Source organism: Tiliqua scincoides, chromosome 5 (genome assembly GCF_035046505.1).
Source record: "Tiliqua scincoides isolate rTilSci1 chromosome 5, rTilSci1.hap2, whole genome shotgun sequence".
In the NCBI taxonomy this organism is placed as follows: Eukaryota; Metazoa; Chordata; class Lepidosauria; order Squamata; family Scincidae; genus Tiliqua; species Tiliqua scincoides.
The window spans coordinates 48,010,446-48,154,624 of NC_089825.1; the positions used below are offsets into that span (position 1 = coordinate 48,010,446).

At 41.8% G+C, this 144,179-nt stretch overlaps 2 protein-coding genes across 5 annotated transcripts; one reads left to right on the forward strand and one right to left on the reverse strand.

Annotated features, from left to right (window-relative positions):
- The first annotated feature begins 10,580 nt into the window (after positions 1-10,580).
- ANO10 (anoctamin 10) lies at positions 10,581-81,152 on the forward strand. Of its 2 annotated transcripts, XM_066628944.1 has the most exons (13): positions 10,581-10,632; positions 15,398-15,551; positions 18,064-18,258; positions 19,464-19,598; positions 20,551-20,670; positions 21,450-22,019; positions 24,122-24,177; positions 26,123-26,197; positions 27,993-28,175; positions 29,441-29,632; positions 30,987-31,115; positions 53,757-53,873; positions 80,558-81,152. In XM_066628944.1, the coding sequence occupies exons 2-13, from the start codon at positions 15,413-15,415 to the stop codon at positions 80,603-80,605; spliced, it is 1,959 nt and encodes a 652-aa protein (XP_066485041.1). In that variant the 5' UTR covers positions 10,581-10,632; positions 15,398-15,412; the 3' UTR covers positions 80,606-81,152. The 2 variants fall into 2 exon arrangements, with proteins under 2 accessions (XP_066485041.1, XP_066485042.1); XM_066628945.1 differs by lacking the exons at positions 29,441-29,632; positions 30,987-31,115.
- A 9,178-nt stretch (positions 81,153-90,330) lies between these two features.
- SNRK (SNF related kinase) lies at positions 90,331-132,342 on the reverse strand. Of its 3 annotated transcripts, none has more exons than XM_066630970.1 (7): positions 132,089-132,342; positions 124,188-124,337; positions 120,185-120,878; positions 104,363-104,504; positions 103,181-103,393; positions 100,563-100,697; positions 90,331-94,590 (listed from the first exon to the last, which is right to left on the reverse strand). In XM_066630970.1, exons 3-7 carry the CDS (start codon positions 120,771-120,773, stop codon positions 93,375-93,377), a joined length of 2,295 nt encoding a protein of 764 aa, XP_066487067.1. In that variant the 5' UTR covers positions 120,774-120,878; positions 124,188-124,337; positions 132,089-132,342; the 3' UTR covers positions 90,331-93,374. The 3 variants fall into 3 exon arrangements, with proteins under 3 accessions (XP_066487067.1, XP_066487068.1, XP_066487069.1); XM_066630971.1 differs by lacking the exon at positions 132,089-132,342 and adding an exon at positions 130,584-130,601; XM_066630972.1 differs by lacking the exon at positions 124,188-124,337.
- Positions 132,343-144,179: the final 11,837 nt, after the last annotated feature.

Genomic DNA, 144,179 nt, shown 5'->3' on the forward strand with positions numbered 1-144,179 from the left:
GTAATGTGGTTCTGTGTTTTTATTTGTGGCTAATCAGCCTAACAGGTTTCACCCACACAGTGACGGAGTTAGTTTCACCAACTGAACCCAATGAAAAACACACACAGAGCTGGCTGCCAGGCCACATATCTTTACCACATGTATATTGCTTCCGGACTAACATGCAGAGGGATCTGTCATGATCATTGACTACAGTAGGAGCAAAAGTAACCATTAGGGAATGAAAGTGCATTTTCACAGAAGATGCTCTTGCATCAGTCAGTTTTTATTAATGTAAGCATCAAATCTATTTTGACTAGAACTCGCATTTCAAACACCTCTCTTCTGCATTCTCATCTGTTGCCAGACAAACATTTTTATTTTTTATTTGACGCATGAAGCATAGCACACATGCACACACATATTAACGGTGCTGGATGCCTGCCAAGAGAGCACAACTCAGACCTGTATTGTGACTTAGAAGCAGGATGGAGAACAAGAGGCCTCAGACAGGCCAACAGGAAGGCAACACTCTGTCAGTGCTGTCACTCCCCAAACTCTATCCGGCTGTCTTGGAACAAGCCTTGCCTGCTTTTTGGAAAACCCCACAGGTGACTGCACCTTCCTTCCACAGCACATTGGATCTTGCAAACCAAAGCCACCTTCTAGGAGTTTCTTGACTTGGAACAAACAAGTTGCTAACATTATAAAAGAAGGGACCCCAGTCTTAGCTGTCCTCACCAACCCTATGGCCAAATTCCATCAAGGACCCACACTAACAAAGCAGCTGGCCCTTAGCAAGATGCAAAAACAATACAAAAACCCATGCAGGGCTGGGAATAAGCCACCAAGAGCGGTTAAGTCCCCAAAGAGGACTCATTAATCAGCTTGCCCCACAAAAGTTCCCACTGAACTTGATGGGGGGAAAAAAGATTTTAAAAGCTGGCACACTAGTCCTTGCATCTTCCATCCCTTGCTTGTCTCTCTGCCTTGCTACTGCTGCATTTGTTCATTTGACCTGTTGCTGCTACTGAATTAAACCATTCCCATTCCAGCCACAATCCAAGGACCACTGTGCTCCGCCAGCACCCAGGCTTGATCACCCCTGCTCTGTTTTTCTTCCCAACCTTTACCCTGCTCCTCTCCCTTGAGCCAGCCAGGGCTACTTGCCTGTGCTGTGCTTGCTTCATAGCCTTTCATACCCATTTTGGAAGGCATGTCTGCTTGGATGGACATCCTACTGGGTTCAATGGTGCTTGCAACCAAGGTGGGATGTATGGGATTGCAACCTGTGGCTGTGGCCTTTGACATACTTTCTGAGGGTTAGTCCATTGAACACAATGGGGCTTACTTCTGTGTTGGCGTGCATGGGATAGTGCTGTGTGTGTTATACTTGGCTCTCTGCACATGCATGGATCAGTTGATAGGCTATGTATGTGCATGTGCAGCTTGGTTGACTCTGTGCTCACACGGCTCTGTTGCTAGGCTGTCTGCGCACATAAGCAGTTCAGTCACTAGTCCAGGATGCTTTGTCTTTAATCTGTTCCTTGTTTCTTTTGCTCCTTCCCTGTTTTGCATGTGCTGGTGACCCATGCCTTGTGCTTTCCCATGGGATATGGCAGAGCAACCAGTACAGGATTTGATTTATGCTGTGCTGGCATTTATACATTGTCAGTGCAGTAGTTGGGTAGTTAGGCTTGGGCTGTATAAGGCTGGAGTATTTGGGACTCAATGCTCTTTCAGAAGGAAAATCAAATCTACACTAACAGCAGAATTTTGGCTAGATTTATGTTCCATCAGTGCTGTGTGCAGCTGGGCTGTTTCAGCTGAACTGCCCCATCCACGGTATTCAGCTGCCAAGGGAAATATAGTTAACAGAAGCAGATTCAAGAGCCATTTCATCAGCACAATGTCAGACGTGACAGTACGGCACAGGTCCAGAAAACAATTCAGGATGTTGCAACAGAGCAGCAATTGAGGACGGTGCCACTGTAATTGTGCAGCTGGACTAAGCAAGGTTTTGCATAAACTGGGTGTGCACAAACAGCAGCACAGTAAGGGCAAATCAGAGACTGGGGATTCTAACAAAATGCCACCCATTTCATGTTAATAGAGCTTTGGATTAGCTTTATCTTGGTGCAATATTGTGACCACAAAGTTTCAATCATATCTAAACTTGCCTGCAACATCAGGATGTTGTGTTTTCATTTCAAAATGTGAGCTTTAGGAGCAAACTGGCTGTTGTATATACAGTACATAATAAAGCTCTGCAGAGATGATAACTTGAGTCAGATGACCAAAGTCTGAGTCGCAAAACATGTGTTTTTTACAGACTCACATACACGAGTCCCCTGCCTCAATGACTCAAGTCTGAGGCACTGACTCGGCACTCAATCTCCACACATGCAGACCAAAGTCTGTGTGCTTGCTTGCTTACTTACTTTTTTTGTGGCGTGAAAGACCTTGCGGGGCCATCATTCAGACTAGTCGAGCAGCAGGGAAGTTCCAGCCATGAGGCAGGGAAGGGTTATGTTTTGCTTTTGCATCAAGCAGGAGGGGGGAGGTGAGAGCAGGCTCTCTTATCCATCTCTGAAGGAAGTGATGGTCGGTCTTTTCAAGTCACAAAACAGCTGTGGGCAACTTGGAAAGTCTGCCCATTTGGACTCATTTTCCAGTCAAGTCATGGGGGCAGAGACTTGTGACTCTGGAGTCAATCCATGCTGGACTTGCCCATCCCTGAAGCTCCAACACTTAAAAAAATCAGGATTGGGAATCTATCATTTTAAGCAGAGGAGCAGGGGGGAAAGTGTCTTAACCCTTTCCCTCCTCTGCTGGTTTCCTCTTTGCAGATTTCCAGATGTGTAAACAATGTCAGGGCTTTATTGCATGCACTTGTATATAATATTTAATCTGCTCCTTATTTTGCTTAATCCGTTGCCCATTTTGCTCAAATGAAAATGGATAATCATTTTGAAATGTCTCCTTAACAAGCTACTTTTATTCTTTCAATGAACATTTTTCACATTCAAATGTGCAACTCACACCCTTACATTGAAGTGGTACATTCCGGGAAAAGCTTTACCACTTGATCCTGTTGATTGCATCAACTGGCCCTTGTAATATATGTAATCTGAGCCAGGCATCCTTGCTAGCTTTTCATGTTTTATTATTTTGGTTGCAAATCATTCTACTTTGTATTCAGTGGCTTGGCAATGCTGCATATACATCTCATTGTTAGGTTTAAGACTTCTTGCAACCTTAATGCTGTTGCTTGGTTACACAGAATGCTTCAGATTTCACCTTGTTTCACTCTACCCCCACCCTGTGCTTTGGACAAGAAACATTGTCTACTAGTGAATATCTTTCCAGGTTCTATAAAACAGAAACCTCTTTGTTCTGGATAACTGCTTGTTGTAAATCTACCAACATGTTTTCCTGTGTGAGTTCTATTTTCAGGAAAGTATGTTGTGTAACTTGAATTGGCAAAATACCTGTCATTATGATGGGCAGGGTGTGTGTGTGTGTGTGTGTGAAGGGAGTGTCTGTATATGAACTGTAGTTCACACTGTGGGCGGCTGCTCCCATAATTGCAGTCTGCTCCTTGCTGGTCTTCCCTGGCTCATTTTAGGGGCCAATCCTATCTAACTTTCCTGCATTGATGCAGCTGTGCCAACAGGGTACACTCTGCATCCTGCAAGGGGGGGATGGGCACACAGTCACAGAGGCTCCTTCAAGGTAAGGGAATGTTTGTTCCCTAAACTCGGGGCTGCATTGTACTCGTAGCTGCATCAGTGCTGGAAAGTTGAACGGGATTTGGCCCTTAATCTCTTCAACATTGTCCAACACTCTGCTGCTAAGATCATTCTGACTATTCAAGTCTCTTCCTAAAATTCTTCACTGGCTTCCTGTCTGCTCCTTGATCCAGTGCAAACTCTTTGTCCTTACTTTCAGTGACTGTGGGCGCAATCCTAACCCCTTATGTCAGTGTTTTCCAGTGCTGACATAAGGGCAACACAGCTTTAAGGTAAGGGAACAAACATTCCCTTACTTTGAGGAGGTCTCTGTGAGTGACACCCAACTGCAGGATGCAGCACATGTCCCATTAGCACAGCTATGCCAGTGCTGGAAAGTACAGACACAAGGGGTTAGGATTGCACCCTATGACTGGCCCTACCTCTCAACTTTCATACCCTGCTACATTCCTGCCCATGACTTTTATTCTGTCACCCTCAACAATCCAAAGGTCTCCTGTTCACTCAGAAAACTCTTGTCCTTTTTTTCTCTTGCCCTCTCTTATACTTGGAATTGCCTCCTAGAACATCTAAAATATTGAAATTTACAATTCAATTATTATGAAGTATTTGGAGCATTTTTCTGTCACGTGGAGTTCTCACTGTATTAGTTTGTCATTTCTCATGCATATACCCAAAGCTATTTTTGCTTTGCATCTGCAGTATGGGGGGTGGGGTTCCCTATATCTGTTGATCCCTTAACCTCAGATTCACTTATCTGCAGATTGAGTCTGACCCCCCTTGTGCACCCTTTCCTGAGCCAAGGGAAGCTCTGCTCCCTCGTCTCTGGAGGATCCTCTGAGCCCAGCAGAGGCCGCAGTGACTGTGCACAACTAATACTGGGCTCAGATTGAGCCAGTGGGGAAAAAAAATAACTTCTGGTTTCTCTGTGAAACCAGAAGCATCATTTTTAATGCCTTAGAATGCATCAGACGGTCCAGGGAAGCCCTCTTTGGTTTTTACAGAACAATCAGAAGTGATTTTTTTTTTACTGTCTGGCTCAAAGGACCCTCAGGAGGCAAGGGGAGCAGAGCTCCCCTCAGCTCTGGAGGGTGGGGGGGGAGGCGTTCACCCGTATCCATTGTTTCACTTAACCATGGGGGGTTCCGGAATGGAACTCCCATGGACAAGGGGGCATGCCAGTAGTTGTGTCCTATGAAGGCTCCTGTTTCCTATGCTGTTTCCATAGTTGTTTCCTATGAAAATTGTTTCCTTTGAAAGCTCATGACACAATTAATCAATTTGTTGCCAGGCAGTGGGAGAGGAAGCAGTGTCTGCACCTCCTGTCCAAAGGATCCCTCCTTCTTCCTCTTCTTCCCTAGCTTTATTTTGAGGCATAACCAAACATGGCCTAAGACATTGTAGTGCCAGAAACAAAAAATCCAAACAGTACCACCTAGTGGCAAAAATATAATACATGAAATAACTGACAGTATGCTGTCCTTTAATGGCACTCCAAAATCTGCTCCCTCACTCTGATTAGTGGTAGGGCAATACCTGACCATAACCAGGATCTTACTTATATAGCAAGAAAGGAAAAAAAAATGGGCAGATGGGCAGGTGTGGGAACAAAGTGAGATATACAGCAAGCTTATATACACACTTTCCTGGGAGTCCCGTTATTTATTTAGACTACTATATTATACTTATATACCCTGCTTTTCAACTGAGTAGTTCAGAAAGCAGTTTTCATAGAAAAAATAATGGTTCCTTGTCTTCAAAGGGCTCACACTCTTAAAAAAGATGCTGGACCTCCAGGGGGAAGAATTTCAATATCCTAGGCATGACTACAGAGAAGCTTGTCTTGCATCCCCAGCAACCACATCTGTACAGATGGTGGGATATGGAGCAGGGCTTCTGAGAATGAACAGAGTGCAAGTATGGATTTGTGTGGGGAAAGGCAGACCAGGTATTCAGACAAAACCATGAAAGGCATCAAAGGTCATTACTAAAACCTTGAACTGACCCAGAAGATACTGGTAGCTAGTAAAAATGGAAAAAGCACTGGTATAATGCGGTGAGGCCAAGAGATCCCAGAAAGTATCCAGGCTCCTGCATTTTGTACAAAATGAAGCTTCTGGACCATTTTAAAAGGCAATCCTAAGTAGAGGACATTACAGTAGTCTAAACATATTAAGTGATATTAAACTTTTTGATATTTGAATTTAGATGTGGATTTTCAGTTGTGGGATTCAGTGTTGGGTAGACTAGTGCTTAAATTTTAGTGAAAAGGTCATGAGCTTCATTTAGAAAAAGTAGATTTTGAACTCTTGCTGATAAATTTTTATGTACTTGTCAGGGTTCCCCTCCTCCCACAAGTCCCCAACTTACCCAGGGAGAAGGCTTCTGGGCCAGAGGATCAGGGAGGAAGCAGGTGGAAAATGGGGCCACCTTGCCATAGGCTGCCTGGGCACTCCTGTGGGTGGCAAGGCACAGCAGAGGAACACTGCATGCTGAACCCCCCGCTTCGCCCCCTGCCTTGGAGTTGAGAAGGGGGAGACAGAACACAGGCCATTCAGCTGCTGGGCAACTACCCCTCCCCCATCTTGGGGGGGAAGGGGAGCACTCCCTAGCGCAACCAGTTGGGGCCTGCCTTGCCGGGTAGGGCACCTGGCTGTGACATCAGGAGCCCACAGCTGGACCTCCCCGAGTCATCTGCAGAGCTACAGGACCCAGGTGGGTAGGGCCAGCCCACCCCCCAAAGACAGAGACCAGAGCAGAGGCAGCAGCCTTCCCAGCCCTCTCAGGAACAACCCTGGCAGCTCCAGGTGAGAGGAGGTGGGAGGGAAACAGAGAGAGAAAGGGGAGGAGTTGTGGTAATGAGGGGGGCAGTCCTAGAGACAGGCCCTTTTTGTACCATCCCTGTGAGGGAAGGGGAGGGGCCAAAGGGGAGGGGTCTGCCCTAAATAAACCTGGAGGCCAGGGGTAACAAGGCAATTGGGAGTCAAAAGAGCAGGCAGGAGGATCTGCTGCTAGCAGCCCCTGCTCCTAACTGGCAAATGCTGCCAACCCAAAGAGGGGGAACTGAGTGACACAATCCCCCTTTCTTCTGGTGAACTGTTCTGAGGCCTCCACAAGGGGGTCCCCCCTCCCCCCACAGGGAGGCCTCACAGTACTGTATACTTATTTTTTTTTTTAAATAGTAGTTTACATAGCAAAAGGAAAAACATATAGTAGCTTGAAGGAGCCTGAGGGGGGGCATGATTAAGGCTAAAATCCTACACTTATCTGAGGGCAAATCCCATTAAATTCAATGACACCTTCTTCTGAGTTGGCATGCTAAGAATCAAACTATGAGACATATAAAATATAAGGCATGGAAAGAGTAGAGTGGATAGAGTGAAGTTCTTTTTCCTCTCACACAACACCAGTACCAGGTGACATCCACTGCAATTGACTGGTGAGCAAGTTAGAAAAGACACTTTACCTAGTGCATAGTTAATCTGTGGAACTCCCAGGATGTTATGATAGCACTTGGCCTAGATGCCTTTAAAAGGGAATTAGTTGCATTTAGGAGGAAAGGTCCATCACAGGTTACAATCTATGAGGACCAAATGCAACCTCCAGGTTTTACAGGTAGTCTACAGCTGAATGCTACACTTAGCAACAGGATAAGGTATCTTCTTGTCTTGAGTGTTCCCAGAGGTACCTGGTGGCCATTGAGAGATACAGGAAGCAGGACTAGATGGGCCCTTGGCCTAATCCAGCAAGGTTATTCTTATGTTGATATTGTGAAAGGACTCTGAGAATTTTAAGAAGACAGTAGCAGGATAAACCACTAATGCTGTGTGGGGAAGAATAGGGTCAGTTGCTCTACCTTGCACCATTAACATTAAGTACTGCAGGGCAACACTTTAAAAAGTGTCTCTTTGCACAGTTAGCAAGTCAAATTCCTTTGCTCTTCAACACCAAACTTTACTATAAAGTTAACACCCATAAAGTGCACTGATACATTCAGTTACAGATCAACCCTATGCTTGTTTACTCAGAAGTCCCACTGTCATCCATGGAGCTTAATCCCAGGTAAAAGTCTGTGCGTGCACACACACAACACTTTTATACACACTTATTTGGGAGAAAATCCCATTAAACTCAGTGGGATTTGCTTTTGAATAGAGATGCCTAGGCTTGCACTGTTCATTTGCCTACTTGTGAACAAAATGGACTATGGCTGCAATGCTAAGCACATTTACTAAGGAAGTAAGCCCCACAAACTTCTCAGTGAGCATGTATAAGATTGAGCTGTAAATCTATGAATTTGTTAACTTGGTATTTTGAGTGCTCTAACACTCAATTTTTATTTTTTAAGAATTGGATAAAATCCCCAGTTGTGTAGGGATGATCTCAGCTGCTTTTCTAAAAGGCAGTGTTTCTTAACCAGTGCTACAGGTACCACCAGTGGTACCTGAGATGGCATCTGGTGGTACTCACAGGACCCCTAGAAACTTGCCTAGAACAACACTCATTTAGTTCTTCCAATGTTCTTCCCTGCTTGGGGCCTTCAGCTTAATTTCAACATGAATCCTCACCAACACTGATGGCTCGGTCCCCTTGGAGAAAAAACAGCCCCTGGCTGGACCCTTCCTCTCCAAAACTGTACACCATCTGTAGGATCGAATCTCTCCTGATCACAGATCCTCTGATCTCATCAGACCCAACTGAGGAAACTTCCTGTTTTTCCCAACTTCCTGTTTTTTGGCAGGAAATAGCATGCTTTCCCAAGAGCTTTCAAGAGCTCAGAAAAGCACAGCCATTCAGTTGCCTCTGGCCCTGCCCCCTACAATGCATGCTTTTCTGAGCTGGAAAAAGCCCCCCCCATCCATCCTGAACCTCTTACTGGTGTTGGGTGCATTGCACCTGGCCTCCTACCCTAAAGTAACTGGTGATGATGTTATCACCAGTTACTTCCAGTGGTACTTTGAATAGTTGGGTCATGTGAAGTAGTATGACAGGAATGAGAAACACTGGCCTAAGGCAATAGACTGCAACCTTTATTGTGTTGAGACTCCAATACAGGGGTGCCCAAAATCCGGCCCTGGGGCCACTTGCAGCCCTTGAGGCCTCTCAGTGCAGCCCTCAGGGAGCCCCCAGTCTCCAATGAGCCTCTGGCCCTCCAGAGATTTGTTGGAGCCCGCACTGGCCCAATGCAACTGCTCTCAGCTTGAGGGCGACTGTTTGACCTCTCGCATGAGCTGTGGGATGAGGGCTCCCTCCATTGCTTGCTGTTTCACGTCTGTGATGCAGTAGCGGCAGCAAAGGAAAGGCCAGCCTTACTTTGTGCAAAGCCTTTTTATAGGCCTTGAGCTATTGCAAGACCTTCATTCATTCATATAAGTTCATCTTTAATATATTCATTTATGTAAACTTGTGTAAATTTATTCAAATTTGAAATCCAAATTAATTCTCCCCCCCCCCCCCCCGCAATGTCAGAGAGATGATGTGGCCCTCCTGCCAAAAACTTTGGACACCCCTGCTCCAATACATAAAGAGACCCAGGGTCAATCCCACCCCCGCTCCATTTCCATCTACCACTTGTGCCTTCACAACAACCCTATGATGTAGCAGCCTGAGTAGGGCCAGCCTTAGGAGCAGCCGGGTAAGATAGTGAGAAAAGGCTGTGCCGGGGTGGATCTGAGGAGGGGCCATGGGTGTGTGGTTCCCCCCAAACTGTCCTGCCAGCGGGGAAGGGGGCCTGCTGGGATGGGGAGCAGCCTAAGCACGGCCAGGAACCCAGGTCTATTTGGCAGGCAGATATATGCTCCAAGTCCAGGCAGGAGCTGTTTACCTGGCCAGGAAACCTTAGCCACAGAGGCCAAAGTTTAACCTGAAGCCCAGGTCTACCCACCTGGTTGACCTGGGCTCTGGAGTTAAGGTAGTGCTCATGCCCCTTCCCCAACCACAAATACTGGATCTGTCCCTGGGCTGTGCAGGATTCTATCAAGAGAACTCAGTTTTGATAAGGCAGCACCATTATTGTACTGGATCCAAGCCCCCTCTTGCACAGCCTTTGAAAGATTGCCAGAAACACCCTCCCCCCCCCCCCATGAGGCTTTGCAACCCCACTGGGTTCCCAACCCACAGGTTGAAGAACACTGGCCCAAGGGGACAAGCCTATGCATGTCTACTCAGAAGCAAGTCCCACTGTTTCCAGTGGGGCTTACTCCCAGGAAAGCAGGCATAAAGAATCAGGGTCAATTAATCAATCAATTAAGGAATAAGGAATAAGGAAGCAGGCATAAGGAATCAGGAATCAATAGCAGGATTTGGTCAACTAAGGGGGAGAAACCTGGAGAGAGGCTGCAATCCTATCCACCCTTTCCTGGGAGTAAGCCCCATTGGCTATAGTGGGACTTGCTTCTGAGTAGACATGCATAGGCTCGAGCTCTGTGGCTGCAATCCTGTGCACACTTTCCTGGGAGTAAGCCCCATTGGTTATAATGGGACTTACTTCAGAGTAGACATGCCTAGGCTCCGGCTCTGTGGCTGCAATCCTGTGCACACTTTCCTGGGAGTAAGCCCCATTGGCTAAGTGGGACTTGCTTCTGAGTAGACATGCATAGGCTCGGGCTCTGGGGCTGCAATCCTGTGCACACTTTCCTGGGAGTAAGCCCCATTCACTATCATGGGGCTTGCTTCTGAGCAGACATGCCCAGGTTTAGCCTCAGAGGAAAGTGAAAGGAACGCGCCCCGCCCTGCCGGAGATTCCACACCGAACGTTCTGCGGGGGGCGGGGCGAGTGAAGCGTCACGCGCAGTCTCTGCCTCGTGGCCCGGCTTGGCTCCGCCCATTGGCGGCTGTCCCTGTCTGTCCAGCCTCTCCTGTCCCTCCCTCGGACGCGGAGAAGAATAGCTGGAGGCAGAGGGTAGGTGGATGTATGAGAGGGTGGGGGGAGGGGCTGGCTGGCTGGCTGGCTGGCTGGCTCAGGCGGGAGGCAACGAACCCCCTCCTTTCATCCCCTCAGTGGGGGAGGAGCCTCCCTCTTCATCTGCCCGGCTCTGGGGTCCCCTGCAGGGAGGGGAGGAGATGGTCTGGGGCGAAGGGAGGATGGCATTAGTGGGGCGAGGCTCTTGACAGCCAGCCAGCACCTCAGGTCTCTGCACTGCTGGCTCCCTTAGAGTCCAGTCCTATGCAGGTCTACGCAGAAGTCAGTCGCATTAGAGTCAATGGGGCTTACGCCCAGGTATGGATAGGATTGCAGCCACAGAGCCCAATCCTGTGCATGTCTGTTCAGAAGCAAGTCCCATTGAAGTCAGTGGGGCTTACTCCCAGGTAGATGTGGGTAGGAGTAGTAACAGAGCCCAGTCCTATGTAGGTCTACTCAGAAGTCAGTCCCATTAGAGTCAATGGGACTTGCTCCCAGGTAAATGTGGGTAGGAGTGTAGCAACAGAGCCCAGTCCTATGCATGTCTACTCAGAAGTCAGTCCCATTGGAGTCAATGGGGCTTACTCCCTGGTATGGATAGGATTGCAGCCACACAGCCCAATCCTATGTGTGTCTATGCAGAAGTCAGTCCCATTAGCGTCAATGGGGCTTACTCTTGGGTAAATGTGGATAGGATTGCACCCTTATTTTCTTTGGGGTCTCTGGATACTCCTCCTCCTGCAGCTGCTGCCTGCACATTTGGTGCTTGCTTTGCTGTGGGATTTGACAGCTGATGCCCCCCCTCTACTTTGCTTTGCTGCCTGCCCTGCCTTGTCCCAGGGTGGGGCTCACCTGCCCACATGAGAACATTCCTCACTGCTGCAAGGGAAGCAAAAACAGCAGTTGGTTGCTTGCTAGCTGCTGTTGCAGGGCTTCCCAGCCCTGTTCCTTCCCTTCCCTGCCTTTGACTCTGTGTCTTTGGGCTGGGCTGCTGAGGAGTCTTGGGAATCCCTGTGACAGGAGTGTCAACTCCTGCCAGGGATTCCCAAGAATTCCCCAGCAGGAGTGTCGACACTTACTCTGGAGTAGGGACATGGGGAGCACAAGGGACTTTAAAGAGCAATCTGAGATTGAAATCCTTTGCTGTTATGAATACATTATAGGGCAGTGATTTTCAACCTTTTTCATCATCTTTTTCTTGCACACTGCCAAGGCATTAAAATGGTCACGGCACACCACCAGGTTTTTGACAATTGACAAGGCACACCATGTTGCCAGTGGGGGGCTCACATCTCCCATTGGCCCTATTAATAAATGACCTTCCCCCAAATTCCTGTGGCACACCTGTGGACCACTTGTTGCACACCAGTGTGCCACAGCACAGTGGTTGAAAATGCCTGTTCTAGGGAGTAGGTTCCACTTAACATATTCTGCTGTGTAAACTGCTTTGCAACCTGTTTTGTTGAAAAGTAGTATAATAATAATAATGGGACTGCTGAGTAACCAAGCAAGAGATTTGAACCTTAAGTGTATTCACTGACTATGAAATACACACACACACACACTATGAAACAGGATATTTATATGTCGCAAAGGTTTGTTGAGATCAGTGCTTAATTTCCAAAAGAGAGGGAGAGAGAGAGAGATCATCCCATATGCAGTACTTGCCTCACAGGTACCTTCTCTTAGAGCTATTAAACTTATTGTGTAGCTGTAAATACCTGTATTTATATTGCGTTTCAACCAAAAAATTTTACAGAGAAAACCAAGTAGGCTCCCTGTCCTAAAGGGGCTCACAATCTAAAGAGATGCTGAAAAACACCAAGGACCACTAGAAGAGACACTGTACTGGGAGAAGAGGGCCAGTTCCCTGCTATCTTTAGCAAGTGGATTAGGGATATTTAGCTTCCCCTGTAAATATAAGAGGAGTACCACTTGAAAAAATGCCTCTCTGTGCCTCTTTGCCCAGTTCGCAGGGCAAATTTGCAACATGTGCATACAATAAATGTTTTTAGACACATGTGCATCATGCAAATAGACTTGTTAGGGAGTCAAGTAGCTGTGACTTCCTGCCTGTTTGGCCCATGATGGTCCTAAAAAGAATTCAAGTTTGTAATTCTATCTCTGTAAGGCTTACAGTATAAGCAGACAAAGGGCAGAAGCTTACTTTGAGAATCATTCTCTTTCTTGGCATGCATCATTCTGAGCATGCCCACCTCGTTTTTTCTTAGCTCTATGGCATAATGGGGAGGTCTGTGCATGCGTATCAAATGCAAATGCGTTCTTAATATTGATGGACCAGATGTCTGGCCCCTATGAGGGAGGAGGTTGCCAACCCTGCCTGAGATGTTTGAGCGTTGTAGATTTTCTACAATGAAGTAAGTATGAATTAGAGCTCATTAAAATACGTGTACATTTTTTGGACACACTCGTATTGCTGTCCTAGTTACTAATTAAATATTTAGTTCTAGGATTTTATTGAAACCATCTTGCAATTTAAAACTGGAATTGCAATTCTGCCTCCCTAAAAATGCAATATGGATTTTGCTTCTCTCCCACATTGTTTCTTTACTCATCTGTACTACTGTATCATGAGGGAAAGAGGCTGACACATCACGTGCAGTTTGACACAATTAACATTATGAAAAGGCATCTGCAATACCATCTGTAATATGTTTCAAAGCATAAACTTGCATGAAATGAGGAAAATGCAGTAGATGATAAGATAGTGATTGACCCTCCTAAGAAAAGAGAAATTTCATTAACACAAATTTCCATTTATGCACGAGACCTCCTCAGAATAAATAATAGTTTTGTTTGGAAGGTAAAATTAGAAAGCCCAGAATCCAAAGATGTGACATGCATTTGCAGAAAAGAAACTGGCAGTGTTTCCTTTGTTATATTTGATGCAGAACTTCTCTTGTTTCCAAATAAACGTGCCAAAGTTCAAGTTTAAGTGGCTTGTGGACCCAATCCTATCCAGTTTTCCAGTGCTGGTGCAGCTGTGCCATTGGAGCATGCACTGCATCCTGTGGTGGGGGTGCAGTCACAGAGGCCTCCTCAAGGTAAGGGAATATTTGTCCCCTTACCTTGAGGCTGCATTGCAGCTGCACCAGTACTGGAAAGTTGAATAGGATTGGACCCTGGGTCTTTGAAAGTGGAAACTGCAGCATCAAAACCAAGATAATTCCTTGGTTCTGATGCAATAGTTTCCATAGCCAAAGGCTCAAAGCACTTTCTAACTGTACCTGTACTTAACAGTACTTAAATCTGTACCCGTGAGTGTACATATGCAGTATATACGTAGGTGCTGCCTGTAGGACATGTCAGCAGATGTGGGTTAACCCATATTTACCCACACATCCAACATGCAGCACCTATATGTTCATGTGTACATCCATGGGCACAGATGGTTAAAACTGCAGAATGTTTTGTCTACACATGTCACTCTTCCCCTTCATTCATCCAGACTCATTTGTTTATTATGCAAAGCTCTTTACAAATGTAAACTAATTACTAGTATATTAATTTGATTGAAACTATTACTGACTCCATTATACTGATTAATTAAAGCATTCACTTATGGCCTACTCATAAAATTGGCAAGCAAGCTCTGGAAAACTTAAAGCAGATAAATGCTGAGGGTGAAAAGTACAAACTGCTGCACCAGTTTCTGTGCTGAGGATTCAATGGAGGAACACTGAAAAATCTTTGCTGTGCATTGTTTTGAAGGAAATTAATATGTCAGTTATATAACTGTGCACATTTGGGAGTAAACATGGTTAGGACTTTGCTATAATTGAATCAGATTATGGTTTATATACATTTAGCAGAAATAAAATGTATCCAGTTTTAAAAGAAACTTAGGGCGCAATCCTAACCCATTTTCCAGCATTGACATAAGGGCAATGCCGCTCCAAGGTAAGGGAACAAACATTCCCTTCCTTTGAGGAGGCCTCCGTGAGTGCCACCCAACTGCAGGATGCAGCACATCCATTGGCATATCTATGCCAGTATTTCAGAAACCTGGAGGTTGCAAACGCCCATCATGGTTTATAACCTGTGCTGGACTTTCTTCCAGAAATCTGTCCAATCCCCTTTTAAAGGCATTTAAACCAGATGCCGTCACCACATCCTAGGAGCTTCACAGATTAATTACACACTGGTTAAAGATATATATTTTTGTCTGTTCTAACTTTCCCGACACTCAATTTTAGTGGATGTCCCCTGGTCTTAGTATTGTGTGAGAGGGAAAAATCCCTCTATCCGCTCCCGGCATAATTTTGTCTATCTCAATCATTCCAGACTGAAGAGTCCTAAATGCTGAAGCCTTTCCTCATTAGAGAGGTGCCTGAGCCCAGTAATTATTTTTGTTGCTGTTTTCTGCACCTTTTCCAATTCCACTATATCCCTTTTGAGATGTGGCAACCAGAACTGTACTGTACTCCAAATGTGGCCTTATCATCAGTTTGTACAACAGCATTATAATACTGGCCATATTATTCTCAACGCAGTGTTATTTTAATTTTGTAAGCCTTTGATCACCTGAACCTTGTCACTACTGGCATGCAGTTGTAATCTGGAGTAGTTTGAAAACTATGCCGAAATTCTAGACATATTGGAGAAGGGTGAAATGTTGCTTTTCACCTACTTTTAGCACAGAAAAGACACAGCCACACAGTGGGGGTTTTGTGGCAACCAGTGTATCCTTGAGTGCTTCTTATTTCTGTACCCTTCAAAATTATTATTCTTTTTTTTTGTTAAGCTGCTTGCCCAAAAGATGAAGATAAGCTGGTCTGCGTATGACACATTTGAGGCTAATTTCAGACCTCTGGTGGTGGTTGAACTTGCAAAAGATACTAAAGATGAAACCAAGGAATGGCTGACACAAAAGATTGTGGAGAAGAAGAAAAATGGAGGTAAGTACTCAAGTTCTGTGAAAGGCTTTTGTCATTGCATTTAAGCATGATTTAAGAGAATAACAAATTAGAATAAAGCTTTGCAGGAAGGGGAGAATATTTTTAAGGAGAAAATGAAAAGGAGCATCACTTTAAACAACATGGTTTATGTTGAAAACACAGACTATGAACATAACAAATGATGAATGTATGTGGCAGGCAGAAGATGAATAAATAAATGTTTTTGAACATATTTAATGATGGAGAAACTGAACTTTGCAGTTCAGTTCCTGCCTCCTCCTGGGCAGGAGGAATGGTCTAGAGGGTAGAGCCTCCATTTGCCTGAAGATAACATCCGCAGGTCGCCAGTTTGAGGCCACCGGCACCGTGCAACCTTGAAGCAGCTGACAAGCTGAGCTGAGTTTGTTGCAGTACGCAGCCAACACCGCAGTGTCAGAGACTCAAGGTCAGGCAAGTACTCCTGGGAAAAAAAAGAGACACATGGCAGTTCCACCACCAGATGTTCCTTTACTTGAAGTATGTACAATATTTACAGCTCAAAGGCAGCTTCGCAAGTAAACAACACAGATAGCTCTCCTTCCTGACACTTCGATCACGATCCTCACCAAGGCTCTTCCTGCAGACACTCTACACATCATCTCCCACACAGCACAGCTTGCACAGGCTGCAGTATATACTTGCGTAGGCCAATCGGAAGCAAGCTACAGTCTGGTGATCCTATGACTCACCATCTGGTGACACATCGGGTGACCAGGTATTGCATCAGCCACTTCCATGATGCTACACTGTAGGCAGGCCAAGACATCAGGGCCTTGCTCTATCCAGCCTGTAAATTCTCTACAGGCCTGGGGCATATAACATAATAGAGTTATTCCATCTGCTCTGAGCGTGGGAGGATGGAGGGCAGAATGTTTGGCCAGATCAGAAAGAAACATCTGAATGTTGTGGTTTCTTGAAAGATAGAACCTTCTTTGAAATTGTAAAAATTCCTACGGGGATTTAATTTGCCTGCCTATGTAAACCGCCTTGAATAAAGTCCGAGGAGATATCTGAGGACCGAGAAAAGCGGTATAGAAATACCTGTATTATTATTATTTGCAGTTGACTGGTGAATCCTTGTGTGGATTCTGATGCATACTTTTTCTTTTGGAAGTTTCAACAGATCCTGACAGTTTTGACAGATCCTGTTTCAACACCAGTGCTGTTTGTAAGCGTTTGTCTGATGGTCTGCCTCTTCGCCTTTTCTGTTTTTAAATAACCTTGCATATAGAAGGCTACAGTTCTATACAGTACACATGTTTCTGGGAATAAGTTCCACTAAATACAATGAGACTTATTTCTGAGTAGATGAGCATAGAATTGTGCTTTAAGTCTTCAGTAGCTCAAGTAGCGAGTGAAGTGGCCCTATAGCTATGCTCTACTTGCCTTTAAAAGTTTTTCAATCTTTGACTGCAGTCCAGCCAAACGCATGTATTTATAAGGACCAAAGTACTGGCTCTGAAGAATTTGTAATTTGACTTGATTAAAAACAATGGTTTTTCTTGGGGGAGAGGAGAGGGGGCTGAAATGAGGAAGGGATGTGGTAGGGGGCACTCTAGCACTTTGCCCCTGCAGCAGGTTTAATCCTTATTTTGTCCTCTGTGTGCTTTTTTAATTAGAAAAAAAACCTTCCATTGACTTTCAATTAAAGCTTAATTTTTTTTTTTAAAAAATAGTGGCTAGAGGACTACATTCATGATCAGAATCCTTGTGGAGATAAAATGCTAAGAAAACCTTATTCCACCACCTGTTGCCCTATTTCTGGCTTCCCCCATAGCACTGTTGTTGAAAATTAAAAAAAAAAAAATCAGGCCAACTTGTCTATTTCTTACAATGTGTAGCTTGCCCACATTGTGTAGAGATTTCAGTGGAAAGGGCTTAAGCACATGTGTAACACTCTTTCATTATGATCATTAGTACTTAGATTTCTTAGGGCTCAATCCTAATACCTTATGTCAGTGCTTTCCAGCACTGACATAAGGGCAGTGCAGCTCTGACATAAGGAAACAAACATTTCCTTACTTTGAGGAGGCCTCTGTGAGTGACACCCAACTGCAGGATGCAGCACATGTCCAATTGGCACCACTATGTAAGTACTGGAAAGTGCTGACATAAGGGGTTAGGATTGCGCCCTTAATATCCTAATTTGGCAGCATACATTTGTTCTGTGGCTATGGGGCTAGCTTGTAGCTCTTCAAATGCTGCACTAGACATCTCTGTCTTGCCCTCCCCATTCGGCACGTTCCTTATGTGTCTTGCAAGTGCTATTACCCAGTTCAGGATTGCTGTTGGTGCTACAGTGCTATGGGGCATAAGATTCAGTTTTAATCTACAACATGAGGACTTGTTTCTGTTCAACTCCATGCCTTTCCTCCTTGAAACCAAGCAATATAAGAGTTCAGTTCCTTATGTAATTATAATAAATCTGATTTTAAAAATTGTGCTCAGGTTCACCTCTTGCCTTATTTTGAAGGAGCTCAGCTTTTGGTTAAACCCTTGGTGAAGGATGGAGAAAAAATAGAAGAAAGCCACAACATATATCTTGTTGGAGGATCTCACTTGAGGCTGCTTCTAGGAGCTGAAACAGTGGGGTTAGTGAAAGAATGTAATGACAATACAATGAGAGCCTTTACATATGCCACTAGAAATGCCTTCAAGGATTTTGCAGGTAAATAATATTTTTGGATCTGTTGTGCATTTGTTATAGATTTCTTGTTGTTTGGGCAGTAAAAATTGCTCTAGGTATGTAGAATAATTAATTATCTGTTGCATAATTTGTTTTGGCTTTGAACTTTAAAGTTTAGTGTGATTCTGAGTTTTGGAATGTGGTTCTGCTTTAATATCATGCATGAATGCATTATCTGGAGTATAAGAACATAAGAACAGCCCCACTGGATCAGGCCATAGGCCCATCTAGTCCAGCTTCCTGTATCTCACAGCGGCCTACCAAATGCCCCAGGGAGCACACCAGATAACAAGAGACCTCATCCTGGTGCCCTCCCTTGCATCTGGCATTCTGACATAGCCCATTTCTAAAATCAGGAGGTTGCACATACACATCATGGCTTGTAACCCATAATGGATTTTCCTCCAGAAACTTGTCCAATCCCCTTTTAAAGGTGTCCACGCCAGATGCCATCATCACATCCTGTGGCAAGGAGTTCCACAGACCAGCCACATGCTGAGTAAAGAAATATTTTCTTTTGTCTGTTCTAACTCTCCCAACACTCAATTTTAGTGGATGTCCCCTGGTTCTGGTGTTATGTGAGAGTGTAAAGAGCATCTCTCTATCCACTCTGTCCATCCCCTGCATAATTTTGTATGTCTCAATCATGGTATAGGCTTAAATTTTCTGTGGTAGTTAACAAAAACGTTCTACATATAATGTTGAATATAAATAGTAAAAGAACATCAATGCTGATTTACTGGTAGTCATCCATGTTTTCTTATGATCCAATCCTAATGGGGCCTTGTACTATTGGAACACTAGTTGTTCTGGCAAAAGGTGACATGCCTTACTGCAGGCAAGGGAACAAATGTTTCCTTAACTGGAGAAGACCCTCAGGACCTCAAACCTGCTTGCTTGATGCAGTGCATGCTCTGGTGGTGTGGCTGCATCAGTGGGGGGGGGATTTAGGATTGGGCTAAATCCAGCAATGCTATATGCACTTTCCTTGCAAAGAAAACCTCATGGTACATAATGGGGCTTACTTTTGAGTAGATGTGCATAGGATTGCACAGTTGGTTAAATACTAAGGAAACTTTTGATTTTGGTGATTCGCTATACTTTCAAAATCCCAACTAATTCTTTTCACTTGGAATTTTTCATTATAAGAAAGTGGTATTTAACCATATAATTTCTTTTTGTTTTAGAAGACAATCATGATTTCCTTACAATGGCTGAGTGTCAGTACATCATCAAACATGAACTTGAAAACCTGAGAGCCAAAGATGAAAAAATGATCCCTGGTTATCCTCAGGCAAAGCTTTATCCAGGAAAGTCAATTAGTAAGTAACTTTGGGCGCAATCCTAACCAACTTTCCAGCACCCGCTCCAATGCAGCTCCAAGTATCCCTTTATCCAGAGGAGACCTCCATGACTGCCCCTCTACCACAGGATGCAGAACATGCCCCACTGGCACAGTTGTGTCAATGTGGGAAAGTAGGTTAGAATTTGAGTCTTTTTGTGGTAATTTTAATTTCAATATCCTCTGACGTTTGGAAAAAGAGTGTTTTGGTTTTGGTAGCTGCAGGAAGATGTTTAGATATTGCAAATTGATGAGTGCTGTTTGGCACAATTTTTGCTTTTGTGTATATTGCATAGCTGCTAATCCTTATTCCTCAAGTGAGCTACCAAGAGGATATTCAGGCGCATCCAGCAACAGCTTTCTGAATTTGCTCAACATTTTTTGTTTGGTCCACCTGCAGGAAGAGCTTGCAGTTTTGGTTAATTCTGCATTAAATTGCTGTCTGCTTCCACCATTTTGTGCTATCATGGGGCAATCTAATTCCGACAGAAAACCTTTTCTGATGTATTTGTCACTCACAGGCATGTATGCTTGTGGGAGTGTCATGTCAGAAATTGTTATCCATATAATTTTTCTAGCGCTGGATCTGTGACCATGATCTGATAGAAAGCTAGAATTGTGCTTGTGAATTTATCCTGGAATGGTGTCAGTAATGAACTCAGTACACTTCATGTGTATGCCCTTGCAAAGTGATTTCAAAAAGTGATTCGTGAACACTCTGTTATATGGGAAGTTCTTGGGAATTTCTTTGAACCTGTTTAGGTGAGTCCCCAATTATAGATAATGGGAACTACAGTCCCCAATTATAGATAATATTTTAAAATGTTATCCAAGGAACCATTTGGCTTGCTATGTATATGATAGTTTGGATGAAGCATATTTTACCATGTTACAAAGACATTTATGAATTGTTTAACCATTGTTTCTTTCAGTGCGAAGGCTAATGAGCAATGGGATTCTGATTCAGGTTTTCCCACTTCATGACACAGAAGAATTAAAAAAACTCAAGCATACTTGGTATGGCAAAATGAGACTTAGCTATCAGCCTTTAGGTAAGTTACTATTTCTGCCACTGGTGGAAAAGAAGGAAATCCATTTTTTGTTGGTTCTCAGCTTTTGTTCCAGCCTCTGAATTAGATCAAATCAAATCTGTTCTCTGCCTCAACTCAGAAAACTGCTAGAAATGCTTCCATTGTTCTTACTGCCCTCACAAGAAAAATGGAGAGTGGGGAGGAGGAAGAATGGATCACGTTTTTACCCCAGCCTCTCCTATCAGGTAGAGATATGAGAAGTACATGCCATTTAACTTGCTGTCCGTGTAGTCTTTGAAAGAGAGACACATCTTAGATAATCTTCCTGTGATCTGTTTGACAAAATGGTAGCAATTAGGGAAAATGAAGAACCATGGATTGACCTCTTGAATTATAATGTATTGCAATATTGAGCATAGGGAGGCTGCTTGAAATTGTCCTACCTGGTTGATGCTGCATGCAACATTTATATACTGTAACTTCCAATATGGGTTAGCCATGCCGTAGCATTTCTTTTGGAGGCATGTAGCATCTAATGAGTTCTTATCCACATAGTGAGTCCCACAACTTTGTGAAGTGACCCTAAATTAACATTCTGGCTGTGCTTTCAAAACATAGAAAATGTTTGTTTCAACTCTGCTGAAACTCTGTTTCAACTCTTAGAGGGGGGAAGGATGTAAGAATTCCGATGTGTATTATGCATGAATATTATAGAATTCTGTTATTTTAAACTTTGCACAATAAATATTTTAAACATGGCAGATGTTCTAGTAATAAGTACATTTCTTTCCATTTCACAGATGAAATTCGCTGCTATTTTGGGGAAACAATTGCTTTATATTTTGCCTTTTTGGAGTACTTCACATTTGCTCTGATTCCAATGGCTGTCATTGGAATTCCTTATTATTTCTTTGATTGGGAAGATTATGACAAGTATGTGATGTTTGCTGGATTCAATCTGCTTTGGTCTGCAATTATCCTTGAAGTTTGGAAGCGCTGTTGTGCTGTTATGTCCTACAGGTGGGGGACCCTGTTGATGAAACGACAGTTTGAGGAACCCAGACCAGGGTTTCATGGTGTTTTAGGTATCAATCCTGTGACTGGGAGAGAGGAACCAGTATACTCTAGCTTCAAAAGACAGCTACGCATTTATTTAGTTTCATTGCCATTTGTGTGCCTCTGCCTCTACCTCTCACTTCATGTCATGATGATTTACTTTGAGTTGGAACACCAGGCTCATTTATATCATGAAGAGAACCAATCCGACTTAAGCAGCTTGATATTGTATGTGCCTAGCATCATTTATGCTGTTGTGATTGAAGTTCTAAACCGCATCTATCGATACGCTGCAGAGTTCTTAACTTCATGGGGTAAGATTTTTCTCAAGTTCTCTCCACTTTCTCTGTTCTACTATTCTGTTGAATAGCGATGTAAGATATGATAATTTCAGGCATCATTTGCTTAGCTGTCTTAAGACGATTGATATGAACAAAATCTCTGTATTGTGTGAACTACAAAACTCCTCAGTTTGAAGGAAACTTAATGCTCGATGCCTGTTGCTTCAATGGAACCTTGTGAGTTGACTCTGAAATTACGGTTTGGCAAAGTTTTTGGTTTGTGCCAACTATATAGGATTGCTGTTTTTTGATGGAGAGAAACTACTTTAAGAATTTTGCGCACTCTAGTTTTAATAATATGAAGCTAGGTCCTAAATCATAACTCTCAGAAAATGTAGGAAAGGTGGTATTTTAATTTGGTAAAAAACTAAGGAGTCTTCTTTAAAAAGGACAATAGAGAAGCTCAAAATAGCTTGGAGACACTGAAAACAAACAACTGTTGCTGTTCTGTGTTCTTCTGGAGGGGCAGCTGTATCGAACATATTTGTGCACATATGTGTTTGAATCTTTCTCTTCACATGTTTGTTTAGAGGATGTTGGATTTGAACATGGTACATTAAGGCTCAAATTCCCATTCAGCTGTGACGTTTAAGACCTTAGGCCCATAATACACGTGGTGATAAATATGTCATTGTGTACAGTTGGACCTCGGTGTGCATGGTAATTCTGTTCTTGGAACTCTCATGGAGGCCAAAAACTGCAGAACACTGGAACACAGCTCTGGTCTTGTTCAGAGGATTGGATTTCAATGTAGTTTGGGGGATGTGCATTGAGTCAAATCCGCAGATGTAAAAATCTGCGGATGACAAGGTCCAACCTATAGTTAGAGGCTGACTTTTACTTGCAAGTAGTAGTAGTGCAATGCTATAATTTATATTGGAACTCTGTTGCTAAGGTAAAATTAATCCAATGTCTCCATGCCACTTTCCCAACAAAAGCACATTGTAGAAAAGTGTCGCACTTTCAGGGTTAAGTAGCTCATGCGAAGGTGATTTTTACTGGGAAAACTGTTTGGAGGTAAAAGGTGGAACAGATGTCCCCTACCTGTGCTTTATGGTCCCAATTCATATTGAGTCATTGAAATATGTTGATTAAAAACCAGTTGATCACTGAGCAAAAAATATTTAAATCAGTTGTCAGCCTTAGTGAGGAACTTGTTAACTTTAAGTTGTTAATTTCATTTTGTGCTTTAAATAGTCATTATGAAAAAGGATATAAATTTCAGCACAATTTGAGTAGATAAGTTTAATGAGAAGTGAGTTGTGTGCTAATCCCAGTGCAGGAAACATTAAAGTCCAAACAAATAAAAATTTATAAAATATATAAAAGTATATATTTTATACTTGACAGCAGCAAGAAAGAAAGTCTTGACGAGATCAGGATTAAAGTGTGCTGAACACTGACATATGGCGGTTCTGATAGCATTAAGTTTCTATTGTAGCATTAATAAACTGATTCATGTCATTACTTGAAATATATTTGCAGACTACCAATGTTGGGATGCTTTGAGAATATTTAATTCGTATATAATGATGATGGAGAAATTGAATATGCTTTGATTTGGTGTGTTGAAGTAGCTGTTAAAGGAAAGTGATGAGTTTGGGGTTATTAGCACAACCCTGAGTGTATATTGTGCCAAATTGAGAGTAGAAAAGGATAGCACATGCTTGTACTCTGGCCACACTAATTTTCTTTTGTTGCCCACACTAATTTTGACACCCTAGTTGAATTAGAAGGCGTCAAGCAGGTAAAAATAATATTGGTCAGAAAAATAATTGGGAAACTTGTAAATCCCCTTAATTTCATTGTGTCTTATAAGAGTATAAATACTGCTACTAAATATTTATTGAGTGTTGTTGGTGTGTTACAGGTTCAGGACTATATCCTGAGTATAAGAAACACAATTTATATGCATAAGGCTTCAGTTTTAATACAGAGATTGCACAACCTCATACTTCTCACGAATTATGATTTAAATGTATGTTTAACTTTTGTAGGAAGAAAATGCACTTCTTGCATTTATTATCTGAGAGTGTCTAATGTTTCATTAACCGAGGCTTTTTGTTCAATTTCAGAAAACCATAGATTGGAATCATCGTATCAGAATCATTTAGTTTTGAAAGTTTTGGTGGTAGGTATAGTTGAAAACGTTTGAATGATATTTAGGAGTATCAAGTGGAAGTTTCCTAAGAATATTGTCTTGGAGCCTTCTCTGTGTGCGAAGGGCGCTTTGTGTGTGCTAAGGTGGAGCTGACAGTTTTCTCCTAGGTACTTGTTTCTCCTGTAAAACTGTTTTGAATGCTGCCCTCGGACTTCAGCCTGAAAAAGGGGAAATCGGTGTCCACCTCATAGTTGTTAACAGGTTGAACAGGAAGTGCTCGCAGAGGATTGTTTTCAATATCTGGCACTATGATATTTACTTCCAAGTGAACATGCATAGGATGAAACTTCCACTTGGTTCAATGAGACTTATTTGTACTGTAAGTAAGTGTGCAAAAGATGCAGCCTGGATGTGTTGTTGTCATGAATTAACTAGAACATAGGTCAGGTTTTTCAACAACAACAACAACAACAACAACAACAGTATTTATATACCGCTTTTCAACAAAAAGTTCACAAAGCGGTTTACAGAGAAAATCAATATCTAATGGCTCCCTGTCCCAAAAAGGCTCACAATCTAAAAAGATGCAACACCAGCAGACAGCCACTAGAATAGACACTGCTGTGGTGAGGAGGCCCAGTTACTCTCCCCCTGCTAAATAAAGAAGCACCCACTTGAAAAAGTGCCTCTTAACCAGTTAGCAAGGGTTAAGTTTTCATTTAGTTATTCTTAAGATATCCTTTTAGGGAAGTATGAGCTCTAAAATCTTCCATTTCTTAGCTATGCTTTATGAAATACTCCTAGATGCAACTGGAAGGTACTTGAAGCCCTCCAGGCATGGGCTTGGCACTCATGTTGAGTCAAATTCATGGATGCTGAACCCAAAGATAAGGAGGGCCCACTGTATTTTTATTTTGCTCTGTCTAAAAGGCCTTAGCAAGGGAAAGTAATATATCAAGTGAAGAAAAATTCGGTTCACTTGCAATGTGTGTAGTGTATTAAGGCGTATTAACAATCTGAAAGGATTTTTTTGATCTGGGAAACAAGTCAACAGAAGGCCATTGCACACATGCATCATCACTTGATGATTGCATGAGTCTTGATAAGTGAGTGTGAATGAGCCACCATAGGGAGAGCTTGGATATCATTTTGCATCATCTCAGATGCAATCGTTTTCCTTTAATGATATTTTACCGAATTACATAATCTGCACAGTATCTGTATCCATACAACATAGCATTTCTAACAACCTAATCCTAACCAATTTTTTTAGCACTGATTCAGCCACAACAGAGTCATGAGTTAAATATTCCCTTACCTTGAGGAGGCCCTTCCTACCTGTTGCTTCCAGGCACAGTTGTCTTGGATCTTGTGAGATTTGGATAACACCATATTGGATTTCATGAAATCTCACAAGATTTGGGCACCACCATCTTGGATCTTGTGAGATTTTAGACACAGCCTGTCAGGTGTTGGCTCTGCACAAGCTTCAGCAAAATGAATGGAGATTTTGCAGGACCAGTGCTTGATGGATTGAGCCAATTAACTTTCTGTGTTAATGCTGTATGTCTAATAGATCTCTGTATTAAAAATAAAGAAAATCTGACGTTTAACCATCTGTTTTCAGATTCTAGATTATGTACATTTTAAGGACATTAAAATGGAAAACTGATTCGGGGAATAACTGGATTAATACTTTTTAGTGCATAATCTGGATTGTATCTGCCTTACCAGTTTAGACTATAGTTAAAAGTTTAAGGCTTGTGATTGAACTTGAGATCATCAATGCTTTTTGCCACGGGAAGCTTCTTCCAGATGGCCATTGTGAAGTTGCCACATGGTGGCAGTACAGGGCTATGTGGGCTCCAGATAAAGACTTTTTGGTTTATGAGTGGTTTATGTATGTCATATGGACCTTGCATTGCCTATCCCTGAAGCATTGATGCTATTAAGCTCCCTCTTTTGTCTTTTGCAGTTCAACTTTCTAAATTGCTTTGCCTCTTTGTTCTACATTGCTTTCGTCATGTTTGATATGAAACTCCTAAGGCAGGTGAGTTTTGTGGAAGAGATTTATTAAACAAATATGCTTAGATAAGAAGATATTTATTTACTTTCACAGGTGATTACCTGTATGGAGATAATTTTATATAGTTTTCAGTGTCTTAGTATCTCAGTATTTTTTTATGAATTTCCATCAGACTGATTCAGGCATATACTTTGATATTTGTTGATGAGGAAACATGTTCCAGATCCTTGTACTATTGCTAAACTGGCACTTGGTCAGACAGATACCCAGAAATAACCATTGTAGGACAGACCCAATGGGACAGAATATTACTTGTCATCTTCAGCTCTTACTTAAACTGTTCCAATATATCATAAGTGTTCTAAAGTCCATTCTGTGATCTCGCAATGATACTTCCCTCTCACAGATCTTGGATGGTAGATCTGTCATTGTTTAGCTAACCCTCTAATCTGGAAACTATACTCATCAGCATTAGGCAATAAACCCTGGATCCACCTTAATATATTTTAAGATTTGTATTGTTTAATCATTCAATAATTAAATGACTCAATTATTGTTTTTATAGCTCTCTGCACTGAAATTGCTGTGATTGGTTGATTTTATTGCATTGATTTATTTTGGCATTATTTGTAATATTCTGTTGTGAGCTGTCTTGCGTACCTCCCGTTAGGGAGAGGATGGGCTGGATACAAATATTTTAATTAAGTAAGGAAATATGGGCACACTGCATTAATATACTATTATAATGCAAACTTACCTGGGTCATGGCATCCCCGCAGCCTCTTCTTCTCTGCTCAGTTGGGTGCCATCATCTTGGATTGCTCAAAATTTTGCGTGATCCAAGATGGAAGTGACCAAATCTCATGAGATCTCACACAGTCTAAGATAGTGGCACCCAAATCACCATTTTGGGCCCCGTGAGAATTTGAGCAGTCCAAGATGCTGATGCCTCGGTGAGCCAGTAGAAGGGGCCACCTGGGACATCCCATGGCACCTCCTGTCAATGTGCCACAGTGCCCCAGGGCACCGTGGCACACACTTTGGGAACCTCTACTATACATAGTTATATTACTGCATGCTAAATATTTTATAGCATTGCTATATATAGGCCTATTATTGTGGCTATATAGCAGCCATGGAGGGGCAGTCTCAGTCTTAAAGGGGAGGGGGTTTAACCCTTTACCTGTTCTGTAATTCCAATCTGGATCAAGATCAGTCTTGGCTGTTCTTTTCATCCAGAAAGGCAGCTACCATCAGGCTGTTAGAAGCATGATCCTATTTTCACCCATGGTGTGGGAGCAAAACAATATGAAGCAGTTTTCATGAGGTCTAGTACCATGGCTTGCCAAACAAATACATTTTAATATGATAGCATCAGAATGTATATCTTTCTGCAGAGAACAAAGGGAAACATGCAGTAAGTCATGCAAGGGCGTACAGCATGCACACAGCTGGTAAATTTTCCCCAGCAGACCTCTAACCCATGTGTGAGAGAAGAATATGTTTGTTTCAGAGAGCCAGGGTGGTGTAGTGGTTTGGGAGGTGGACTTAGATCTGGATGATCCAGGTTCAAGTGCCCCCTTGGTCACAAAGCTTCCTGGGTGATCTTGGGCCAGTCACTTTCTTTCAGCCTCACCAATCTCACAGGGTTGTTGTGAGGACAAGAAGGAGGGGAGGAGCAGCTGTGTAAAAACCGTCCTGAGCTCTCCGGAGGAAGGGGGTATAAAAATGTGAAAAATAAATAAATATCAATTTGTTTGAAGAGTATTGAAGTCCTGTTAAATGTTTTGTTTTGCTGTTTTTTTCTTTTATTTTAAAGAGTTTAGCAGCTTTGTTGATAACTTCACAAATCCTTAATCAGTTTGTTGAAGCCATACTGCCTTATTGGCTCCAAAAGAGACGGAACAAGAGGGTAAAGAAAAAGGTGAAAGGATTGGAAATAGATACCGACCTATCTTTGTTTGAGCAAGTTAATCTGGAAAAGGGAATGGATACCTATTTGGTAAGCTTACTAATACCCTTTTGTGTCTAAGCTTTAAGGTCATTAAAGCTGAAAAATTACTAATAATCTGATTTTTAAATAGCTGTAGACTATATAATTTGGATTTTGAATGGAATCTGAAGATATGCCATCAAATGAATGCTAGTTCAAGCCAGAGGTAGCTAAATGCATTGTTCTCAATGAGTGTGTATTCCTTCAACCTCTCCTGCCTTTGAGGCAAATAGTAGTGCATGTGATGTTCAGTGCAGAGCTCTGAGGTCTCACCTTGTCACTTGGACCTCTGGTTGTATAGCTTTTGCAGGTTTAAAAAGTTTTTTGGCTAGTGCTTTTATATAATGAAAATTACAGTCAATTCCTACCTAAATCCCTGTGTGGGAATGCATTGGTGCCAGTGCAGGCTACACTCCTCCCATGGGGGATTTTTGGCTGCTGAAGGTCTCCTTGAGGTAAGGGACATCTGTCCCCTTGCCCCCGGATAAGGACCAGCAGCTGCAATGGGTCAACTCAGACCTGCGTCAGTGATATTGCTGATGTGAATCTGAGTTAATCCCTGCAGGCAGATCAGACCTAGGAATGTGGTTTGGATTCAGTGTGTGTTGCTGGTGCCACTGAACCTGTCCCTCTCCTAGGCCCAACCCACCCACCCTGCCCCATCTCCTCCCTGTTCTGCCCCCCTGCCCTTTTCTGCTCTGGCAGACCTTCATTGTTCTGGTGGTGCACACAGGAAAGCTGTGGCTCCTTGTGCTGCCACAAAGTGCTTTACGATGCTTTTGCAGCAGAAAGCGCTGGTGGAACATGCAATATACTGCTGCCACTCTTCAATAAAATTGGGCCATTTAGTGAGGAATTTTTTTTATGATTAGTAAATCAGTATGGGGCAAACCATGTGCCAAACCCAATTCTATAAAAGAAGAAAGGTTAGATAAGCTTTAAGACTTCAGTTCTTAAGGCCTCAACTTCATCAAAATTAGTGGTCACTCAAGTTGTTTGTGGAATGGTGGTATCTGCATTCTCTCACACTTTGCTAAATGAATGGCATCTGTTCTTACATCTGGGTGATGAATGCATATGAAGGATTAATAGAACATCAGTTAAAGATGGAGAAATGAGAACTGGAAGATGGTACTCTTGCCCTCCTCACTTTAATCTTATGCTCTTCACTTTAATCTTTCTAATTAAAGTTTTGAAAATATGTAGGTGGCAATATTTTTAAGGTGGCTTCTGATCTTATGTTCATGGGTGATATCCTCTCTTTTTTTCCCCAGGGTACTTTTGATGATTATTTGGAGCTGTTCTTGCAGTTTGGCTATGTGAGCCTATTTTCTTGTGTCTACCCTTTGGCAGCTGTTTTTGCAGTGCTAAACAATGTTACAGAGATGTATTCTGATGCCTTAAAAATGTGCAAGATCTTTAAACGCCCATTTTCAGAGCCCGCATCAAATATTGGTGTTTGGCAGGTAATTCCTTTTAAGTTTTTAAGATTTGCACAACTTGCTTGTAGTTCAGGTAAAGAAAGGAGAATAGGTACAAAATGGAAGAGGCAAGAATATGTTTTGTGTGAGTTCTGCTGATAGTCTAGAGTTGCTAATGTTACAGTACTGCAAATAGTTAGACTATATTACTTCAGTATCTTTAGAGATGAGAGAGAGCCATTTGGTTCTCCCTATTTAGGCAGTAGAAAGAAATTCAGACCAGGGAGAGTCCTACCTCTGGAAGAGTTGCCAGAGTGTATGTGAGACCTCTGCTTATAAGAAGAGAAATTGACCAGGTTAGAATGTTCTTTCCTGTTTTACTTGCATTTGAAAAAGAATCTGTTAACCAGTGGAATCATTAGGGTTTGCATCACCCTGATGGACCTCCTCCTATACAGTGAGCAGGACAGTACCCCAGGTAGAGGGCATGTACCACTGCCCCGTCCTGCTGGTTTTTTGGCTATATCTTTTGACAGAATAGAGTTATTTCAATGCCATTTGTTTCATTGCATTTTGCATGAAATTACACATCAATTGATATATAACTTGATGGTATTATTCAAAAATACCAAGATTTTAAAAATTTTGGCGAGTAGTGGTGTCACCCCCCCTTTGTATGTTACCCAGTGTGGCTCACACCCCCTGCACCACCTTGCGAAGCCACTGCTACTGACTGAAGCTGAATAACACTGAGTATTGTGTGGACATGGGGGCTCAACTTTCACAGCCCTCAAGAATGTGTGATAGTTTGCTTAAACTGGAAATAGTTTTTTCGGATATAGACAGTTTCACAAATTGATTGCTGGTCTTTGTGTGTAGAGTGGTCTTACTCTAGTAAGCAGGTTTTGTCTGTTTCACATATCTATTTAACCAAAGGCAATAGTAGACCAAATTAATCTGTGTACACCATGGGAGGGGCTTAATTTCTTGGGTTACTTGGTTGATTGTCTCCAGCTTTATCCTCTCCTACCTCTGTTCTGAATTGAAGAAGCCGTTTGAATATATGGCTAGGTGAGGGTCAAACTGTATGTTTTCTTAATGACTTCATGAAAAGACAGGCTTAAAGCAGGATGTAAAGTTGACCTTTAAGCTCCCAGGCAGCTGTGGGGGCCCCATTTGTGGGGGAGGGGGCTTTAATACTGTCTTCGTCTGCCATTTTCACACACATACCTTTTCCTCTGAAACAAGTATTTGTGCAGTTAAAGTAGTTGCGGCAGGGCAGATACGTGCTCCATTTTTTCGGACATTGATGCTTCTGAATGAATGTCAGGTTCCTTAGGATCCTAGGGAAGAAAATAGTTGTATTATTAATTTAAAAAATTCTACTTTTTTATTTCAGTTGGCTTTCCAAGCTATGACTGTTATATCAGTAGTTACCAACTGTGTCCTGATTGGTATGTCGCCCCAAGTTAATGCACTTTTCCCAGAGTCAAAGATTGAACTTATCCTGATTGTGGTATTGGCAGAGGTAAGTGGAAGGCTTACATATTTGTTTATGGTACAGAAATACATGTTCATAATTTGTATGCACTTATTGGATTGGAAAATCTTTACCTGCAGGCAATCTGAGGAAAGGCTACAGTGTTTGGGCCGCTTCAGTCTAGAAAAGAGGCACTTGAGGGGGAACATGATTGAGACATACAAAATCATGCAGGGGGTGGACAGAGTAGATAGATGCTCTTTTCCCGCTCACATAACACCAGAACCAGGGGACATCCACGAAAGTTGAGTGTTGGGAGAGTTAGGACAGACAGAAGAAAATATTTCTTTACTCAGCATGTAATTAGTTTGTGGAACTCTTTGCCACAGGAAATAATGATGGCATCTTGCCTGGAAGCCTTTAATAGGGAATTGGACAAATTTCTGGAGGAAAAGTTCATTATGAGTTACAAGTCCTAGTAGGTATGTGCAAGCTCTTGGTTTCAGGGGCAGGCTGCCTCTGATAGCCAGATGCAGGGAAGGGCACTGGGACGCAGATTGTATCTTTTGTCTTGTGTGCTCCCTGGGGCATTTGGTGGGCCACTGTGAGATACAGGAAGCTGGACTAGATGGGCCTTTGGCCTGATCCAGCAGGGCTCTTCTTATCTTCTTATGTTATGTTATGTTTAGGGAACTTGTTGAATATTGAGACAATTGAGACAACTACTGTGGAACCTTAGCATGTTGCACAGAATGTGCATACTTAGGTTTAACTACGTGTTGAATGTGGGCTGTACCATACGATTGTGGGATGACTTTTCTAAGCAGAGAAACAATGATTGAAGAGGGTTCTTGAATATTTCACTAGCCCACTAATTTGCACCCATTGCCTCCCCCCCTTCCTGACCGAGCCAGGCTTATTCCACTCTTGGAGCCCAGTTCAGAGGAAAAAAGCAGCTGTAAGGGGGGAGGTTATATGTAGGAAGGCTTATGTGTAGGTGGTTAGAATTTCTGTCTGCTGCTTCTCTGCTTGAAGTCACTCCCTACCACTCACTACTTTTCAGCATTTTGATATGACCAATGTTTTTATCCACAATTTTAGTACCATAACACCAAGTGTTAGATCCTCAGTTTGTGGGAGACATTAGCCAGATATATTAAGAAACCAGATTCTTTCCCAGCTATTCTCCCTCATACTGAGCACGGTGCTGTTGGAGAAAATATATTGAGTAAAATTGCACGCTTTAGTAACTAGGAAAATCAGATGTTCTCAGCAACCAGTAACAAATGATTTTAGTGTTGAAAACTCTTCTGGCTGTGTTAGCAGAGAAGATGATGTTTGGAGTTTCACACAACATTTTATTAAGAGAGTGACAAAATTCAGACATCTGGTAACCTACCTGTCTTTTCTCTGAAGTCTTCAGTATTGAAATATAATTCCAGATCCAAAATCCTAGCATCCTTTAGAGAACCAAATGAGTAACAGTGCTCATTGATTATTTTATTCAGGTACTTGTTACCAACAAAAAACGGGGAAAATGTGTGTCTGCTTTTAAGCTTAGCTCAAAATGGAAAGTGCAACATGGAAGTTGTGCAGTGGTTTGGTTCAGTAATGCATGTGTATAAACAAGAATGACTTGGCAAAATTCAGAATGCTAAGGGAAGTTCATCTGAGTAAATAGTGACTGATGCTTTCTTTCAACAAGTTTTATTAAAAGCTCCAAGTAATTTGCACGCAATAGCAAACACAACCACAATCATTTATTTTTGCTACATAACTGCTCAGTGAACTTTTTTTGTTGAAAAGCGGCAAGTATCCAAGTATTATTCTTAATAATATCTCTTAAATATGCATTTGTTGGTTTATTCAGGTGCTTTTGTGGTGTGAAACAAAATGCATGTATTTGTGCCCTTGCACTACTCTGTTAGCCAACTGCATTGGTTTGTATAAACACTATCCTTAGTCTGCTGTATGATCTTGATAGTCATACTAAGTCTTTCTAAATAGTAATATCCAGTGGCTAAGTTCACATGTAATACCATCTATGGTTTATCATTGCATCCACAAGCATTTCTTGAGACTCATGCACTTCTTCTTCCCCTTGTTCTTCTCAGATTCCTGGTTTTGCGTCAACCATAGCTTCTAGTTCAGATGTAACCGATGTATAGTAATAGTTCAGATGTAGCTTCTAGTTCAGATGTGGCATGATAATGTGCTATGGGAATTGCAGTGTGCAGGGAGATGAGGGAGTGTGCGAGTCCAAGGCTTGCTCCTGTGAAGCCAAACCATGGTTTGGTGTTGAATGCGAAGCAGCTATCTAATGCTATATGCTTTATCAGTATGATTTATATATAAGAGAATTTAGCAGCAGTGAAAGTATTTTTAACGAACTAGCACATTTGAAATACAACTTTTAGACTTAAAGTAACTAAGATGAAGTTCTGTGAACTACAATGTGTAGAAAGGAAAATAGATGTGTATTAGTTGCCAGCATGGCAAAGTTGTCTTGGTCAAGTTTCTTTTTGCACTTAGTCAGTGAAAATAATTAAAGAAAACTAGTAAGTAAATAAAATAAAGTTATCCCCCATTTATGTTTGTGTCTTAGCGACTAAGACCATGTGATTATGTAATGCTCTGGGGTAACTTTATGAAAAAATGTCTGAAATACTCCTCCCCTTCCTCAAGTGTATGAACTGAATTTTCCCCTGGAAGAGAGGCACCATATTCTGTGGATCATGAGAGTGACTCCAAGGTGCTGGTGCAAACTTGTTGTTTCAGTTTATGAAATAAAAATGTTTAAGTGTATTGTGGGACCCAGTAACCAAACAAACAAATCTTGTTGTTCACTGATACGATGGTATGTCCTTGATAAAATGTTCAGAAGTTTGAATGTTGCCATCTACTGGTGAATCAATACAATTAATGGAATATATTTATCCCTTTAAAAACATGAGTTAAAGGCTCAAATGCTTTGCAGTCATAATATTTGTTTACCCTCTTGATACCCTTGTAAGATCCCTATTAATGTCACTGTACAACTGTGAAACTAAATCAGAGAGGCTGCAACCCATTGTTGCAGAACCCATTGTTGCAGAACCCATCTGGCTCTGAACCCATTGTTCAGAGCCAGAGAATCAGTTGATGCCTCAGCTTTTCTGGCTACAGAAAATAAAGCACTATTGCATGTTAAAAACAACCATGGAAACATGGTTGCCTTGAGTGCCGTCTGCCTTTTGTCAGAAGAGAGAGAGGCTGCACAGAGTAACCTGTTTTGGAGTCAACACAGAATAGTTGGAGTTATTTCTCTACTTGCTATAGGAGCGTGTCCAGTTGCAGTACTGATATGCAGAGAAACATTTAAAGTCTTTCTGAGTCTCTGGTTTCAGTCCTAAACATAATAACTCCTTGTTTAGATTTTATTGACTTATTTGGTATGCTCTCTGTTGTAAGTGCATTTGAGATTTTCAGCATATACAATCTTTGCCTTGTTAAATATAAACATTGCATTTGTCATGATCAAGGCTGAAGGCCAATTTCTACACTATTGAAATAGTAGACTATTAAAGTTCTGTGTTTACCTGTTACTTATTAAGAACCACAGTGAGTACCGGCTGTGTTTTGAATCTATCGTCAGTAATTTTCAGTGTGTCAGGCTCTAAAAAAGTAAGAGAGAAGCCCACACTAACTCAACAGAGGCAATAACAGCTAAATTTTCTTAATGATCATGTTGATTTGCTGTCTGCCTCCTCTGGCTCAGAGCTGCGATAATGTGGGAGGGCAGGGGACTTTGCATAGTGCCTGTGGCAAACATCAAAATTACAGATGTGTGCCCTTAGGATTTATTAGCAGTTGCACAAATCTGCAGGTTCATTTTACACTGTTGCATGTCAGACCACAAATCCAGTATATACTGCTTTGAGCTGTATGCTTGCCAGAAATCCTTCTGCATTGCACATAGTGTTGAGCATAGTGCCATGATTTATGGGAGCTGCACTGGGAGCAGGGACTATAGGGGGGCTACAGGGGGTAATTAGTATTTAATTTATTTATTTATTAGATTTATACTCCACCCTTCTCCCTGGAGGGCACCCAATGCGGCTAACAATCAATACATTAAAAAGTATCCAAGCTTAGGGTCAAAAAGGGGGCCCGGGAGACAAAGAAGGGGGCCCAGAACTTTCCTGCGATCTTACCATTTTCCTGTCTCACCTGGACTTGCTGCCTGTGTGGGATGCTGGGGGCGCTATCATGGCTGTGTAGTGATGGCTGCTGCACAGACCATATTTCCAGACGGAGGAATGCATATGTGATACTCCTTAACATAGCATTTAATCTGGAAGGAAACTGACCTGCTGAAGTAGCTCTTTGGCTTGTGGATGCTCTTACCATGAAGTTGTACAGCTGCTGCAGAAGTATGTTTTGGTGCACACAGGATACTTTCCATTATGGTGTGAGCCTAAATACAATGATGCTAATTTTTTTGCGATGATATTCAATATTTAAAAGATTTTAGAGAGACTTCAGAATGTGTTTTGTTTTCAGTATTACTCTATCTAGCTGTCTACTCTTCGCAGGTTGGTAGACCTGGGCTTTGCATCCAGAAGCCCTGTAGGTCTGGGCTCCAGAGATTTTTTTGGCTGTCACCACTATCACTCGACCCTGTTTTGCCCTCTCCCCACCCTCTTTGGGAAGGTTCCCCAAAGAACTTCTTATCCCCTGAAAAAATTCCTCTCAGAGGCCTTAATTGGGAACACTGTAATGTTAAATTGAAACTTTGTGCCATTAGTTCGTTTCTCCCAGCTTCAGTTGAAGTGAGAGCATGATAATGTGCTATACCAATCCAACTTTGCTAGACACAGGCAAGCTAGGTGGGTTGCTGGGTCCAAGCAAATGCCAAAGATTAATTGGAAGAATGCTAGTGAAGCTTGTTGTACAACTTTTATTTCATTGTGATAAGAAACTGGCACCAACAGTGTACTTTGTGTATACATAATAATCTTTTGTTAAACAGATGTTTCTAAAAACTTTTGTTTCCAAATATAGTTCAAAAGTAGTAACTGTTCCAAATTACAGGTTAATGACCTGCAACAATTGGATTTAAAGATGATCCCTATTTAGTCAAATGACATAATCTCTGTTCACTTTTCAAAACTGACTTTACAGAGATAAAACTGTCTTTTACAAATGTCATTTGTTAAATGAGGTTCTAGTCTTAAATCAGTGCCCCAGTGTTATTTTTCTGGAATTAATCTTCTGGGAAATGCATGAAATGAAATTGATGAAATAAAGGTGTATGGGCTGTCACAAGAAATTATGTAAAGTAACTGTCAAAATAAATTATTTATCTGCTCCATTTTTTTGTTCAGATTTCATTCTGTACTGGAAGGAAGTGTCAATCCAGAGTCACTTTTCTGAGGAAAGAAATTAGTGGTGGGGTAATTTACATAAGCATTTTTCATTGACTCAGGTACTGTAGAAGGGACACAGCAGGCCGATGCTTTTTCTCTTTCATACAGTTAGCACTTCTTCTGAAGTTACATGAGTCTTTTAATGCATGAATCTAAATGGTTGAATCAGTGTAGTGGATAATATAAAGCAGGCACAGTAAGAAGCTGCTGCAAATTCATACCCTTTAATATGCTTGATCAAGGTGAATACTAGTCAAGGAACTGTTATAAGATAAAAGCAAGCCATTTGGAGGTGGTTGATAAATGCAAGCAAAATATATTTTCTTTTCTATCGTTTAATAGATGACTCTATGCACATATTTTTAAAGCTCTCTAAACTGCTTTCAGGAATCCACGTGTTACCTCTTACAGTCAGTAGCATCACTAATTTTATATGTAGCTTCAAGTTTTTAGACTAGAGCAGGGGTGTCCAAAGTTTTTGGCAGGAGGGCCACATCATCTCTCTGACACTGTGTCGGGGGCAGGAGAAAAAAAAATTAATTTACATTTAGAATTTGAATAAATTAACATAAATGAATATATTAGAGATGGAACTTATATGAATGAATGAAGGTCTTGCAGTAGCTCAAGGCCTATAAAAGGCCTTGCACAAAGCAAGGCCAGCCTCTCCTTCACTGCCACTGCTGCATCACAGATGTGAAACAGCAAGCAATGGAGGGAGCCCTCGTCCCACAGCTCACAGGAGAGGTTAAACAGTCACCCTCATGCTGAAAGCAGTTGCATCCAGCCAGTTCGGGCTCCAACAAATCTCAGGAGGGCCAGAGGCTCATTGGAGACTGGGGGCTCCCTGAGGGCCGCATTGGGTGTCCTTGAGGGCTGCAAGTGGCCCCAGGGCCGGGATTTGGGCACCTCTGGACTAGAGAATTTGTCCCTTTCACTTACAAAAAGGAATTTAATTTGGAAAAAATGTAGTTTACAAAGGCAGTTGAAGTGGAGTCTGTCTTTTGCTTGAGCTCAGTGGAACTGGTTCCCTAAGTAGATATGCACACAATTGTATCTTCTAATACTTTGGAATACCTGTGGACTGATGTTGTCGAGTAACAATCAAATTTTTTTTGTGTTGTAAATAAAATGATGTCATGATTATGTGTTTCAAGATGTTGAAAATTCTTCTTCCACTCACCTAGAACTGGTTGAGGCTTGTGTTCAAGTACTGCTTTCACTCTGTTTGCCTCACTTCAAGGGAGAAAGAGTAGACAGGAAGAATCCACTGATGAACGAAAATATTCTTAGACTGCAGAATATGACACATGAAGAATTATTGTAATGATGGGTTTAATGGAGAAGTAAAGACTAGAAGGGAATTTGATAAATCTTAATTTATTGAAATATTGGGTTTATGTCTTGTCTGTGGTGAGAAATACTGGCTCAGAACTACAGACGGCCCTCCTTGCCCATGGTTTTGGGACCCACGCATTTGAATATCTGGGTTCCGAACCTGTGGGTGGGTCCAGCCTGTACCCTCTGGAGGCGATGGGAGCTGTACTTCCATTGCCTCCTGAGCATGTTCCGAGGCTTATGGTTGCCGTGTGGGCATTACAAGGCCTTCTAGGGCCTCCAGATGGCCAAAAATAGCAACTTCCGATAAATAGAAATCACCAGAAGTCATGATTTTCAGAAGGCCTTCTGAGGGCAGGGGGACATACACGGCCCTCAGTAGGCCCTCTAGACATGAATGGAATACAGTTCCAGTTGTATTTGGAGGATTTTAGGTGCCCAAATGTGTGGATTTCATCAACCGTGGGTTTTGGCATTTTGGGGGGTTCCAGAAACGGAACCCCTGCAGATACTGAGGGCCCACTGTACAGGTCCAACCTTGTTATAAACTGATTTTTTAATACACAGATTTGACTCATTTGACTGCAGATGAGAAGGAATGTGCTGATCCCTGGAGAAGGGGAAAAATGCATCCCTTTAAAATGCTGTTCTTACTGTTGTAGAGATTTTTATCTCAGCATGATTAGAAGGGCCCTTTAAATTAAAGGAAAACAGTCCTTTACAATAGTTCGAGAGAGGGCAACCAGCTGGCAATCCATCAGTCATTCTCTCTCCAAGTGACACCCCCTTCCCCCAGAAAGAAAGATAATCCTTTCTAAGCTCCTGGAGAGAGACTGATCCTTGGATTGTCTTCTTAATGACTCTATCTTAACATCACAAAGGTCAGCAAGGCTGTTTTTAAATCACCTGAGCAAAGGGACTTTGTTTTTTAAATTGGTTTGCTATAGTGCGATTTTTGCCATCTAAGTGAGTTCTGGGAACAGAACCCACAGGAATAATGAGACTCAACCTGTATAACAATTTAGGCTGGATGTTAAGAGAAACTTTCTGTAAAATTCTTTCAATGTGTATTTTATTTAGACTTGATACTACCATAGTATGTGACTGCACTTGGAGAAATGTGGCAGATCTGTACTTTGACCAGTCTACTATGTATATGCTTTTAACAATGATAGTCAGTGGGGCTTACTCCCAGGTAAGAGTGGATAGGATTGCAGCCTTTGGGATGTTTGGGGAATTTAAAAAAAAAAAACAGGTCAGCAAGCTGCTTGGGAGGGTTGGGGCGTTCTTTATTTTTAAATAAATTTTTAATTTAAGTGCTTGTCTATTGTGGTAGGAGATCGTTATTGTCTCTACCCTGAAGGGGGTTTGCATGCTTTGTTAAGCACTTTGTGCATCTTCTGCCATTCTTCTTCAAAACTCTGTTCAAATTCAGAAGCAAAAGACTTTACAGGCATTTTTGGAAAAGTATAATTTTTGAAAATTCCCTTCCTCTATAACTGTGACTGAACTGAATTTCAAATCTGTCTTATCATTGTTTAAAAAATATGCTTGTCATTCTAGATTGAGTTTAGAAAATGTCAGGCCCAAAACAACTATCATTAAAAATACTTTTATAAAACCAGTTCTTAAAAATGACTAGTACGAGTCAATGACTCGTACATTAAAACAACAAATAAGGGAACTCCACCACTAGAGGGCATGTGAGTATTTTAGCAGTTAGTTCATTAAGCTCTGCCTTCCTATGCACTGGGTGAGATTTTGTTTTGATACGCCAAATAGTAACAAGTCAAAAGGGGGAAAAAAGCTTCCAGTAAACAAAGATCTTTAAAATTTTACAATATTCTTAATGTCAGTAATAGGTACATTAAGAATATTGTAAGTCACTAGGTAGATCTATGATCCACATCACTTTTTTTTAAGTTCTAGAAAGCTAAATTCAAGTGATAGGAGAAAGTTGTTAAATGTTAAATGTGTATATAATCTATGTAAATAAGTTGTATTCAGGCAAAGAATTCAAATCAGTTTATTTTCAAGGTAGCATAACGTGGACTTGTTTGGCTAGCGCTTCTGTACTTGTCCACAAAAACAGGCATGCCCCGGTATCTGCAGGGGTTCTGTTCCGGAATCCCCCATGGTTAAGTGAAATTGCGAATAACCGGGGACACCCCGGGGCCCTCTCTGGAGGTGAGGGGAGCTGATTATCCTCACCTCTGGAGGGTCTTCTGAGGCCCACAGAGGTCACCCGCTACCATCCACAGCTGCTGTGGGCCTCAGAATAGCTGAAAACGCTTTAAAAAAAGCAGACTTGAAGATCTGTGCAACAATTCCACATGCAAAACTTGTATATTTATATGAATGTATATTTGAGCACCAGGCTTGTAACCTGTGGAGGGGTGGTATGGAAACCTATAAATCTATTAGAAATCTGTTTGTATGCATAAGGTATATTTATGCATGTATATATTTATGATGTGTATTTTTAATCTTACTGGTATTGCACACATTTTAAAAATGGCACATGCCTTGTAATACTTTTTTACAGATCTTTTTTCTGCATTTCAAGCATTTTCTTGCACACAGTGGTCTTTCATTCTAATATTATTGCTCTCTCCTGCGTCCAGGAGAGAACACGTTAGACAGCCTTTTCACTCTGGACATTTTGAATGTCTTTTGTAATTTTAATAGAGCTTCATGCCACTGCCTTTTCATTTGGGCTCATTCAAGCCACAGCTTGGCTTAAAGCCCTCTTGGCTTGGTGTTGATCTATTTTTATCTAAGGATTGGTGTTCACGCTTCAGGGATTCACACATTGTAAACTAAGATACAGATTGCCTTGCCTGATTCTTTTTGTGTGGTGGATTGCCACGTTGCAAGATAATAGCATCTTGTTCTGGGATACAAGCAACAAATACAAATAAGCTGAGGTGCAGCTTTTTCGTACATGTTACTCTTGGATAGTTTTTGTTATATCCTTATGTATACATCTTCATCCAGAACATTAAGCATTTAACCCCTGCTAATAGGGTAAGAGGCACTTTTTCAAGTGGGTGCTCCTTTTTTTAGCAGGGGGAGAGTAACTGGCCCACCTCACCCCAGCACTGTCTGTTCTAGTGGCTGTCTGCTGGCATCTTTTCCTTGGCATCTTTTTAGATTGTGAGCCCTTTTGGGACAGGGAGCCATTTAGTTATTTGATTTTTCTCTGTAAACCGCTTTGTGAACTTTTAGTTGAAAAGCGGTATATAAATACTGTTAATAATAATAATAATAAGCATATTTTATCGAATGTGATCGATAGCTGCAGCACTGTAATGCTAAGATCTAGTCCCCGTATCTTATCCTCTTCTTTGACTACATATCTAACCTCTTGGCTAACGATTGGTGGTTAAACAGCTGCATTGGCTTGTTTCATTTTGGGGCATCATTCAAAGTGCTGATGTTTACCTTTTTATACAGTTCTACAAAACTTGGGACCTAGGCAGGGTTAGGGCAGCTTGATTTGGCCAAATTAGGTCCTGCACTTTGGAGGGGGCCTGTGCTGCCACCATCTTGGCATGGAATCATCTGTGTTGAGGTGCGGTGACAGGAGTGCTGTGTTGGCCCTCCTGGCCGCCACGGAAGCAGTTGGCAGTGATGTTATTATTTCTGGGTACCACGCTTTGTACATGGCACCATTACTGCTGGGATTGCCACGATTGCAGTTGCCGCAGCTGGCTGGTGAATTGGGTGTGTGTGCGTGCGTGCAAATGTGCTGCATTGGGTCCTGCCGCTCCTGGGACTAATACCTTAAGCCTAGGTAGGTATGAAACACCTTCTCCAGCATATCTGTGATTTGAGGTGACTGTTGTAGGTCCTCCTCTCAGGAACCCCAGCCCTTGAAGATGAGATGGGTAGAGACGAGTTATTTGTAGAATTTTTTTCTCCATAGTCCAGGGAGACCTTCTTGATGTCTGTGGTTTTCCTTCAGATTTGTTGCCAAACAGATATCTTATTTTTTCCAGGCCAGTTTGCATGCTACTCTTCTGTTGCTAACTTTTTTTGTATTTGTTATTTTAATGGTTGTTTTATTATTTTTCTTTTAAACAGGTTTGTGTATTTTGTTCACGTAGAAAAGCAACCAAAAAATAACATGTGTAGAATAAATTACAGTAACAACCTCCTATAAAGCTGCTTCCTTAGTGCAGATTCATTACTGCACTTTTTGTCCTGTCATGATTGACAGCTATTCTAATCAATGGGACCTGTGCATTCTGAGAAGCATAGGGCCAATCAGTGCTACTTTCCTGCTGCGCAGACATAGTTGAACTCCTATAGCACTGTTTTAGATAGCACTTGACTTTTTGGAGTGGATCTCGATGAATTGTAACTTTTCATGTCTCTCACAGAAGTAATTTCTGAACAGATTTGGGATTGTTTTCTTTAAAATAAAATATTCTAAGGATTTTTTAAAATCAACACATAGAATATAAAATGAAGAAAAGAGAAGGCAAGCATTTAATAGCCTTCTTTGTATGACATACTGCAGCAGTTTTTAACGTTGAAAGTATTCTGAAATTAGAATGGATATTTAATATCATGAGTTTGAGATTTGTAAGGTGAATGTAGACATTCAGCATCCACTTTATGAAACAGAGATAATTTTGAAAATGGAGTCTATTATAAGAACAAGAATTTTGCAGTCCATATGTTTTATCACAGTTTTAACTAAGAGGAAAGCTGACAGCAGCTGTACAGATGCATCTTTGTGCTAATATACTAAGTGTTTGGACTCCTGATATGTATATGTAAGATACATATAAATGACTTGCATCTAACAGTAAAGACATCAACTTCCAGGCTCACTGGCGCCAGCTCCCTCTGCAGAAAACCTCCAATGATGTGGAAGGTCACGCAGAGTCAGATCTTCTGGATGCTTCTGTCAGCTAAGTAAGCAGACAGGCCTGCTTATTGCCTGTTGTCATTCACACACAGTCTACAACCTCATGCGGTTACTTGGGCTAGCATAGGCCTCCAAGCATTGCTGTCTCTTGCCCCTTAGTGTGCATGTCCGCCTGTACATTATACTTGATGCAGATGACAGCAAATTGGGTAGGACTGTTAGGGTGCAGTTCTGTGCACACTGAATTCAGTGGGACTTACTTCTGAATAGATATGCATATAATTGAACTGTTAGTCTGTAAAAGTATATTAAGGAAATTTTTGGAGACTTCCCCTGCATTGATTTTGTTCTTTGCTGTTTCTTGTTTTTTCCTAGAAGCTTCCTGTTCACGTTCACTTAGTCTTTTCTGACATTCAGTCTGCCTGCCTGCTTGTTTTCCTATAAGCTTGCATGCTTGCAGCATTTGGCAAAAGGAAGAGACATTTTTGCTTAGCGCAACTGTAAAGAAGATGAAGGTAATGGGCACAGGGGAGAGCAGAGACAGGGTTCTTGCTTATCCGTAGTTTCCAGTATCCACAGGGAGGGATGTATCCTCCATGGATACTGGGGGGGGGGGCGCGCGGCTGTATTTGCAATGTACCATTACAGGTATAGCCTAATTAACCGCAAATTATTTATTCACGTTTTTGTCTCAACGCGTCTCGGGTGGGGGGAAAAATTAAGTGTCACTCACATCACACACTGTACCTTAAAACATTGTCAGAAGCCTCAATTGCCTTCATTTGTAGGAAGCTCGAGAGTGAAAACATGGATGTGCCTTGCACAGGCGCAGATACTGTATAACCCCTGGAGCCTGGAAGAGGTTTCCTCAAGCCGCACCTGGTGTGGGCGGGCTTAGCAAGCACAATAGAACCTCCTCCCCATCACATTCAGGCTCGGAAGATTCCGCAGTCTCTGTAAAGAGGAGTCTGCGTACTGGGGAAGGGAGTTCTAACTGTGGCAGCAGTTGGGGCTCGCAGGCAGCTCTGAAGGGGCAGGGAGTGGGGTGCTGTCTTTAGTCAACCCCTTCTCTGGCACGGAGTTGGTTTCAGCCTCTTCTGTCAGTCTCCCTCCTCTGCTTTTCTGCCACAAACAGGTGTCCTTGGTGGGGGGGGGGAGATTTTTACTCCCTGTGGTGCTGATTTCAGAGTTGGGGTTTTTAGAATGTTCTGGGTACTTCATAGTAGAAGCATGGGTTGGCACCAGTGCAAGGAGAAGGGAGCAAGGAGGGACCAGTCACTCAGGCTGCAGGTCTTCAGGCTTACAGGCTCCAACCTGAGCCTCTTACTGGTGTTTGTCATGTTACATCTGTTCTCCCAACCCAGAAATAACTGGTAATGTCATCACCAATTACTTCTCATGATACTTTGAATAGGTGGACCTTGTGAAGTGGTATGGCATTGAGAAGCACTGAGTTAGACAATTGTCCTGCTTTCTGTGCTTGCACAAGAGAATGCATACATTGAAGTACTAATTAAAGGAGGATTAATGTCAAAATTAGTGGGTTTGTATCAGTGGTACAGATTTTTGGGTACGCTTCCATTTTGAAAGCCGTAGAAGGCTTTGTTCAAGGAATGATTAATAGAATGTTATTGAGAATGACAATTTTTAATCTTTCAACAGAAAAGTCCAAAGATGTTTTCAGACAGGAGTGAATATCAGTCTTTATCATGACAGCTGTCTTTCAACCTTCTATATTTTGTTTCCGAATGCATTTTCTTTTTGTGTCTTGTAAGCTTGATGTTTCCTTTTTGAAATAGCCACATTTTGTGTAACCTGTTTCTGCTGAATACCAAATGCACTTCGACATTTAGATGCAGTCTGATGGTTCTGCCCTTTTCCTCCATTGCTGACAGCATGTGATGACAGGTTGTTTTATGATGGTTTGGATGGAGTGCTGGATTTTTTTTAAATAAAGTAGTCAAGTTGATGTGTGAGCTACTAATATGAAGTGAAACAGAATTTTCCGACATGGGTCCTGTTCTTTGATGCTGCTTTTCAGAATGGAACGTTTTCCAAATAGTTGTATTTGAAGGATGCAAAATGCTTTTTAGGTTCCTAGGTTCTGTGCCTGCCAATTCAGTGCCCCTGTATCTTGCGGTGGCACCAGTCCATAGGATTGGGCTGCTAGTCTCTTAAATTGAAAGTTGTGTTTTGCATCTAGAAATATATATAAAACTGTCTATCTTAACAATGTGTGAACCTGGCAGCAGAATACAATGTATTTCTCTTGGGTGAAATACCTAGAATTGTGAGTGTCAACATCAATTTCAGCCTAGCTAGTGATTCCCCCTCCCAACTAGTGGGTTTTATTTTTTTCAGCTAGTGGTTTTTGTTGTTGTTGTTGTTGTTGTTGTTGTTCAAATGCAGCATCATTCTTACTCAGCTATGTTGTGGCAACAAAAGCAGTAGCAGTGTTCCACATCAGACATGTAAAACTGCTGGACTGGAGAAAAAAACGGTATTTGTATCCATTTTAGAGTGTTTTTATTTTGTGCCTAAAGAAAGAGGTGACCTTTATGGGATCAAAGCACTGGATATTTTTGGTCACTTTGGCATCCTCCTGTGTTGATTGTGACTTTAACACAGCTCCCTTTATGCGTGCTAGGGGTATTAGATATGCTGGGTAGTATACCATTTCCTCCCCTCTAAATATAACCAATTTCAATCTTGTCTGCAATTATTCATCAATTGCAACCTTTCTCTTCAAACTTTGTTACTGATTAGACTTTTTCAGGGTGAGTTTTTTTTCAGATTTAGCATGGTTGGTATTATATTATTCATAATTCTTATTTATGCATGTGTGGTCTTACTAAGTTGAAAAATAAAGGAGTGAGAAACACTACTGAGGCCCATTAGTTCTTAGTGCATAGCAAATGAAGTTGAAAACTTGATAGAAAGGAAATTGAGTTATTGTAATTGTCCCTGGGAACTGAAATTCTGGAATTCAGCAACTTCGGGTGCAATCCTAACCTCTTATGACAGTGCTTTCTAGCACTGACATAAGGGCAATGCAGCTCTTATTTTGTTGCCCTTATGTTCTTATTAGTTTGTTGTAAGGGAACAAACATTCCTTTACTTTGAGGAGGACTCTGTGAGCGACACCCAACTGCAGGATGCAGCACACGGCCCATTGGCACCGCTATGCCAGTGCTGGAAAGTACTGACATAAGGGGTTAGGATTGCACCCTTAGTTCTTCAGTTTTGTGTCTGAAAACTACCAGTCACATAACTCTGATCTCTGTTTTAAATGTGGTAGCTAAGTGAAAAAATTATACTTCTGTCAGCCCTCAAATAGTTGATATGGGTAGACAGGATAATGTGGCAAGCATGTCACATTATGTGGGGAATGTCACATTATGGTGGGAATTATGGGGGAATTCCCCCATATGGGGGGGGGAATGGGGTGCTGCACACCACTCAGGGCTACTAACACACACCTCATGCGTTGCATGCAGCTCATTGGCCATGTGTTGGACCACCGTGGGCTATAGTGTCCCTATAGGTTGTGAACAGATGTGCATCTCTTAAGATATGACAGTGGAAATTCATGCTTGAAACTAAGGCCATGATAGCCTTCTGAGATTTTCTGATAGCATGAAAAATGTTAAATAATTCCATTCACGTTCTTTGTTCAAGACCTCCAAAATAGGTTTCATAGAAAGCCTGCTATGATTAAGAAAAGCAACAATTCCTATGGCTCAATTAGCAAAAAATAAGAATTTAGAATTGCTTTTATTTTAAGATGCTAAGAGAAAAGATGTTAATGTAAGTTACTCTGCACATTTTTCCTATAAAAATATTATTTTTCTTTAAGTTTCTTCATTAAAACGGAATTTGCTATAAGATGAATTTACCTTCATGGGAATAGATTGCATTTTTTTCCCTCACAGGACAAGTACATCTAGTCAAGCGCAAGTATATAGTAGAGAAAACAGCAACAAAAATTTATTGTAACTCAACAGTTACTTGAAGTACTACTTCACTTGAAAAAGTGAAGCCTTTGTTCAAATTTGGTGCCCTGCAGAATTTACCTCTAAACTCTAAAAACGAGTATGTTTGCTTGAACACCATTTGACAGCTAATATGCAAAAGAGGAAGTACATTGTAGGCAGATGAGAGCAAGCACTGTGTATGAGGATCTCTTGGGCATGTTGAGATTCCCATACCACAGATTTCAGTGTATGCTTGGGTTGACTCATTCACTGAAACAAGTGCAAGAGCCGATCCAACCGCAGAAGGTCTGTGATCACATCAAAGCTCAAGGGCCTGAACCAGGTTACAGATTAGGGCATGTATTGTGAATGCAAGACTTGTGGAGAAGATAAGTTACTTTAAATATAGTACTAAACACAAGAAATATATGATCATGCAGGGGCCGTGGTTACTAGAAAGGGCAGGAGTATGGAAGACAATAATAGTCCCCATTATTTTCACTTCGTAAGGGTTATCTTTGTGCACAAATTATAATTATTCCAAGAGCATTCTTTGCTTTGTTGTTGCCCTCAACAACAGCATCTATCAGGAAGCTGGTGAGATCAAGTAGTGAGAGTCAGAGTGAGTGAGTGCGGAACATGAGCTCTTAGAAAACCTTATTACTTTGCTTAGGGACACAATTGCTTTGTCCAGAGTAGTGATCTAATCTTTTGTGGGAACTTTTCCAATTGCAAGCATTCATTAGTAGTCTGGTAATAAAATCCTAATTAATAAGTGAATGAAGCACAGCAAGGTAAGCTGGCAGGAAAATTGATTGTTGAAATCTTAACAGTTAGTCAAGGCATGTTAACAAGATGACCATAATATAGCTGTGTGTGTTTTTCCCCCAATAGGGGAAAATCAACTTGGAAAGGACAGCTTTGATTGGGAAAATGCTATTGGATGAAAGATTTAAACAGCATCTCTTTATCTAGAAACAAATGTCAGTGTGGGGTGGGAATCCAGTTCCGGTTTTTTAATGTACTTGGTTCTCAGATTTTTCAGGCACTTGTGTTCCAAGAAGGGCAACCCAAACCTAACCTGTACTGGAACAGACAGGTGCCCTGTCCTGCGCTGTATCCAACACAGGATTGGAGGTGGCTGTGTCGTAACTCGGGGCAAGGGGATTTCCCCCCCTTTCCCCGAGTGCTGCCCCAGCCACTGCAATGGGGCTACTCATATCTGTGCCAGCTAAATCACTGATGCAGATCCGAGCAGCTTGGTTTTAGGCCAGGCTGCCTGGGACGGGGGTTAGGATCCGGCCTAAGTGCTGGAGGCCTGTCCCACCCCCCTGCCGGACCTGGCCCGCCCACTGAACCGCCTGCCCTCCTTTGCCCTGGAACACTCATGAAATGTCCTCCCCCTGCTCACCCCAAACCCTTGTGCTGGTGGCTGCCGCTGGTACAAACTCAACCTTGCTGGGGCTTGCTCTGGTGCAGGGAGGCTGGCACATGTCATTATGCCAGCCTTCCCGGTTCCTGCGGTGGCACAAACATGCTTGATGGCACCGTTCTTGACACCTGGAAACTGGTGCAAAGGATTTGTGCTCGCTTAAGTGCAATCTAGGATTGCGCTCTGAGATGACATTTGAAGCTGGAACCTCATCACTCATGCCGCTAGCTCCAATACATTATTTAGTGCCAATCCTAGACAATTCAGAATCAAATTCTATTGGGTTCAGTGAGATTTACTCCAAGGTAAGTATGTAGGATTGCAACCTTAATAGGCAAGTTCATGAGTAAGAATCAGTTTGATATTTTCTAGACATTGACTGTTACCCAGTAAGGTATATATCTACATTTTAAGGCTAGATTACCAGTTTGATCTATTTCAGGGGTGTCAAACATAAGGCCTGGGGGCCATATGTGGCCCGCGGAAGCTTTTTATCCGACCCTCAGCTGCTGAGCAGTGCTGAGGTGTTACTGCTAAAAGGGCAGCAGCCCCCATGAAAATTGAGCTCTCCCATATCTTGAGATATGATAAAGATTTGTGTGTTTTCTCTTCAGTCATTTGTAGTTAATGAGTGAGAAAAAAGTGCTTATTTTTGGTTATGAGTTGTTTAATGATATCACTTCCTGCCTAACGACATCACTTCCAGCCCTCAGCAGGCATCATGAATGCCATTCGGCCCTCAGTATGAAACGAATTTGACATGCCTGATCTAGCTGGTTTAGAACAGAGGAAGAGCCTGTTGAATCAGGCCAAAATCCCATCTAGTTCAGCTTCTTGTATCTCATAGTCGCCCACCAGATGCCTCTGGGAGCAGAAAAGACAACAAGATACCTGTATTCTGTGGCCCCCTCCCTTCCTTGCATCTGGTTTCTGAAATTTCATAAGCCATAAGGGCTGACAAAAAACAACAACAACAAAAAAATCTTGGGATTTTTAGGATGCTGAGCTATTTTAAATTGTTTATACAACTACAAAAGTGTAGAAAATACAGGGCTGCAAGTATCCTACAATTAATTTTTGCTTCAGTCTACTCTTAATTTCTGTGTTTAACTAAACTGTATTGAGAACTGTGCTTCCTTGACTCCACTAATGAGCCATGTTAGCCAGGTATGTGCCATGACATCCTGTGCTGGTGTGGCACAGAATGTCATGGTGCCTAGTGACCCAGCAGTGACGTCACTTCCGGTTTTCTACTGGCCGTAACCCCTCTGGTCGCTAAAAGCTATAAATACCTATCAAATTAACTCCCTAGGACTCCGTACCTGACTACTAAAGCCATTCCTTACTGTGCTGTCCTAACCTTTCAATTAAAATAAATAAAAACGTTAGTATGTACTTTTTCCTGGTTCATGGTTTGTCAGCATAGTTAGTCCAGCTCATAGAGATTGTAAAATCAGGACCAACAGTAGTTGGGAGTCTGCTGCAAATGACAAGAACAATTTTGTGGTTTGGTTAATCTCTTATTGAGCAAGATGTAGCCACAGTTGGTGCAAGATGTCCTGATGCCTGAGTTGGGATGCCAAATGCTGCTGCTCTTATTTTATTTATTTATTTGACTTATCCCCTATCTTTCTTCCTGAAGGGCACTCAAGGGTGCTCACAAAAAAACATAAAAAATACATGCATAAATTATAAAACACATTAAAAATATAAAATATAGAATATAAAATGCATACAGAGTACAGTGTTAAAAGCCAACCAGTGGCAAGCAGCAACTAAAAAAACCCATAGGTCTTAAAAAATATGCAACAATTAAACAAACACCAATGTGCAACCATCAGACATACCATTAAAGATACTAAGTTCAGAAGTTTGTTTAAATAGTAACATCTTCAACCCCGCCAGAAGTTTTCCAAAGAAGGTGCGATTCTCAACTCAATCAGGAAAGAATTCCACAAAATAGGTACCACTACCAATAATAATAATAATAATAACTTTATTTCTACCCCGCCTTTCTCCCCGAAGGGACTCAAGGCGGCTTACAACATATTAAAAACAATTTAAAAACAAATAAAAACATATTAACACATACTAAAAACAGCAGTCAGAGTAAAAATAGGTAAAAAGAGCATAGAGCAGCAGCAAGTCATAAAAGAATCAGGCCTGTAAAAAAAAAAAAATGGGCCAAGAAGGCCCATTTTTCTGTTTGCCATCCCCCAAACCTCTCTCAATGGTAGCATTTCCAAAAGGGCCTCTCAGATGTCTGAAGGGGGTGGATCTGATTATACAGGAGGAGGCAGTCTCTTGAATATGCTGGTCCCAAACTATAAATGGCTTTAGGGCCCAATCCTATCCAACTTTCCAGTGCCAATGTAGCTGCAATGCAGCCCCAAGGTAAGGGAACAAATGTTCCCTTAACTTGAGGAGGCCTCTGTGATTGCCCTCCCCCTCAGGATACAGCACATGCCCCATTGGCACAGCTGAATCAGCATTGGAAAGTTGGATAGGATTGAGCTCTTAAAAGTCAAAATCAGCACCTTGAATTATGACTAGGCAGCCAATGCAGCCACAGAAGCAGCAGTCTGACAAGAGTCAGACAGCTGAGCTTCAGAAACCACATGAGCACTAGTTGCAACTTCCAGACCATCTTCAGGGGCAGCAGTACATTTCAGTTGTCTAATCTTGATGGCTTCATGGCATCGACCAGTGTGACAAGGTTTGATTGAAGAAGGTATGAGTTCAGTGCACCAGCCAAAGCTGGGCAAACGTATCTCAGACCACAGCTGACAGCTGGGCATCCAGGACCCCAAGCTGCAGACTTGTTCTTTCAGGGGGAGTGCTGGATGGAATAGGCCTCGCTCAACACAAAACAATTCTGCTGAATAGCTCTCCACAGATGCGATGGTGGCAGAGAAGAAAGAATGCTTTGCTGCCATCACTGCCACTGAATAGGCTTTATAGTAAGTTCCAGAATGTGTCTGGTCAGACTAGTCATGAGTCTGCCTTCAAGACATCTACCCCACTGCTTCAACATTTGCAGCTCCTTGGTAGACCATGGAGCCGCTTGGAGTCTGCAAGATGGCACACTGAAATCCCCCTTGACCACTAGGCGGTGGTCTGATGATGTGCTGTCTCTGTTCCTCCCTCTCTCCAACATGGTAGCCCAGCTCCCATCTGCATTTTCTCTTCCTTTGTGTTCCCCCATCCTCGTTAATCAAGGGAGTGGGAGGTGGAGCAATGGAGGCAAGTAGGTGAACAGAGATGGGTGCTGCCCACCAACCTGCTGGCTAAGGTGACTGCTTCAGTTGGTCTCATGTATGTGCTGGCCCTGTTTACAGAAACCTTCATTTTAACAACTCAAAGCACTGGTGTGTTTCATTCTAAACTCTGGCAGATCACCAGTATTCTGAATTGCAAGAATTAAAGAGATTCTGCTTTTCCAGCACGTGTTCTGCATGATGATTATAGAGTGCATGTCTTGGTGTAGGGAAACAGGATAGAATTAACATGGCTCCCTGGTGTCAACAGTGAAATATCCTCCTATTTTGCCATCTGCCAAATGGGTAAGGAGCAAAATGTCAATGTCTTTCACCCTTGATACTTGCAGCGCTAGCAAACTCTTTGTGGAAATTTGCCAAGTGCTCAGGGAACTGGTAGAACTGGCTTGTTTTTAAAAGTATTGCCATGAGCAACAGCAGCAGCTGTGGTTTTGTATCAGTGTGTCCTTAGCATTGTCTTTTTCCTTGTGCCACAATAAGTACAAGTCAGAAATGAATTCTTGCAATTTTGAACAGTTAATTTCATTTCCACGGTGGAATGAATGCAGGAATTTCATATTCTAGTCTGCTAGCCACTGTCTTCAGTTAAATGCTGAATAAGCTCAGTCTGATTAGTAGGCAGATCAGCCAAATTTTAGGAAGGCCTGCTAGGACACCATAGTCTTATGAAAATTGCATTATGAATAGTTAGGTGAACAAATTATGAGTAGCCTAATGAATGAGTAGCATAATCAGTATCTTGAAACAGAGATCAGTACTTACAGAACTAGTATTAGTAATTACATATTTACCAATAGGCAATTATATATCTGTGGGTGCTGGTTCTCAAACTTTTTCCAGACCCTAGAGCAGGGGTGCTCAATAGGTGGATCGCGATCTACCGGTAGATCACGAGGCAAAATGAGTAGATCGCGGAGTGCCGACCCCCCCCTTCAGGTGCCTCTGGGAGGAAACGCCGGGAGTAAGGCCCATTGTACTCAATGGGGCTTACTCCCAGGTAAGTGTGGCTAGGATTGCAGCCTCACAGCCTAATCCTAGGCATGTCTACTCAGGAGTAAGTCCTGTTATACTCAGTGGGGCTCAAGGTACACCAACATACATTGTACACATAAATGTTATATGTTATGATGGCGCGAACATTGTAAAAAAAACTCTGGTAGATCTCCGGGCCTTGCTGGGTTTCAAAGTAGCTCTCAAGCCAAAAAAGTGTGAGCATCCCTGCCCTAGAGGCTGCTGCCTGATTTATAAATGCCAAGGGGTGTGGGTGTAATGGTGATTGGGCAGCAATGCTCTCCCCCCAGTAACAGCTTGTTTAACCCTTGATACACTTAGCCAAATATGTCCTACCAGTTTCACAAACCACCAAAGCTTGGGTCATGACCCACTGGTGGGTCCTGGACCCTCAGTTTGAAAACTTTAGTTTAAGGCAAAGGACATTTTCAATGTTCTAACACTTATGAACCCTAAAAATTGTATCTGTTTCAAGTTGGGGGCAGGGAGGAGGGTGGATCATACCTGAGAGGGAAGCATGATTTGGTGGCAGTGGCTCATGCCAATTCCTAACCCTTTTCTTCTGCCTGATCTTTCTTTCCAGTTCAACATGAATTTTTGCCAGCAATCAAGCTGGCGCAGGTCTGCACTGACCAATAGTAGCTGCTGGAGCTGATCCCAGGGCAAGGGGACAATATCCTTTTACCCCAAGGAGACCTCCAGCAGCCAAAAATCTTCTATGGTGTGCAGCGGTAACTGCTGGCACCACTGCATTGCCATGCAGGGATTTAGATAGGATTGGGCTGTTAACCAGTTATCTGGGTCACTGCTTGAAATAAAATGTGTTCATATCTTGTATATGCATGCATACAATTTTTAACTTCTACAGTTGTTCTTGCCTGTCTTTTAAAGTGCACTTATGTTTATTTCTTTATCCGATTCTCTATCTGTATGTATAATTTCTGATCTCATTATTGTCTTCGTGAGGAGTGACATTATTTGCTTTCACAGAACATACTATTTTTGTTTTAATGCCGACAGCCTAAAACTTAAGTTCTTGGCTGGGTGGGGTCACTGGGAGGTTCCTGTAACTTTGAGAGATTTATCTTGTTGTTAGTATCTATGGAAGCAAACATGGTGGACCATATGGTCTGGTTAGCAAAAAGGAATTTTATTTGTAGATTTTTTTACCAATTACAGTTTTCTCTTCATGATGATCTTGAAGAGAGCATAGAAGGAAAACTGTTGATGGCTAATAATATTCATATTATTGTTTTCAACTATTTAAAAAGTAAAGAAGAAATAAATTCTGCATGTAGAGAAATGCGTGATACTAATATCTCCTAACTGAATATCATTTTATTTCTCTTGTCCTCCCCCCACCCCCCAGCATTTAGTTCTAGCGATGAAGTTCCTCATGGCATTTGCGATTCCCGATAAGCCACGAGATATTCAGACGAAACTGGCAAAGCTAGAATTTGAATCTCTGGAGGCGCTCAAACAGCAGGTAAGAGATGCTAATATTGGAAGACTAGGGACCAGACAAAAATAGAGACTGTCATTTTTCAGTGGCATTTTATTGTCTCCTCTAAGTATCCAGTCTTTTAATATAATTCATGAAGTACTATTCTAGGTATTGCAGTTATTTTAAATTATGGTTCTAACTTGAACATCTGCAATATATGGACATGTGCCAATATATACATGTACTCTCTTTGTGACATTGATTCACAACATCAAGATTTTTTGATTACTAACATGTTGTCTTCTTTCTCCTGTTACTTATTATGTCAAAAGTGGGTGAGTCCTACTTTGACAATAGTCTATTAGACCACCTTCTTTGACATTAGTCTAGCTTTTAAAATGTGCACAGGTGGTACCTCAGCTACTTCTGTTGAATCTCTTATGTTGTTGCACCATCTGCCCATTCTTTCCCAGCTGTAACTGTGCTGCTATGCCAACATAATTTCTCTTCTTAATTGGGATTGAAACAGTCCAACAACCAGAGGCAGGAAAATAGCTTAGACAGTTTAACCATAAAGCACCTATTACATTTTTTATAATATTAAAATCTCACATAACACCCACAACTTTCTCATCACACCCCTTCAGCACCACAGTGCCTCAAATGGGAAAGCTTTATAAGCTGCCATAGTGCATTCAGTCTTGTGTGTTTGAGGAAGAGAGAATTACATCATTGTTGGGGAAATGCTGTGATTATTCATTTTGAGATTGCTGGTGCTTGTTGCTGAAGATCTGTCAGTGGGTGAACAGATTTTTACCTTTGTCATACAAAAAAACCAAATGGCCTCTCTTTCCTGGGCCTGAAGATTGCAGTAGTCTCTAAGTTAAAGTTAAAGTAGCTATTATTTAATTCTTTCTGCAGGACCAATTATCTCATATCTAGAGACCCAGTTTTACAAGTAGTCTGCTCTTTTCTCCAAAGCTGGTATAGTTATCCTTTGAAAAGTTGTCCAGTTATTGGCAACTTCTTGTTTAAAAAAAACAGAACACGCCACACAGATTGGTGGCATTGTGTATACATACGAACCCTGAGATTTGATTTATGACAAAGATGCATGCAGTTTGATATTATTCCTCAGGAAAGCAACCTGAATCATTTCAGATGAGAGTCAGATGCATTCAAATTCTAGAAGGGTTTTTAAAATAAAAATAAAAATAAGGCATATCCCTGGGAAGTTTTGCATATGTTTTATTAGGTGCTTTGCCTAAAATTTGAATGCCATGTCAGAAGCTCCGTTTGAGACATCTGTGTTCCAGTTTTTAGTGTATGTCTTATCCAGGTCATAGCTGTCTTCCACAATAACTGCATAACAGAATTCATATATTACGTATAATATGTTGCAGCTGAATTTTGCCTTTCTCAGAAACATTTATTAGGAAGAAACCATGACCAGACTGTAGCTTTGCATAACACAAATAGAAGGATTGTGACCTTGGTATAGCTATTCCTTTTTACTGCATTTATATATTTATAAGTCAGGAAAAACTTGGTTACCCATTGAAATCTTAAGCTCAAGTTTCTGTAGTCATCTTTGAATTAGAGTATAAAACATACACAAACTACAATCTACTGATTGTTTCAGTCCATATCTATGCCTGCAGTTCACAATATTTTCTTGAAACTTGTGGAACTGAGGCTTGACTTCATAACTTTCCTTTGAAGACTAAAGCTTCTTAAATTTCAGGGTCTCTATAGTTTAACCCATACTGATAACCCATACTGATTCATCCAGTGCCTTCTCTCCTCTTCCCTTTAGTGTGTCCTTGCTTGGAGAGGTCCTTACAATAAAAAATACAAACAACTATTTAAAAAAATAATTGGTTTTTTTCTTAACTTTTGGAGGTATTCCTTGATTCCATAATATTTCTGTGATCTTTAAGCTTTTCAATTAATATAGTGAAATAAACTGTGTGCTGTGCTGCTATTCATATATGCTTACAAAAGTAAATTATGGCCTAATCCAGCATAAATTCCTGCACAGCAATGCATTAGCACCAGTGCAGCTATATTGCATCCTGCAGGGGAATTCCAGCTGCTGGAGGTCTTTTTGAGGTAAGGTAACATATGTCCTCTTGCCCAAGGTAAGCACCAGCAGCTGCAACGGGTCAACTCAGACCTGCGCCAGCTCAATAGCTTGCACAAGTCCATGTTGATCCATGTCTGGATCAGGCCCAGGAAGGGGCATAGGATACGGCATGTGTAAGTGCTGCTGATCCTGCCCCCTCATGAACCCCGTCTGCTCACACCTCTGCCCCTGCCACACCCCTGGAATGAGATAGTTGCTGCTGCCACCACCCAAAACTAGGGAGTTCCTGGCAGGAGGAGGCCTCCTTGGGAAGTCCCTCCCAAATTAGCAGAAAGCCCCCAATCTCGTGATTTGTACTAGCTGTAGTTTTCAGATAGTCTTCAAGGGCAGCCCTGTGTAGATAATCCCTGTGTAGCTGCAATAATCAAAATGAGTGGTGACTTCAGGTGTGATGTTCCAGGAATGGATGTGGTTGGCATGTCAGTTGAAGCTGGACAAAGGTCTTCTGGACCACAATTCACACCTGGGCCACCAGCGGTAAGACCAGGTCCAGTAGGACCTTTAAGCTAAACATCTCATCTTTTAAAGGGAGTATACCCCATCTAGAACAGTCAGACATACTGCCCCAAACCAGTGCATCTCCTGACAAGGAAAGCCTTTGTCTTATCCAGGTTTAATTCCAGCTTGTTTGCCTACATCCAGCCTTTCACTGACTTATGACACTTGCTCCCACAAGTGCTTATAGCTTCTCCAGCTGGGGATGGCAGTGAAATATATAAATGCGTATCATCAGTGTAGTGATGACACCTTATGTCAAATCCTCTCAGTGATCACTCCTAGCAGCTAGATCATCAACAAGCCATAAGCTGTAATCACAGGAAAATCTCCCAAGGAAGGGGAATTGGTACCCTCACTCTGGTGACGCTGGTGATGCTCCAAAGTGGTGACACCACTGATGCCCACTTGCCTGTGGGTTAGTCCCAGGTAAATTCCACCCACACCAGAAGTGACAGTAAAGGCAGCTTTAGATCATCCATGTTAGATCAGCTCTAGAGCGTCTGCAAGAGCAACCAAAGCTATTTTAGTTCTAAAACCAGATTGGAAGAAATCAGTTAATTAGTTTTACCCAAAAATCCCTGGAGTAGAGTAGAGTAGACTACCACACACTCAAAGCCCAACTTGCCCCAAAATGGAAGACTGGTTTGGTCTTATATGCTGTGGTCCAGAGAGGTCTTCTTTAGCAGAGAGCACACCACTGTCATCTTGTGACATGACAGTAGCAAGCCCTCTGATGGTGATGAATACCCTCCTTTGTGCCTACTCAGCAAGTCCCCCTAGCAGATTTATAAACCAGGAAGGGTGAGGGGCAAGAAGGCAGGTGGTCAGCCTTACCTCCCAATAACTTTCCTCCCTCAGAACTGCTAATGTGGTGTCAAAATTGTGCCGAATGCAAGAGATTTTATCTGCAAAATGCTTTCCAGATTGGTCACACCAGGGTACCAAGGCATCTTCCTCATCACCACTGGGCCAAGATACAAAACACCCTGTACCAGTAATATTAAGAGTCGGCTTCTGTATGCATATGCATGAACAGCAGTGATGCATTGTAACCTGATGTTCTTTTGTTCCATTTATAGGAGATAATTAATTACAGGTTTAAGCAGAGAGGGAGATTATAAAAAGTGGAGCAAAGGGAAGGGTGTTGTGAGGACAATGCAATGCTTTTGTTTCTCTTATCTGGACTGCAATGAAATATGTGGAATTTATATTGTTATCCATTATCTCTTTTATTGGTGTTACTGAACCTACTGTTGCCAGTGTTATCAGTCACTAGTACAGTGCACCAAGTATTTTATAATCCTGCATATCAGCTCTGCCTTGAGCCATTAATATCTGTGCTTGACAGCTGGGCAACTAGCTGAGGAATCATAATGCTCAAGGCCATCCAGACGGTCCCTTGTCTATCCATTAGGACACATTGACTCTTCTGTATCATTTGCGTTAGATATTAAATTATTGATATAGGCTGCTGTGGAACTGGAATTTTGGTTGTGGTACAGTACCCAAAGGGACATGTAGTGGGTGACACTGAGAGCTTGCTGTACTTAAATAAAAAAGCCATTGATTCTCCAAAGTTGTCCTTGACATTCCATCACTCATTGATTTGTTTGGTGTATAATCCACTTTCAACCATTATTCTCAAAATGGGTTACAATTAAGAAAAATAAAATGTCAGTGAAATTGCAGCAGTAACCACAAAACAGTAAAACAAGGATAGATTTTTTTTTTTAAAAGACAGCCAGCCAGCAATAAAACAACAACTTAGTCATAAAGGGTTTGCTTTACGAGAATAGTCATGACAGCTCATGAAAAAGGGACCATAATGTTTCTCTGTTTACCACAGTGTGCAGGAAGGGATGCTGATGGCCTTGTCCATATCCATTTGAGGAGAGGAGTCAGGCATCCATCCTGTTATGTCAAAGTATTTCACATAGGTCATGTGATAGAATCAGATGAATGAGAGGATGGCTATGGCAAAGCCTTTCCAAGCCTGGGCCAGCTGTGTTCTTCCAAATCATTGTGATGATGCCAAGCAGGTGGAAGGGCAATTCTGCCTGGGCTGTACAGGGTGGGAAAAGCTGCTTCTCCATTGTGTTTGGAACTTGTGCATATGCACATGTTTATTCAACACTGATCAAGTGATTACTTGCATGAGACATGGCTATTAGAAACCAGAACTTCCACATAGCCTTCCATTACCTCACATGCTATATTTTCCATTGGAGACCATTTTTATGCAACTCACTGGTTAATCCCTGAAGGAGAAGGGGTTTTGCACAGGAGCTAAGGTGCTAGTTCCCATTTCTCTTTGCAAAGCTGAGAGCTGCCCTCTAAAACTAATTGAAGCTTATTTGTAGAATCCATGTTTGGTGTGTATGTGCGGCTGTAGCTGCAGTATTTAGCATCTATCACTGAAGAACCTGGGTGACAAAGTTGGTGAAAACAATTCTTTCCTTGAGATGTCAGTAAGCCATTGCCAATCAAGGTTAATGGTACTGAGCTAAGAGAGTCCATTGTTTTATCATGGCATGAGACAGCCTTTTAAAATTGATTTACCTTTGGACCTTATGACCTTTTTGCATAAACTCCAAAGCAGCTCACAAAAAAAAAATATAATTGCAGTAAAAACACTGCAAACTAATAAACGCAATTGCGAAGCACAAAAAGAATGCAGCTCAAGGGACTCCTATGCCACATACAGCCTTCCTTAACCAGCCTTAAAAATTCAGGAGAGTAAGGTCAACATGCCGCTTCCAAAGAAGGGAGTTCCAGAGCCTGGGCACAGCATCAGAGAAGGCAGTATTCTACACACATCTCAACTGAGCCTTAGAAAGTGTCAGCATGTAGAGAAGGGCATCTCCCAAAGATCTTTAATAGAATTGCATGGGAGGAGACTGTCCTTCAGATAACCCAGTCCTTCAGATGTATGAACCTGCACTATGAATTGTACTTGGAAACAAACAGGGCACCAGTGCAGATGGAACAAGCTGGGAGAGATCTTTTCTCCCTGAAAGGCAGGGGTTAGCATCTTACAGCCCATGGACTGCATCTGGCCTGCCACCAAAGATAATCTGGCCTGTAGTCCCCAGAAGATATATTCACCCAACCCGCTGTGGTCCTAAAAAATACTTCAAGTTTGTAATTCTATCTGTAAGGCTTACAGGGTAAGCAGACTAAGGGTAGAGGTCTCCTTTGAGCATCATTCTGTCTGAACATCTTTCCCTCTGCATCATGACTATCTCTTTTTCTTCTTAGCTCTGTGGCCTAATTGGTAGATTCATGCATTTTATTACTACTAATGGACCCAATATCCAGCCCCTATGTTGAATAAGGTTGCCAACCCCTGCTGTAAGTGCACCACCACCAACCTGGTTGCAGCATTTTGTACCAGTTGCAATTTCAGAGTGCTTTTCAATTGCAGCCCTGCAAAGAGCACATTGCAGCAGTTTTGTTTAATCTAGGTAAGACCAAGTCGTGAGTTACAGTTGTCAGATCTGCATTTTTTCACCTTGGTTACTGATGGTGAACCAGCTGAAGCTGTACAGATGTGCTTCTGAGCACAGTTGCCACATGGCCCTCCAATGAGAAAAGCTGAATTTGGAGGCATCCCCCAGGCAGTATGTCTGCTTCTGGATGGGAAAGTACTGCCTCTGAAGAACAGGCTGAACATCTTTCTCCTGCTCAGCTTTCAGAATGACTCAAGTGCCCGTGTCCTGTCTGGATTAACTCTTAGTTTATTATCCTGAGGTACCGCACAAAGACTCTTATATCATACAAATGGATGATACAAACAAAGAAAAACTTGGACAAAAACTAAGCACCAAGTTAGCTTCATTAGCCTGGATAACTTTTTTTTTTAAAGGTTGTGCTACCTGTGTGTGATAACAGGAAATGTGAGATAACACCAAGTGTATGTGGCATGATTAATTTAGGTCTGTAATGGGGGATGATTGCAAATTAATGTCAAATGCACAAAATGTTTAATTAAATGTGTGTGAATGTTGTTTAATCGACTATTTGCTAATAACAGCATTGGAGGGGAAAAAAACCTTTCTAGAAAACTGAGCTTCTCAAGTGTAGCCATGGTGGTGCTGAGATACCTTTTTGCCAATCTTAGGATCTGACACATAATCTAGTAGTAACTTTTTAAGAGTCCTTTCTCTGCTTTTTTTTTTTGCACTCTAAGATCGTTTACAGCAAAGCAACATAATATGTAGCTACAATAAAATTTGAAAAGTTCAAGCCCTGCTAAAGTTCCCTATTCTCTTGAATCCCATACAGTTGTACAATTTCTGATTTAAATGATAAGAATTTGAGAGAGGAGCAAAGTGCTACTTTTTACACATTAATTGTAGTATATTCAGAAAGATAAAGGATACTTGGTGATATCATTAATCTACAGATCAAAAACATCTACTGTGTCATTCTTTGAAGTCTATCTCTTTTGTCCTACTTTGTAAATCTCGGTATACTAACAAACAATCCACTCCTATTCAGTGTGCAGAGCATTATCCCACTTTCCAGTGTTTCGAAGTTGGAAAACTCTAATCTTGTTGGAAGTCTACCAGAATCTGAACTTACCCTTCTGCTCCTTCTTTATTTTCCAAATGTGGCTGAGATCTTGATTGTACCTTGGCTACAGCAGTCTTGGTATTTAGTGTCTACTTTCTTTTCCATGGTTAATTATCATTTGGGGAGGAGATTGAGGGGTTCTGGGAGGAAGGAACCCTCTGTAAATTTTCTTGAGTAAACCACATGCAACTTCTAAATGTACAGTCTATTGAGGAGCTAACTACATATAAACATGCCTACTAGAGATCTGACGCAGGGGTTTTTATTTTTAAGAAAATTGGCTTTAGAAGGGACTGGGTTTAGATTATACTATAGGGTATCTAACACATGTTTGGTTGCAAATTGGTCTTCTCCAGACTGCTTTTCACCCCGTAGTTTTCTTAGAGTGGAGACAATTTGGATGGGGAAAGGATTAAGCACCCCTTTATCCCTGCCACTTCTTTGCTCCAGATTCTGCTGTTTCAAATTTTTTTCCCCTAAAAGTAAAACAAATCTAGAATCCAGCTTCTAATACAGTGATTTTCAAACTTTTTCATTTCACAGCACAGTGAGTAAAATTGCTGGCACGCTATCAGTTTTTTGACAATTGGCAAGGCATGCTGGGCTGCTCGTAGGGAGATCTCATCCCCCACTAGCCCTACTAATAAATGACCCTTCCTCCAAACTCCCGTGACACACCTGTGGACCACTAATGGCACACTGGTTGAAAAATTGCTGCTCTAATATATGAATTTGCACATAGTGTGTAGGTAACTTATAAGACTATAACAAGCTGCCTTATATTGAATTGATCTGTTCCACATTATCCTGAATGACAATGATTCACCAGAATGTCAGAGACTTCTTCTTTACCCTGCTATGAAGCTGGGGCATAAGTTTGGATGTACTACATGTGTCCTTCCACTGAACTGAGGAACATCTCATTTCAAATATTGTCAAATATTGGTAGCAAAGGAAGCCTTTAGTAAAGGCTTGGTACAGTGCTGAGTTTTGAGCACCATCCCCTGGGACTATAATGCGCTGTATCGGAGGGGTTTGCACCCAAGTGTCATGATTGAAAATTTATGTTGGCAAAGGTGATAATCATACAGACTCCTCATAAGTTGCTGAATTTCACGTAGAAGTGTGTATCTACATCGCTGTTTTCTTGCTTAGCCACTCACATCTTGCTGCAGCCTTCAGTGGAATTCATCCACAAGGTTCCTTGGTAGCTGCTGACTAATTTCCTATGGTCACTGTAAACATGCTTTAACTTTCCTCAAAGGACTCTTCTAGGTGGGAAGTTAATTTGGGATTGTCATACTGTGCTCACTCACTTTTATGGGGTAGGTCACTAAGTGTCAAGGTCCATCATACACTTCTATTTTTCCTGCATGAATCATTGCATTTCTTGATGTAGAAAATTTGACTCTTTTGAGAGCAGTAGTACAGCATCAATATTCTGGGATGCGGCACCCTACCCACCCACTTCCGTTTAGAATGGACTAGATATAGCACAGTGCAAGTGCCCCAAAACTCTATTTCTGTTGCAGTGTGGAATAAATATTGTGACTGCAAATGGAAAAAGAGACTGAGCGATGCTGCAACGAGCACATCAGGTAGTGCCCACGATATAAAATAATCTGTTCAGTGTGTGGCAGCTGGTATTTATTGTAAATGTTTTCTCTCTGAATCTGATGATTGCATCAGTCAAATCTTTAAAAGATGTCCTCAGTTTAACTTGTTGATTAATGGCACAATCCTACCCTGCACTGGAACAGGCAAGCCAAGAGGCTTAAGCTGTATCCAGCGCAGGATAGGGGCCCAAGGCAGCTCAGCCAGAGGCAAGGGGAAACTCTTCCCCTTACCTCTAGGAAAGGTGCCCTTTCCCCTATGGGTCTCCTCAGACTTGTGCCACCTCTTGAGGTGGCGCAAGTCTGAGGAGAGCGGAGTGACTTAAAGTCGCTCCGTTCTCCCTGGGAATGGGAGTTGGGATCCAGCATAAGTGCTGGATCCCAGCCCCGCCTCCTGCTCCCTGCCCACCCGCACCCAGGGCTGCCCACCCCTGCCCAGGAACTCCTCCCTCCTGCCTCCTCCCTGCCCACTTCTAGAGGCTTGCGTCAGCCCAACTGGGCCGACGCAAGCCTCAGTGAGGAAGCCTGTGTGGAGACTTATGACAGCCTCTGCAGGCCGGTGCTCCTCTGAGCACCAGTCCAGCTTCCTCCTGAGGAGGCGCAAACGTGCCTTAAAACCCTCCTGGGCCGGTGTAAGGGACTTGCACTGGCCCATGGGTGCCTCTAGATTGTGCCCTTAGTTATGGAGCATTTTACTGAATTTGAATTTCAGTCAGTTTGTTACCCAGAATTATGATCACCACCTGTTTAACTCTCTGCACAAACCAGTAATCAGTCAAAGACATAGTGTCAGGTTGAGGTAGAGACTTATAGTCATGTATCTGTTGACACTTCATGACTTCAGTCCTTTATATAATGTAATAATATATTCACTGTTGTGGTCACACCACTGCATCCTACGCAGTCTGAATAACGGTAGCATGGTGCTATTCTTTTACTTGTGCTGTAATTGATTCTTTCCAAACAGGCTTTTTTAATTCACAAGAAGCTCATCTGACTATAAACAGTCACTTTCTCCCAAGGCAGTCCAAGTTTAAAGTGTTATCTACTTAACGATATGTAATATTTTCCAGCATATCTGAAATATACTGGGCAGCTCTGGGTTTAAGGCTAAATATTTGGACACTTTGTTTTAATTGAAACTAATCCTTGCAACTTTCAAAATGTCGCTTTCCACTCAGATCTGCTGATTATTGATAGTACCCTAACCTGGAATGAAGGAACAGGTACCTGCTCTGAAGAGTTTATAATCCAGATAGACAAAAGGGAAACAGAGAAAGAAGCAGGGAAGAATATATAGCTTTTCAATTTCGTACAGGTGTGCATTGCTTAACATCGGAGATGTGTTCTTGCATACCCTCAAGTGACTGCGTCATTAAATGAAGTCATCTGTGAAAAGCCTCTGGAGCTGAGGGAAGCACATGAGCCCCCAGAGGCTATATGTGTCCGCATGTGACCTCTGCAGGTCTCAGAATGTCCAAAAAGACAAAAAAATTGTGAATTTCTTTTTCCAGAAGGAAACTGGAAGTGACATTTTTTTTGCCTTATAAGGCATTCTGAGGCCTGGGGAATCTGGAGGTTGGACATGCGTGGGCTCTGTGGGGCTCAGAAAAGCCTCTTCAGGCAATGGTGAGGAGGGGACAGGGATCAGAGACAGACTGTCACTTAGGCAGTCTGTCACTGATCAGTACGTCGCTAAGCAATGTTCACTTATACTTAAGCTTAATCTCAGTATGTAGACAAAGGCATTGTGTCACAAGCTTTCCAGAAAAGGTGGCTTTTAAGAAGGAATTTGAAGAAAGCAAGGAAGAAAACGTTGCATGGGAGTTTTGACCTGATGAAGGCCTGATGGCACCACTATAGAATTAAAATCTGTAATTGGGGAACTGTGAGTGGTGACAAATGATGATTTTTTTTGAAGGAAGTTGAAAGTGGTAGGATGTATCCATGGTGCTGTGTAGGTACTCCATTTTTTCCTGTTTATTTTCAAATTAGGGAAGGGTGGTCTGTTGTTCTCTGCCATTCTTAACGTTTTTCTTGCTGCTGTGTTAGAAAAAATTAAAAAATCTAAGTGTTATCTACATGCATAACTCTGCAACCTGTTGGTGAACCAAGTCCACATTTCATTCTGCCTGTTAATATGGATTAGGGGAAAAGTCAGCAAGCACTCGCATTGATGACTGGTGATTATGGAAGGAGGCTACAGGGAGTGGGACAGTGAGGCTGCCAATATCGATGGATGAAATGATTCTTGAGGGAAGATGATTCCTGAGCCCTGAGGGCTTCCCTGGGCCTCCTAATGCCTTAAAAGGTATTTAAAATGTCACTCCTGACTTTTCTGAAAAACCAGAATTCATGTGTTTTTTGCTCTCAGGCTCAGTCTGAGCCCAGTTGAGGCCATGGATGGACTTCTGCAGCCTCTTCTGGGATCCAGAGGGGGCACGCGTGGGGGCCCCGCAGACCTAATACAGACAAATTAATCTGTGCATACAGGATCTGTAGATATGCCCTCCCTCGTATTTTTCTAGTTACGTGCTGCATATTGCAGGCTGCAGTTGTAAGCATGTGGAAGCTTGCAAATTACCTTGGAGACGCTTATGCAGCAAAAGAGAAAGTCGATAGACCCCTAAAAGGTGTAAATAATATATGGAATTTTTATATTTATATAATTTCCTGTACTCAACACATTCTGGCAAATTGCCTTCCTTGGGAGAATGAACTGGATATTTTACTGGCATGAAATCACATCATTTGTGATGAACCTGTCCTTATTAATGTCCCCTCTTCCATACAACTATCAGATAGCCCAAATGTTACCTTCATGTGTGTAACGGGCTCATCTGCTGTGTTCTCTGCAGTGATTCACATGATGTGACAGAACATAGTACATTAGATAAATTGAGGTTGTGTTCAAAATAATAAATGATTGCTTACACAATCACTGATCGTTGCATATACAGTGCACGCACCATAATGAAATGATGTTTAAGTGAGTACTCTTCCACTGCTGGCTACTATTGAAGTCATTGCTTGTAATTTCATAAAAAAGGAAAGGGGACAGCAGAATGTGTTGTGCAGAGAGACTGCTTAGGTTAAACCCTCATTTGTTTTCTGTTGTCAGATGGATTGTGAATGTGAAAATTGCTAGTCAGACTATTTTTCTAAATGTTGAACTTCAAAGCAGCTGAAACATGCCTAATTTTGGAGGAGACTTCAGAAGTTCAGTTCTTCTATATACATTTTTCTCCTTGACCCTTCCTGTGCCATTAGTGGAATGATGCATTAGCACTACAAAATGTTGAATTAAAGTAATGTGTGGTACTCTGTTGGGAGCATAGTTGAACAGTCTTAGGAAAAATTATATCCATGTCTTGCATGCAGCTTTATTTCCTTCCTTTGCCTGAAATTACACACACACACACACACACACACACACACACACACAAGGGCATATACTATATCAGTGATTCTCAAACTTTTAGGGAGTGTTACTCCACTTAGGGTCTGTCTTAGGTCTTTGGGGGGGAGGGGCAAGGGCAGCATTGCAGTCCCCAGGATCTCATCACTAACGGGGGGCAAGGGGGGTGCTTTCACTTACTGTGGGCTTCGGCAAGCAGCAGGAGGTGTGTGGATCCCCACGCAGCCCTCTGCAGGGCTCTCCAGGGCTTGGAATGTTCAGAAACAGCATGTGCAAACCACCTCCTGGCCGTGACGTGAAATGGGAAGTGGTTTGCACACACTGTTTCTGAACAATCCAAGCCTCGGGGAACCCTGCAGAGGGCTGTGCGGGGCTCCCCGCACCTCCTGCAGCTTAAAGACGCCCACATTAAGTGAAAGCACCCCCCTTGCCCCCATTAGTGATGAGATCCTGGGGATTGCAATGCTGCCGCTCCCCCTCCCCCTGTCCCGTAAAGGAACGGGGGAAGATTTACATGAACTGACGTCACAACTCACCAGTTTGAGAATCACTGTACTATATCACAGCTTTGTGAAGGTAAGGAAGAGACTTAGGGCCCAATCCTATCCAACTTTCCAGTGCTGATGCAACCATGCCAATGGGGTGTGTGCTGCATCCTGTGGTAGGGGGTCTCCTCCATGGAGGAGGAACATTTGTTCCCTTACCTTGAGGCTGCATTGTGGCTGCATCAGTGTTGGAAAGTTAGATAGGACTGGCCAACATTGAATAGTTCCTGAACCATACAAGAAGGAACTGCCTTTCCCCATTCAAACCCACCTAAAGTCAGTAGAGAGTGTAGTGCTGCATATTCTGCTTCTGATGGAGGCCAGGTTGACAGCAGTGAGGAGCAGGACCTTCTCTGTGGTGATGCCGTCATTTTCACACTCACTCCCAGTGTGCTGAAAAAGTGCTCATTCCTTGTTGGCTTTTTGAGAAGACTTTCCTTCTCTGCCTGGTCTTCCCTTCTTTGTTGCTTTTGGGTTTTAATGTTGTTGCTTTTTGATTTTATAATTGTATTTTGTTTTAATGTTACTGCACTGTTTTTTGAATGTACAATTATTGCACTTTATATTTTGGTCTCATTTTTGCGTTTTACTGTTTTTTGTGTATATTGTAGCATGACGTTGATTTGAGGAGAAAGACAGGATATAAATCTTTTACTGGCAGGAATATCTGACTGCATGTATATATGTAACTTGTGTATAGGTAGGTACTGGGTATTTTAGGGGCAGGGGAGATTTAAAGAGAAGGATTTGGAAGGGGGGCTTTACAGTTAATATCTTCGGAGGCATGACTTTCCATATTTTGTCTTTTTCAGCATATAAACTACAATGATAATCCTATGTAATAAGCAGAATTTGAGAAAACTATATTGGGGCTGTCTCTTATATTGTTTGCAACCTATGTATACATACTGTATAACTTTCACCTGCAATATGTGGTGATAACTAAAAGTCAAATATGTTTGCATTAAACTCTTGCACTATTGCAAAGGATTTACTTCTTGTATCCTAGATTAATAGAAGGCAAAAAAGCTGTCTAATGGTGGTAAATCCTGCAGATCATTTGGCTGTCACGATATATAAATATTATATAACATATGCAAAGCAGGTTACATAAGTGGGATTCTGTAATTTAGTCAATCAGTCCTCCATTGGAAAATGAATTATAATTGTAGCATTAAAGAATATTTCACAAATTAATTGAGAAAATAAACACTAAATGGCAGTTAATCTGTCTAGTTTTGAACAGGTAATCTTTTTCATCTGTTGACAAATGCAGCAGAACAGATTATAACAGAAAAGAAGCCAGAGTACTTTTTCATTTCAATTAAGAGTGGAGGTTTGCTTTGTAAATGCTAATTTTACAAAGCATGCCTGCAATAGTGTGTTTATATATGTACATTTAGAAGGTAGCATTTATTCACTTGTGTGCTTTAAATTATAACTGGAAACCTCTAAAGCACATTTTAAATTTGTAATTCTGTCTGCTTACCTTGAGATGTTAAAACATTCACATCTCAGTCCAGCAAGAACAGAACAGGCACATGTGTGCAATTGTGAGTTCTGCATGCAGCACCCTTTGTGCACAGGATCAGATTTGGAGAACGAGTTGCATGTAGAAGTCTGAATTTTCATCACTCTAAATATGCATTGCTTTAATAATATTTTTAAACAGATCTCCAGTAACAGGTCCACAACACATCACCAGTGGACAATTGACGATGCTTGTTGGTTTTGAGGAGAGACGCTCTGAATCAAGGCCTCCTGCTCCTCAATCAGTATAATACTAACCTCTCCATATAAAAAAGAGGGGGCGGGATATTTTAGGTCTGCAAAAGAGCAGCTAATGGCCCAATCCTACTTAATTCCCTGATTTCCCCCTATGGTGATGCGGCAGTGCAACTTCTGTTGTATCCTGCAGGGAAATTTTGGCTGCTGGAGGTTTCCTTGGGGTAAGGGGATATTTTCCCCAGGATAAGTCCCAGCAGCCACTATGGTTCAGCTTCGATCTGTGCTAGCACTATATCTGGCAGAAATCCGAGTTGATCTATGCAAGTGGATCATGCCTGGGAAGGGGGTTTGGATTTGGTGTGTGCTACTACCACCAAACCTGCCCCCTTTTGAGTCTGATCTACCCATCTTCACCCTATCTCCTCCCTGATCTACGCCTTCCTGCTGCCCCACCTCATTCCACTCCCTGCACCAAGTTTACCTGCTCCGGCAGGCCTTCTGAAGTTCACTAGCATGTACAGGAAGGCTCCAACAGCTTGCACTGGTGTCCAGCACTTTATGGGTGCTTTTCAGCAGCTACTGGTGGCAGAAAGTGCATTTTGCCAGCACGGCAGCGCTGTAAAATTATCAGGGAGTAGAGTACCTTTCCCACAAAAATAACCTTAAAGGATTTGGGGCTTTTAGTTTAGGGGGAAAAAAGGTGCCTAGGAGGATGAAGAGGAGGAATGAAGCTTACAAGAGTTCACAACAGTTACAAGAGAAGTCATGCATCCCATTAGCCACTATGGGAAAGAGGATGCTGATCTTCGTGGACCTTTTGGTTTGATCCAGCAAGAGTACTCTTATTAAATGTCCGTTTGAAGATCTTGCACACAGCAATTGCTGTGGGATCTGAGAATGGGCAGACCAATGTTTGGAAACCTAATTGATATGCTCCTCTAATATCTCCTGTGGCAAACACAGGAATAATTGAACTCATCCAAGAATCAGCCTAAAAAGTACCCATTTCCACCAGGCAATTCATTTAAATTGATTTAATTTAGGGCACAAACAAGATGAAGAATTAAAGTTATTTTGAACTGCATTCTGCTTTCTCAACAAAGTTCTTTATTTGGACACAATCTTTGGTCTCCCAACTAGATTGAACTGCATTTAATTTGCCCTCATTATATCCCACATTTCAGCTATAACATTCAAAATGCTGGGTTCTCAAGGACTTTACTGGAGTGGGAAGAGAATGCACTGCTTTTTGGAGGAATGCCTAAGGCAAACAAAAACAAATGGAGAAAAAGCTCTGTAAATAAAAGGGGGCTGGTTGAATGAAAGCCGCGAGGTTGAATTTAGGGCACCTTTTTAGGTTGTCCTTTGCATTTGTGTTTAATGTGTATTCTGCAAAATGCTAGGTTGCTGTCAAGTTCATGTTGCACTTTGGGTTTTTCCTGTTGAAGACAAAGCCCTTCTTCCTCTAAGAATGTATTTCCCTTTCAAATTGCTCTTGCTCTCCTAACTTGTAAAAACATTATTTCGAGAAGCAAATCCTTGAACCCCATATGTCTACAATACTTGTGCTAAATCATTCAGCAGCTCTGTTTCCTGAGAGATAATACATAAATAGGCTAGTGAATATGGGGGGGGGGGGGTTAATATGGGGGACTACTGAAGAGATCAATTTGCTTGATCCCATGACACCATATAAGTGCTGCATTTACGCAGAGACCCGTGGTAGTCTGCACAGCTGCAATGACTCAGATGATTTTTATTAGACCTGACTTGCAAAAGCCACAGTCACAGCACATTTACAGAAACAATCAAGATCTAAATCGGAGTCGGCAATCATTTGACCCGCAAGCGGAAGTCCGACCTGCACAGAACTCTGCTTGGGAGGCCTTCCTCCCACCTGGTTCACCCCACACCAGACAAGGAATGGTGGAGCTGTCCATCAAAGCAGCTCCGCTATAAATACTGTTAATAATAATAATAATAGTCCCTGTCCAGTGTGCGGCAACCAAGCTCTGCATGGGCCACTTCCAGTTGCCAAGAAATCCGAAAGTTTGGTGGTGATGTCACTGCTGAACATCCAGCCCCTTTAAAGAAAAAGGTTGCCATCTCTTGATCTAAACATTGGACCCACCCTTCTGTGGTCTTTTGGTGGTGGGGATGCTGCAGCAAAGTGTTCAACAGCACTGACTTTTAAAGCATTGAGATTCCTCTCTGAATCAGAATGAGACAATCCTAGTTATTTCTATTAGTGTGGTCAGATAGCATCTGATGAGTATTCTTGAAAGCAGCACAATTCTATTAACAATACAGACTGCTATCAAATTTAGCAAACATTGAAAAAAGATAGCTATAGTTCTAATTTCTCTTATCTCTGTTGAGGTACTTGTAATTGTATGGGTGAAAAATAGTCAGCTTTGTATGTACTTTTTCAAGTGGTCCGTTTTCTCTTTATATGACTCCCTGGGTTAGTGTTGAACAGTCTCTGTTGCCTAGGCAACAATCTGCTGTCATCTTGAGAAGTTGGAGTATGTTTAAATGGCAAGATTGCCTTCTGACAATATGTCACTATATTTAATGTTTTATGGTCATTCAAAAAATTATCTTAGCTACGCGTACAAAAAGCATTGAGCTTAGGCAGATGCTGCTGTGATGCCTACCTTCAATCAAACAAAGCTGAAATCACTATATGAAATACGGTGCAGAAATCTGTAAAGGCTGAGGTCTAAATGTGCTAAATTTCTAGTGGTCTATTTTGATTATTGAATATTTGTCACATGGTAGCACTGCTAATCAGTTCAAGACTGGGTGTTTACAAATAGTATTTAATGACAATCCAAGCAATACATAATGGTTAAGTAAGACTTTTGCTGTCTCTTTCATGTCTTGTGTGTCTAAATGCAGGACATCTTGAGCAATTCATATTTATTTTTGTCTCTTGCACTATCATTAGCCAACCTGCACACTGCCTGAATTAGAAATTATGAAAAATATTGTGAATGTTTACTGTTGTGCTTACAAATATGTATGCTTTAGGATTTGACGAGGTAACCTTCCTGCTGGTTTCAAGCTTTTGCTGTGCTGTTCCCACTGTTTTTGCTAATGCCCAATGTGCTACTTAGATTAACAGGAATCAGAACAGGCATTATGTGCCATAATTTGGGCTTTTAAAATGACATTTTTCAGATTTGGTTGGTGCACAAAGAGGGTTTACTCTTTGTTTATATTTAGTCTCCTTTTGGGTTTGCGGCCAATATTGCTTTGTTGGATGTGACTGTGTGCTGCCTACTAGCTATTATTCCTTATCTGGTCATCGCTTTTCAAGGGTTCCTCTGAGGCTACATATTTGCATTTTTATTTGCTTTCCCTGGAAACTTGACCATGGCCATGAATATTTCCAAGGTGAAGTTAAGTTTAGATCCAAGTCTTCTATAAAGAATGTAGCTGTAAGTATTATTAAAATGTCAGTTGGGGTTACTTGATTCAGATAAGCACTAAACAGAGCTCCTAAATGCAGATGTAGCACCCATGCCACCTTGCTAGGTGCACTTGCACATTGGCATTACATATTTCTAGGTATGTAAACCCCCTTCTTTAAAAAAAAAAAAAATCCAAGCAGGCTTTTTTTCCTTATGCTTGATATGGAAAAGTAGAAAATACTGTTTTGGAATATTCATTTATTTTAGATATTCCTGACTTGCCTTTTGGCTTCCAAAGAGTCGCGCCTTAAGGGGGCAGAGACAGTGCTTTCCTGGCTGCATTGTTGTGATTAACGACACTAATGGCATCATTGAATAAGGCAGTGGTCTCCAACCTTTTTAGTGCCATGACCCCAATATATAAAATAATAATGAGACTGGGGACCCCACTGTCAATCCCATCCCCCCTCCCACGACCCTATCTACTCACCACTGTAATGCTCTCCCAGCACCGTAATCAAATATTCTTATTAGAGAGAACAGAAAGAGTTACCAGGAAGCCTGGCACTAGTGAAAGCTATTTTAGCACAATTGCTGAGTGCCTGAGCAGAACTGGGACCCAACCACCTGGTACCTGAAGGGTATACCAGATGCCTCCCCCTTTACCTGGTGGTGTTCTAGGTCAGTGGTCTTCAAACTTTTTCATTCCTGTAAGTTGCCACAACCCCACAATGGATGCTTTGTGACCCTGTTGGAGCCCTGACCTCTTGGTTGAAGAAGGGGGGTTGAATCCCACTGAACTAAGGGATATGCAAGTCAAAGTTATTTCCTGAAATGGCCCCGTCTCTTCAATTGCTTCCCTTAGATCAGAGGTTAACTTAGGGTGTCACAGCACAGTCACAGGGGCGCTGCGGGATGTCCCCGGTAGCCCCTCTGACTTATTCCTCGTTGTGCTGCCATCTTGGTTCTCATCATATTTTGTATGGTTCAAGATGGAAGCATCCAAATTTCACGAGATTGTTATAAGATTGCAGTCTTATGAATGCTTAATTCTGCTTTGGATTGTAGAAAAGGTTTGGGGTAGGGCTTCAAAATTTCCACCATTTTTATAACTGCATGGATTCCTGAGTTGTATGCTACTCATAAGATGCATTTTTTATTTAAAGAAGTGCTGTAGTGGTTTGGGGCCGTAATTATTGATAAAAGTGCTTTTTTTCTGCTTATGTCTTTGAAATAGTATCACATTGCCAAGCATCAATCATAAAATGGCAGAGCTATACAGATTTCCTCTTTGTGTATTTTTATACAGTATTATATGAACATATAATCATTTATGGCTTTTTATAGATAATTCTTAGGGATTTCAAATATTTATGTTGACTCTGAAATATCAATATGTTTTTAAATAAAACCCACAGAGTTGTCCTGTTTATGAAATACCCATTAAATAGAGTGGGTTGGAATGGCATGATGCATCATGTGTGCTTAATCTGTTTCATATAAATTTGCTGTGAAAGTGCTGGGTCGATATGGATAATGTGCAATCTGTTCTAAACATCCAGTTGCACAATAAGCGTAATTTGTGGGAGACGGTTATGGATCTCAGGAGTCCTTTCATCAGTGCATGTATCGAATTAATCTCTTCATAAATGCTATTCAGAGAGTGCCAGAAGGCTGTTCTAGTTGGTTGCTGTGGCAGTTATTATTCTTCATGCTCCACTGAGAGGTCCATTTTTATGAAGTGTGAATGTTTTCAAGTTCATCACAGCAGCAGGCTGTGGCCAGCATACATCTTCCACTAACAGTTCCCCCCCCCCCATTCTGATTTTCATTTTCTTTGCTTTTTCATTATGTTCTAATGAGGAAATTTTTGAGACATCTTTCTGTATTCTATACAGAATGTAAATCTGTTTTTCATCATAAGGCCAAGCCCCCCAAAGCATGGAAGCACAGGTGGAGCCTGTTTATCCACACATTTTATATTCACGGATCTGGCTCACCACAGGTCCCCCACAGCCAGACTTGGCCTCATCCGAACTCTCTGGTCGTCTCTGGAGGTCTTTCTGAAGCCCACATGAGAACGGATCCCTTGCGGATACTGAGGCCCCACCTGTATTGCACTGAGAGACTTGCTGTAAGAATATGTAATTCAAATTGTTGTACCTGCCTTTCAAAGAACTGATGGAATTTTGTGATAAGTAGATGCATGGGAGCAGGAAAACTATGTACCAAGATTTCTCAGACTTGGATATCGTGTCGTTACATGTCTTAGGAATATTTCACATTACAAGGTCAGATAATGAAATGTTACTCATTTAAAGGTATGTAACCAATGCAGATTAATATTGAGGCACACATGTTTTGCTGCTCTGTTTTACAGATTGGTTTTTATTCATGTACAAAAATCACATGTCATAGACCTCAAGAGTAGGGATAAGAGTTTCCTACTTTGCTTTTCCCTGGTTGCAGGAGCTCCCAGTATGGCTTGCCAAAGTACCAGGGGAGTGGGAGAGAGGTTGTGTGTTAAGTTTATATGATTAAGAATTGCAGGGAAGGATGCAGAAGTCTACCCAGCCTGTTGTCTGTTTCTCTTGAATGCGTGCTCTCTGTTCCCCTGAACTGCAGCCAAGTATTGAATATGATAGCCAAAATGACATGTTCCACATTGCTGTTGCCTTAAAATAATCTCTTAGCATTTTCACAGAATAAAAATTCCCAAGTCACATTGGTTAAGTTAGGACAGTTAAACTGTTTTAAAAGATGAATCTAGGAGACTGGTTCATACAGTTTCTCTTTAAAGTGGCTGTTGTGTTTGGAGAAAGCTAAAGAATCAGGCTTCCCATATTTTCAACCTGCTACTTCTAAATTGTAATTTATTATGAGTCTTAGGATATTTTCTGATGGTGTTCTGCTGACTTAGAGCCCAATCCTGGGCTCGACGCGCCAGCTTACTGCCGGTGCGCACTGTCACAAATGTGCCATAAGGCATGTTTGCAAGGCCTAATTCCGGGCCAGCGCCCATACTAGACAGTGTTGGTCGGCGCTGGGCTAGCTCTGGGCAGGTGTCCGGCCTCTGCCGCTCGGCGTTTGCACAGACAGCTGAGCCATGGAGAGGAAAGCGGTGGCAGGGGAGATGCAGGAAGAGGGCGGGGAGGAGGCGTGATGGAGAGAGGGAATGGGGAGGGAGGCGGGACTGGTAGAGCTCAGCTGCACCGGATCCTGCGTATTCGTGTGGGGCTCAGCGCTCGACACAAACACTCTGACTTTACCACTGACCTTTTGATCGGCAGTGAATCGAGTAGCCCCATTGTGGGGCTACTTCCCTTACCTGGGAGAAGGGAACAAAAGTCCCCTTCTCCCGAGGGGCTGCCCACAGCTGCTGTTGGCACGCAGGATGCAGTGGTAGCTATTTTCAGTGCACAGCTGTGTGCCACGAGAGCTTGGGATTAGGCTGCCCGGGCCCAATCCTATCCAACTTTCCAGCACCAGTGCAACCACAATGCAGCCCCAAGGTAAGAGAGCAGATGTTCCAATACCTTGAGGAGGCCTCTGTGAATGCCTCTCCACCACAGGATGCAGTGCATGCCCCATTGGCACAGCAAAATTGGATAGGATTGGGTGCTTAGGGGCCCAATTTTCCCATCCAATTTTCCAGTGCTGGTGCAGTTGTGCCAGTGGGGCATGCACTGCATCCTGTGGTGGAGAGGCATTCACAAAGGCTACCTCAAGGTATGGGAACATGTGTTCCCCTACCATGGGGCTGCACTGTGGCTATGACAAGTATATTCTAATAACTATCCTAAGAGAACATAAATGACGCAACTCTCTGCTTGCTCACCTGGAGGCAATTCTTATTATGGTATTTACAAGGCTAAATCTAGATGTGTTTTTTTTACTATCTTTATTTGAAGCTCACAATAGCTTACATAAGTGAGCTTATGCAAGCATGTTACGAGAAGATATCCATTTGAACTTGCATCTATATGTGTATCAAAGACTACCACACATTTTTAAAAAAGGCCATAGTATTATGTGTTTTTTAAAAAAACACTTCCATAAAGCCACTTCAGTGGATATTGTGCTACCTACTAGAGTTAGACACACTTCATCTACTTTAGACAAAGAGCACCCGGGAATTCATCTTGCTTTGGTATTGTCCAGGCTGCAGTCCAGTAGTTTCATCTCGCAACCCTGTGACATTCAAAATTCATTTCAAGGAGAGATTTGATCTTTCATACATGTGATAGTAAGACCTTTGTCAAATATTTTCCAGAGAGGAGGGACTTTGAAAAGGGCAAGGGTGCGTTGAGGCAACAATGCTACGGAAGACACTCTGCAAAATCAATGCACTCTTTAAAGCTTGTTTTTTGAGCTTAGTTAGATGGCTGCAACCTTATTATGCTGTATCTGTGCTTGGTTTTAAGGTTGTTTTATTTTAGGCCACCTGGAGTTCAGTGATGAGATTGATCAGAAATACTTAAATAAGACCCCAATTCAGCCACTTGCAACTCCAGTTGGTTTCCCAAGAAGAGATTTAAACATGTACTTAATCCCTCTCCCCATGAGTGGGGGCTTGAAAGTGATTTGCTTTGGCTCAATCACGCCCTATGTAAATACAATACAAATTTTAAATATTTTTTAACTGAAATACCCTCACTAAAGAGACTTAAGCAGCTGTCATATCATCCAGAATGTTGGTAGGGATGCTGTAAACAGAGAGGAATGGACTTGAACTTCATACTTTCTTTTTACATTAATTTTGCAGCAGTGCCTGCAGATAAGACTTTGGGCACAATCCTATGCAGGTCTACTCAGGAGTAAGTCCTATTGAGTTCAATGGGACTTACTCCCAGGAAAGTGTGGTTAGGATTGCAGCCTTAGTCATATTGTGCACTATGTCAACAAGCAGGAAATAACCCCCCTCCCCAAGTTTGCAGAATAAGCTAAGCTCCGTTTTAAAAAATATTTTATTATTGCAGACAAATCCACCTGGAGGCACTACATGAAAAGACAGCAGCAGCAGACAGTCTTTTAGAGCTTGAAACGTCCTAAGTAGCTTGTTTTTCTTTCCCACCATAAATCACTTATTCAGTAACAGCCAAAAGGGGAGACAAAAAGTACCCTGGCACCTTAATTCAGCTAGTCTTCTAGAATTGGTTTTCTCTGGTTTTCCCATTCATAGACACAACACCACCACCAAAGATTTAATTACACTGATGCATATATTCAGACCTGTAACTTCTATCAACTCTGTTTGTAGTTTGCCGTTGTGTGAGGCATTGCTCAGCAAATGCTGCCTGCCCTTTGGTACCTTTTCAGTGTGATGGTCTTTCAATTTGGTTGTGTCATGTTTGTAGTGAACTGCCTTTTCTGTTAATTCACCAACCTACTTTGCACTGGTCTTGGGTAGTGTGCTAGAGCTTTGGGATTTGGCAAATCTCCTCTGTCTCCAGGTGTGGTGGGGGAGGGGGAGTAGTGTGATGTCTCTACCCAAATCCAATTCTGAACCTGACCGTGGTGTGGGGGAGGGTGATGTTGCTCATCACAAGTGTAAGCCAGATTTTCCCTCTCATTTTGCAAGTGCCCTTTGGTACTTTTGTACTATTATAATTGTGCAATTTGTAACCTCTAAGGCTCTCTTTATCACAAATGTTTTTCTTTTTGTTAACACAAAAAGAACATCTCGGGCCATTTCTCGTTATTATATTTAAAAAGCTCCATCTTTCCTTTTGAGTATGATGCATTGAATTATATAGAGATTATTATGAAAAAAGGAAAGTGGCTTTTCAGTGCTTTATGAAAGGGTAACAATTGCACTGAAATTTATTGAAAACAATACACTTGCCTTTTCCAAACCAAATAGTTCTAAACATATTTGAAAGTTTTCCAGAGAGATTCTTAGCATGAGATTTTACAGTATTTTGTACAGCAGTAAACACCAAAGGACCAATATGTATTCTTTTCCTAATTGCATATTTTATTTTTCCCTAAATCACTACTATATTGTGGAATGCTGACAGATACTTCCAGGGAGACTAGGAAGCAAGTAATCTTTTCAGGAAATATGGCACACTTCCAGTTGTGTGTATATCTTGTCCTGAGCAGATCTGCAAGAGGGAAGGGAAGGGGGGAAGAGAAAAGGGTGTAAAAAGAGACAAGAGAGGAAGTCACAGAGGCCCCCAATGGGTGACTGCTTTACTTTGGTTCATCCTATGGGTGGGTCAGCCCTGTGAGCAAATCTGTAGTCTCTAAGGAGTACATGTCTTTCCTCGGCCAGATGAGTTGAAAGAAATCATTTGTGAAGTAACCTCAAAATTTCAGTATCTCTACTTTTGTGAAACTTTTGCTCTGATGATATATTGAATTCACAGTGTAAGTCATTGTCCACATTAATTGTGAGGGGGCTAGCTGAAAGTCATTAAAGTCTTGGGGTAGGTATGAAAGTCTGCTAGAGATAACATATGTTTGTAGAAGAGAGCAGGGACTGAATATGTACAGGTAATCTTTGATGTAACAGACTAATGGGGGGGAAGTGTCCATCGATATTGCATGTTTGTTAAATCTGAATGCACTGAATACCATGGAGGCACATATGTGAAATGTACCTGACTAGCTTCAAGGAGCAGAAAATGTCAACTTTTTCCAAAATCTATTAAATCAAGGTCCATTTAATCAGGGGTTCACTGTAACTTCCTTGGGAATGTGTTTTTATCTTGTTGTAATTGTGTTGTTTTTGGTATTTGTTTTAATTATTGTTATAAGTCACCTTGGGTCCCTTCAGGGAGAAAAGCAGGATAAAAATATAGTAAATAAATAAATAAAATAAACTGCTGTTTGATTCTGAAGTACTTCAATGTACTGCTAGTGTAAACTTTACATCCACCAGTGAGGAAACAGCTAGTTTAGTGTACTAGACATAAAATAGCTTTGTGAATTGGGAAGAGAAGAGATAGGATTGCTAGATGCCCTTCTCTCTAAAAACAGTGGGGAAAGTAAATGAATTGAAAGAAAAAAAATCTCAGGCGTCAGAAGGGGGGAAAAGCAGATTTTATTCCTGCAAACAACTAATCTTCAAAGTGACATCTGTTGGCTCTTTGCAGACCCTGAACCACATAGAACAGTCATATCTACCCCAAAATGGATTTATTTCATTGTTCTAATGCTGACTAGTGAATAATCAGAAACATGAACAAAAATAAGATACCCCTTTAGATGTTAATGGCCTTTTGCTTCACTGTGGAATAAAAGGGAATTTGGAGCTCATAGTCTTGCCCCACATATTATACTTTCCACAAAACTTCTGCCAGGGATATATGAATGCTACATTAGATGCTTGGTTTCCAAGTTTTGTGTTTTGTATAGACATCATAGTTGATTAGAACAACTAATGTATTTTTCTCCATTAGCCATAAATTACAGCACAATAAGACTGAGAACTTGAGAAAATTGCTCCAGATAAGTGAATTAGCCTAAGTTAGATGGGTCATGAATTTGATATAACTACTGATTAGTGGTTTTACATTTAATTAATTTAGCTGGAGTTTTCTTAGATCAAGCATTTAATAAGGCATTTAACAAAATGAACCAGTGAGCGTGTTAAAAGGAGATTTTGAATGTTGTTCAGCTACAGAGATTTCCCCATCCCACTTCTGTTCGAAAAATAAAAGAGAAAGTGTATAGGCAACTCATTTGAATTTGTTAATAGGTGAATAGGCAACTTGACTGGCTGGTTTGCTGCCAACATGGAACTCCCTCTCTTCTTAATGGATTCTCTTATCACCCCAAAAGAGGTTCTCCTTCCAGAGTAACGAATGGAATAGTCCATTTTTGCATAAGTTCTTAATTTCATCTAGCATTTTGATACTGATTTTTTTATGGATAAAACCTTAAATGGTTTGGCTTAAGGTAGCATATTTACAAATGATTTCCCTCTCGGTCAGCTATGAATGTACAGGCCCCCATATCTGCAGGGGTTCCATTCCAGAATGCCCTGTGAAACCATGGATAAGGGCGAACACCTCCCCCCACCCTCTGGAGCCAACGGGAGCTCTGCTCTCCTTGCCTCCAGAGGGTCTTCTGAGTCCAGCAGAGTCCATGGCCTCTGCCAGACTCAGACTGAGCCTTAGAAGGCAAAAAACGTAACTTCTGGTATCACGGAGAAACTGGAAGTTACGTTTTTTGCCTTCTTGGACGCAGTCTGAGCAGACAGACGTATGCGGACTCTGCTGGACTCAGAAGACCCTCCAGAGGCAAGGACCCTCCAGAGCACCCTCTGAACCTGATCTGTGGATCCACAGATATGGGGGGCCCCTGCATTAGTGATCAGACCACTAATATTAGACCACCCTGCATAAGTGATCAGACCACTAATATTCCTCTTTCTGGAATCTTTCAAAAGACCAAGCAGCACAAACCTTTTCTAAAATGCTTGTCAGACTGCACGTTTGGCTAGTTAGTCAGCCATTGTAGATAGGCTGGTTAGAAGTAAGGAATGTTGCAGGAATTTTTGTTTTGTTTTTAGGAATTTAATTATGAACAGTGAGGTTAACATACAAATTGACAGCTAATTTTAATGCGAGCATTAGTCAGTAATATCATCTGTACCCATCTTGTATGTTTTTATAAGTGGTGTGCTTTCTCTCCTCTTCACCAACTCAAGGGATAAATATAATCTGGGTAATATTGATTAGATTAAAAACTGCTGTATAATCGCTTTCCATCCTAAACTTCAGAAGCATTGTGTTTAACTTGCATCATGGTTTTTTAAATGTATTTATTTTCTTTCAGCAAATGAAACTGGCAGCAGAGTCCTTGAAAGAAGGAATGCAAAAATGATACAGAGTTATTTGCAGAGGCTTTGAAGAGTTTACAAGTGCAGCATTAACAGCAAGAAATGTGTGATATTTCCACTCCATTATAGAACTTCATGCTATAGCATCACTTAAACCTATTCACCACCAAAAGCTTGGGCCAAAGAAAACTTATTTCATTTTCTTTCTGCATGCCGTGCAGGATGTAGGACTTGACTGATGCCTGTGTCAGATCTGACTATAATCTTACAGTCACCAACATGGGGGGAAAAATGAAAGCCACTTAAAGATAGAAATATTAGTCATAACTGCATAACCCTGAGCTGCAGCCTTTTAAAGAAGCATACTGCAGGCAGTATTACTTAAGTCACAGCTTCATATCTCCCACTGCCGTTAAACAATTTTATCCTCAAATTAGAATATTTAATCGCTAAATATTTGTTGTTAGTTTTAGATATTTCCTTGCCTTTATGAGGAAATGAATCAGGGCCTTATGCTGATAGGTCTTGTGATCAGTTGGCCTAAGTCCTTCTATTGGTGGGAAAGACACTCTGCTGCTTGATGGTCCGTGGCCACCAGGGCAAATGGCTGGGCATGGATGACAGCAGCCTGCTGAGCTGAGGTAAGTCGGCAGCAGGGAAGGTTTGTAGGTGGGGTGAAAAAGGGCTGGGCTAGAGGGGAGAATCTCAGTGGCAGCTGTGCACACTGAGATCTTATCCTCCCTTCCTGGCCTGGGAAGGGCTCTAGACTCCAGGAGTCTTCTCAGACTTATGCTAGCAAAAGAACTAGCATAGGTCTAACAATTGGAAACCAGCCAGCCTACAGAGAGGTGAGTAAAAAGGTTTTTTACTTACCTCTCCTGGGCTATCTGTTCCCCCACCCCCCATAGCAGGGAGTGCACTTTCTGGACTGGCAGGGGATAGAATTGGGCCTAAAGTATTGTTTACAGTAAAATGTATAAATTTGTCTCATAGGACCAATTCAGTAGAAAGGGTTTTTTTCTTTAAAAAAAATGTATGAGACACAATATGATTTAACTTTAGAACCTGTGCCTGAAAATGGATGTGTCTTAAGGAGCTGGAAAATAAAGCATTTGGTATGAAGAAAGTTTCACTCATCTTGACTCAGTCACAGTAAAGTATATATACCAACTAAACTGTTCTTGCTTATTGTTTCCAGTCAGCATTATCTTCCATTTTGCTGGATCATTAGGCTGTATTAAAAATAGTATCATCTGAATTGGATTGATTATAAAACAATGATTGATTGTTTTTATGTGCACTAAAATACTTACGTTTATGGCACAGTGAAAACAAATTCTGTCTTTTGTTTTCTATGGAGAACTTTTAAAACCAAATCCTCCCAAATACAGGGTATGAGACTATCACTCGTTTTCTAGTGTTATGATGTAGCCTTCACTGAAGGCAGAACCTTCTGTGGAAGGAAGTTCTGGGGGGAAAATCCTTTTGAAGGTAGATAAACTCTAGTTCAATGGCTGTTATACTAGCATTTAATTTAATACATACGGGGGGGGGGGAGATTTAGTTTTACCAATATTAGTAAGAACATAAGAACAGCCCCACTGGATCAGGCCATAGGTCCATCTAGTCCAGCTTCCTGTATCTCACAGCGGCCCACCAAATGCCCCAGGGAGCACACCAGATAACAAGAGACCTCATTCTGGCGACCTCCCTTGCATCTGGCATTCTGACATAGCCCATTTCTAATATCAGGAGGTTGTACATGCACATCATGGCTTGTAACCCGTAATGGATTTTTCCTCCAGAAACTTGTCCAATCCCCTTTTAAAGTCAGCCAGGCCAGATGCCATCACCACATCCTGTGGCAAGGAGTTCCACAGACCAACCACACGCTGAGTAAAGAAATATTTTCTTTTGTCCTAACTCTCCCAACATTCAATTTTAGTGGATGTCCCCTGGTTCTGGTGTTATGTGAGAGTGTAAAGAGCATCTCTCTATCCACTCTGTCCATCCCCTGCATAATTTTGTATGTCTCAATCATGTCCCCCCTCAGGCGTCTCTTTTCTAGGCTGAAGAGGCCCAAACGCCATAGCCTTTCCTCATAAGGAAGGTGCCCCAGCCCCATAATCATCTTAGTCGCTCTCTTTTGCACCTTTTCCATTTCCACTATGTCTTTTTTGAGATGCGGTGGCCGAAGTGGACACAATACTCCAGGTGTGGCCTTACCATCGATTTGTACAACGGCACGATAATATTAGCCGTTTTGTTCTCAATACCTTTTCTAATGATCCGAAGCATAGAATTGGCCTTCTTTATTGCCGCCACACATTGAGTCGACACTTTCTTCGACCTGTCCACCACCACCCCAAGATCTCTCTCCTGATCTGTCACAGACAGCTCATAACTCATCAGCCTATATGTGAAGTTTTGGTGTTTTGCCCCAATGACCTTACACTTACTGACATTGAAGCGCATCTGCCATTTTGTTGCCCATTCTGCCAGTCTGGAGAGATCCTTCTGGAGCTCCTCACAATCACTTCTGGTCTTCACCACTCGGAAAAGTTTGGTGTCGTCTGTAAACTTTGCCACCTCACTGCTCAACCCTGTCTCCAGGTTATTTATGAAGAGGTTGAAAAGCACAGGTCTCAGGACAGATCCTTGGGGCACACCGCTTTTCACTTCTCTCCATTGTGAAAATTGCCCATTGACACCCACTCTTTGTTTCCTGGCCTTCAACCAGTTCTCAGTTCATGAGAGGACATGTCCTCTAATTCCCTGACTGTGGAGTTTTTTTAGTAGCCTTTGGTGAGAGAACGTGTCGAACGCCTTCTGAAAGTCCAGATATATAATGTCTATGGGTTCTCCTGCATCCACATGCCTGTTGACCTTTCCAAAGAATTCTATAAGGTTCGTGAGGCAAGACTTACCCTTACAGAAAGAAGCCATGCTGATTCTCCCTCAGCAAGGCCTGTTCGTCTATGTGTTTTGAGATCCTATCTTTGATGAGGCATTCCACCATCTTACCCGGTATAGATGTTAGGCTGACTGGCCTATAGTTTCCCGGGTCCCCCCTCTTTCCCTGTTTAAAGATAGGCGTGACATTTGCTATCCTCCAATCCTCTGGCACCATGGCCATTTTGAGGGACAAGATGTAATCACAGCCCAGCACGTACATCAGATAGTCTAGGAGAAATCTGATGTACATGCTGGGCTGTTGGTGGAGCCAAATACAGTTGATCTCTCGTCTCTTTTGGTGGAGACAAATACAGTTGATTTTTTGAACCATTAATTGCTTCATGAAAGGTTTTCATCATTTGCCATTGATGCACAAGCTCAGTTTGCTGGAAGAATGTTGGAATAGGCCTCAACCACGTAGACCTCAACCCTGTTTTCAGTTCCAACCTTAAAACAAACAAAACCCCTCAAGAATGTTCCCAAGAAATAACTACATATTAGAATGAAGCACATCATATAAGTGTTTTCATTTTCTTGCTAAAGCTGAGCATATTCCAGACCCCAAGGATCTGGAAGCTTACCCTTCCAATTGGCCTAGTTTATTTGCTGGCTGGATACTAAGAATTCATTGAACTGGACCGGTAGCAGGCAAGAGGTTAAAGTACATTTTCATACTGGCCCTTGATGGTGGGAAGTTGGGTTGTATTATAAAAATACTTTATCCAGGAAGATTGCAGTTTTAAAAAGTAGTGCATGTGTACTTGAAGCCAAACCTTGTACAATGCAGGGACATACAGAAGTGCTGTAAAATTCTGTAAAATGATATAACTAACAAAATTAACTATAGAACTTCCACATCCCTGTTTGCATCCCACTGTGATCCATCTCTTTGGCATGTAGTCCTTATGTCATGAAATTTATGTGATTTAACACTTTCGTTAGTCCCTAGGCCAGGCTTCTTAAAATGGGTCTGCTAAAGCAATACTGAGAAGGTTAATGCACATGATTTGCTCCTGCAGAGCTCAGTGAGCCTAATTAATAGATGCCATGCTCTTGTCAAGTGGCCAGGAAGTCGCCTCTCGTATATTGGAAGGAAGCCAAGCTACACTTTTCAGCAGCAAGCTGATGGGGCTCAGAATTCCCACAAGTCAGGCAATGTTGTCTCAGCATATTTCCTTGAGTTTAATAATGGTGAAATTTTGGATAGCAACACACTGAATAGTATGAAATCTATTCAAACAACATCATTCAGAAAGTTTTTATATGGCAAGGAAGAGGCCCATAAAGTTCCCAGTCTATCCACTTTTCAGGGCACTGTAAATCCTGGGGCTTTCATTTGACTTTTGGTGGATGATCTTTCGTTTGCTGCTTGCAGTTTTCTGGCTTCTTGAGTTTTATCTTATGATGTGATGTTTGTTTTGTTGGTGCAATTAAAAAAATGGTTTTTTCTTATGTTTCAGTTCTTTGTACAATTCTTTGTACGTTGCCTTGAGTCACTTCCTAGGTTAAAAAGGTGGATTTAAACATTTAAAATAATTGTACTACTTTTGTGCTTCCCTGCCTCAAACCTTTTATTGTGACTGTTTCACGCAAGCTATATTCCAGTGGTGCACATGTGGGAGGGACTAGATGACACCACCATTTTAGCAGGTATTAGTTAAGGGCATAGTAAATCCATATATGCCCCTTTAAAGCTAGTGTAAAAGCTCACAAAGGAACAACTACATTTAGCTAGCTATTTGGCTAACTAAAATGTCCCAGCAAGTTATTAGAAATGCCTTCTGGAACATAGGAAATATGGCCCCTGTATGATTGCACTAAGCAGTTCACGCTGTACTGTTTTACTAGGTCTCATGAGAATGGAGCACATTTCATGATGTGTTTTCAAGAGCAGCTGTTCCCCCAGGACCTCTGAAGAGCCCTTTGGACCTCTGCCTGCCCTTTGACATTCTTCTGCTATAGCCCCTCCTCTTCATCCAGTAGGCAAGGCCTCAAAACTTGAATCATCTCTTACAAGGGGGGGGGGGGTAACTTTGTATCTAGCCTACCCTGCCTGACAGGCTCCTTCAGAGCTTTCTAATCTCAGCAGTTTTTGCACCTTTTATTATGGATTATTTCTTCCTCTTCCTGGTTCCCACACTGGGAAGAGGAAAAGGTTCCTGAGGCCTTAGGACCCTTGACAGGGGTAGGTTTTTGGCCCAGTGTTTGTTTACCTTGGAAAGCCCCCTCAAACAGTTGCCTTTTCATTGTGCTGTCAGTTGTGGGGAAAAACTGTGTTATTGGTGAGCTCTCTGCAAGAGAATTGGCAGTTCCAAGTTCCAGTTCCAACTACTTTTCTTCCTAGCTGGGCAGGCAGGTGTCCATTAGGCTCAACTCAGGATCACAAGCTGGGAGCAATCTCATGTCTCACCACAGGAGACAACAGCACACCCACCACCACTGAGACTTTATTAGCATAAGGGTGATGGGCAATTACCTAGTCCGGTGTTTCTCAAACTGTGGGTCAGGATCCACTAGGTGGGTTGTGAAATTCTATTCTCTCTAGCCTTGCAAGAAGACAGAGAGCCCATCAACATGGATATTGTCTACTGGGAAAAGTCTGCTTTCACCATGAAACATGAACATGAAAGAGCAATAGAAGATGATCTTGAACCTGGCCACAACAATTTGGCATTCACCAAGGGCAGATCAGTATGATGCCAACTTGCCAGAACTTGGTCCACTGGGCATTTTGGCTTTTGTCCTCTGTGGAGCTTATGCTGAGCCTTTCAGGAACACATATGTCCCTGCATCTACCTGAACATTATGGCTTCAAGGAAGGTTTGCCAGTCCCTTAATTGGTGACCTGCTCTACACTGACTGACTTCAAGGATGGCTTCGTGACACCACAGATGACAGCCTGCTATTCAGACTATCAGATTTTAGCTTCTCTGTTGCACACGAGGGTTGTAGTCAGGGTTCCTGGGAGAAGTTCCCTATCAGTATTTTATCTTTCCAGTTGGTAACTACTTCAATTTGTATTTTACTACTTTAGCAAGCTTGTCTGGGCCACCAGTATTAATCCCCACCCAGGAGATGAGGCAAGGCCCCATTTACTAGCTGAAGAATGTAGAATGGAAAACAGGATTAGCATGTAAGAGTTCTGGAGAAATTCACACTAAGAATTTGTCGTTGTTGTTCCCCCCCCCCCCCATTAGAAAATAAAATTCAGTAGTTAGGAGCAACTGAAGGCATATATGAACTATATGAAACTCCAAGTCCTATTTTTAAGTGTCATATGTAAAAATAAGCTCATGGGAAATATATATTCTGACACCAAAAGTCATGCTGTCTAATTTTTTAATTGAGAACAGTATTTACTGAAATTCTGAAGCACTCCCTCTGCATGTAAAATGAATGGAAAAACACTTTTATATGTTACAGCTCCCTGCTGCACAGTTATTTAAACTTGATGGTTCTTTTGAGTAGCTTCTACCCACCTCATTTTAAAAGGGATTTCATATTTCCAACATATGTACAGAAGGTATCATGAATACAATGTAATCGCACTAGTGTTGGGCCAGTCCTGAATTCGGGGTAGCTTGAGTCAAACCTCCTCCAAAGGCTGTTAACCAAGCTCACACACAGCCATGGCCTTTGTGGATAAGGAGCCATGGATGAGAAACCCTGTATTTTGAGGTTTTTGCTCTCAGCTATTTATGGGAGTTACCTGATATCACTTGAATTCATTAGCTTGACTGTATTGTATTCAATATAAAACCCAAACTTGCATGCAACTGCTCACAGTTTCAACATGGGCAGGAAAGTATTGAAAGTTTAATGTGTTTTACAGTGACAGGATTTCACTAGAGCCATTAAAGAAACTAGCAGCTTTAGAGATTTAATCTCAGCAGGATAGTGAGGACACAATCAAGGCGCCTTTCAATTTTTACAATATTTTAAACCTTGCACTAGGTCAGATACATGGCCACTTTCTACTGTAATTATAATGTGACCGTTTATACTAGGCTTATGTTTCCCAGTGAGTCATAACAGCCCATAAGCATGCTCTCTCTCACACACTGCTTTAGCATATAATCGCACAAGACAAAACTGCCAAAGCAGCAAGTAATATAAAACTAGGACTGTACCATTTTTATGTCTATATAGGATACTTGAACCTCACTTATCTAAAACTGCTGCAGTTATTTCTAAAATATTTAAGGTAGGCAGCTGAGATATCCAGCTGAGTCCAAGATAGCTCAATCAACAAGGATGAAAACAAAATTTGTCTGTTACACACTTGAAATATTGAGACTGGAAGGCAAACAGATTTATAATGGCAGTCAGAAATCTCTGTGCTTTCAAAATGCGAAGTACATTCACATTACATGCACATCAATGGTTCACAAAAGTACATGGCAAATTGCCAGCACCTAAGATGTGCGGTCTTATTTTGCCCTAATGCTTATTTGAATGTTCTGGAACTTGAGAGACAGGTTGCTTGCATACTGTACAGAATCCCAATAGGTTGGTGAAGAAACCAATCAGAATATTTCATCAACAGGCAGCACAATCCTAACTTGTGCTAGAACAGGCTGGCCAGGAGGCCTGCGCTATATCCAGCGCAAGCTGGATCTGATTGCAGCTCAGCCCCAGGCAAGGGGAAACATTTCCCCTTACCCTGGGTAAAGTGGCAGCAGCCCCAATGGGTCTATCTGGATCTGCGCCACCCAACAAGGTGGTGCAGCTCCAAGTAGAATGGAGCAGCCCAGAGCTGCGCTGCGCTACCCAGGAACAGGACTAGGATTCAGCATAACTACTAGAATGTGGCTCCGCCTCCCGCTCCCTGCCCGCCCCATCCCAGAACGCTTCCCTCCCACCTCCTCCCATGCCTTTCCCCAGACCCCTGCACCAGCCAAGCTTGGCTGGTGTGAACTTACCTGCTGCTGCCACTGTGGAGGCTGGATCTGGCCTCCATAGTCTAGCACAGGGGTGCCCAAACCCTGGACCAGGGGCCATGTGTGGCCCTCGTGGGCTCCCAATCATGCCCACGGGGAGCCTCCAGTCTCTAATGAGCCTCTGGCCCTCCGGAGACTTGCTGGAGCCCGTGCTGGCCCAACGCAACTGCTTTTTCAGCATGAGGATGACTGTAAGACCTCTCACCTGAGCTGTGGGACCAGGGCTCCCTCCACTACTTGCTGTTTCATATCTGTGATCCAGCAGTGGCAACAAAGGCTGGCCTTGCTTTGTGCAAGGCCTTTTATAGGCCTTGAGCTACTGCAAGACCTTCATTCATATAATTTCCACCTCTAATATATTCACTTATGGAAATTTATTCAAATTTTAAATGTAAATTAATTATTTTTTTCTCCTGCCCCTGACACAGTGTCAGAGAGATGATGTGGCCCTCCTGCCTAAATGTTTGGACACCCCTGGTCTAGCGCATCTCCAAGTACTGGTGCAGTTTACACCCACAGGCGCAAACATCCTTTACAGCACGTTTGCAACCCTTCTTGGCTGGCGCAAAGGATTTGCGCCAGCCCAGGACGCAGTTAGGATAGCACCCTAAATCTAGTTCATGTTCCAAACTGCCAAGGTACATATAGCTTTCTCTGAAGTGGTTGATGAAGAACTCCTATGTCCCATGCGGCAAAGTGTTACAAGCTGTCTTTTCAGCTGGTGGAGAAGCTACAGTGAACATTTTGCATTAAGCCACTTTGATAGAGGGAGCACTTTTTGGCAAGGGTGAAAGAGCAGCATGTGTGCATGCAGACCCTATCCATATGGACAGATGGTTGCTTTGGAATTAAATCAAAACATGCATTAAGTACTGCCCTACTTTTGTGCTCAAAGTAAAACATATTTAGCACACTTCCCCCCAAAAAGCCATTTCTTTCCTAACAAAAATACATGGGATTAAATTTGTATTTACTGATTCTGGCATACCAGGTTGTTTCAACTAGGTAGTTAATGAAGGAAACTCCACTTTACCTAGGTTTTCAAAATAAATGAATGAGAATGTGGGAGATACACCATGTGTTTATCATCATCTCAAGTCAATGAGAATATGGAATTTTTGCTCAGCAGACATCTCAGGATGTGAAATTAATTGATCCTCTAATTGTAAAATAAAGACATGCATTATGAGCCCAAGGGTCACCATGATCTAACAAAAATTGAAATTGTTTGCAGTCACTCCTATTTTCTTCACTCTTATGGATCCACATTTACTAATCATGTTTCAAATTTCAGCTGCCTTGGCAGTTGATCAGTACTAACTTTGCAAATTTTTATTTCATCCTTGCGGCCTCAGTGCAATCCCACATCAAAAGCTTTGTCGTTTTTGGCAGGAGCCACTGAAAGACTTTCACTTCTGGTCCCCCTCTAAGGCAGATAACAGAGAAAGGGGAACTGAGACTTAAGGTTTTTGAACTCTCTCAACCTAACAAAAAAAAATTCTTATTTTACTGCACAACCATTGATACCTAAAGAATAAGATTTTGCCTCCCAATTTCTTCTGTCTTTATGTATTGAACAGAGGAAGATGTGCACCTTCCCTTTTGCATGAGAGGCAATGAGAGCTGAGGTGATGAAGAGACAGCTTTGCAGTGAGAGACCTCTGGAGTAGCTGGCCTGCACATGGTCCCAATGTGCAACTGCACAGAGTCACTTTATAAATATCCATTACTGCAGGCAAGTGCAGCCCAATTTCATCTACTCTGACACAGAACACTGCCATATTGACAAGGTCTTTAAGCCACAGTAAATCAGCTTCTCACATTCTCAAGTCCTGAAACAGCAGCAAGAACGTATAAATTTGACATGCAAGTCATTTATGCACCAATAAAGAGGTCATTTTTATTAACTGGATTGTTTTTTTTTTCATTTGTCATACACCATGAATGTTTATACAATGAAGAAAGCCAAACATTGTTGGAAGCAACTGACAAAGATCAACTGATATTTCTGTATCCTCCCTAACATATGTAGCTTCTCTCCATTCTGCTCTGCTCCATGAGTTCTGCTTAATTTCACGCCTACTCGTAAAATTGTGTGTCAAGATTGTCACATCTTAAATACAGATAGGTTGCTAGAGGTACATTATATACACATACAGAAAAATACAAGACTAGTTGCTTTCCACAATATTTAATTTATATGCTACGGTAACTATATGTAACTTGTAAAGACAGGTTTAAGGGGTACAAGAAACTGTTACTTGCTCTATAATAGTTTGGTCCAATATATTTTAGTGGTTATTCTCTCCCTCCTTCAACATGACAACGTAATACAACACATGCACAATCATTCACCGGTGAACAAATGGATAAAAAGACAACACTCAAGCTAACACTGGTACACCCAGAGGTTCAATCAACCATACACAACTAAATAAGGCTATTTTACAGCTATGCAGCATAAATGGTCAACACTGCTGTTCTAATGTGAGCACCATATATACACATTTGTATATAAAAAAACAGGAAACAAAAAAAATCTGGGGTTAGTCAAAAGGTGCCATTCCAAGGCTGCACACAATGTGTGGATAGAATATTTACAGTACTTGAAAATAAAAAGCTGCAACAAGTTTATTGCCAATGCCCTTTATAAACTCTCTCCTACCTTTTTTAATATATAGATTTCTGTTCACCGTTATCCGTGAACTGTCCATATTGTCTGGCCCTTGATAAGATCCCTGCTTAAGAAAATTTCAAGCAAATATGGTCTATGGCTTTGCCCACACTTCTGTAGCTCTCAACTCTCTCTCATACTAGTATAGCATGATAGGCCATTTAAACTAAATTGCAACAGTAGCTTAAAAAAAAAAAAGACACACATACACTCACACAACATCCAAAACACCACTGAAGTTTTGGGAAGTAAAACTGACTTGCTATGTCAGGAAAGCAAGGAGGTTTAAGCCTCAACTAGGATACACATGAAAATATACTGCACAATGTAGTCCTGCAGGTCAATCCAAAGCATGTTTACTTGGAAGTAAGTCAAACTGAATTCAGCGAGCCTTACTTCCTAGTGAGGATGTTTCAGACTGCATCTTTAGCAAGACCGATGACACTAGCAAAGCCAGTGTGAACATAAATCGTAACCAAACAACATTCTTTGGTGCTCTACAGTCTACAATGTTAATGAAATGCATTCTGCTTGACCATTTTGCTAGTATTAAAAGATACTAAACTGTCTCAGACAATCAGTGCCTGTCTGGGATGTTGCTACATAATACCATCAATTCTTATCAGCATTGCTTTGAAGACCCAGTGCACACAGCATGAAAAAATAACATTCTTGCCATTCCCAAAATTAGGGATCTGCAATATACTTTATTCTAGATAAAAGTTCACAAAAGTTAGTTCATCTGGTCAAAAGTATCCTTTTGTACAGAAAAATGCCAACATGTTCATTTGCTAGCATTTCAGTAGCAAGGGGTTAAAAAAAGAAAAGCTAAAAGCAGTGAAGAATGTAAAAGAAAATTGATCCATGCCAACTGTTATCTGACTTGATTTCGAGAGAGAGTCCTTGAAGGGAATTAAATAAGACAATAGCTTTACATACCAATAAAATAAGTTTCATGTTGGAACAATTTCCTGAATCTTGCACGAATTTGTTTCATTTTGAGCTCTATGGAGGACTAATGCAGTCCACTCCACACTCTCTGCTCATCTGAACAGACCTATTCAAAGTCTACTTGCTGACTTCATATAAACCTCTGGTTACAATAACTGGATGCTGTTGTGGAACTGGAACCACTTTTTGATAACCAACAACATACTGAACTCTGACTGCCCATTCAATGGCTTATATGGTGGTCATGGAAAACAGGAGTTGAAGCATTTGAGTTATGTCCTTTAAAGTAAAAAGCCTCCATGAAGCTTCCATTGATATTGAAATCAAATGGTGAATGCTGAAGGGCAGAAGACGTTAACTTAGTTAGGTCTTTCAATGAGCGCTTATGACCAATTAATTTATAGGAAATGACACTGGAATCAGTTGCAATTGCTACACAAATTGGTCCATTAAGTGTCTTGCACTGGCACCTAGCAACTGTCATGATATACACCTGTAATGAATATATTTTCCCTTAAGATTGTAAAAAACTCAAAAATGATGAGCTTGAGATTTTCATTTGTTATATAGTTGTTTTTTTTAAAAGATTGTCTGCATGTAATAATATTCTATGGGGAAAAAAGCTGCCTTTAAAATATTTGTTTTCAATCTTGTCTGTACCAAAACAAGATCTTCAGTTCAGCCACCATTTCACACATTTTATACCTTAAGACAAACAGATGTGGGATTGAAATCAAAGTTCAAGACTTCTTAATTTTCAGTGCATTTTTGCTTTGAACAAGCCTTGGAAATCTGAAAGCTCCCAGAAGAGTTTTCAGTATCAAAACATTATTGCTTTGGTTCTGTTGCAAACATACAGAATTATGCCACATCTCACATAGTTTAGGAATAACAGAAGATCAGAACAAGACTGGGCATTTCACAAAAACAAAAGCACACTCTCTCTCTCTCTCACTAAGTGCAGAATATGAAACTACTAAGTGCTTCATTTACAATGGATCTGGATACAAGCTTTACTGTAAGCCAGATTTTTCTGTAGTAAAATTATGAAGGTAAAAAAATTACACAATAGCTGGGTTTGTTGGGAACAAAAAAATTATTGGCTAGCAGCATGCACAAAAATCATGCATTGTCATATCAAGCAAACTAAATTAAAATATAATAAATTACTGCTCGAAGCCCACGTTAAAATATTAAGACAATGACAATGATGGGTTTCAGTGAAATAAAGTATTCACAGCTCCAAAAAGGAAGATTGTTGATGTCAAGTAGAATTGGTTAATCCACTTATTGTCAAACAACATGACAGCAAGTAGTTTGACTGGAGGTACACAGCAGTCCCTCCTTCGGGTTTCGCTGAATATTCACAGATATTGTTTTTTCACACAGAGGTAGTTGTAGCACATTATTTTTCAAGTTCTTGCTCTTTATTCGTTCCAATTCATTTGTTGTGTCTGACATTTGGTCAGAAAAGAATTTTATGCTTCCCAAGGATGACGTTGGATTTACACTCCCGGTAGAACTTATGCACATTTTCCATGTTGATTTCTCCTGCACCTTAACACTGGAAAACGAGACAGTGTTTTGTGGATCAATTATGTATTTAGTGCTGTTGTGAATCTGTGAACCTAAGCAGAGGCTCATTAATTTGAGGCTTTCAACAAGGTCGCCTGCACTTCGTGAAGACAACTGCATGGAATTATTAGATCCAGCACATCTACGAGTAGAACCTGAATTGTTATTAGTGCTGCCACTGGAGCTGCTGGAAGGACTTCCACCCCCTTTATTATTGTCACCTGGGCTTGTTTTATCTAACCCTCCATTTCCATTGCTTGGTTTGCCTTGACCACTGCCATCTCCCTGATTTCCAGGGGGGCCTTCGCTACTATCTCGCCTATGCCAGGAATAAGTAAACCCACTGTCTTTATCTAGACGTCGACGACTTTCAGAATCATCGTCGCTCGTTTCTGAGCTACTGCAGCTGGACCCCCGACCCTGACTTTTCCGTCTGTGGTAACGTTTGTGCACAGTGCTGGGGGAAGCAATATTCATTTTTAGCCGGCTAAGTTTGGGGGGCAAGTTTTCATCCATATCAAACTCATCATCTGACTCTCCTTCCTCAAATATCTGATTGAGGACTGGGGCACTCTTCCGGGAAGTAAGACGATTTGTAACAGAAGGCTTGCGGCGTAGGACAACTTGAGTTGAAAGGGAAACAGGTTTTTTGTCTTCTTCGTCCTCCTCTTCATCTTCTTCCACTCTAAACAAGCACTTCCGACCACTAGCTGTAGGTTTTAAACTCACAGAAGGAACAGAAAGTGCTGGCCCAGCTAATTCAGGAATATCTTCTCTTTTTGCTGAATCATTAAGTGCTTTACTCCTGTGACCATTAAGAACATTTTCTGCACTGCGAGCTGGAGACTGGGGAACAGTTCCATGCGATAGAGGAGTAGCTGTAAGGTCATCTTCTAAGTCTTGGGGGACATCAATTTTTGTTGGCCATGATTGCCTGTAAAAAGGAGGGTAAACAGAAAAATGCTACTTTAATTTGTATAAGCTTCAAGTGCAAAGAAAGTCTTCAAAACAGTTTAGATCACAACAAATGCTAGTTACTACAAAAACTTACTAGTGAAAAATGTAATGTTAGTCTACCAAAGAGAAAAAGGACAAGCTAACTTCCACTTCTCAGCCTATGTCTAAAGAACCATAAGAACAGCCGCACTGGATCAGGCCATAGGTCCATCTAGTCCAGCTTCCTGTATCTCACAGCGGCCCACCAAATGCCCCAGGGAGCACACCAGATAATAAGAGACCTGCATCCTGGTGCCCTCCCTTGCATCCGGCATTCTGACATAGCCCATTTCTAAAATCAGGAGGCTGCACAAAAACATCATGGTTTGTAACCCATAATGGATTTTTCCTCCAGAAACTTGTCCAATCCCCTTTTAAAGTCAGCCAGGCCAGATGCCGTCACCACATCCTGCAGCAAGGAGTTCCACAGACCAACCACACGCTGAGTAAAGAAATATTTTCTTTTATCTGTCCTAACTCTCCCAACACTCAATTTTAGTACACTCAGTGTCCCCTGGTTCTGGTGTTATGAGAGAATGTAAAGAGCATCTCTCTATCCACTTTATCCTTCCCATGCATAATTTTGTATGTCTCAATCACGTCCCCCCCTCAGGTGCCTCTTTTCTAGACTGAAGAGGCCCAAACGCCATAGCCTTTCCTCATAAGGAAAGTAATACTGAGGCCCAGTAATACTGAGGCAACTCTGGACCTGGGTTTCTCAAACAGCGTCTCAAGAGCAGACTGTGATATGACAAAGACGTATGTAAAGAAAAAGCAGAACATCCAATCGAGCATGCTCAGGACTGGTCTCCAGCCTTTGAATCCTGATTGTCCCCTCTACTTCATGATTTAAAAATGGAGGTTTTAAAATCAGTTAGATGCCCACAATTGTGGAGGAAATACAGGATATACATTCATTAAATTTTAAATCCTCCCCAAACTAAAAGGAACTATACACAGACACACACGGCTTGCTCTTTGTTTTATGACAGCTAAAGACTAACATGGCTACCTCTTTGGAAGTGGCAAAAAAACCCAAGAGTGGTCACTGCACAGAAAGTGACAGTTTTTTTTATACCAACACCACTTAAACTGACATTTATGTGGAAACGGTTTCTGGGTAAGGTAAAGATTAGAGTCTCACCCTGCTACTTTGGAAATGCCAGAGAAGTAAGATATTTGAAATAACTGAAGAGGCTAGGCAAGGCTAACAAGTCTTGCAGAACCCTCAACCTGAACTTTCAAAACATTACCCAGGGCAAGCTATGTGATTTAGCAGTAGATCTTCACTCCCTAGCCTAGAGGCAGATAGATCAAAGACAGCTACACACCAGGAGACTCACAAGAGCCAAGACTACACTTTGGAGTCCCAGAAGAAGAGAAGTAAACAGCCTGTCAAAAAACAAACAATAAAAAAACCACACTTGGGTGGATGGGGGAGAATAATTCTGTTGGTCTTAGCATGATCAGTTAATGTAAGTAAATAGCACATATCCCACAGAGAGTTTTGCACTGTTTTAATAAATAGGGGACCAGACAAAACTGAATATTAAGTTGGACAGTGCTCAGATATCTCATAATTCTTGTAAAAAATATTTATAATGATGTTCAATTTCAGTACCAGGATTCACTCTCTGGTTGTGGTCTTCAGAAGTCAATTTTGCTACAATTCCTTTAGTTAGGAATTGTATTTTTACTTTAGATGCTATTTTCTTTCCTTTCACATTGCTTGTACATTTTACAATGATCCTACTGCATCCTGACTTGATTCTCAATTCGGATGCATTTAAATAAATTGCTAGAAGGGAACAAGTTAATTGCTTGCTGTATTTCCTTGCATTACTATTAATTTCGTTTTCAAAATTCATGCTTGTGCAGCCTGTTCTAACGCATGTTTACTCCAAAGTCAGTCCCACTTACTTCCGCTTTCTCCCAAGCATACATAGGACTGCAACAGTCTTCTAATCTTCATTAGCATGGACTTTCCACTTCCAAAAATAAGCTCTTTTCCCTTTATAACCTTTCTTAACAGAACTTTTTAACACTAGCATATTCTTGTGTTCTGCTTCTAATCTGTAACATACATTTTACTTTGGCTTCTATGATAGTGGCTTTAAGTTGCCTTTAGTTTTCCCTCCATATGAGAAGACCTACGACTCAGTAGTAGTATACTAACTTTGCAGGCAAAGCGTCCCAGGTTCAATCCCTGGCACCTCTGGTTAAAAGATTTCCATCAGGATTTCCAGGCTGGACACAGTTGGGTTCAAAAGAACAATGGTCTAACTCTGTATAAGGCACCTGTGTCGAGCAGCCTCCATTAACTAGCTCCCCTTTCCCACCATGCTTCCATCTCTTGCTCTGAAGTCTTGCTCATGAAGTCAAGCCTGGCCACAATTACCCCCTCCCTGCACTTCCCTCTCCTGCTCTGGGACAGGACAGTACAGCTGTGGAAAAGCAGAGCACAAATCTTTTAAGTAAATAAATAAAGCTTGGGGCCGGGCTGTGCTCAGCAGCGGCGCCCAGGCTTCTTTCATAGAGTGCAGCAAAAACTTGCTCACTACTCTCCAACTGTGCCAGCACACTCATCATGGCAAGGGTGGAAACCAAAATGGTGGAGTCTTGTCTATAGTCATATATATTCTATGAAAGTTCACCCATTTGAACTTCATGGTTCATCTTCAGCATCAACGTGCTTCATCTAAGAATGCACATACATTTGCTTCTTACTTCTTAAGAATGTGTCATTGTTAAGAGGTAAACTCAATACTATCACTGACAGATTTGTTTAACCAAGAACTACTGATAGTTACTCCCAACACTTTCTACACTGCAGACCAACCAGTCAAGTAAACTAAGATAACAGAGTCCATAAAAAGACTCAGATGCTGCCAATTAGTCCAGACCAACATAAGCAGTCTTATGCCATGTTAAATTTACACTGTGGCAACAGTGAGAGTCATGTGTAAAGTTCCCTCCTACAAGGTATCAACATGCAAAACTGCTTTGATGGAATGTGTCATTGGAAAGTAGTACCAGCAAGCTCCCACAATGCAATAGGGGAGAGAGGAACCAGAAAAAAAGAGCAGGGGTGAATAAAAGGGGGGGAGGAACAGAACATATACTGCCCTGGACTCCTTAAAAGCAGCAATTTTCAAGTTTTTTCATCTCATAGCACACTGAGAAAGTGCTAAAATTGTGAAGGCACACCATCAGATTTTGGACAGCTGATAAGGCACATTGCACTGCCAGCCAGGAGCTCACATCCCCCTAGGGCCCTACTAATATAAGATCCTCCCCCAATCGCAGTCCTGGTATGTGTGCCACCCAGAGCCAGGACCCTAAGGCCCCACCCCAGCCTAAAAACATCACTTCCGATTTTCAGAGAAAACCCAAAGTGACATTTTAGGCCTTCTGAGGGCCCGAGAGATGCTTGCAGTCTGCCCCGCCCCCAGTAGGCCTTCTGAGGCCTCCAGAAGGCCTAAAAATATCACTTCCGGTTTTTGGCAAAAACAGTAAGTGACATTTTTAGATCTTCTGGATGCTTCAAGAAGGCCTACTGGAGGCCAGGGAGCCTGCAGGTGGCCTCCCTAGTCCCCAGAAGGCCTTCTACGGCCCTAGAGAGGGGCTGCCTTTAAAAATGTGTGGTGAGGGAAGGGGTTGTGGCAGTATTCCCACATTGTATGGTCTGACCCCAAAGGCTAATGTATCCTGAAGGTTTCCTGAGAGCTCTGGGGGATTTTCCAACTGCCAAGACTAGTGTCTCATCTGACGCCATGGTTGACCTCTGGAATGGGAAAATGACCAGGTCAGTGGATGAGATTGCGCCTAAGCAACCTCTGCCATGTCACAGACTCAGTGTCTCTTTGGTTTACTGAGGAGCTGTGAATGATGAAGCAACAGGGTAGACATCTAGAGCAATGATGGCGGAAAACTCCTGCTGTGTCTGACTAGACATGGAATAGAGCTCATTACAGAGTCTATTCCACGGCAGTGACAGCCGTGAAGAAAACTTTCTTCTTTGGTACCACTACATCTGCAGGGAGCTGTCCAGTGAAATTGTTCCATGTTGCACGAGGCCTACTACATCAGACCCCTCCAATAAACCAGGAGGAACACATGGTCAGCCACTGTGACGTGTTTGCGAAGCACGTTATGGATAAAATTGCTCACATCGTCACAACCTGGATGCCACACTAACAATGTCAGCTGATGTCTCCTTGGTGTCTGCTTGTCCAGTTTGTGGAATTCTTTTCAGCCTGTAGAGCCTGAGAATGTAGACAGACAATGCTGGAGTGTGAGGCCATCTGTTTGCCTCTTCAACCCTTGCCCAGCTTGGCTCATTATATCTGCCCAGGAGGCACTGGCCAAGTGGACAGGAAGGGTGGTTAATTCTTCTTTGATGGAGGGGGTGGTGGGATGCCTCCTCCTGAAGAAGCCCTCTATGGACTCCATAGTGCTGGAAAACAACCAGCCAGTCTCAAACATCCCATTTCTGGGCAAGGTGGTTGTGCGGGTAGTGGCATCTCAGCTCCAGAGGGTCTTGGATGAAGTGGATTATCTAGATCCTTTTCAATCTGGTTTCAGGCTGGGCTTTGGGATAGAAACAGCCTTAGTTGCCTTGCTAGATGACCTATGCTGGGAACTAGACAGGTACCTATTGGTTCTGCTGGACCTAACAGCGGCTATTGACACCATCAACCATTGTGTCGTCCTGGGCCAATCAGCCAAGTTGGGGGTTGGGGCACCATACTGCAGTGGTTCCACTTCTACTTGGCAGGTCCTAGATGGTGGTGCTGGGGGATGCCTGTTCAGCACCCTGGCTCTTGAGGCATGGGGTACCACAGGGTTCTAATCTGTCTCCCATGTTATTTAACATCTATATGAAACCATTGGGAGAGGTCATCAGAGGATTTGGAATGGGGTGCCACCAGTATGCTGACAACACCCCAGCTCTATCTCTCTTCTTCACCAGGATATCTGAGAATCTGCCTTCTTCCTTATAATCCAGCTCGTCCCCTTTGATCATCAGAGAGGCCCTTTTACAGGTGCTGCCACATAGTGAAGTGGGAGGGGTGGTGGCACGGAGTAGGGCCTTCTCCATTGTGGCATATACTGTACAGAATTCCCTCCTTCTTAAATAACTGCTTTCTCCTTGGAGGTTTTTCAGCAGGGGCTAAAGACTTTTCTTTTTACACTCGCTTTCTGAGTTCAGGCTTTTAATATTGATGGTTAAGGTTCTTATGCTGATTATTTATACGGGCTGCATTTCTACTGGCTGTGTTTTTCACTGTCTGTTGCTGGCTTTTAATGAGATTTTTAGTTGTATATTGATTTTGGGTAATTTTAATGCTTTATTTTATATTTGTGCTGTTTCTATATTTTTACATTTGCATTGTTGTAAGTATCTTAGAACGCCCACTGGGAGATTAAGCAGAGTATAAATAATAATAAACTTATTCAACACTACAGTTTTAGTGTACAGAGGTATGCACTGGCTCTGGTAAGTGAGGGACGAAGCACTACGAGCACCTTCTTTCCATTTCTGCTGTCAAGTTGCAGATTTGATGGTGGAAAGGCTGCTAATGGCAACATCATAGCACCACAGCATATTAAGTAAAAGAAAGCAGCAATTCCCTCAGAAGCTGTAGCCCTGTGCTCTGGGTGGATGTGGCACTGGCTCACAACAGTGCAGTAGAGATTAGCAATTTTCCAAGGTTTAAAGGCCTTCAAACTATTGACTGCTCGCTGTTCAGAAGCTATGAAGAATATCATATTTTGGCAACAATGCATTACACATGTTTCACAACTTATTTAAAATACATTTAATAATATCAACAGGGTTGTAGCCATAAAGAACTGAAGATCTTTATTAAAAATTTATTGTGTTTGAGTACAAGCTTGAATTCTCACCTGAACTGAGCTTTGATATTGCTTGGGCTTGCTGATCTGGTTTGTATTTCTTTCTCCTGTTTCTCTCGTAGAATTCTCTCTGCTAGTAAGAAGTAGGTAGCAGTGATGTGATTGTATTTGTTAGTTTCCAGAGCCCTAGGGAAATAAAATTAAAATGGAACACTTCAAACATCAACAGTTTTCTGAAACTGGACACATAGGCAGTAGAACTTATAATGCTTCTCAAAGCAAATACAGAAGTGGGCTTGAAAGTAGAAATTGGCGCTTTGTCATCCTGACAAATGGCAACAACCCATCTTGACAATAATCACAGGATATATGACAAAAAGCTTCCAAAAAACTGAGAAGATTTTCCTGAATTGCAGTAACATACTGAATGTGCACTTATGCTTCAGTAACCTTTGATAACTGTCAGATATGCTAAAGCAAAAGTGAAGTCAGTGTTAGAAATGTTATTTTCTTCTATCACTTGGTCATGTTGAACTTCTGTTGCATATGCATAGGGTAGTCACACCTCCATATGACACTAGATGACTGGGAGCTGAACTGTCTCCTCGAGCATACTTTGCATTGTGGAAAGGAGCAACTGGAGGAAGCCAATTTCTGTTGCTGCTGCCCAAGAATACATGAAATCACCATGGGAGGAAAAAGGAATCTCACTCAATTCCACAATAGCCACCAAAACAAAGTTCTGAGTACCACTTTGCTTACAGTCCGTCATTGCCTGACTTGGAGCAGAGCTAGGTTGAATGCAATGTCAGACTATCTCCAAATCAGTCAGAAGGGTAGGTGCACCAAGCCAAATCACGCAGAAACATTCCTCATACCCTCCCCAACCTCTCCAATAATTTTGGAATGACTTTGTTGCCAGTTCCACAGCTCCATATCACACAGGGCAAGGAATAAAGATAGGAATAAATCTATTCATGAACAAGCTACACACTAGCTTCAAACAGTCAAATGTTAGAATACACTTTTTTCTGTTTGTGGCAGAAACAGAATGCTTTATATAAGTTAAATGATTCAATTTAGAACACACAATGGGTAAAATCTGCAAGATTTAAGAAGTCTTGCTCATACTGGTTCAAGACAAAAAAACCAGATCTTCTGTGTAAGATAGCTTCTATCTACTTTTCTACAGAAGTGAAGGAGTCAGGGGAAGACCAGATCACTGACCAGAGAACTTGGATAACAGAAGGTCTGCTTAATTTTGCTTCCAGAATCAGATTTAGTAGTTCAAATGAGTCTGCTCTCATTGCTCAATGAGTTTAGGGGAAATTAAACCTTAGCATTGAATCAGGAAGCTTAAATGGACACTAAACCAAACTAATTGGTACATTACATCTGCTCTATCATTAGGCACAAAAGCAGACTTCAATATAAACTGTCTGGAAAGTTACTTACTAATTCAATCTATAATGTATGACCCAGATTAAAATGAGAAGCAACAGGAATGAACAAGTTGTGTCAACAAGTCAAAGCATCCTATTCTTTGACTCTTTTAGCAATTCAACAGCATATTCCTTCCCTATCCACAAAGAGGAATGATATATTGTTGCCCAGAAAGCTTGAAAGCAGTGAAGACAAAGAGGCCCACTGGATAAAATATGAATTTCGTTGTTATTGCACTTGTTCCCATTTGAACAAATTTTGATCATTCTCAGTCACTTATTTCCAGCAATTAATACTACTGTAATTTTAATTTATGAATTTTGTACTACGAGCTGTTTTGCAGATTAAGGGCCCAATCCAGAGCCCGGTGTGTCAGTTTACCGCTGGTGTGCAGTGTGACCCTTACTGTGGGCTCAGCACTGGAGGCAGTCGCCCAGACCACTGGGCAGTGGTGAGTGGGGGCATTGGGGAAGTGGGGAAAGGCATTCTGGGGCAAGCAGAAGTGGAGGAGGGCAGGGAGGTGCGGCAGGGGAGGGAGTGGGGCTGGAGGGGGTGAGATTGGCACAGCTCAGCTCCACCAGATCCTGAGCCTTGTGTTGGGCCGTGCAGCCTAGCATAGGTCTCCTTGACTCTGTGCTGGCTCAACAGCAGCTGCAGAATTGAGTAGCCCCATTGTGGGGCTACTTCCCTTATCCAGGGGAAGGGGATGAATGTTCTCTTCCCCAGAGGAGCTGCAGTGGGCTGTCTGGCATGAGGTGGATGCCATGGTAGCCATTTTGGCGCCACAGCAGCCTTGCACACTGGCAGCTCAGGATCTGCACATGCACACAATATTAAATGATCTAGTACATGCAGCTATTAATACTTCCCTATCTGTATTTGCAATGTCATGTTGAAGACAACCAATTTCTTCTGCAGATATTATAATGCTCTATCCTGATGTAGAGAATGTATCTACTGCTATTAGCCATGACAGCCAGACAAAACTTCCAAGTTCAGTGACAGTATAACTCTGAGCAATAAATATAGGGACAGAAGAGCAGGGAAGGTTGGTTGCCTTTATGTCCTGCTTGCAAACTTCCTGGAAGTATCTGGCTAGCAATAATTGATAACAAAATGTTGGCCTAGAGGGGCACTGGTCTGATACAACAGGACTGTTCTTATGTTCTGTACAGAAATGGAATGAAACAGTACAATACAAAAACTGAGATAAAATGGTAACCTACTCTACTATAGTGTCTCGGTCTGCAATGTCTCCAAGAACCATTCGTTGTATGATACTGTTGTGTTCTTCCTCTGAAAGATTTTTATATGAAACCAGAGGAATGTTGTACTTTGTTGCAGGTGAGGGGTCAACTCCTTGTAGCCAGGGATGATTTTCAATTTCTTCCAAAGATGCCCTTCGTTTTGGATCTCTTTGCAACATCCGTGTAATTAAACTAGAAAGAAAGAAAAGTGCTCTGTAAGCATAATTATAGTAGGGTATGTTCTCCAAACTCATGTTTTCTCCATGTATCATGCCCATATTTTTTTGTTTAAATGGCAACCTTGTGTGCCTTCTTGATAATTGTTCTGATTTGTCCTTTATTGCCCCTCTGATGCTACTTCCAGATACATACTGAAAACAAACACAAGAACACATGAAGGACAAGAGGCATGAGTGAAGGGGTATATTAAAATAAAAACATCTGCAACAGAAGGCCTCTGGTGCAGAAACAAAGTTTATAGAGGTCCCCTATAGAGGATTGTTATCCTTTTATTATTCTCTCATATATGTTTCTTTCAAACCACTCTAGAAAACAGACATGGAAATGCAATGCTACTGACTCCAAATATGTCAGTTATAAAAGCAATTAGAATTACAATGAACTTCAAAACTGCAATTAAGAAACCAATTAAATTTTTCATTTCAAATAGACTCCATAGTTATTTAGAAGACCGAGTTCTTAAGCATGATATCCTGTTTTCTCTTCTAGCATGATTTTTAAAAATATTACTCCAAAGTGAGCTAATGAAACAATTGTACTTAATTTTGGTAGCTTCCAGCTACCAAAGAATTCAGAAAAGCAGAACCACCTCTTGATAAGTGCATCCTGGGATTGACCACTTCTAGTGTTCCAAAGGGAAAAAAGCTTATATTCCTATGACAATGTCCTATGTAGAAGCATAGGCATCTAACACTTCCATGAAAGTACAAAAGTTCCCCTCACTTGGCTTTCAGCTCTGAATAAGTTGCTCTCTTCTGTAAAGGATAGACTCAAAAATAGCTATTTAATGAACACAGTATGAAATATTTAAAAAGAGCAAGCCAGCAAACCTTTTCAGAAATGAAAACAGAATGTACACTATACCTTAGTGCTTTGTTAGCATAATTATCTTAAAGGCATTCTGTAGAATATTTTACTTACTCTTTACATTCTTTTGATACACGAGATGGCACTGTGTATTTACAGTCCATGATCATGGTCAAAGTTTCACTGTCGTTTGCTTCTTGGAATGGTGGTTGTCCACATACCAACATGTAAAGAATAACTCCCAGGCTCCATATATCTGCAAGCAAGCAAACGAAAAGCTACTTAGAATTTATTGCAACTGATAGAGAAAATAATATAGTTTAATGTATTTTAAACAATGGTTCCCAAACTGGTGTGTCAGAACCCACCAAGGGAACCAGAAAAGGGCCATTCCTCTTTAAGGGAAATGGCCCAGAAATCAACAGCAATACAATATCTATGATCATGCTGCTGGGCAGGAAGGGGTGCAACAGTGACAGTTGCTATGGCTGTCTGGAGGGTCTGGGAAGCCTGTGACCTCCCTCTACAGACCTCCACGAGGCTTTAAAATATTGAAAATGGGAAAAAAAACACTTCTAGTTTTCATCCTGAAACAGGAAGTGGTCCCCCCCCCCTTTTCCCAACATTTTTAAGCTTCAGGGGTCCTAATCAGGCCCTCAGGGAGCCCACAGTCTCCAATGAGCCTCTGGTCCTCTGGAGACTTGTTGGAGCCCATTCTGGCTCAACGCAACTGCTCTCAGCATGAGGACAACTGTTCTACCTCTCACCTGAGCTGTGGGACAAGGGCTCCCTCCACTACTTGCTGTTTCACGTCTGTGATGCAGCAGTGGCAGTGAAGGAAAGGCTGGCCTTGGTTTGTGCAAGGCCTTTTATAGGCCTTGAGCTACTGCAAGACCTTCATAAGTTCCATCTCCTAATAAATTCATTTATGTAAATTTATTCAAATTTTAAATGTAAATTAATTCTTTTTTCCCAGCCCCCAACACAGTGTCAGAGAGATGATGTGGCCCTCCTGCCAAAATGTTTGGACACCCCTGGTATAACACTTTAGGCTTGGGGACAAAAATTTTTGGTAGGGAGAACCAGAAGTCTGTTCTGTTCCCCTTCAGTTCACTCTGGAACGAAGCAGGGAGATTTGCATGAAGCTTCAGCAAGACTTTCCTTGAAACCTTTGCTTGATTCAAGATGACAAATACTGATGATCACTGAAAAGTCAGTCAGTTTCAAAGAACAAGAATGCATCACATCTGTTTGAATTTTCTTGACCCTAAATATATTAAATTCCACTGAAATTAATGAAAATTGCATACTGAATTTGATCCGAAGTATTTTATTAATTTGTCTGAAAAGGCTAAATTTTGTACATTTATACTTTAGATCTGTTTTCTCAAACTGGGTCAGGACACTTTCAGATGGGTCTCCACTCATTTCAATGTGCATTTTATTTTTAATAGATTTGATGCTATCGTGGCATGTGACTGCATTTGGGGAAATGTTATACATTTCCTTTTAAGTATATTTCCACATGTACGTTTAACAGGATCCTATGTATTGCATATGCTTTTAACAATGATACTCAATTGAGCTTACTCCTGAGTAAGCGTAGATAGGATTGCAACCTTTGGGATGTTTGGGTACTAGACATCTTGCCTAATACTTGGAGATACTTTGGATAGGGACCAGCACATTTTAGGCACACAGAAGGCGTGAGATATTTCCAGAGAAGATCCCCAGCAAAGTGCTTTGGATCTAAACAGACAAGACTGAGTTACATGGGCCAATTACCTGACTCAGGACAAGGCATATGTACAAATAATGAACATTTGAAGATTAAATGTAACTTTGCTATCATGATTAGAATTACAGAACAGATTTCTTTCAGAGTAGATTAGATATAGTAACTCTTTCTGAATTCTGGAACTCTACTAAAATACTTATATCCCATGTTTCAGTCCTTTATAGCAAGTTACGGAAGTAATTGATGCAATTCTTTAAAAAAGAAGAGTTCGAAATGCTTCTAGTTTCACACTATTTACAAGATCACACTGGTTAAGGAACACACAAATGAACATAAACAACTTTGTCTACAGTTAAACTGTTTTTTTCCATAATCCCCCCTTTACCATTCCCTTGGCTCATTTTCAAGAGCTGCTGTTATTACATTTCTTTTAGGTTTTTGTATTTGTTGCTTGCATGTGCAAACAGTCTGGAGACACATAAGCACAAAAAAAAATCTGAACTAAGTACCATGTTAAAGTAAATGTTGATTCTTTCAGACAATGTTTCTCCCTAAACTATGATTTAGAACTGTGCAAAATCTCTTCATGAAGTGCGACTAAATGAAAGCTGCAAAGGAATTGGAAAAGTAAATTTTAAAAAAGTTTTGCTCTCTAAAATAGTATTCAATTCTTAAGGATGATGTAACTTCTGATTGTGGAAAAAAATATAAAAAAGTGTTGTCCTGTTCGTTATTTCAGGTAGTCTTGGTCAGCACCTGTTTGCCTTTCAATGCTACTAAATGAAATACAGCAATTGGAAAAGGGCTGCTTGAACAGGATTTTCAGAACCATGACAACCATGCAGTGTACATGCAACTTCCTTACATAACATTAACTCACTGCCATGGAAACCGAGCTACGTCACTGCCTGCCCCTACCACGCTTGTCTCAAATCTAAGTGAGAACTGCATTTAAATGTGCAAGCTTAGTTAGTTTTTTTTAAAAAAAAGAGAATCTTCAGTACCTTCTCAAAATAGAACTTCAAACAAAAATGATTAACCCATTTATTCCACTATGAAAGCATCAGTCATTCATAAATTGCTATTTGCTGGACAAAACCTTACATTTACAGTGGCTGCTAAAAAGCTAGAATGTCTACTGTATCTGGAGATAATTAAAACATCACAGCAGATGTATTCCTTCTCAATTGTCTCTAAAACCAGAGATAGGAAGATGGCAAAAAAAAAAATCAATCACATTATCCCCATCATCAGTAGCAATCTTTCAAGAGAATTCTGCTCAAGGCTTTTTGGCTAGATCTCTTTTGGGACAATTCCAACAGAACATTTTTTCAGTACAGAGGAATACACCAGGAAAGTGTTCTAATGGAATTAAAAATCCATAGAGATTTTGCAGGAAAGGCCATAAAGATAGCAGTCATGCTGACTTTGTTCATGAATCTTTCTTGTAAACGCACATGAATTTCACATTACCATATGTGTGGAACATGGACAAAAAGGGGGCATTTATATTAGCTGTATTCCTTATGACATACTTTGGAATAGCCAATGCAGTACATGCATTTCTTTCCCTCAAGAAAAGGTACTTCATTTAAGAGGTACAGGCATGCTCCGATCAAACTCTGCTCTCCTCATTCCTGGAGGGTCCTCTGAGCCCTAGAGCTAAAAAAAATAATCACTTCCGGTTTCATGGAGAAAATGGAAGTGCAATTTTTTTTAGCTCCAGGGCTCAGAGGACTCTCTGGAGGTGAGGGGAATGAAGCTACCTGCCTCTGGAGGGGGTACACAGACCTGATTCACAGATAACTGTGGATACCGGGTGGGGGCATGTACTGTTTTCTCCCACAATGAACTTCATGCCAGAGCCCTGCTCATAATCAGATGACTCTTCTATGCACACAGCAGAAAGGCATTCAACAAAATTTCCAAGAATGCTTGATTTTAAGGGTACCTGAAATACACACAGACAGCTTTTCCATTACCATACACAAATATCCTTCCTCATAGATACATGCATAAACACAAATCAAGTGTACAAAAGCAACAGAGTGATGAGCTGGATGGGCTTTTCCTCTAAATTTGTAAGATAACCATGCAAGCTGGGAACACCAGGGTGAACTCTGGGGATGGAGAGTTGAGTGTGGATGCCAGTAACCTAACAACTGTCCCAAAGAGGGTGGGGCAGATATTGCAGGGAATGGTAGCAGCACCTGGAACAAAAGTGATTCCCAAATTTACAGCCAGTGATTCCCAAACTTTTTTGGCTAGTGGCTCCCTTGACCTAGTGGGCCATTGGTCATGGCTCCCCATTAGGGCTATAATTTATACAATGTCTAGGTTAAGGGGTTTTTCATGAGGATTCCATGGCTCCCCTGGCTGATTTCTGTGGCTCCCTGGGGAGCTATGGCTTACAGTTTGGGAATCACTGTCTTATAGCCCTGAAAAGCAACCACCCCACCAGCTCTAGTCCAGGCGATGTTATTCTCCAATTGTCAAAGGATTATTTTATTTACTTCAACCATCAACTTAATCATTGATCATATTATGCAGAGTCACTTCTTTAGGACAATTCAAACTTATTCACATGCTCAGCCCAAGTTAGCTATTCTTTTAAAACAGAGGGAGATAGTCAAGACTGTATTTCATCATGTCAGACTGCACTTGTTGCTTCATGAGCAAAAAAAATGGTTTTTATACATCAACATTAAAAACACAGGGACAGACACCAATTTAAAGTATCAGCAGATCATACTACAATTTTAGGCAACAGCTTCCCATAGTCTCTCCTTCCATCCCCCATATCCTTCCTGTGTATTCGGACTATGTTCTCAGCATTTCCTGCCCCTTCCCCTTCTGGTATGAAGGATGACTGCTGTAACAGAGAACTTCCTGTCAGAACTGTTATTGTGCACTGCTTGGCCAGCAAAGTTCTCAAGAACCAAGTTCTGCCTGGTGTTGTTCCACTGATGACACAATACAGGAAATGAGTAGCACTAGAAAAGTCACATACAAAGGGCGGAAACTCAAAAAATGGAAGTTGACATCATCAAAAGTGATGCTGACGGGAAACAAAGTACAGCTGTTACAAATTTCAAGAGAATAAACCACAATCCTGTCAGGTTCACCAAGTCAGTCTGGTAAAGTATCAGCCACACAGAGGTAAACTCTAAGTTTATGAGATTATTCTTTGTTGCCAAAGCAATAGAATTAAGCTTTCAGTTGCAGCAAAATATTTTCTCTGTAAATTATTTTGTAATTTTCTTGTTCTTGAAAAGCACTTTTAAATATTTGTAACAAGGATTTGTACAATAGAGACTAGAATTTGACAATCACTGGACAGATCAAACGTTTCACAGGACACTGATGCACAAGAAGAACTTGATGCCAGTTGGTTCATTTAGATTCAAAGGAAGCATTATTTCAAGCACATGTTGTAATCCCATAATGGTGGGGAGGGGTTCCTCCACATTTCTTTTTCTTTTAAGAAGCAGTTGCAGGAGCCCCCAATGTGGTTGAAGACGCAGGAGAAGGAGAGGTTAACCCTTCACCCCATGTGTCATTTTCTTACTGCAAATTATGCAAATATCAGTTTGTGCATGTATAATGACTGGCAAAGTGTATATGTTTTACTCACCAGAGTGAACAGTGGGGGTGGGTACTTTAAGAAGGAAATAGCATGGCAGGGAGGAAAGATAAGTCCCCCTAAAGACTGGAGGGCAATTTTATAAAGTGGATAGAGAGATGCTCTTTACACTCTCACATAACACCAGAACTAGGGGACATCCACTAAAATTGAGTGTTGGGAGAGTTAGGACAGAGAAAAGAAAATATTTCTTTACTCAGCGTGTGGTTGGTCTGTGGAACTCTTTGCCACAGGATGTGGTGATGGCATCTGGCCTGGATGCCTTTAAAAGGGGATTGGACAAGTTTCTGGAGGAAAAATCCATTATGAGTTACAAGCCATGATGTGTATGTACAACCTCCTGATTTTAGAAATGGGCTATGTCAGATGCAAGGGAGGGCACCAGGATGAGTTCTCTTGTTATCTGGTGTGCTCCCTGGGGCATTTGGTGGTGTCGCTGTGAGATACAGGAAGCTGGACTAGATGGGCCTATGGCCTGATCCAGTGGGGCTGTTCTTATGTTGGATGAGGCAGGAGCTCTTTATCTGGCACTCAGGCTCTTCCAGCACCACCACCATCTGTTCTCAGTTGCTGAGCTGGGGTGTCACTGCTGAAGGGACAACCTGCATGATAATTAGGCCCTCCCATTCCTGAAAATACAATCAAGATATACATATTTTCTCTTCTGTTATTTGCAGCTAATGAATTTCTAAGTGAGAAAAAATGTGCTTATTTCTGGTCATGACCTGCTTAATGACAAAATTTCCTGCTTAATGATGTTACTTCCGGCCCTCAGCAGGCATCAAGAATACTGTTTGGCCTGCGGTATGAAACACCACCCCTGACCTAGAGCATTCCAATTCAACAAAAGGTTTAAAAGATTTATATCCCACCCATACCCTCCTGCCCCCATAGAAGCTAACAGATCAGATTTGTAACTAGGGTTAAAATCATGATCATAAAGTCAAAATATTTGCAAACAAGCCAAGACAAAAATGAACATTTAAAATATACACAGAATTATAACTAAAATGGAACTCTGCATAAAGTGTGACCATATTGCTGGTTAAGTGAATACAGTGAGATCAAAATCATAGATATATGAACCATAATGCTATTATATATTTGAGAAAAGTGCAATACACAGAATATTTAAAGTAAGCAAAACTATCTGAGCTAGCTATTACTAGCAGTTAATAGCATCATATTAAGAAAAACTACCACTACACATGACAAGGTTGAACCAAACCATGATCTGGCAATATGAAAATTAGCCTGGAATGGGTTTCAGGTTCACATGCTCCCTCCTCCTCTTACGCACTCAGAACATTTACACACCCCCTGTGTCCATTAACTTTGTTTTCATTCTTAGCACTAGTGCAGGGATCTCCAAACTTTTTGGCCAGAAGACCACATCAAATATCTGGTGTGGTGTGGAGGGCCAGAAAAAAAATTTAAATATAAAATTTAAATAAATAAATTAGAGATGGAACATAGATGAGTGAATAAATGAATGAATGGGCTCATTTATTCAACTTCTCTGGCCCTCAGATGACCCTCCAGACACAATCAGAGCACAGTTCTGGTCATGTTCAGTTGAGTGGGCCAGAGGCTTTCAGAGGACATGAGGTTGGCCACAGGCCGGAAAGAGGCTTGCCGCGGGCAACATCTAGCCCTCGGGCCAGGGTTTGGAGACTCCTGCACTAGTGCAAAGGTTGAACATGTTTTGCTTGTACTAGTTGCTATAAGAACAGCCCCACTGGATCAGGCCATAGGCCCATCTAGTCCAGCTTCGTGTATCTCACAGCGACACCACCAAATGCCTCAGGGAGCACACCAGATAACAAGAGAACTCATCCTGGTGCCCTCCCTTGCATCTGGCATTCTGACATAACCCATTTCTAAAATCAGGAGGTTGCGCATACACATCATGGCTTGTACCCCATAATGGATTTTTCCTCCAGAAACTTGTCCAATCCCCTTTTAAAGGCGTCCACGCCAGACGCCATCACCACATCCTGTGGCAAAGAGTTCCACAGACCAACCACACGCTGAGTAAAGAAATATTTTCTTTTCTCTGTTCTAACTCTCCCAACACTCAATTTTAGTGGATGTCCCCTGGTTCTGGTGTTATGTGAGAGTGTAAAGAGCATCTCCCTATCCACTCTGTCCATCCCCTGCATAATTTTGTATGTCTCAATCATGTCCCCCCTCAGGCATCTCCTTTCTAGGCTGAAGAGGCTCAAACGCCGTAGCCTTTCCTCATAAGGAAGGTGCCCCAGCCCAGTAATCATCTTAGTCGCTCTCTTTTGCACCTTTTCCATTTCCACTATGTCTTTTTTGAGATGCGGCGACCAGAACTGGACACAATACGCCTTACCATAGATTTGTACAACAGCAGTATAATATTAGCCGTTTTGTTCTCAATACCTTTTCTAAAGATCCCAAGCATAAAATTGGCCTTCTTCACTGCCGCCGCACATTGGGTCAACGCTTTCATCGACCTGTCCACCACCACCCCAAGATCTCTCTCCTGATCTGTCACAGACAGCTCATAACTCATCAGCCTATATGTGAAGTTTTGATTTTTTGCCCCAATGTGCATGACCTTACACTTACTGACATTGAAGCGCATCTGCCATGTTGCTGCCCATTCTGCCAGTCTGGAGAGATCCTTCTGGAGCTCCTCACAATCACTTCTGGTCTTCACCACTCAGAAAAGTTTGGTGTCGTCCGCAATCTTTGCAACCTCACTGCTCAACCCTGTCTCCAGGTCATTTATGAAGAGGTTGAAAAGCACAGGTCCCAGGACAGATCCTTGGGGCACACCGCTTTTCACCTCTCTCCATTGTGAAAATTGCCCATTGACACCCACTCTCTGTTTCCTGGCCTTCAACCAGTTCTCAATCCATGAGAGGACCTGTCCTCTAATTCCCTGATTGTGGAGTTTTTTCAGTAGCCTTTGGTGAGGGACCGTGTCGAAAACCTTCTGAAAGTCCAGATATATAATGTCCACGGGTTCTCCCACATCCACATGAAGCTTACAGACAGACAAGCAGGCAGGAAGCCTGCATGCTAGAGGGGACAACCAGAGAATGTCAACTAGAGTAGGACTGGGAAAAATCCAGAAAAATCCTTTTTTGTTTTTTTTCTGAAAAATTGGAAAAATTGAAAAAAGAAAAGAATTGATTATGGAATGTTTTATTTTAACATAATTAATAATCTATTTTAAGACACGGTGTTTAAATATTTTCCAAATCATTTCTAAAAAATATGTATGGTATCAGATTATTCTAATTTCTGTGCACTGAGGACAAGCAAGTCCTAGATTACAAACTGAACTTGCCAATACAAGAACAAGATGCATTTCTTCCTTTAGGAGATGCTGCTATTGTCACAAGAAAAGAAAAAGGTTTCAGTTTTGTTTTTGCATGTGGGTAGGTATGTTTGGTTCTGTTCTGTCTCTTCACTAGGCCTCAAAGCATTGGAAGAAAATACAGAGCAACAAAAAGGACCTGAAAGTATATACTTAATTTAAAAAGGTAAGAGTTTACATTTATCTGATTCCAGAAAACTGAATCATTTAGCTACATTAGTTTATCTTTATAACCTTTGTGTAAATAATAATTTAATTACTACTAGTCTGGTACTTTACTTCCCCCACCCACAAACAGATTAGTGTCTTCTTGCAAACTAGCCATTAAATTATTTTTCTCTCCTACTCCCCTCAGGAAAATGGTGAGACCAACATCTAGCATATGAAGGCATTTTCACATTACAAGTTCTTCTGAGAAGAAAAATGTGATTTGCAGATACTGTCAGATGAAATACACATTTCCAAATACTACCAAGATGACAAAACACATTCTTGTATGTAACAAGTGTCCTGCAGATATTAAAAAATCCTTCATGGATCTAAGTGAAGAGGACCACAATGATGAAAATGCACATAGTTTTTATCAACATTCTCGTTCAAGAAGTCCTCTTTCTACTCCATCTGTAACATGAGCAGCAACACAAAGTGTTTTCCCATCAGCAGCATCTTCAAGTAAACATATACTGAAGACAGCTGCATCCCAAAATTATTCAATAACTTCATTTGTAGACAAGAAGACACCTGAAGATCAGGAAAAATTTGATCAAGCTCTTGTAAGAGCAATATATTCTTCTGTAACACCATTTTCAATACTGAAAATACATACCGGCAGGAAGCTTTGAAATTACTAAGACCATCATACCATTTGCCCAGCAGACATTCTTTGAGCAAGCCTCTTTTGGAGTCAGAATATGAATGTGTAATGGAATCTGTGCAAGGAAAAATTAATGAAGCACTGTGTCTTGCACTACGTACAGATGGATGGACAAATGTGAGAGAAGGAATTATAAATTTTGTTATAACACCTCAACCAGTTTTTTTTACAAAAGCACTGAAACAGGAGAGAACAGACATACTGCAGAGTATATCAGCTGTAAAATATGTGAAGTCTTGCAGAAAATTGGGAGTGGTAAAGTATTTGCTTTGCTGACTGACAATGCCAGCAATATGAAAGCAGCATGGGAGATCATAATGGATAAGTATCCACATATTACTGCAACAGGATGTGCATCTCATGGGCTAAACTTGCTTCTTAATGATGTTTTGAAACTGAACACCCTTCAAATGAGCTAGACACGAGCAAAAGATGTTATAAAACATGTAAAAGGTACTCATATTGTAGCTGCAGTTTTCAAGAAGCAGCCAGTAGAAAAAAATGCAAAGAATAAAATAGTGACACTAAAGCTCTGTAGTAAAACTCGGTGGGCTGGAATGGTGATCTCCTTTGAAAGTTTACTAAAAAACAAAGAAGCTCTTCAAGAAACAGTAATAGTTGAAGATCTTAAAGTACCCAGGAGTGTGAGAAACACTGTTCTTGATCAGGATGTCTTCTGGGTTCAGCTGCAAAATTCCATGAAGATTCTAAAGCCAACTGCTGCAGCAATCACTGCATCTGAATCAGATAAGGAATTTCTGACTAAAGTGCACTATCTAATGACCAAGATAAAAACAACTGTTTTTGAAAATCTCAGTATATCTCCACCTACAACTATAGAAGTGAAAGATTTTATTAAAAAAGGGAAGAATTTTGTTGCCACCCAATTCATGCTGCTGCAGATCTGCTGGATCTAAGATTCAAAGGAGGAAATATAAGTGATGATAGCACTGTTACTGCATTTGACTGGATTACAAAACAAGCATCACATTTAGGACTTGATGATGAGAAGGTACTTTCAAATGTTGCAGAATACAGAAGATTTTCAGGAATTTGATCCAGGAACGCAATCTGGGATTCTGCCAAACATATTCTCCTGCAACATGGTGGCAAGGTCTTTGCACAACACAGCCTCTGACTCCTCTTGCTTCTCACCTTCTTCAGATTCCTCCATCTTCTGCAGCATGTGAAAGAATCTGGTCTATGTTTGGAAACACTCACACTAAATCAAGAAATAAACTGACATGTGAAAGGGTAGAGAAGCTGGTTTCAATCCGGGCAAACCTTCAGTTTTTAGAAGTTCATAATAACTGTGATAATGACAGATACAACAGAGTAGCTGCAGAAGCAGAAACTGAAACCGATAATTACAGCTCAGAAAATGATTCTGATTAAATTTCATGCCCATTCACTGAAACTTTTCCAAAAATATCCGGGTTTTTTTTTCCAGAAAAAACGGGTTTTTTTCCGAGCTTCAAAATTTCCAGAAATTTTACATCTCTAAATTGTCAACAGGAAGCAGAACCTCATGCTTCTTGTTAACGTTCTCTGGTCATCTGCTTATAGCAAGTAGTACAAGCAAGACACATTCAACCTTGGCACTAGCATTTAAGAATGAAAACAAAGTTAAAGGGCATGGGGGGCTGCGGAGATAAAGTTGCCCCCATCCAAAGTTTCCAGATATGTAGGGAAGGGGCTGGAACTAATCTTTTGCAGATATGGGAGATGACTGTAATGCTGCTTAAATCTTATCAGTTAGATCAGTGGTTCCCAAACATTTTAGAACTGGGACCTATCTTGAAAAAAGTTCCACTTTACCAGCCACTCAAGCCTCTGTGGCTATAATGGTTATTGGGTATGCGCCACCAAGTAGCAAGCTGTTTAACCATTGATGCACACAGTCTATTCTGCCTTGTCAGTTTCATGACCTACCAAAAGTTGGGTTGAAACCCACTGGTAGGCCATGGACTCCCAGTTTGGGAACCATTTGGATCAGATTAAGGGTTAAGGGACAGTTTAGGATTTGGGACACAGGGAAGGATGTCACATTTTGCAATTCTTCCTTTGGATTGCTGCCTCTTCCCCATTGCTATCTATTTTCTTTCAATCAATGTGTTTTATGTTTCAAATACTGCACTTCTTTTGTATAATATATGGTGCCCAAGAGAGGTCAACATGCTAGCCTCAGTTTACCAAATCTTTTGTGATCAGGTTGTGTTTTATGCAAGGTATTTTACAAAACCAAAGTACAAAACAATCTGCAAGACTTGGCAAAAGTTAAAGCAACAAATCTCAATAGTCGACTATACAGCATGTATGATTTTGACCTATCCTAACATCCATCACATTACAGCACATTACATTTGCGCCTTAATTTGAAACAAATCTTCTATTCACAAGGCAGAATTTCAATAATTTTGTTGTGCTGCTTGGAAATGAGTGAGTGGACAGATACTGTATGTATATTCCATAAACTTCTTTTAAGATGGAAGCAGACAAGTGGGTAGAATTCCTTCAAAGATATGAAACAAGACCGAAAATATTAGATTAAGGCCGCAATCCTAAACAACTTTCCAGCACTGGCAGAAGGGTAATGCAACTTGGAGGTAAAGTAACAAACATTGCCTTACCTTGAGGAGGCCTCCATGACTGCCTCCCAACTGTAGGATGCAGCATATTCCCTACTGGCACAGCTATGCCAGTGCTGGAAAGTTAGTTAGGATTGCGCCCTAAAAGTTTTCAAATATTACTTTCCAAAAATAGCAGTAGAAATTTACTTTAAAAATGAAGAGGAAAGTGAATTGGCAAAGCAAAGAATACTTCTGACAACAAAAACATACATGTTAAAAAATTGTTAGACAGGAATTTACAATTTCACTGACCAGTTTTACCCCTACTAGGCATTCCTACCTTTAGAACTAATAAATTCACCTTCAGTTTTAAAAGGTGTTAAAAACCCTAACAGAGAAATTCTTTACAATATTTCAACTCTTTTCCTAAAGATTGTTTTTCTTGAAGCATCTTTTGCAGAAGACCATTGCACATTCACAAAGACTCAAACTTAGAGCCCTCTTGGGGAAATACATATGCAGGCATGTCCCGGTATCCAGTGTTCCATTCCAGAACCCCAGCAAATACATGAAACCACGGATACCAGGGAACCCCCTCCCCCCCCACACCCTTCAGAGACCAGTAGAAGCCATGCTGAGGATGAGACTATGGCCTCTGCTGGGCTCAGACGGACTCAGAGACAGAAAAACGCCACTCTGTTTTGTTTTTTTTAAAAAAAAGCCCCCAGGGCTTCCCTGGGCCTCCTAATGTCTTATAAGGCATTTTAAAAAGTCAGTTCCGGTTTTCTGAAAAAACTGGAAGTGACTTTTTTCACTCCAAGAGTCAGTCTGAAACCAGTGGAGGCCATGTGCAGACATATACGGCCTCTGCTGGGCTCAGAAGATATTCCAGAGGCAAGGGGGGCAGAGCTTCCCTCACCTCCAGAGGGGGTGGGTGCGCAGGTGGGGCACAGACCCACTCTGCGGATATGTGAAACTGCAGATACACCCCCCATACCTACAAGATGACATAAGTCACTTCAAGAGAAATACAAAAATTACTGTTCTCAATAAAACAACTTATGGCACATGATCATGTGTGCAAACATATTGTATTATATATATTGTATTATATAAAACAGAAATAATGAATATACATACATCAATAGGAATGTATATACCATCTCTTTCTTTTCTCTGAATGTAGATATATTGCCTGCTGTTATAGTGTAGGTTTTCAATAAACTAGGTTCAAACACTTCCATTTCTTGTTTCCTGGTTGTATATATTTACTGACAACTTGATTTAGTGCCAAGAAATTAAAGTCTGGCATTTGCAGAAGGCCAAACACAGTGCTCCCAGTTCTGATCTGCCCTTGTTTCTCTTAAAGAAATAACTCAGGTATTTTGTTTCTCAAATTAACTCCCTTCACCTACACTCGACCTTTCCACAAAGCATTCTTAAAAAGGTTTCTGCACATGTAGAAGATTTACAAACCACCGTTAAGACAGACAGAAAAAAAACAAAATAAACTTTCTAAATGAATGGTCAGTTGATCCAGACCATGAGAATTCCTTCACACAATGTTGATTCCAGTTTTCAGACAACTCTCAGCGAACTGCCTTCCATGGAAGCTCAATCTGGGTGAACCCGAAGAGAGTCACTCAATTACCACCACTTGAAGGTTATGGGCACAGAGGTAACCACAAGAATCAGTAGTGGGCTCTTCTGAGGGTTCTGGGCCATCAATGTGGACCTTGCATGTGTCTCCAGGTTTTTCAAACCTAGAATCCATGTTTTAAACACCCAACAGGAAACACTAGCAGAAAGCCCAGTTCAGTAAAACTGGGAGTAACTCAGTGGAATTCTTACTCCATCATTACTGAAGCTATAGAACATGAAACAAAACCGGAAATACAAGGTCTATTTCCATATGAAGGCTTAAATGGTTAGCCAACTAAATGTACAACCTAAATTATGATTATTTTTAATCAGATGTCTAGATTAGAAGTGCTCCAGTTCTCCTTGCATAATTTATACACCCAAACAATCAACAGGCTTCATGTAGATGTCTTAATCCTTTCCATACTTACACATGAAAAATATATTCACTATACAGATGTACAGTATACTTTTGTAAACATGAAAAAGTTCCATAGTCACCTGACCAGGAACTCTTAACACAGTATATCCAACACTGCCACCTGTGAAGATTATTCTGTTCACAATACCCGTTCCTTTTTAGGGATAAAATTGGAAAGTTGCTTTATTGCATTCTCCCCAAATAGAGGCAAGTTACACATGCAAATACACCATACTGGTCTTGTCCACCAATGAAACATTTAACTATTGGCAAAAGTTACACAAAGTTGACATCCTAAAGGAAAAATCTAAACTTGCACTTAATCCTTATTCTATCGAGATATAACTTCACAGGAGAAATGGGTTTCTCTCTTGCAAAATGGAAATCATTTGTTATTGGGATTGTAATTGTCATGTGAAAAGTTCACACACCCAGCAGTTCTCTTAGCCCTTGTGAGGAAATAGCTAGCCAAGTAGCATATCAGTATTTTGCACACATATATAGAAACATGCAATTAACTTGAAAAGCACAAATTAGCTTCTTGCCTATCTCCTGCAATACAGGTGTAGCAAAAAATAGATGCAACTTGTTTCCCTTGTCATTTTTAAACAACCAACAACATTCTTTCAAAAACTGATGTGTGTATAAACATGAAACTTAGCAGATTGAATTCTCTGAACATAATCTACAGAAGTCACTCTACAACAATTTAGTTATAAAATATGAAAACTCTGCAGTAGAAACAGTACTCAAACCACCTGAAAACCTATTATTTCCTGAATCTTCAAAGGTCACTGAGAAATACTAAGAAAAGAGCAGTATAAAAATCCAATTAATTTCATCTGGTACAATTTCAGCTACAATTTAAAATGTGCCTCTTGGAAAGGCATATATAGGCGTTCTCTAGTATCTGCGAAAGATATGTCGTCATCCCCAGATACTGGAAATCGCAAAAAAGGAGAAACCCTATCTCTGCTGATCCTCATACCCTGTGGCCCACTCCATGTCCCCAACCTTACAACACCTCCCAGACATGACCTGACATCACAATCACATACCAGAGGTGGCTTCTGTCACATCCGTGAAGCCTTCTGAAGAAACTGGGAGGCCAGCAAGTCCTCCAGGGTGTTTGGCGCGGCCCCAGGTGAGTCCCTGCAGCACCACAACCCTGCTCCCCTAACAAGAACTACCTGTAACAAGGAACTTGACCATGCTCCCACTATGGATAAGAAATACAGGGATGTAACAAAGTTCCCCTCACCATGGGTACAGACATGGTTTTATGCAATTAAATTACTACTCTGTAAACAGTTGCAAAGCATTCTGGGGCCCTTACTACAGTTATAGATCTGTTCTTACTGTTGAAGTGGAATGAGGAAAGCAACTTTTTTTTCAGAAGTTGCCAATGCACCCAAGTGTCTAGATCAGACGTTTACCTATCAAAATGCAAAGCTGTATAATTCTAGTGTCATTTTCCCAAGTGATCAGGGTCCACCACTGAGGGTGTACAACATCAGTTAACCATTTACTTACAAGCCTCTAACTGTATTAATTCTGAATTAGACAACATTAGACTAATAAAAATGCAGAGAGATCTGTATAGAAGTTATCCTTAAAGCTATTTAATTCCATTAATAGTTCATTTTGAGAAAAGAATTTTGGCAACTAGCTGCATCTATCATTCATTGACTTACCTACTGCAGGTGCATCATACTCATCCCCAAGGAGAATTTCAGGAGCAGAATATGCAAGAGATCCACAACTTGTTGTGAGTTTCTTTCCAGGCTGAAATTTGTTGCTGAAGCCAAAGTCAGTCAATTTCACAAGTCCTTGTTTTTCAAAGAAGACAACATTCTCTGGCTTTAAGTCTCTATGAACTACATGCAGTTTATGGCAGTAGGAGATAGCATGAACGATCTGAGCAAAATATTTCTTGGCCAGATCTTCATTAAGACCTTCTTCGTGCTTCATGATGTAATCAAACATATCTCCTCCATCACCGAGCTCTAGGATTAGGTAAAGTTTGGTCTGGGTGTCAATTACTTCATACAGGCGAACAATATTAGGATGTTGCACTAGTTTCATGCATCTAACTTCTTGGAAAAGATGTCCTGTGGCTAGAGTATCTAGCTTGGTCTTGTCAATTACTTTCACTGCTACCTTTTCACCTGTAAACACATGTCTGGCAAGTTTGACCACAGCAAAATGCCCTCTGCCTAAGGTTTTATCCAAATCATATAATCCAGCAATTTTTCCATCATATCCTCGTTTGAAACCTGCCATAGTGCTCCAAGTCAAGTAGCGATGCTAGAATTTTTTGAAAGTGATGTTTTTTCATATAAGGATATCTGAAGCAGATAAGCAATCCATTTTCATGACCAGATGCACCTAAAATAAAGATTATAGAAAATATATTTACTTATCAGAGGACTTCATCTCCTCTAACAAGAAAACTGGTAAAACCAAGTTTTAAAAAGAACTTGAAGAAATCATTCAGTCTGACTAAAAAATATACTGAATAGGTGGAAGATTTGTACAACACTATGAAGTATTTAAATTAGATAAATACATGTCCATCCATAGACTTGGGGGGGGCGCGCTGAGGAAACCCTAACAATGGGTCTGTTCTTGACCAGACCTCCCTGCAGAAAAACCAGCCGGCTTAAGCAAAAGCCAGACGAGCACTTGCACATGCTTTCTGCAATGGTCAAAGTCAAGGCACTCTTGCAGGTGTCCACACAGATTCAGGTACTTGTACCAACTGACCTATAGCCAGCTCCATTGGCTGCATCAATAACCACCAGTCAGCAGCTCCAAACCTTAATGGGAGGGAGGACGGAATGAGGAAAGAAATCTGGGTGAGTGAGGATAGAAGAGGGAGGGGCAGGGGAAGGTCCTCAGATTGGGGGAGTTTCCAAAAGAGCCCCATAAGCCTGTAATGAGGTTAGTTGGAGTAGAGTAGTCAAGGGAGGTTTCAGTTCCTCACTGCTTTAGGTCATACATCCCCTCCTCAGGAGGCATCTCTGTGGCAGAGAAGGAGGAATGGTGGCATAGCTCCCTTCCTGCCTCATGGGTCTGAGGCTTTGTTAAAGGCTCCAGCTGGCTGAACTACCCACTTCTGTTACCCCCCCCCCCAACCATTCAAAGGGACAGCCCCATGTCAGCTGCATGGACCTCTAGCCATGACATCTCAGGCCTTCTCCCATCCCACAGGCATGTTGACAGGGGAAACTCACAATACATATACACATTTTAGGAATTAGGGAACAAAAATAAGAAAAAGTAATGCTAATCAAGCTAACTGAAATTTGTTGCTTCCTCTACAAAAAATGTGCTAATAAGTCTGATTAAACTGCTGAAAGCTGCACTGAGCCCACAGGTTAAGGTAGGCAGCAATTTTCAATCTTTTTCATCTCATGGCATACTGAGAAGGTGCCACAATTGTCAACACATACCATCAGTTTTCTGACAACTGACAAAGAAAGGGCACTGCTGTCCAGGGGCTCACATACCCAAGTGCCAATACAAATATATGACCCACCCTCAAGTTCCTGCAGCACACCTGCAGACCATTCATGGCACACCAATGTGCTGTGGCATAATGGCCAAAAACTGCTGGGGTAGAATATACATAAAACGTTGATTATTTCAGCAATCTGGTAATACAGAAGAGATTCTAGGAATTACTTTGTCCACAAACACTGTCATTCACCAGTTAATGAGCATAGCAGTACATCAAGAGAAATGTGCTTGACACATTCTTAGCTCATTAAAAACACAAGTTTCTAATACATACTATTAAGGCTAAATATGCTGTTTGCAATTAGTTTCAAATGTAACTTCCTTCTAAGTTAGAATTCAGGACATTACTAATATGAAGAACAAACCCTCCACTGACTGAGATCAGAATCCTAGGTTTGCAAAACTAGCAAGAAATTGACAAAGATTTGTTGTTTTTAATCTGGCATTGTTGAGGAAGAAGTACAATTACATAGATACTGTATCTAGAAGCAAACATTCAAAAGCAGCAGCCAGATGACTGAGTTTTAGACTTTATTACATATGTGCTATCCTCAGCATTTGTTTGTATTCCACTCCCAGCAATGTCTACATCTTCAACCGATGTTGCTACAGCTATGTACCAGGCCAGTGGGATTCACCCACTAATGGAAGATGACACCATGCAATCTATCCAACCTTCTTCAATGAAAAATGCACTGGGAGTAATGTGGGAACAACCATATTGGTGACAGCAGCACAGCGAAGGAGGAATATAGAGGTCTTTGTTTCTGGCGAGTAAGATAGGATTACAGCCCAAGTCTTACAAAACAAATGGGATTACTTCCAAGTAAAATAACATCATTTTCAAACACTTCTAGATATAAATCATGGTGATCAATATAAACAAAAAACAAAAAGAAAGAACTGGACAAATTCTAACAATGGAAGGAAGGAAGATGGGCTTAAAGCTGATGCAGTTCTATCTGGTCAGTATTTAGCTGGGAACAAGAAAATATTGTTCAACTATGCATTAAGGTGATTTAAGAGCAAACATATTTCTAAAGTTAAATGTGAAACAATGAACAAAGAGTATTCAAGACAGGCACTTTGTGATCAAAGATACTGCTTTATAAGCTGAACAGCATAATTTCATCTCAACTTTAACCACTTAGAAGTTACAAAATATATTTCATCCACTTGAACTGTATCAACTTATGCATTTATATATTAGAAACTTCTGCATCTATACTTGACAAAGACTTAGAGCAACGTACTCCAATTTTTAAAATACAGAAGAGAACTTGTGAGTAATACCACAAAATTTTGTTTCACAACTAGTTTTAAAGTTGTATGTCCAGCTATGTCTCCAATATATATTTTCTTAAAGTGCTCTACAAAAAGCTGACATCACAATTTTGTCAAGTCATATTACTAGTTTTCTAATAGTGGAAGCATGTGTAAGCCACACTCAAACTAGAATGCATAATCTTAGTCAAAATTGTTTTTTTCTGGTTGAAACTCATAGAGCCTGTCAGTTTTTCAGTTTTTTTATTTTAAAACCACAGGAAATTTTTTCGATGTCATGTTACCTTTACATCATTTAGAAGCTGGCACTAATAAATGTTGTTGCATTTATAACCACCGCCTCTCTCATACCATATCACTCCTAGTGTTTCCAGCACAGGGACATAATACACCATCACTTCCACAATTCAACAGCAGTAACAGCCTCCATCTATAGGAAGCTGTCATTCCTACTCAACTATAACATTCCACATTATAACATTATCAACTCACAAAGGAATTAATCACACTCAAACCAATTCTCCTAGTCCTGCTAATAGAGAAAAAAACTTTAAGTAGAATTCATAGCAATGCAAGAAAGCAAGTGATGCCTCAAAGGAACATTTTGCCTCAATGCAACACATGCATATCTTTGTTGCTACTCCAATTTAGAAAAGACATTATTATGACCACTTGCACATATTTCAAACAGGTAAGCAGCAAACACATACTACCGCAAGATACATACATATTGTTCAGATATGAAACATGGTGCATGAGTTTTGCAAAAATCAGGCTAGAACAATAATTAGTTGTCTTACTGTAAATACTGCTTACAAATCATGTTACCTTAGTGGCTAGAAAGAAGTGAATTAATGACACTTGAATTTATCAGACCTGAGGTCTACCAACCTTGGCAGTGCCTTCTCCAAAGGTATCATCTTGACTAAGCTGTGCTTGTGAAGTTTAAATTTTTCTTTTCTTTTTCCCCCTGAAGATTTATCTACTGATATTTCCATATCCAGTTCTGAGGACAGTTTCTCATTTTTCTTTCCTTATTTCCTAAACAGAGAAACAAACTTGCTTACTGAAAAGATATCATATGGCTAACATACCACTATGACCTCACAATTTTAAACACTGTGTTTAAACCTCATAAAAATCACTGGCATGTTCACAAAAAATGCTACCCCAAAACTTCACCATGAACCAATACTCCAGAAATCAACATAGTAGTTTGTGCATTATGTTCTTCCTCCAGAGAAGAATTTAAACATAAATGTTATAGCACTAAACCTATGCATGTTTACTCATAAATAAGTCCCATAAAAGTCAAAATAGGCTCACTTCCAAGTAAGTGTGCATAGGACTGCAACCTCTGTACCATGACAAATACAAATGCAGAGGAGCATCTCAACTAATGCTCTCATCATCAGGTATTCCCTGCTCAGGGAATACATGATCCCTCTATGAAGGGAAAGATTCCATATGTGAGTAGAATGCTCCTTCCATTCCAGAGGGAACTCTCAACAGTAAAAGAACTAGCCAGCATGCTTTCCGGGAAGACTCCAAGCAGGGCACTATATCCCTGACGTATTCAGAATCGAGGAATTCCTTTTAGCCTACATTATTTTTCTCATCCCAACAATATCCTTCCCTTGTACAGACAAAGATGCCAAAAGACTATTTCCATTATAGCTGCACAACAAATACCATCATAATGAGACCCAAAGTAGCCCACTCTAATCCAATAGGACTTCCTAAAAATATTTATTAAGGCACAGTTGCATACACACAGGCATCTTCCTGTTCATTTTGAAAAGAAGGCATCTCTGACCAGTATTATTCACACCTTGGTCACATCCAGGTTTGATTACTGGAGCATACGCTATCTGGGGTTGCGCTTAGAGACTGCTTGGAAATGCTGAAGGTACAAAATGTGACTGCCAAGATGTTCATTGGGGCATGTTTTTCAGAGTCTATTATTCTGGTTCTGTTCAAATAGTTATAAGTTTGTTTCTGAACACAATTTAAAAAGCAACAGTTACTATTATGCTTATTAAGAATATTTATATACCACTTTTAAACAAAAGCGGTACTATCTAATACTTATCTATAGATATGTATTATATACAGATAAATTAGGAATTATATATACATCCCTAAATCACTTGAGACCATGATATCTGAAGGTTTGCTTTCTTCTGCATGAGTCTGCTCAGCCATGGTGTTTGTCACCAGAAATCTTGCTCTGCACCCCACTGCTACATCTGACTGATTGGCATTCAGGCCTTGTCAGTAGTGGTGCCCAGACCACAAACCTCTTGGAATAAAGGCTCAGCTATCTTCTTAATGTAGGCATTTAGGCAGGTAATAAACTTCTCAATTTTCCTGCTATGGTTTTGGTTCTTTGGTAGTTAAAGATGCACTGACTTAATTACTTGCTGATTCTGTTTTAGTATGTATTATTATATATATTGTTTGTACAATACAGTGGTGCCTCGCAAGACGAAATTAATTCGTTCCGCGAGTCGTTTCGTATTGCGAAAATTTCGTCTTGCGAGGCACCACTACAAACTGCAAACAAACAAAAAAAAAGCAAAAAAATTTGTCTTGTGAAGCACGGCCATAGAAAAATTCGTCTTGCGAGTCACCAAAAAAATCGCAAAACGCTTTCATCTTGCAAGTTTTTCGTTGCGCGAGGCATTCGTCTTGCGAGGCACCACTGTATATTGTATATATTATTGTGCATATTGTTTACTTTTAAGTCAGGAACTTCAAGCATATTTCTCTAGAGAGGAGGCAGGCAGCAGCCACAGACAGGAGAAGTGGCTCCTTTGACCCTCACGCGGCAGCTCCGAAAAAGGAGCAGCTGCGGCTGCTTTGCATCTCCTGCTGCTGATTAAGAGGAAGGCTGCAACCCGATCCTCATTTACCTGGAAGTAAGCTCTGTTGACTATTATGGGGCTTATTTCTGAGTAGACACACCTAAGATTGAATATCAAGTCCTTTTTCTGTCCCATAGGCACATCCCCCCCCAGTCTTTGGCTGCAATCCTAACCACACTTTCCTGACAGTAAGCCCCATTGAACAAAATAGGACTTACTTCTGAGTAGACCTGGTTAGGATTCTCCCTTTGTCATGTAATTATTTAATTGTATTAATTATATTAATTAAAAATTAATTGTAATGTAGTAATTTAATGTAAGTAAAAAACTGGGAGTGTGCCTTGACAGCATGCCGTGAGCTGAAAAAGGTTGAAAATGGCTGCTCTAGAGCATAAAAATACACTAAAAAACAGCTTTAAAAACAGTGTAAAAAAATACACTAAAAAACAGTCTTATTCTTCATTCTCTTAGTCCAGCTTGTATCCTTTAAGCCAGTGTTTCTCAAACTGTGGGTTGTGAACCAATTTCAGCGGGTCCCCAATCATTTTCAATGTGTATTTTATTTTTAATATATTGATGCTACCATGATATGTGACTGCATTTGGGGAAAATGTGACAGATCTGTGCTTTTAACAGACTACTATGTATTTGCTTTTAACAAGGATAGGGGCTTATGATTTTGTCATATGGGAGCTAAAAATTTTCCTGCTTGATGATGTTACTTCTGGTCATGAAGTCACTTCCAGGTTAATGACACCACTGGCAGTGGGCCCCAACAGACTGTCGTGGGTCCTGGTGCTAAAAAGTTTGAGAACCACTGCTCTAAGCTTCCAGTTTGAGGCTTATCATCATCAACATGTGAAATGTTTCTAAATTTTGTTGTTGTTTTTTTAATTTTTAAATCACAGGATCATGGATCTTCCTCACTACATTTGGTCTGGTCTCTAGAGATAATATTCTGTTTGCAACTGATACTACAAGAAGTAGATCCAGTTGGATTAACATTTTGCTGTGGTGTTTCCTAGATGCACTGTATGAATGTTATCTTTAAACAGCAAAAGAAATCCTTAAAACTATTACCATTCTCCATTGTCCAGATAAGGAGCCAACAAAATAAAGGAGGAGTCAGAACATTTTCCTCCTATACTCAGAAGTCCAGCACTGTACATTGAATCAATTTCTTGAATGGCTTGTCTTAAAGAAAACATTACATGAGCATGCCATATCTATTTCCGTGAACTGTTTAATCAAACCCAAAACCACCCCAATGTTCAAGTTAAGGGTTCAAATATTATCCACTTCTGTAATTGGAGGGGAGAAAGAACAAGTGGGTTAGAGTATCAGTGAAGTGCTGGGTTTCCTCAAGCAAGAAAACAAAGCACTGTACTATGGTAGCAGGCATGCAGGGGCCAAGTACAGAAGTTTGGAAGAAGCACATCTTACTAGTCACTTGGAAACAATTCTTACTAGAGGCAACTGCTTAATTAGTAGGTTGCTCTACAAGTTTTATGCAATTTCAATTTTAATAAAAATATATAAAGGCACACTGTGTGCACACATGCATGCACCGAACATTACTATGCATCCTGAGTGCTTGACCTGGTTACGGCATTCATTAGTTGTGCACAATATTGCTTTGTACAGCTCACAACCATATAGCAAGGTCAGGAGAGAAAAGATCTGCCCTATTAGAGAAGAGTTATCCAATAACTGAAAGTGCCTATCTCAAAATTATATTGCAGAACAGTAAGACACAAAACGGAAAAAAGTGCTGCAAAACAAATTTGGAAAAGAGGAGCAAAAGAATACTAGATAGCAGACCTTGTTTTTGTGAAAGAGGACAGAAAAGATACAAAGGTGACATCAGGCATAACAGAGAGAATGGGAAAAAAACTGCTGTAGACATATAGAAAATGTTACCAGAGCACTGGTAGAATACTGAAGATGAGGGTGATGAGTTAATTTAATTCAATGCAGAACAAAAAGAAACTAGTGGAACGATCAGAGTATAAGGTTACACCACCTTATCCTAAGGAGATCTCAAAGCATTCTGGATAAAAGAAAGCCATGTTACTGGAACCTCTATTTATTATAGGACGCAATCCTAACCCCTTATGTCAGTGCTTTCTAGCACTGACATAAGGGCAATGCAGCTCTGAGGTAAGGGAACAAACACTCCCATACTTTGAGGAGGCCTCTGTGAGGGACACCCAACTGCAGGATGCAGCACATGTCCCATTGGCACCACTATGCCAGTGCTGAAAAGTACTGACATAATGGGTTAGGATTGCGCCCTTAACCAAATTATTTATTCCATTTCTGCCTGAATAATACTGGCACTCTGCAGAAACAACCACATTATTTCTGTTCTTGACAGTAGAACTCAATGCAATTTTATTGGAAGGACCATTTATAAGCAGCTTTGAAAGCCCCGAGAGGCTATAAAGTGGGTTTAAAGTTGTTGTTTTTTTAATTTGAAATTACAATACTAGATGCCTTTACACTCCACTTAGTAAATTAAAAAAGAAAGAACTTCACAATACTTAATCATCTGAACCAGTGGTTCTTACACATTTAGCATTGGGACTCACGTTTTAGAATGAGAATTTGTCAGGACCCACCAGAAGTGATGTCATGACTGAAAGTGACGTCATCAAGCAGGAGAATTTTTAACCATCCTAGGTTGCAATCCTACCCACACTTACCCAGGAGCAAGTCCCATTTACTATAATTGTTAAAAATTCTATTCAATCAGATTTCAACTGAACAGCTATCTACTCCAGATTTTTTCCAGTACAATGTATATTAATTATGTACACAAGGAACACACAGTGTACAAAATTCCCCTAAGCAGTTGTGTAGACAGCTAAGCTCACTCCCTTCTCTTTAAATGATGTATAGTAACTGTTGATCAAATTTTTTTTTAAAGTCCTAAGTTCTGCAAAGCTTGCTTTTCTCAAAGAAGCAATAACTGTAAAAGAACAAAAATATATCACCACTATCCAAGTTATCCTAAAGAAGCCTAGATGTATTAGGGGCAAATTATGCAAAAATAAATTATTCAATTTTAAGACACCAACATTCAACTTCTTAGGGCATTGGTAATCAAACTGGGGCGTCATGACGCCCCAGCCTGTGGGTCCGGGCCTCTGCCCCCTTAAGGGGTGGGGGCAGCCAGGAGACAGGGGGAAGGTAGGGGGGCTGCAGGGGCTTGGGTGCAAGCCTCCTGCAGCCTCCCAGGGGTGCGGGAAGCCCTACGCAACCTTCGGCAGGGCTCCCCAGGTCAGGAAGAGTGAAAGCTGAGCAATCGCCCCCCACTCCGCAAAACTGGAAGCGGAGCACGATTGCTCTGCTTTCCCTTCTGATGGGGCTGCAGGGACTGGGGTGCACCCTCCAGTCCCTGCAGCAGCCGTCCCTGTGTGCAGGGAGCCTTGCACGAGCACCTGCAGAGCACCGAAGGTGGGAGAGTGGGGCGATCGCGCTCCGCTTCTGCTTTTGTGGAAGCAGAGCAGATAGTTCCACTCTCCCTTTCCCTGACCCGGGGCGCCCTGCAGGCGCTCATGCAGGGCTCCCCACACACAGTGACAGCTGCTGCAGGGACTGGAGGGTGCACCCCAGTCCCCGCAGGCCCCTGAGCGATGTGATCCTGGGGATCACATTGCTGCCTTCCCCCTGCTGCCTCCCCCCCCCCCGCCCCCGCCAAGACTTACTGCGGGTTTCAAACTCTTGGAGAGTTTGAAAACCGCAGTCTTAGGGTATTTTCCAAACTTTTTGATAGGCTAGGAAAGGATTCCAAAATCTACTCTGCTAAACTCTTTCCCTACTTTCCTACACCAAGCATCTAATGTGAATTTCCATAAAACGCTATGTAAAAATAGCAGCCTATATAAATATAAGTGCCTGCACTAGAGGGCAGGCTTTAAACAGATCTTGACTTGCATTCTTGGAAAGGAATTCACTGTAGTAGAGCCATACTTAAGGCTTTAACCACCTTAGCATTCAAGGAAATATATGTACCTCCACTTTCTGCAAAGCTGTAGATAAACAGGAATAAACCTCAACTTACAAGCCACAAGCAGTTTTTCCTTCAGAAGTACTGATCTACTGAAGCCATTCATATGCAAACAATTAATACTTCTACCACTGACAATGGAACTATATAAACAAACTAATGCTAATTTTCCACCATTCACAGCAATATAGTAATTTTTCTTTAAGCCACTCCATGCCATAAATCATTCTTGGTGATAAATAATACCACAACAACATTGTGACCCTTTGCTTCATTACCACAATCAAAAGGAAAAACAAAACAAAAATGCTCCACAGGTGCCTGTGTCAGAAGCTGACAAAGCACAATAAGATGCAACACTGAAAAATGGCTGTTCGCCAAAGAGATTATAATAATGCAATACTGTACTGTGCTCTTGGCATGACACCCTTATGAATACACTTCCAAACAGAAGGAGAGGTCTTCTTTTTGGGGCAGATCAGCAGAAAAGACAAAACGGCTCAGCTCACTCTGGACAAACCTGTTGGCTACTCATCCGGTTTGCAAAAATAAGATGCACTGTCATTCCCATGCAACCCCCTCCCACTCCACCCTGTGCCCCCCCCCCCCCGCAGCTTGGGTGTAAGAACTTCTTAGCCTAAGCCTCAGACTGCCTGAGGAATAGAATAATGCAAGGGGAGGAGAGGGATCAAGAAGGGTCCTTCCTCTGCTCAGACTGCAGGGGATGGGGGGGTGGCATGTGAGAGAGGAGGGGGAGGGAGGGAGAGAGGGAGTCTGCTAGAGATGAAAGAGAAGGAAAAAAAGAAAAGGTGAACTCAGCTTCACCCTTTTAGATGGAGCATCATTAACTGTACCTTTTAAAAATACACACACACAGCACCATACTACTTAAGGCCCAATCCTAGCCACACTTAACTGGGAGGAGGCCCCACTGACTATAATGGGACTTACATCTGAATAGACATGCCTAGGCTTGGGTTATGTGGCTGCAATCCTGTCCACTCTTACATGGGAGAAAGTCCCATTGATAAGGGGGCTTACTTCTGAGTAGACATGCAGAGGCTTGGGCTCCCATGCTGCAACCCTATCCACACTTACCTGGAAGGAGGCCCCATTGACTATAATGGGACTTCTGAGAAGACATGCAGAGGCTTGGGCTTCCATGTTGCAATCCCATCCACACTTACCTGGAAGGAAGCCCCACTGACTACAAGGGGACTTACTTCTGAGTAGACATGCAGAGGCTTGGGCTCCCATGCTGCAATCCTATCCAGTTACTTGGGAGGAAGCCCCATGGACTATAATGGGACTTACTTCTGAGTAGACATGCAGAGGCTTGGGCTTCCATGCTGCAATCCCATCCACACTTACCTGGAAGGAGGCACCATTGACTACAAGGGGACTTACTTCTGAGTAGACATGCTGAGGCTTGGGCTCCCATGCTGCAATCCTATCCAGTTACCTGGGAGGAAGCCCCATGGACTATAAGGGAGCTTACTTCCGAGTAGACATGCAGAGGCTTGGCCTATCATAGTCTCTGCCTCACACACACACACACGACAAATTCTTCCACTGTGTGCCCCCGAGTGTGTTCCATTCACACGCACAGATAAACACGCATCCTGCTTCCTCGCCTTCCCCTCCCCCAATCTGTCGCAAGGAGAGAGAGAGAGGGTGTGTGTAGTGTGTGTGTCAGACCACACACACACACACGGAGGCTGGGGCTTAGGTGCTACCTCCTTCCCACAACGCCGCCACCGTTGGGGTACCCGAAGGGCTCGCCTCCACCGTCCCCTTCCCCTTCCTCGCCCATCCTCACGGCACCTGCCCGGAGGCTCCCGGGGGGAGCAGTGACGGCCCCCAGCCGGGGTGGGGGAGGCCTGTGCAGCCCCCACCCGCCCTTGGCAACTTACTCCCGGGGCTGGCAGCAGCGGGGGCAGCCACGGCCCTCCGCTCTCCCCGCATGGACGGCGGCGGCTCCTCCTCAGCGCGCGTCCTCTGCCGCCTCACGGGGAAGGGAGCCGCAGAGTGGCCTCCTCACGGCAGGGCTGCTGCCGCTCTCGCAGTGCCGAGGCTCGCGCGCCAACGGACTAAGCCGGAGTCTCTGCGTCCCCGGCGAGCGGCGCACGCACTGACAACAACAGCGGCGGCGGCGGCTCGCAGTCAGGGAACGGCCAGCAGGAGGGGGCGGGGAGGGAGAGGAAGCGCAGGGCCGGGAGGGGCCTCGAAAGAGAAAGGGGCCGCGGCTGCGCAGGCGCCGAAGGGGGGCCGCCGCGCGCGCACGGGCCAATCAGTGCCTGCCTCAGCGACTCGCCTGCGTCAGTGAGCGGGGAGGGCCGGCTGGAAGCGCCGGGCCTCCTGTCGAAGGGAGACGGCGGCCGACCGGCTCTGACGCTGCCACTTGGGAGTAAGCCCCACTGGCTATCATGGCACCGACTTCCGAGTAGACCTGCATAGGCGGTGTAGGTCTACTCAGAAGTAAGCCCCATTGTAGTCAGTGGGGCTTACTCCCAGGAAAGTGGATAGGATTGCAGCCACAGAGCCCAATCAATCCCAGGCAGGTCTGCTCAGAAGCAAGCCCCATTATAGTCAATGGGGCTTACTCCCATGAAAGTGGATAGGATTTCAGCCTAATGTTCATTTCATGCTGCTTTAGCTGAAAAATGGAAAAGATTGTTGTTCTCTATCATCATCACTACCATCAGCACCCTTTGAAAGCAGCATCTGGTAAACCCCATTGAAAAATTGTGGTTTTAAACCAGTGGTTCTCAACCAGTGGTACATGTACTACCATTTATATGCCTGGCAGCATCAGCACCCACTGCAACAGGAGCTTCCAACAGGGATAGGAAGCTGAAGCTCTAGTGCACAGTTTGTGAGTGCAAGAAAAAGTTCCCTCGCCCACCCTGAGCCTCTAACCCACTTTGGAAGCTCCTGTTGCAGTCTTCAAATCCGGAAGTAATTGGTGATGAGGCAGTCACCAGTTACTTCCAGTAGCTCCTCCAAGAACCGTGCACCAGCAAATTGTACACTAGGGGAGCAGCATTGAGAAACACCAGTTTACATTAGCCTGTCCACGTAAACCGCCTTGAATGCCATCTAAACAACAGAGAAAAACAGTATATAAATATTTAAATAAATATTATTATGTACTGGTCATTGTGTATGTTGAATGTAATAATTTCCACAAGGGACATTCTCAAGATCATTTAACACCATTGGGTCGCCCCTTATAAATACCCCTGTTGTACTCAGAGGACAATGAGTCGCAGATGAATGGATTTTTCCATTCCATCAACAGGCTTCTTTGTGAAGTGCATTTTTGAATCTTCTTTATTATTATTATTATTATTATTATTATTATTATTATTATTATTATTATTATTAATAATAATAATAATAATAATAATAATATTATTATTATTATTACTGAATACTGATTTTCAACAACAGCAAAAAAGGTTATCTTAAGTAGTTTACATCGCACAAGAAATGAGAAGATGGCTTCCTATTCCAAAGGGGCTTGCCGTCTGTAAAAATAAACACACCAGCAAATGGTCACCAGTGCTAAGAACTGGGCCGGTTAATCTCTCCCTACCAAGTATAAGAGAACCACACTTTAAAAGGTATCTCCTTACACAATTAGCAGGAGTGATTGCATTACGGAGTCGGAATTGATTATCTGGCGTGGCAGTTGTTCAGGACTACTCTATTTCTCTTCCTGCCAGTGCCACTGTTTCTCCAGACCTGTGAAGAAAAAGTTTGATAAAGGGCAAAATCCTAAGCCCTTATGTCAGTGCTTTCCAGCACTGGCGTAGGGGTGCCAATGGGACGTGTGCTGCATCCTGCAGTTGGATGTCACTCATGGAGGCCTCCTCAAAGTAAGGGAATGTTTGTTCCCTTCCCTCAGAGCTTCATTGCCCTTATGTCAGTGCTGGAAAGCACTGACATAAGGGCTTAGGATTGCGCCCAAAGTGACAATTTATGCTAAATAAAGGACATTCCAACCAAAAGCCTCAAATAAGGCATTTCTTTCACAGTTTCTTACAGAGCACTAACAGCCCAGTCCAGTGGTTCTCACACATTTAGCACTGGGATCCACTTTTTAGAATGAGAATCTGTCAGGGCCCACTAGAAGTTATGTCATGACTGGATGTGACATCAGCAAGCAGGAACATTTTTAACCATCCTAGGCTGCAATCCTACCTGCACTTACCCAGGGGTAGGTCCCATTTACTATCATTGTTAAAAGAATATACCTAGTAGCTTGTTAAAAGTACAGGTCTGTAACATTTCCTCAAATGCAGTCACATACCATGGTAGCATCAAGTCTATTATATTAAAAATAAAATATAGAAATGATTGGGGACCCACCTGAAATTGGATCGTTACCCACCTGGTGGGTCTCGACCCACAGTTTGAGAAACACTGGCACAGAGGCTTGTTTAAAAGAGACAAGTTACGTATTTTTGTTAGAAGACAGGCAGCCCAATCCTACTTTCCCACCCAGCAATGCAACAGTGCCAATGAGGCATATGCTAATCCCGTGGGGGAGTTTTGGCCTCATTTGTTCCCTTTTCTCAGGGTAAGCCCTTGCTGGCCCAATAAGTGAACTTGGACCTTGGCCAAGTTGGAACTTGGATATTGCTGATGCAAGTCCGTGTTGACCCCTGAAGATAAATCAGCCCTGGGAAGGGGGTTAGGATTCATTGGACACCACTGCCACTGAACCCACTCTCTTCATGGACACGATCCGCCCTCCACCATTCCCCATCTCCCCCCTGTTCCACTCACCCTGCCCTGTTCTACCCCCCTCCCTACCCCTGCGAGTTCTTTCCTGAGGTGGCAGGTGTCTGCAGTCCATTGCCAAGCGGACCCAGTCACTCGCCTCTTCCAGCAGCAGCCAGGCCACACTCTCTGGTGTCATGTTTGTAACAACTGGAGAACATGTTATTCCAGCGGAACGCACATTCCACTCCATCCCATGCTTAGGATTGGGCCATCAATTTTGCAACCTCCCTCTGCCCTAAGTCTTTTGTAGTGGATAGGTGTTAAAAATTCATTTGGTTTCTCTGCAAGTGTCATATTCTAGCGTTTCTTAAACTGTGGGTTGTGGACTGCTGCCTGGAACCACCTACACTTCCAGGTTTCCAAGTTTTTGCATTTTTTAATGTGAAAGGCCCATCATCAGCCTGCTCTAGGTCAAGTCACATCGTGTTTTTGCTGACAAAAGCACATCAGTAAGAACACAGAAGACGGGCTTCTTGCATTAAAAAATGTGAAAACTCGGCAACCCGGAAGTATTGGCATTGATATGATGATGCGTTGAAGGTGTGTCACAGGGCAGAAATGTTTGAGAAGCACTGCTATATCCTTGTTTATGCTTCCTTTTTATTCCCCTGTTGTTTAACAGACCAACTGCCTCTGTAGCAGATTTCCAGGTGTTAATATATTTAGTTTTATTGCTTGACTTCATGTTTTTATCCATGCACTCCTCATAATCTTTTTTTTTCTTTTGCCAGAGTTTGTGTTCTTTTTTGTTTTCCTTACTTGGATAAGACTACCCATTTCTAAAAGAAACCTTCTTGCCTCTTATAGCTTCCTTGACTCCACTCAAGAACCATGCTGGCATCCTCCTAGACTTGGTGGTGCCTTTTCTACTCAGAGACAGGTCATCATGTAGTCTATGCACCTATCACAAATTCATCTTTCTATCTTCCTAATCATCAAATCACTCTCTCTTAGGAGCCTCCCATCCCCAGAGGATTACCCTGGGCATAGCTAAGTGATCTGATATCTGGGGGTAAAAACATTTTTTTTTAACATTCCTGGGTTAACAGCCCCCAGGGGCAGAACAAATCCCCATCCCGGGGCATCCAGGAGGTGTTCTGAGGCACAGGCAGGCCTCCCTGGGCCTTAGAAGGCCTGCTGGAGGCCTTACAAAGGCACTTCTGGTTTTCACTAAAACCAGAAATGCCTTTCTAAGGCTTCCTGCAAACCTTCAAAAGGCACCCCCTGACACCCCGCAAAGAATGATACACAGAGCAATTAGCCAGCCCCTCTTAGCTATACCACTGCTGGACACAACAGGATATGGGTTCATCATCCCAGGAATGAGTCCTTTCTTACTGATCATTTCCCTCTTCTTCAGATGGACAACCTCCTTCTCTGAGACCCTCACTTTTCATGATAGCAGTAGAGCTATCAGTCCAGGAATGGGATACGTCTATCATGTTCCTCGTAGAAGTCTGATCCACATACCTCTTTTACTATCTCTCTCAGCTTCTCCGGGGCAGCTACGAGTATCTTGGGTTTAAGGAACTAACTTATTTTTTGAGAGCCAGGAACTCACTGAACTAAGGATACACCCATGACTTTTGCCCAGTGGGCAAATAGTCATACTTAAGACACTCTATGCAATATACTGTGCAATCATCCACTCCCCTGCTGGCTTTCTACATTCATATCTAGTTATGTTTTCTTGGGGGGAGGGGGGGTTCATAGTGTGCTTACTTGGAAAGCTAAAACTTACCTTGCATTTTAATTTTATTTTGCAGAGCTTGATTTTGAGGAAGAGAGGGGAATGCTATTACCTGGCCTTTTTTTCTTGCTATTCAACTCACAGAGATACTTAACTCACCTGTCTGCTTCTTGGGTAGGTCAATTTTTGTCACTTAGATGCTCCCTCCAATTCCCTCTTGTGGCCAATTAGAATCAGAGGGCCTTGTGTAAAGGAAGGGGATATGATTCAGCTTCTGGGTTGCAGCAAACTACACCAAATGGAGATTAGGGTAGTGTCAACCCCTGGGAAAGGTGATTTTTCTCAGGAGAGCAGACAATGGATACTGATCAAAGGGGGGATTAAGACAAGTCAAAAGACAATGAAGAAATCTGGTTTACTTTAGTTATCCTTAGCAGATACAAAGGGGGGGCAGAGTGCCTATACCTTTAACCTTTGTATAGAAGAGGGGATTTTGGCAGGTGGGCATGGAAGGGTTTAAAAAGCTGCACCTGCCAAAATTCACTCTTCTACACAATGGTTAAAGGTACTGACACTCTGCCCCCCTTTGTATCTGCTATCCCTAACTTTAGTCTGCCTGTAATTATCTCTTCTTCTGAATGTGTGTGCTGTTTTTTAAATGAATACTTATGCTGCACTTTATAAGTCTAAAGCAGTGGTTCTCAAACTGTTTAAGCACTGGGACCCACTTTTTAGAATGATAGTCTGTCAGAACCCACAGGAAGTGATGTCATTAACCTGGAAGTGATGTCACGGCCAGAAGTGACATCATCAATTTAGGCTTCAAAACTAATCCATAATCAGCCAAAAGTCCCATTGCACAGCACTCTCGTGGTGTTATTTTATATAGCTGAGTATTCAAATGTTCCAGCTCAGAAGTCAAAGCGGAACATAGACTTCTGCAAGGTTGGATCCTTCTTCAATCACCCTCCCCCCTTTTCAACATTCCATCTTTTCACCTATTCAGGGCAAAGTACCATCCCTCTGTTCCACTGGGAGCCCACCCTGCTCAGCAGCTCTGTAGCCTGTATTTTCAGTGGCAGCTGAGTTAGGTGCTATGCAAAGCACCTGAAATTGGCTTGCAACCCACCTAGTGGGTCTTAACCCACAGTTTGAGAAACGCTGGTCTAGACTAAGTTTGAACTGAAGGCTTTCACTTAAGTTCCTAAGTTTTCTGTCATTTGTCAGAAACTGACAGAAAGTCTGAACTTGCTTCTCTCTAGCAAAGATTGCCCTGTGGCCCTTTTCAGATTATATCTATATACTTGCTTAGGCTGCAATCCTATACACACTGAGTAGCCATACCTAACATTGTGTGTTAGACTCTGTTTTATGACTGAACTCTTCCCTAGCTATGACCTTTATTTATAACAGTGGTTCTCACACATTTAGCACCTGAATCTACTTTTAGAATGAGAATCTGTCAGGACCCACTGGAAGTGATATCATGACCAGAAGTGACATCATTAAGTAGGAAAATTTTTAACAATCCTAGGCTGCAATCCTACCCACATTTACCCAGGAGCAAGTCCCATTTACTATCATAGTTAGAATATACATAGTCGCTTGTTTAAAATACAGGTCTATAACATTTCCCGATGCGTTTGTTTAGCTCAGTATCGAGAGAAAGAGTGTCGGAGATCGTTGAGCCAAGGTACACAAAGTCATGGACAACCTTCAGTTCATGCGCAGAGATTGTAATGCAGGGAGGTGAGTCCACATCCTGAACCATGACCTGTGTTTTCTTTAGGCTGATCGTCAGTCCAAAATCTTGGCAGGCCTTGCTAAAACGATCCATGAGCTGCTGGAGATCTTTGGCAGAGTGGGTAGTGACAGCTGCATCGTCGGCAAAGAGGAAGTCATGCAGACATTTCAGCTGGACTTTGGACTTTGCTTTCAGTCTGGAGAGGTTGAAGAGCTTTCCATCTGATCTGGTCCAGAGATAGTCTGGTCCAACAAGAAGCTGACAGAACATACCAAGATCCAGGTCTACAGAGCTTGCGTCCTGAGTACACTTCTGTACTGCAGCGAGTCATGGACTCTCCGCTCACAGCAGGAGAGGAAACTGAACACTTTCCACATGCGCTGCCTCCGGCGCATTCTTGGCATCACCTGGCAGGACAAAATTCCTAACAACACAGTCCTGGAACGTGCTGGAATCCCTAGCATGTATGCACTGCTGAAACAGAGACGCCTGCGTTGGCTCGGTCATGTCGTGAGAATGGATGATGGCCGGATCCCAAAGGATCTCCTCTATGGAGAACTCGTGCAAGGAAAGCGCCCTACAGGTAGACCACAGCTGCGATACAAGGACATCTGCAAGAGGGATCTGAAGGCCTTAGGGATGGACCTCAACAAGTGGGAAACCCTGGCCTCTGAGCGGTCCGCTTGGAGGCAGGCTGTGCAGCTTGGCCTTTACCAGTTTGAAGAGACACTTTGCCAGCAGCCTGAGGCAATGAGGCAAAGAAGGAAGGCCCATAGCCAGGGAGACAGACCAGGGACAGACTGCACTTGCTCCCGGTGTGGAAGGGATTGTCACTCCCGGATTGGCCTTTTCAGCCACACTAGACGCTGTGCCAGAGCCACCTTTCAGAACGCGATACCATAGTCTTTCGAGACTGAAGGTTGCCAATAACATTTCCCAAAATGCAGTCACATTCCATGGTAGCATCAAGTCTAATATAGTAAAAATAAAATACATATTGAAATGAATGTGGACCCACCTGAAATGGGCTCATGACCCACCTAGTGAGTCCCAACTCAAAGTTTGAGAAGCACTAGCTTCCCCTTCTTAAAGTTTGGGATTAGTCTGTACTTCTGGTTGACTTTTACTGCAGCCAGTCAAGCTTTACCTGTTAAAACAGAGCTGAAAAGCTGTATGTTTCTATTAAATCCCTGGGATTCAGCTCCTGACAATCAGTCTCCTTCCTTGCTGTGCCTTCATTTAAACCTCAGTGAGTTCATTAAATACTTAAACAAATAAATGCTAGTGCTCACCTTCACTTCACACAGATGCTTAACTCACTTGTTTGCTTCCTGTTTACCTTGATACTGGGACTGTGCATTGCATACAGAGTTTAATTAAGTCTGATGGGTCTATGCCCCCTTTCCTTAGTAGTGTATGGGCCGTTAGGCATACAAACAGGTCTGAGATGAAGGTTGGCATTACTGAAACAGAGAAACTGACAGATGTTTCCCTTAAAGCAGCACAGCTCTTAGAAGGAAGGGGCATTTGAGGGCTCTCTCCCAGGTGAAAGGCTACATATTCCCCAAACCTTTCCTCCTGTCTTAGCTTTCAGATATTATCTCTCCCACCTATGCCAGCAAAGCAGCCCAGGAGGAAAAGGCAGATAGAAGGCAACAGGGAGCTGATGCAGTTGCTCAAGCAGAAACAAATTAGGTATATCCTTGCAGCTTGTTATACTATATATGCAAGTTGCCAGTCTTCTCACCCTTACTTCTAACCCACCATCTTCCAAGCTACCATCTATTTCTGACCAATTAAAATGGGGAAATCCACAAGAAATGTGTGAGAAACTAATGTTTCTCATACACCATCACTATTTTAGCACAGAATAGTATACATGGTTCTCTCCTCCTCCACTTTGGCCTCACCACACTCCTATGAAGTAGGTGAGTTTGAGAGATGAGGAATAGTTGTCATGCAACAACTGTCTTAACACAATTGGGAAAGAGGCACATACCCTAAGGTTTGGAGAATTTGGTGAGCATTTCACTAATAATATAATAATAATATAATAATATACAGTATTTATATACCGCCTTTCTTGGTCTTTATTCAAGACTTTATTCAAGGCGGTTTACACAGGCAGGCTTATTAAATCCACGCAGGGATTTTTACAAATTGAAAGAAGGTTCTCTCTTTCAAGAACCACCACATTCAAGGTGTCACACTCCGATCTGGTTTAACATTCTGGCCTCCATCCTCCCACGCTCCGAGCAGATGGAACAGCTCAGCTGCAGCTTGCCAGCTGCTTCAAGGTCGCACGGTGCCGGTGGCCTCGAACTGGCGACCTTGTGGATGTTAATCTTCAGGCAAATGGAGGCTCTACCCTCTAGACCAGACCTCCTGCCCAATATGACCACCAAGATGGGCCTCTGCTAAAGGGGGAAGGAGGCAGCTGAAAGGGATATACAGGTTATACCTTATTATCCACTTATTTGGTATCCACTGATTAGATTCACCACTGATACCCGGTCCACCTTTAAATGCCTTGTAACAAGGAAAAAAGTACCAAAATCCTATTTCCAACTGTTGTGCTGTTAAGCCACACTGGTTGCAAGCTTTTCAGGGTTAAAGATAGCTTTAAAGACCCACCTATGGAATTCTTGCTCCACTGTTGTCAGCTATAATTTCATTCCATTAGATTCCATTATTCACCCTATCTAGTGGCTGGATGTGGTATAGCATCGATACCAATGCATTCTGGGGTGACAGTGGAGTAGCAAGAAACCTGGACATGGGTCTTTAAAACTATTTTACCACTGATTTGGTATCCACTGATTTTTTTTAATCCACTGAGGGTTCTGGAACAGCTGAGGGTTCCGCTGCCATCATAGGACTTCTGAAGAGCTGAAACAAAAGCAAAAGATTCAAATTAACCCATCCCTTTATAAGGACAACTCCTGACTCTGCATTATACCCTTCTGGTGGGCTGATCCAAAGATGAGAAACCCAGAGTCATCCCCTTGAACTTCTCCTTGGCTATGGTCAGGCAGGACTGGCACATCCATAAGGCCACCTAAAATGTTTGCATGGAGTAGCACCCTTAAATAGGTGGCAATTGAATGAGCCTGTCTGTCCACCATCCTCTCCAGCCCATTGCTCCACTGGTGCTCTAATCCTCTTCTGACTTGCTGAGAGGAAGTTGGAAGCTCCTTCTCCCACCAGAGAAGTCTCCAGATTGCTTCTCAATGACAACATGGTGCTTATGAACAGTATTGGGAAAACCCAGCATGTCTTGACTCGAGTCGGGTTGTCGAGTCATCATCCCCCACGAGTAATGGGCACACTTTCCAATTTGCTGAGTCACCGTTTAGTGACTCTAATGGACTCGAGTTGAGTTGCTCCCCCCTTTTAAAAGTGGAAAAAACAGAGCTACTGCTGGGGAGTATGTGTGTGTGTGTCTCAGTTCCCTTTACTCACTCCCCTGCTGCCCCCTTCCATTTGTAAACAGGGAAGGAGGGGGTGGGAGGGACTGAGTGAGAGCCGGGACAGAAGCGGTGAGAGAGAGGAGGGTCACAAGCAGCAAGTGGGAGACTTACCAGGAGGACCCGATCCTTGGCAGCCCTACTCACAAGTAGTCACATTTGTACCGGCCATTCAGTGAGGGTTACTCCTCCCTGCCCTCCCTCAGCCAATGGAAATATGAGAATGCCGAGCCTTTGTCCAATGATCATTTGTTCCTTCCTATCAGAGATGGGAAAAGAGAGCCCAGTTCCACCTCCCTTTCCTGCTTGCATTAACCCTTTCCTGCCTCCTGGCTGGAACTCCCTGCTGCTTGCCCGTCAGAATGCTTGCCCCATGAGGTTTTCTACATGGCATAAACAGTAAGCAGGCACCCTCAGGCACAGGCAGCACACATGGGGACAAGTGCCAAGTCAGGAGTGCCCTGACTCTAGTCTTTTTCAGAGTCTTCCACAGGCGAAACTCACAAGTTGCTGAGTCAGCAAAAATCACACATTTTCGCGATTTGAGTTTGAGTCACTGACTCGAGTTCCCAACACTACTTATCAAGCACCAAGTAGGGAGGGACAAGTGATTCAAAGCCTGCCCAGCTACCTACCCTTTTCCTGTACAGGTCAGCCCTCCTTATCCATGGGTTCAGGACCCACAGATTTGACCCAATGTGGGTAAGGAAGGCCTCACTGTACTTTCCAGATGCAACTGGAAGAGTCTTCCAGTCGCATTGGGAGGAAGGCTTTCCGAGGCATGGTGAGGCTATATGCAACCTCCCCGTGCTTCAGAATGCCTGCTAGAGCCTTCAGAAAGCCTGCTAGAGCCTTCTGAAGGGCACTTTTGGTTTTAATCTAAACCAGAAAATGTCTCCTAATGTCCACCTAAACTGGAAAATGTCCACCTCCAGATGTCCTCTGATGGTCCCAACCCCAGACTGGATTATCCAGGGGTTTTGGTATTTGCGAGGGGAGGGGGGTTAGGACATGATTTTTTAATATGCAAGTTGAGTACACCTTATCCAGAATTCAGAAATACAGAATATTCCAAAATACAGAACTTTTTTGAGCACCAACATTTTTTTTACTTTTTTACCTAAAGAAATAAAATCACAAACTGTGTTTCATGCACAAATCTTGTTTCATGCACAGAATCATTTAAAATATTGTATAAAATCACCTTCAGGTTATGTGTATAAGGGGTTATGAAACATAAATTACCCCATAAATTACCCCTGCTAATTTGGTAAGAGGCACTTTTTCAAGTGGGTGCTCCTTTTTTTAGCAGGGGGAGAGTAACTGGCCCACCTCACCCCAGCACTATCTGTTCTAGTGGCTGTCTGCTGGTATTCATTTGCATCTTTTTAGATTGTGAGCCCTTTTGGGACAGGGAGCCATTTAGTTATTTGATTTTTCTCTGTAAACTGCTTTGTGAACTTTTCGTTGAAAAGCGGTATATAAATACTGTTAATAATAATAATAATAATAATAATAATAATAATAATAATAATAATAATAATAATAATAATAATAATAATAAATGAATGAATTTTGTGTTTAGGCTTGGGCCCCATCCCCAAGTTCTCTCATTGTGTAAATGCAAGTATTCTGAAATATGGAAAAATCCAATATCCAAAACATTTCTGGTCCCAAGCACTTCGGATACCCAGTCTGTAACAGTATTTTTATTTTTGTAAGTTTGTGGAGATGTTTCTCCACAGGTATGGATCCTGAAATTCTGATAATAACAGGATCAGAATAGGTTGTGCATTACACATAGGAAAAAGGATGGCCTTCTAGGATGCTCCAAATTGCCCCATTAGGTACAGGTAGCAAAGGAATCTAAAATAATAACTCTTTCTGAAAAATAATGATAGTGAGAATACAGCAAAATACTTAATAGTCCTAATACGTTAGTGCTTATTTTTAGGTATCAACGAACACATGTATTAATTAATAAAGTAGCTCCAGGACATTCTCCACTTGCATGGCTCTCTGTTCACAGCCCTGGTTCCTTTTGTGGACTGAGAAGAAATTTTAATTAAATATAAGTGTGGTAAAGTGTGACAAGATGAGGCATGAATTCCTGCACCGAATTTCTATAATTCATGTCTCGACAAACAGCATAAAGCCATTGATTTAAACAGAAACAACTTTCTGGATATAAGATTGGGACATCAGAGCCAAATTTTGGAGTACATCTATACTTAAAAAATTATAGTAATATTTAAAATTAAAACATGTTACCTGCAGTAGCCTATATCTATACATGAGGTTTAATATCAAAT

Bases quoted from the DNA above. Each gene is read 5' to 3' on its own strand.
- SNRK (XM_066630972.1), bottom strand. From the start codon at position 120,773: ATGGCAGGTTTCAAACGAGGATATGATGGAAAAATTGCTGGATTATAT. The intron at 104,505-120,184 runs GTAAGTCAATGA...GCTTGCTTGCAG, and splicing joins GTATGATGCACCTGCAGTAG to ATATATGGAGCCTGGGAGTT. The intron at 103,394-104,362 runs GTAAGTAAAATA...CTTTCTTTCTAG, and splicing joins GTATCAAAAGAATGTAAAGA to TTTAATTACACGGATGTTGC.
- ANO10 (XM_066628944.1), top strand. From the start codon at position 15,413: ATGAAGATAAGCTGGTCTGCGTATGACACATTTGAGGCTAATTTCAGA. The intron at 15,552-18,063 runs GTAAGTACTCAA...CTTATTTTGAAG, and splicing joins GGAGAAGAAGAAAAATGGAG to GAGCTCAGCTTTTGGTTAAA. The intron at 53,874-80,557 runs GTAAGAGATGCT...ATTTTCTTTCAG, and splicing joins TGGAGGCGCTCAAACAGCAG to CAAATGAAACTGGCAGCAGA.